Source organism: Cololabis saira, chromosome 6 (assembly GCF_033807715.1).
Source record: "Cololabis saira isolate AMF1-May2022 chromosome 6, fColSai1.1, whole genome shotgun sequence".
Classification (NCBI taxonomy): domain Eukaryota; kingdom Metazoa; phylum Chordata; class Actinopteri; order Beloniformes; family Belonidae; genus Cololabis; species Cololabis saira.
In genome coordinates, this window is record NC_084592.1 from 15625653 (window position 1) to 15754915 (window position 129263).

Consider the following 129263-nt stretch of genomic DNA (forward strand, 5'->3'; position numbering starts at 1 on the left):
GGGGGGGGGGGGGGGGTGGCAGATGAGACACAGACACAGTGGTTACCTGGTGCACTGCAGGGATGACGATATAAGCAGATGTAGACACCACACTGAGGTGGCGGCTGCAGGGCAGCATGCAGCTCCTGCAGCTCCTGAAGCTCTGGCCTGCAAACGTGCATAAAAGAGAAAAGGATGGACCAGCATAAAAGAACTACAAGAACAATGATGGGGATGAGATATTTCTAATGACTTACTGAGGGTTGATCTGAGGAAAGGAAAGAGAGGAAGAGGGGTGATGGGCACCGCTCAGTGGATCATGTTGGTCATAAACTGGGGCCCACCAGAAAAATGTTTGGGAACCATTGGTGTGCACTAACCTGACTTTTACCCGTCTCGCAGCATCGTTCCGTACCTGCAAAAACTGGTTCAACACGTCCCACATTTGTTATGCAGCGAGACGTGGACTACGGGCTCACCTCAGTGCCGTGAATATATTTATTGAAGACGTGTATTTACATCACGGCCACCTCATTCCCCGGAGCTAAACCCCATAAAACCTGTTTCGGTGCAGTTCAGTTTTATTGATGAAGCAGAGTCACAGAAGAGGAAATTGAACTCATCTCTGTCCTTTACATCATGTCAAAATGTTTTCAAACCGAAAAGCTTGGGATACATGTACAGTACTTAAGAGAGTACTGTAGTGTCTGCTGCAGTACTTTATTTTTTTATTTAAATGCACTGAAGGCTGGTTTCGTTCTTCCGCAGCCATCAAGCGCCGCTGTGAATTCGTCCAACTGCAAACACCAAAAGAAGACCAGACAGGTGAATGTTTTGATTATTTCCAGGCTATCCTACTCTTTATTTAATGCAAATTACAGTACCAGGGAACTATTCCTCGGAGCACGCAGAGGGAATATTTACAGAGGCGCACATTTAGCATACCTTCACAGAACAAAAGGGGAAAAAAAAGAACAAAAATGAACTAACAAACAAATGAAATAAAAGCTTCAGTCACAAACGGAGGCATTCAAGTAGTAGTAGTACTGTTATACAGGATGTTTTTTGTAATATTTTCTTTAATTTTTCCTTTCGTTAACCCCAGTTAGACCCATTTAGCACATTCTACTAGTATATATGCCAGTTCGATATATGATACTAGTATTTATACTTGCTTTTCTTCCTTTTTTTTGGTAGCCATTCTGCTGTTTTTATTGAACTGGGAGTCGGAGGAGGGGGGGGTGAGGTGGTCAAACCTTCTGGTGAAGGGGTAGCAACATGTACATGAATGCAAAATTACAGCGAGCAGGAGACGGGAAGAAAGGCTACATGACTCGACCCCTTAGGTGCTACTGAAAGATGTGGGCCGGGAGGAGAGACGGGGGGGCAACGGGACACAGACTCAACAACACATCCACACAGAGAGGAGGAGAGTTATTGCCTCTGAGGATGGCTCATCACAACTACGTCATAGTTTGGCTTTGGTACCAGAACCAACATCGTGATACAGACACTACTGTTTATACAGTATATGAGGCTTTTTTTTTCTTTTTCTTTTTCTCTCTCTCTTTGTTTTAAACCACCACTGTTGCTGCCCACAACAACACCCACTTTACATCCACCCTGGGGTCTGTGCGGGACTGTGGTAAGATAAAACATCCATCAAAATAAAAACAGCCGTCTAGTGTATCTTCAGTTAAGGAAAACAAAAAAATCCTTAGATTTGAAAATGTCTGTATTTTACCTTAACTGTGCAATGTAAAGGAGTAAAATGAGGGGGAAGAGTGTGTGCGTGTGTGTGTGTGTATGTGTAGCAGGACATTCAACAGCACCAAAAGGAGAGTCACAACATGAGGGCGGGGCCGGGGCGGAGACAAGGCGAAGGTGTATGAAAGCAAAGGCACTCCAAACTATAGTTACACTATACATGACTAGTTCTTGTTACAATAATACAGCTTTCATCTACTGTACTGTACAGGTAAGATTGAACATATGGCTGGATAAAGCTGATCATCGTCATCTACAATATCCATAAACATCATCAGTTCTGCACCGATTCTATTTTTTCCCCCCTTTTCTTCTTTGTTTTTGCTCATAAACAGTACATGGGTCTGCGTATATACATACCTTGAACACAACATGGAAAAATAAATCAACATAACATACAAAATAACATACAAGTCATAATTTTGGTGAGGAGCATTTATACTGTACATACAAATTTGTTTTTTTGTCTGTTTTTTTTTTGCATTTTTTTTTCTTTTTTCTCTTTATGTAGTGAGTATTCTCTGTAAATAAAGACGATCCGACATGACGGTACCGAGCGGCTCTATGTGCTGCGGGCGGGGCAGGGCGGGGTGGGGGGACGCTAGGCTAACACTTCAGTCAGTGGTCACGACGCGTGGGGGGGGGGAGAAGCGCGAGCATCTGGACAGGTAGTAGAGCGGTGCCCTAAATCAGCCTGCAGGAGGAACGAGAAGTGGCTGCTAGAGTCTCACATCGACCCCAGCAAGAAAAAGAAAAAGAAGAAGAAAAAAAAATACAAAAAAAATAGAATAAAATAAAATAAAATAAAACACCACCTTTTTTACTTTGACTCTATTGTAGTTAAAGCAGCAGCAAATATTGCCGCTGCTCTGCCAGATATGAGCACACCATAAATGATTTCGGAACCATTGTAGTTAATATACATATATCTATATATACTTTTATACATAAGGAAAAGTAATATATAAACTGTGTGTGTACGCGCGGTTGTTTTTGTTTATATTACACGAGCACACGGGACCAGATACGCGTCACATCCATCGCACAGCCCAAACATTTCTGCCCGGAGTACAAAATAAAATAAAAGGTTGGAGTAAAACAACCATTTAAAAACAACCCCCCAGGCAGGGAAAATAACCCCCCCCCCTCCCCCCAAAAGAAGAAGTGGACTGCTGCTTCCCACATACATCAGGATCATCATGCATCCGTGTGTGTGGATGTGCCCGTGTCTGAGTGTGTTATTACGCGTGCGTGAGCCTCATGCCTTGTCTGCAGAAGTGGCGACAGGGGTGTGTGTGTGTGTGTGTGTGTGTGTGTGTGTGTGTGTGTGTGTGTGTGTGTGTAACCCCTCCACCCCCCGGTTGATCCCACCGTACTTGGGTCATGCACTACAGGAGGAACTAAACGAAGGGGAAGGAGTGATGCAGGGAAATGGAAAACCGTGGGCAGGGCAGGGTGGGGATGCCTCAGAAGAACGGGTGGAGGACTTCTCTAGATTGTCCTCTTACAAACATTAGCAGGCTAGTATCGTGTATACATGTACAGTGTACTTTTTTATCAAGAGTACAGTCGGCAACACCTCTGGCCCTGCGCTTTGCTCCCCTGGTGAAAAGGGCACGGAGAGAGATGTCTCCGAACGGAGGATGGACACGAGTTCAAACGGCTTTACGAAGAGGCCAGTCGGGGGTGAAAGTCGGGGGTCGGGGATGCTTCATGGGGCTGTTTGGCTGCTGAACCCGGGCCGCCCCTCCCGGGGAGGAGGGGAGCGGGAGCTCGCCCCCCCTGGCCGGAGCAGTGGAGAGGCTGAGGGCTGGGGCCGAGACCGGAAAGCGGGGCAGGCGGCCTGTTGGGGCTCAGGAGGTGGAGTTGGAGGCCGAGGCCGAGGCGGTGGTGGTGCTGGGACCTCTCTCTGTGTTGCTGCCGTCTGCGGGAGGAAAGGAGAAGCAGCGTTACGTAGGGCTGGGGATCGATTCAAATGTCAAGAATCGATTTGATTCCGATTCTTAAGATTCAGAATGGATTATCAAGATTTGATTCGATCCGATTTGATTCCGATATTGATTTGGGTATTTTTTGAGCTGTTGCATGAATTATATGACTGTAGTTATGCAAAATATTACTACTAGTATTATATTGAGATTCAACAGCAAGTATTGGCAGCTAATGATGCTGTAAGGACCAATCAGCTCCCAGAATGCTGATAGAACTGCTTTCAGAAACATCATGTGGGTCAGAATTACCAAACAGATCCAGGGAGGAAACAGAGACGGATGAAATCGGTTTTATTTTTTCCCACATTCCGTTTTTATTTGTTCCATTTTCGGTCTATTTTGGTTTTTAATTTTTTAGCATTTGGTTTTTAGCATTTTTTGCAAATGTAACCCCAAGACAGTATATAAAGTAATGAAATATAGACAATTTATGCAATTATAACCTAACACTTTAATGTTTTCATACCTTTAAACATATTTAAAGGCAAAAACATGGCACCAGTTATTCTCGTGTCCAACAAAATATTCCTTTTTTGGGGATAAACAAAAAAAAAGCCAAAAGTTGTAATGTAATGATGAAAAAAAAAAATACATAAATAAATAAATAAAAAAAAAATTAAAAAAAAATCGATCTTTAGACATATGAATCGATTTTTAGGAATTAATATGAGAATCGATTTAGAATTGGGAAATCGATTTTTTCAACACAGGCCTAGCGTTACGGACCATCGCAGCTTAAACTCTGCAGGCAACCGTGGGTTCACTGCAGCTTGGAAATCTGAAAGCTCTGTCACATCATTACCAGACGCAATAATCATAAATCTGACAATGTGTATCAAATGATGACTATTACATAATCCGCTATTTAGAGACAAACACCGATCATAAAAAGCGGCACTTTAAAGTGTTGAAATGAGAGTAACCTGTGGTGGCAGATGCGTTGATTGGGGTGGAGGCGGCCGCCTGGCTGCGGGCGTGGGCGGGGATAAGTATGGAGGCCAAAGAGGGATTACTAGACAGCTCTGGAAGACAATTCACATGACAGGTTAGCAGGTCAGGCGCTGCGCAGCGCCCTGCAACCCCGGGACGCCAACCATGCAGGTGATCAAACGCAGGCTTATAAAGATGCAACAGTTTATATTTACATAAATTCAAAATAAAATCCATTATATAAAATAAATACATAAATAAATAAAAGCAAATAAATTTGTGCTTTTTATTATTTTACCTCTTCTTATCATTTTATTTGTTCTTTACTGTTTAATTGTGTCTTGCCGCTTTTAATGTTGATGTAAAGCACTTTGAATTACTGTGTGTTGAATTGTTCTATACAAATAAACCAAATTTGCAGATCTGAGGCTGGCTTGAATTCTGATGACATGCGCAACAAATTATTTTCAAAAAATTAAAAAAACCTCGCTCTCTACAAAATTTATTTATTTTTTTTAAATTTTAACTGTCACGGAATCAAAAAAGAGAGAAAATGTCCCACAACACAACATTTCTAAATACATTTCTAAATGAGAAACTGTTCTAAACCGACTTACCTGGTTAAATAAGGGTTAAATAAAAATAAATAAATACATTTCTGAAGTAAAGTGTCACATTAAGTGAAAAAGGTTTTCTGTAATCAGTTGTAATTTGGACAGAAAGTCATTGCACTGCGATGCAACAGCCTACTTGATGTTTTTAATCAAGTCAAATAAGCCAAATAAAAGGTAAGGAGTCATATTTTTGACCTTGCATCATCATGTGGATGTAAAGCAGGATCAAATAAAGAATTAAGCACAAACACACATCAGTAATCCCTCATATAACCCTCCATCCATTCAGCAGGTGATGATCATAAAAAGGACAGAAGAACTGGCGTACCCTGGGTGGTGAAGTTGAAGAGCGAGGGCTTCTCCCTGCCGTTGGGCAGTTTGACGTTGGGGTCGCGCAGCTCGTCGAAGAAAGAGTGCGCGCAGGCTTCTAGAGGGGTGAGGCGGGCCGTGGGCGTGTACTCCAGCAGGCGAGAGCACAAGGCGATGGCCTCCGGAGGCGTGCGAGGCCGGAAGACCTGGACGCCGGTTAGAGACGGACGACAGTCAGTTTCCCAAGTGTTGCTGAACAGACCAAGATACTTTACAAGCACTGCTAAAGGTCTTCTACCAAAACTATGGCAGGAAATCACATTTTTCTTTAGCCTTTAACCTTTACTTTACTTAATGAACATGCAATTTCCTTGTAAACATCAATACGGGGAGGTCTAATCCTGGATTCACACTGAAAGCGCCACAGGCGTCATAGGCATCTGGCTGCCATTCATTTTCTATGAAAGCGCACTGCGAGAGGCGTCGGAGGCATCCAGAGCGTCAATTTGAAGTTGAAAAATCTCAACTTTATGCAAATGAGCAGCGGCGACGCTGAGGCAGCGTCCAATCACAGACCGGGACTCCTGAAGCAAGAAGCCTCAATGCAGATTGTAGTCTCATTCACATGCGTACAGGAGCAGAGCTGTGCACTAACAAACTTATTCTATCAGGAATGAATATATTTCACCCAGGAAACTGACATTTTTGCTAATTTGACTGCCGTTTTAACCTGAACTCTGCTCATGTGAAACACCTAACTGATGGTTGAGGGGCTGTATGGTCTGAACTATTTAATTGTCTACATTAATCCAACTCAAAATAATAAAAAAAAACATGCTTATTAATCACACACAGTTTAAACATAATGACCAAATTCGCTACGACCCGGTGTGTCAGTGTTCACCGCAGACTGACTGCAGCTTCACCGGGACCAACGGCTCGCTGACGGTTGCTGTTGATCCACGGACCAACCTTGATAAAGAGCATCAAACTCACTCTTATCTACGCGGAAATAACACTAAAATATAAAGAAGGCTTCCCAAAGTGCAAACCATGGTGAAAGAGGAAACTGAAGATGTGCACGCTATATGTAGATATACAGGACTGTCTCAGAAAATTAGAATATTGATAAAGTTCTTTATTTTCTGTAATGCAATTAAAAAAACTAAAATGTCATACATTCTGGATTCATTACAAATCAACTGAAATATTGCAAGCCTTTTATTATTTTAATATTGCTGATTATGGTTTACAGTTTAAGATTAAGATTCCCAGAATATTCTAATTTTTTGAGATAGGATATTTGAGTTTTCTTAAGCTGTAAACCATGATCAGCAATATCAAAATAATAAAAGGATGGCAATATTTCAGTTGATTTGTAATGAATCCAGATTGTATGACATTTTTGTTTTTGTAATTGCATTACAGAAAATCACAATATTCTAATTTTCTGAGACAGTCCTGTATGTGGACTATATGCACTTTGTTCACTCCAGTTCTGCAGCGCAGCTCGAAAGCCTCGCCCACTGCAGGCATCGACAGACTTTAGCTAAGCAGCGCGATGCAGGCGTCCCGAGTGACCACAGGGCGATTTTTGACGCTTTCAGTGTGAATCCGGGGTAAGGAACTAACAAGGCAGGCGTTGGCATGCAGCTGTTAGAGATGAGGGGATGGAGGGAGGTCACATGAGGTCAACACGGGAACACAGATGGAGCTGAGGTGGTAATAAAGAAATAAAAAGTGCTCTTGTACCTGTTGACTCACCTTAGTCCAAGGGTGTGCCTTGATCTGGGGGAACTTGAACTCGGTGTAGTTGGGGTTCATCTCGCGGATCTGCTCCCGGGTCGGGGTGCCGAGTACCTGCAGGACCGAGAACCAGAGAGGTGGGGGGGCCGTGAGCCTCGGCGGTGCCTCGTCTTCACATCAAACCCATAACCAGAGGTGTCAAGTAACAAAGTACAAACACTTCGTTACCTTACTTAAGTAGAAGTAGACTTCTACTTAGACTTTTTACTTTTACTCCTTACATTTTCACATAATTATCTGTACTTTTTACTCCTTACATTTTAAAAACAACCTCGTTACTCTTTCATTTCGGCCTTTAAAAAAAACAACTATCCAGTTAAATTGCTCCATCCGGATAGAGTGAATTTGGTTGTGGTTGTTTCAGATGTTCTTGTCCAGTTTTGTTCTTACATCCGTTCCCTCAGATTCCTGCAACTAAACTTGGATGTACATTCCAATAAAGGTTAGGATAAATGATAACATGCCTCTGAAGTTTGACTTTTTGCACCATTACAATACTTATAGGCAACTAGTCATCATATCTCCTGCTCTCTGAAACATGTTAATGCTCAATAGTACACATATATGGTTCTTTAATATATTTGAATTATACTAACATGCATTCATTTTCCATGGCTTTTGTCCTTAATGGCTTTTTCCCCCTTACATTACTTTTACTTTTATACTTTAAGTAGTTTTGAAACCAGTACTACTTATACTTTCACTGGAGTAAAAAACTTGAGTTGATACTTCAACTTCTACAGGAGTATTTTTAAACTCTAGTATCTATACTTCTACCTGAGTAATGAATGTGAATACTTTTGACACCTCTGCCCATGACAGGTGAATACTTTTACCTTGATAATTTCAACCAGCTGATCCACGCCACTGTCGCCGGGGAAGATGGGTTGTCCTAGCAACAGCTCTGCCAGTACGCAGCCAGCTGACCACACATCTGCAGACAGAAGCAGGTCCAACAGGAAAGTTATTTCCGATCAAAAGAAGCATCTGGTAATAAACGTGTCTCTTTTTCATGCGTTTCAGACGTCGATCAGAGGTGGATCTCATCACGCAGCGTGACTGCGGCGGCTGCTGCCGTCAGCCTACCTATGCTGGAGGTGTAGTCGGTGGCACCAAAGATGAGCTCGGGGGCTCGATAGTAGCGGGAGCAGATGTAGGACACATTAGGCTCTCCACGGACCAGCTGCTTGGCGCTGCACACAAAATCAAAGCGGGAAATCGTTACCATTGACGTCTCCGCACTCCAAGAGAAGAGAGATATGAAACCGGCGTCATCAGGACTTACATACTTGATATCTGGTGAAATGTTAAAGTGCTAAAAGCCATTAAAGAGTGTGGAAATGTCGACAAAATTAACGCTAAATTGTGCAAGAACATTTAAAGAACCTTAAAAAAAGCACAGTTCATATATTTGAGAGATCTGCAGCAACATTAACACGATGTGAAATCTTAAATCTGCTAATGAGTAGTTGGATATTTTGAGCGCATCTAACGTTAACTTTAATTCCTACAAGAGTAAAACTCCTATAAACCCGTTTTATAAAAGGCTCATCTCATAACTCGACTTCATGAAAGTGACCTGCAGGGATTTGAGTATCGGGGCCGTGCAGATGACCTGGGGGGGGCAGCTTCATCATGAACCAGCGTAAAGGTCAAATAGTATGAAATTCTGATGCTTATGCATATTGATCCAGCGCTACAGCAGCGACAGAGGCGAGGGCGACGATTGATTTATTAGCCAATTTGCAAATAAAAATGATTCTGCATGTGTGAACAGGAAGTTGTTTGAACAAAAAAATAGATCTGCTCTTATTAAACTTTTTATCAACTCTCCACATCTTAAAAGTGGCATATTGTCGGCATGAAAACTGGACATGACAGTCAGAACTAACATAGTTTGGGACTTTTATGCCTTTTTTCCTGTTGTTTCCCGTCTTTCAGCGAAGCCAAGCAGCTAAAACTAACCTCATATCAACTCTTTTGACATGACAAGCTGTATAAACCTACAGTATTTTCCACTCTATAAGGAGCACTTAATATCCTTAATTTTTCATAAAAAACCAGCAGTGCGTCCTATAATCAGGGCGCCTTGTGTAATAATTTTGTTGTGCTTGCTGACCTTGAACTAATTTTATGTGGTACAGTGAGCTCAAAAATCTGTCAAAATGTTTTAGTCCAACTAACAACGAAGCCGCTCCGCTTGACTGATGGTCGGAGCGTTTATACACATTAAAGTCGGTCCTTGGTTGGATACGGTTGCAACGTCAGACAACGTTAGATAAATAATTATGTAGCGCTGGCAAGCAACCATCATCCAACATCTAGTCCATGTTACATTACTGTAATTAGACGTCAACGTTAGGTTTTTAGCGTAAACCCAATTTTGTAATCTATATCTGTGGCAGGGTGGAGGAGCAGCAGCCACTCAGGTTGATTGGGGACAGGTGTGTCCCATCAACCTCTCCACCCTGCCTGCCTTCATAAGGCGTGGCTGCACAGGAGCTCAGGCTGCTGTGGGAGAAGGTGCTTGTGCACGTGTGAGAGTTTGGATCTGAAAATAAAAGAGATACTGCACTGAAACCCCATGTCCTCTCTGTCCTGTCGGTCGGGCCCTCGTAGCCCTGCTACAATATGATAATCCAGTTGTAATCAATTGTTGGAATACAATGTTGTTCCAACCTCACACTAACTTCAGGTGTCCAACATTGAACCATTCAGAGAACAGGACGTAGTACCTCCGCCACTTTTTATTGGTGAATTTGTGGAAGACGAATGATTTAAAATGTGAGTTTATTCTTCTGTATTAGTTACAACTAGTTATCGTGTATAATGAATTTGACTAACCAGTAGGGGTTTATCGATACACCAATCTCACGATACGGTACGATACACGATATTGAGGTCACGATAACGATACGATATTATAGCAGTATTTTTTTAACAACCTTGAATGAGGAACATATGACAAAATGATGAAAAAAATTGTGTTTTATTTGAAAGACACAAAATACAAAACAATACTGTGCATTTGTCCTATTGTTGCAGTTTGTAATGCTTTATAACTGTTTAAGTTTTAAAGAGAAAGCCAGGCCAACCATTTTCCACAAACTGAACTAAAAGTAAATGTCAGGTTTGCATTATGCATCTTCAGTTTCATACAAGTACAAATATTTTCCCGTGATCGGGACCGCAAAACGGTACTAGTTTCTTCTGAGTGTAGTAAGATTTTGGTCTACGGGTCGAGGCGCGGTCGGATGTGTGTTACTAGTCAACACAATAGATTAATATTAATAACACAATATTGCGATACACTTTGTCACCTCCACGACACGTATTGTGCATTTTTTGTATCGCAAAATTTGTTGGCACGATATATTGTTACACCCCTACTAACCAGACTGATTTGTTTTGCTTTATATACGTTTTATCATGCGCCTTATAACCCAGGGCTCCATATATATGAAAATAGACCAGTTCATTGATATTGCGCCTTATAATACGGTATATTAGTGCATCCGTCCCACCTGCCGAAGTCGCAGAGTTTGAGCACAGCCGTCTCCGGGTCGAGCAGCAGATTCTGGGGTTTGATGTCCCGATGGCAGATCCCAAACGAGTGGATGTAGGCGAGGCTCCGAAACAGCTGGTACATGTACAACTACACACAGGAAACAGAGACGCAGACGGGTGTCAGATACCGAACCACATAATTCACTTTCACCGCACGGCTGGAGTCTCCAACACATTCCCCGAAGGTGCATAATTTCAGCGCGGTTTATCAGTGCGGCGAGGCGCCGTCGTCACACACAAACCCCTGGACCTTGAGAGCCAGATGTTGCAGATGAGACGAGTTATGGCTGACAAGACTTTAACAAGAGCGAGGAAACGATACACAGAAGCATTGATGGAGATAAAAGACAAAGTGAGAAGCTTTGGGACAAAATCGTATTTCTTTTGTTGTTCATATTTAGTCTTAATGTGAAAACAACAGACTTGAGTGAGAATTAGGATGGATGAGAGAACAAAAAGTATGAAGTGTGTGGTTCGCTTATAATTATGTCAAGTCTACGTCCTGCTGGAGAAACAATTATGTTCTTCACCCTTAACCCCAAAATATACACCTCTAAGCAGCTGGTTGTCTTTACTAGAGTCTGGAAATAAATCAGCAGTTTTGTGTATTCGTTCATTCGTGCCGTCTGAAACATTTAAATTATTTCCTCTTCTGAATTGAGAAACATACAAAAAGGTGTTGCCATGAAATAATAAACTCCAGTGAGATCTAATGTCAAGAAAAAAGGGAAAAAAAAAGTACAATGCAAAAGAAAATTACCGTTGGCTGAATTTGTAGCAACACACACACACACACACACACACACACACACACACACACACACACACACACACACACACACACACACACACACACACACACACACACACACACACACACACACACACACACACACACACACACACACACACACACACACACACACACACACACACACACACACACACACACACAGTTACATACCTTGACATAAACCATGGGCAGCGTCTGTTTGGCTCGGCTGTAGTGTCTGGCCACTCTGTAGACGGTCTCAGGAACGTAGTCCAGAACCAGATTCAAATACACTTCATCTTTCTGATGGAGGGAGAGAGAGAGAGACAGGAAAAAAAGGATAAAAATGCAGCTCAAAAGGTCAGGAAAAGCATAAAAATCTGGAAAAACTGCATGAAAAGTTAATGTAATCTGCATTATCAGGCGGAAACATCACAACCAAAGTCATTAAACGAGAAGAGACGTCCACATCAGCGGCGTGTTCGGGGTTAGATTATGGTTTTGGGGTTTGTGGTTTTCCCCCTCTGCTGTTTTCCTGATGAAAGAAGCCAATTATAAGCTGATGCAACTGATGTTTTTTCACAGTCTAGATGGGAATCCATTGTGTGTCCCTGGAGGGCAGGAAGGGAACAACCCTGCGTCACAGCGGCCGCTGCTCCGGCAGTCGCCGCAGACAATTATATCATTTCCTCGTTTTCTGGCTCGACAAGGCCGGTGACGGAGGGAGGGGTTCCACTCCGGAGCAAACCCACCCAGGAAGGAACGTCTCAGGGCTCTCCACCCAGGACTTCCTCCGCCCTCCGAGCCTCTGCAGAGCTCACCGTCAAACAGGAGTCACAGATCAATAAATCAAAACTACAACTCGCACGCGCCTCAAAACTTACTTATTCTTATATTACATGTTGTCCACCATAGATACAGAGATATATAAATATATATATACAGGACTGGCTCAGAAAATTTGAATATTGTGATAAAGTCCTTTATTTTCTGTAATGCAAAAATGTCATACATTCTGGATTCATTACAAATCAACTGAAATATTGCAAGCTTTTATTATTTTAATATTGCTGATCATGGCTTACAGCTTAAGAAAACTCAAATATCCTATCTCAAAAAATTAGAATATTCTGGGAATCTTAATCTTAAACTGTAAGCCATAATCAGCAATATTAAAATAATAAAAGGCTTGCAATATTTCAGTTGATTTGTAATGAATCTAGAATGTATGACATTTTTGTTTTTTTTAAATTGCATTACAGAAAATAAAGAACTTTATCACAATATTCAAATTTTCTGAGACAGTCCTGTATATCTACGTATTATATATATATATATATATATATATATATATATATATATATATATATATATATATATATATATATATATATATATATATATATATATATATTTATATATACACACACACACACACACACACACACACACACACACACACACACACACACACAACAGTCTTCCAACAGTCAGTACGTTTACGTGCACTAACAGAAAGTCTAATTGTTGCCTTAATCCGACCGATATTGAAGTTTTAACAGCCATGTTTACACCTTAGCCGGGCTGTAGTCGAACCGAACCAAAGATCTTGAGGTTGAGCTTTTAGTGCCAGATACGTCCTAATCCGAGTTATCCCAGCATGTATACCAACCCTGGCTTAGCCGAGCTACTGACCGCCCCGGGACTCGCCCCTTCTGGAAGTGACGACACCACGAAAGCTGGAATATCAACACAGGAGGAGAAGAAGAAGAAGACGAACAGCAAAGAAGGGACCAGAAGAAGCCACCTAGTGTCGCGAAGTCGAACGCACCTCACTCAATAATCGATTGTCTTCTCGTTCATGTATACTTTGATTTCTGGGAAACTCCAGTTTAATCCTTAGGTACATTGTTGCCTATAGCTTGATTTCGTGTTTCTTTCCTCATCATAATCACAGAGAAGGCCAAAGGTCGTCATCAACACACAAGAACCTGAAGATCAAAGACTTGTTCACTTTCATTCCTTCAGGAACGAAGCAGAGCTTCAAAACCAAATAAAACTACTCCTTTCTTGGATGGTTCTGCCTCGTTTCCCTCCATCTGTTGACAAGGTTTCCATCCGAGGACCGACTCCCAGCAGGAAACACCAGGAGTGGGGCCCCCGCCCCCCCAGCAAGACTGTGATGGAGCTGTGTTATCTAGGTGGCCTGCATCATGCAGACCTACATCTCCTGCTCACACTCAGATGATGAGACACATGTAGTTAATAAATAAGAGCGAGGGAATGAGAACCAGCGGATGTGCACATGCTGGGTGGGAGACGACTCGCAGGCGTCGACGCACACGTCTTCCTCTGGAATCACTTCCATTCCTCGGCGCTCTGCGAGCGTCTGTCCTGCGGTCATGTGTGTTTGCAATCATTCCTCCTCAAGCAGCGAAACTCTCATTGATAACATTTGTGACGGCTCCGGAGCCAATTCTGCCTCCTGTTAGCGCCATCTAAGCTATATTTAGCCTAGCAACAGTGATGACTCACTTCCTGCCCGTTTCCACAAAGCCACTTCCCTGGCTTCTTCCCAGACGGCTGCTCGGCCAGGGACGCGATTGGCTCCTTCCTCGCTCACAGTTAAATAATAGAGCCTCTAATTTTGGTGAGAAAGACGCTCCCGCCACTATAATTTGCAAATACATTCTTTAAAAATCAGACAATGTGATTTTCTGGATTTTTTTTTTCATTTTGTCTCTCATAGTTGATGACAATTACAGGTATATCTAATCCTTTTAAGTGGGAGAACCTGCACAACTGGAGTCTGACTAAATACTTTTTTGCCCCGCTGAGTGTGTGTGTATGTATATATATATTTACACACACACACACACACACACACACACACACACACACAGCGAACAGACAAAAAAGTATATGTATGTTTTTTCAGGTATTTATCACGAAATTGACACAAAACGTGTATTTCTGTGCATCGTCACATTAAATTCCTATCGCAACTGTATTTTACTTAATATTCAGTTCTTTTAAAATACAACATTTGGAGTTCTGAGATCCAGAAAAAAAAGAAAGAAAGAAAGAAAGAAAGAAAGAAAGAAGAAAAAAAGAAAGAAGAAAAAAGAAAGAAAGAAAGAAAGAAAGAAAGAAAGAAAGAAAGAAAGAAAGAAAGAAAGAAAGAAAGAAAGAAAGAAAGAAAGAAAGAAAGAAAGAAAGAAAGAAAGAAAGAAAGAAAGAAAGAAAGAAAGAAAGAAAGAAAGAAAGAAAGAAAGAAAGAAAGAAAGAAAGAAAGAAAGAAAGAAAGAAAGAAAGAAAGAAAGAAAGCAATATAAATCAAATGGGTGTTGTGGTAACTCTTATCAGTTGGATATATTTATATTATTATTGCACATTTTATGATCAAACATAAGTAAAGGTGATGGCTGCAACATTTCCATATGTGAGTTTTAGAGCATTCACATGTAAATTTAAACTTTAATTACGGTGCAGTTGAGATTACATTTGTTTAACCAAACACTGCGACACGGATGCATTAACATGAGGTGACGACGGGCTGATTTCTGTGTGAATGTCTCTATTAATCCCCTCATCCGGTTCCTCCTGATTCACGACTCCATAAATCAGATTTTTAATTTGCCACTGCTGATTTATTGAACTTGGTTCAGCTGTTAAGGTGGTTACAACCACCTCTCTATCTCCTGCGGCCTCAACCCGCAGCCAAGAACGCTGCCTTACTGCTTGTTTGCAAATCAGGGAGTAAAGTTATGCGACCGAAAACAAGCGTCCCCATTTATGTGTAAATAGACGAGATTATTGAGAGGAAGCGGCAGCAGAGGCCGAGTCTGAGTCAGCGCATGTCCTCCGCACTCTCTCACTGCAGTTTCTCATTTTTAAGAGGTAAAAGTCAAGTCAACTATTTGCTAAACTGGCCACATTGTTTGGAAATGTGGCCTTTTTTTTTTTTTCTTTAACACCGTATTATACAAGCGGTTAAAGGGTAAAAGTAAAAGCACACAGTGTGCCTCAGGCGTGGTGCATGCCAGAGGTTGCATAAGACTACCTGTGCACACGATGATGACAGCAGCAGCAGTCCTTCCCAGCTGCATACCGGACCAGGGGCCGGATTCACAAAACATTCTTAAGAAAAAAAATCTTCTTAAGTGTCATTTTTTTTCTTAAGTTCAGTCTTAAGAAGAAAAAAGAGAAGAAGTCATATTCTCCAAAAAAGTTCTAAGTATTTTCTCAACTTTCTTCTTAAGAAAAAACTTAAGAATAAATGGTATTCTTGAAATAAAAGTTCTCAAATTTGTTCTTGACTTTTTTTCTTAACTTTAAGACAACCTTGACCTGTCTTAAAATTTCTTCTGTGAAAAGGTTAAGCCTCTAAATCACCTTTTTCAACACATTTAAGAGAAGTTTAGACTAGTAGGTCATAGTTTGAGGATATACTTTGTAATTAATTACACAAAGAGCCTGTTAACTGTTTGTTAGCATGTTAGTTAGCGTGGTAGTTAATTATTATTAATTTTCCCCCAATAGTATTTTTTTTCGCACATTAATCTCATCCACCATAACCTTGAAAAGTTCCTGCATCTCTTTTTCTCCTTCTCCATGTTTAGTGAGTGACTGACGGTTAAGATGCAAACTACCTGTATAAATGTTGTTTGTTGGCGAGTGCAATGCAATGACATATTTTAAGAAGTTCTTAAGTAGGAAAAATAAGAAATTCGTAAGAAATTACAGTTCTTAAGACGGTTCTTAAGAAAATATTGAGGAATTGCACTTAAGAACTTTCTTATGAACTTCTTAATTTTATATCTTAAGACATTTCTTAAGATCGTTCTTAAGAACATATTGGTGAATCTGGCCCCAGGTCTTTCTCAACAGCTGCACAGCACTGGCTCTTACTTCACAGCATGTACGGCTCCTACATAGGGTTGCCAACCGTCCCTTGAAAAACGGAATCGTCTCGTATTCATAAACTATAGTACTCGTCCCATATTGAGCTGAAAAGGGATGCACTTTGTCCCGTATTACTGTGAGAGTCAAAAAATAGTCATAAAATGCCATTGGAAAATGGCACTGAGCTTTTTGAGTTCATAAGTTATTTTTTTCTGTTTTACCACAACTGTAGCCTACAGTCATGGCCTTTGAGGCACAAATATGTTTACAAGTTTTCTACAGACTTTCTGTTTGCACTTTTGTTATAGAGGGAATGCACATGATGTCACAGATGCGACTTCACAGCGGGTTACGCCCACTGAGTGGCAGAAAGACTGAGTGTCAGAAAGACTGAGTGGCAGAAAGACTGAGTGGCAGCGTAAACTTTTAGTTTAAGCACTTAAAAAAACATCTAAAATGGGAAAGAGCTGTTGTGCGATTGACTGTACTCATAGATTTAGCAAGAAATCGGAGTTATCGTTTTACAGATTACCGAAAAACAAGCTTAAGAGAGACAAATGGATCACTGCAATTCACAGAAACAACTGGATTCCAGACACCGAAACGTGGATTTGTGGTTCCCATTTTGTATCAGGTAATGTTGGATTTTTGGGTAGCTAACGTTAAACGGTCAAATCATGAAGTTCGGTGTCCTCATTACTTTAATTTCTACAACAAATCCTGCCTTGAAGTCGGACCAAGCGTCAAGACTTTTGTATGCCTTCAAGCTTTGCTTCGTGAATTTCCTGGGAAACTCGATTCGTGGCCAAATATTAAAGTCCATGGACCACTGGTTCTTGGGGTAACTGTACGGGTCACTGTCAAGTCCAACTGCCTTTAATTTAAGCCGATAATCGTCTGTTTTCCCGTCTTTTCCACAGTTTCCCTTACTAGTTGCAGCCATTGTTGCCACACAGTGCGAGTAAGGCGGCGTGTTCCAGTGGGGACGTGACGTCAATGCAGACCCTATATTGCACTAAAAATGTGCACTATCACAGAATGGATGTTCTGCTTTCTTTCTATTGTTTTATATTAATTTATACAATTTTAAGTTAAGCAGGACAGGTTTCTGTTTAAGAAAGATACTTATTTTATTCAGTTGATTTTGTTATTTTGTATTAAAGTGAATTGCTGGATAATAATTTGTTTTCCATGTGTTCATGGCATTCAAAAATATACATCTAATTTAATTCAGGTTCGATTCAAATAGTTAAAAAAAATCATTTCACTCACAAAAAAAGGCAAAAAAAAAAAACCACTGCAATCTATCGCAATCATATCTTTATCAACAAAAATCAGTAGGCTGCTGTTGGATTTATTTCATTTACTGTTAGAAGTGGACAGTCATCACCACTGTGAGTAAGTACTTTTGTGAAGTATTTCCCCTCACTCTCACCGTCTTTCTCGGCTCTGTTCCTTTAGGAATAGTTTTAAGTTATATTTTGGCAAAACCTGTCAGTCATAAGTATTATTATATGTGTTTAATGTGATTGCGTTTTGGATTTTTTAAATTTTGGAACAAAATTGCTTATGCAATTTGAACTGCCAATTTATCTGCCCAAACAGTTGGACTGTTCATAAAATAAATATTTTATTGTGGAACAACACAGTGTATTTTCGTTGTATTTTGTAATATAAATAACATATTGATTAATCGATAATTGATGGTTAATTTCCCTGATCGTCGAAGGAAATTTCATCGAATGCCCATCCCTATTGGCAACCCTACTCGTACACACTGGAGCCGACCTCGTCTTATCCCTTGCCGATGCTTTCTTTTAAAAGCTGCCATCAATCCATCAATTTTTCCCAGAGTTATTTGTCAACCTATCGACCTCTGACATTACCTTTTGCTTCGCTGCTTCCCTCGCCCTCCCTCATCCGCCGGTCTCAGCCCTATGGGTGGTAAATCCCCGTACCAACAACATGGTGCCAGTCTCCATAATTAGCCGGGCGATATGATGAGGAGGAGAGGCAGGAAAGGGGGTACATGCACGGCAACGGATTTAAAAAGGCTGACGTGTGTAAGCAACTGGGAACAAAACCCCCCCCGGTGGATTATTTAAAAAAAAAAGAAGAAGAAGCTGTGATTGCAAAAGTCAAAGTGGGAATGTGTTTTTGCCGTTTCTAAAACGAGCCAACCCCCACCGATGTGTCAGAGTACCAAGAATTAGCAGCGATTCCCAGAGGTTAATGGGCACATGGCATGAGAGGGAGCGAGGTGGAGCTTACAACAGAGACGGGTTGGCTCGAGTAAATCTATAATTAACCGACACCCTCTAGTGTTGCAAAGCGACGCCCCCCTAGCCATCTCTTTTAGACCATTCTCCGTCCACCCATCCTCCCTGCACACCCCAAAATTATCCCCAGCAGCTTTCCTTGCCTTCAGCTGGTTTGCACCAGGGCGGCATTCCTGACTGCAGCGTCATGGATCATGGGTATAGTCCCGACGGCAGGCGTGCCAAGTCCATGTGTGTCTATTTTTGACCCGCAGACCTCCGCAGGCCTGTTTTGTCAGCCCGCTGAATGACATAGTCCAGCCTTGTAGTCTCCAGGGGATCTCCAGCGCTCACCGGAGGCAGAGAGCAAAGCCAAAGGGGGTGACTTTACTGCCACCGTGTCTCGTATCTACCGCTGTACCAATCAAACGGGCCGCGAGGCAGATAACGGATGGGACGTGAGGTGGCTGGTGGGTAGATGGAAATATAGGAGAACACAAAAGATCTAATTAAACTGAAACCAAGCCATCGGCTGTTCAGGGGCATAAACACCAGTAATCCTGATTTGGAAATGAAAGAACTAAAACATGGTCTTTATCTGAAGTGAACAAGGAGAAAAGACTAATGGCAATTTTCCACTAGTACCTACTCAGCCTGGCTCAACTCAACTTGGTTTTTTCCCACTAAGGGCCCGATTTACTAAGATCCTAAATAAAGAGTACTAAATTGCGTGTGCACTGAAAAAGTTTGCGCGTGCTGTTTGCGTGTGGTTTGCGGGTGATCAACTAAGATTGCGTGCGCAATTGATAACAGGTGCAAACTGCAGTATTTAAATGAGGTGTTGCGCGTCTTAGGGTTTGCGAGCGCAAACTTTGCGCCATGGAGAGTCTGGATGAATCCGTGTATCATTCGTTCTTTCCATTTTCAATTGCCAATCAAAAACCAAAACATGAAAAAGTGACTGGTTATGTTGTTATTAGTTTTTTATTATAACACAAAAAACGGAAAAACGGCTGGTTTTTCATATTTCAATTTTAGGCACAGATCAAAAATACGAAATCGAAAAACGGGCCACAGGACCGAATTTGATTTTAATATTTAATTGGTCGGGTTTACGTGACCCCGCGGTGCTCGGCATGATCTGAGGAGAAAAAGACAATCAGACACAGAGCTGGAGAGCGCTTTGATTCAATCTATTTATGAGTTAAGTTTTTATTCAGATGTCCACAGTATATTGCAAATATTATATATTATATAGCAAACACTGACAGTAAATGTGTGACAGACGGGACCATCATATGGCCGAAAGAAGAGAAGTGTTCAGAACAGCGCACAGAGCGCACACTAAAGGCTGATTTACGGTTCCGCGTTACAATAACGCAGAACCGACGGCGTAGGGTACGCGGCGACGCACACCGCACCGCGTCCCTACGCCGTCGATTTAACGCAGAACCATAATTCAGGCGAAGCTGCAGTCTCTGCGCTGATCCTGACACAGCGGGTCGGAGCGGATTTGGTCATGATGTTTAACCTGTGTTTTGTGATTAATAAGCACGGGTTTTAATTAAATGTAATTTACGAAGGATGATTTCACGTTCAATAAGATAAATAATCAATAAAATACAAAGTTTTGGCACAAAGGCTTGGCCTGCTTGTGGGCGAGTGGAGGGGGGCACAATAAAAGAAGGTGGCAAGATATAAGGCGAAGAACTAAAGAAAAAGTGGCCTTTAATAAAACTTAAAACCCACAATAACGGCAGCAGCAGATTAGCACCTTCCTTTCGAACGTATTAAATACAGACGCAATCACAATACGCGCAATTACTTTCAGGCTTGGTAAATCTCATTGCGTGTGGTAAATGAACCTATTTGCATCTTCCCCTCCCAGTATTTAGGATTTCTGCCGGTTACGCCCCATATTGATTATTCATCAGGGCAAAAGTACTAAATGAATAGCGTGCGCTTTTCTGCGGATTTCAGAGACGCAGTCGTCTTTGCACGCTGTTAGTAGATCAGCTCGCACATTAGTTTGCGGGTGCTGTCAAGTTTGCACAGGTTTTTACACACGCAAACCTTTAGTAAATCAGGCCCTAAGGGTCTAAACGTGCCGAGTAGATACTTTTCTGTACCTACTCTGCCGAGGTTCTAATGGCGCTTTTCCACTGGTACTTACTCAGCCCGACTCGGCTCGTCTCGCCTCTACCCGTTTTGTCCTCGTTTGTTTTTCCACAGCCAAGTGAGAAGTGGGGGGGGTTGGGGTGAAGCTGCTGTGACGTACTCGATTACTCGATTCGAGTAAAACAGCCCGTCTACATCCCTTTTTTAATTCTCTCCTCAGCCCCCAGGTTTATGAACATTTGCACCTCAGAGTTGGATCACCAAACCAAGCGCTTTATAATAAAATCGCCGCGAGTCGCTCTCGCGCTGACTCCCGGTTCCTGATTCAAACTTCTGACGGCCCCGCCCCCCGACCAATCAGTGGCGCGGAGGGTGGTGACGTCAGAAATAGTCCCGGCTCAGCCCGGTTAGAACCTCGCCAGAATGGTTACAGAAAAAGTATCGGCTTGGCGCGGCGCGGCCCGCCTCGGCCCGTAGTGGAAAAGCGCAAGACGGGGGCGTGGCGGGTAGAAGCGAGCTGAGTAGATACTAGTGGAAAAGGGCCATAAGCGGCTGAGTCGGCTGTATCTGACATCATCACACTACAGGCCACCGATTGGTCGTGGGGTTGGAGTCAGACGTCTGAATCGGGATGTGTCATCAGCGAAAGAGCGACTTCTTGTTCATTTTATTCAACCAGCAATGGCAGCGCAAAAGTCTGTTTCATGATCCAACTCTGAGGTGCAGATGTTCATAAACCTGGTGCTGAGGAGAGAATTAAAAAGGGATCTAGACGCCGACAAGGAACGACCAGATCTACCAGGAGCTCTGTAACTTCATAGCTGCTCGTGGCTACCAACGGACTTTTCAGCAGCGCCAAGACAAACTAAAAAAAATTTAAAAACGTTGCTGCTTGAAGCTTTTCTCACTCTCATGTTTTAACTTAATATCGAACACAAGCCACAGACCCAGCACATATATCATCTCCTCCAGGTTCTACATCTTTAGTGTTGTTGTCTTCTTCATTTAGATCACAAAATCAAATACGTCACAGCAGCTTCGCTCCAACCTCCTACTTCTGCTCCAGGTGCTGGATCGTTATGAAAAAGAAACCAGGCCGAGTTGAGTCGAGCTGAAATGAGTAGAGACCAGTTGGTACTAGTGGAAAAGTGCCATAACCGAACCCAGTTATACTGGAGGTGATGTGATTTTGTCATCAGGCCAAAGAAAGTACTAACTTTCTTTTTTGAATTAATAAGACAAAAACATGTTAATTAGGGGGCTCTTGGACTAAATTATCATCACTATGGAGAGTCGTTCCTCATATTTCTCAAACCAGAAGGTCTTTTAGGGCTACAGCAATTAATCAAAAACAAAAAAATCAATAAACAACAACAACAGTTAACAAAGCCATCAAATATTTGGTTCTACAATATGAAAATCTGCAATGTGACGCAATCGTGTTGGGTTTTTTGGGGCAACCTAATCTGAAAATCTGTCATTCAACGTGTTTGCAGAGTCATGTGACAGATCAGAGTAGAATTATCCAGCTTCTCCATTTACATCTCCACCCAACTTCACATCACGCTGCATTTGCTGTCCCCCTCTCCCCGATTAAAGCCAGATAAAAGTCAGCTGGTGTTGTTGTAGCATCTGCCTGAATGTCTGGGGTCGCATCCTGCCGAGAACCCTGCTGCCGAAGAAAATAAGACTTTCCTGTTAAAAACTACCAATCAGGAGAGGGATATAAAAGAATATCGAAGGTACTAAACGTACCATGAAACTGTCAAAACCCTCATCAATAAGCAGAGAAAATGCGGCACAGCGGAGACACTGCAGAGACCAGGACGACCCTCCAAAGTCGGAGAGAGGACGATGAGAAAAACTTATCGGGGAGGTTACGGAGAGACTGCAGGATTATCTGGACGGTTCTGGTCCTGATCTACTCCTGACAGGTGACTACCAACGACTGTATCCCGATCAAGTCTTAGCAGATAGGGTGGCAAGATGGGGGCTGATTATTGCCAAAAAAAAAGAAAAAGAACAAGCAAAAATATCTAAATTATGCCAAAAAATGTATCCAGTCACCCCAAACCTTTTGAGACAATGTGTTATGGTCTGGCGAGAGAACGTGAAGAGGATTTTCACATTTCATTATGACGATGACCCAACGTACGCATCAGAATCAACCGAGACATGGCTTCAGAAATGGAAAAACATCCGTTTCTGGAGCGGCACCGTCAGAGCTCAGACCTCCATCCCACCAGAAAGCTGAACACACTAGATCCCCTCACAACATAAAAGGAGTTCTTTGCAAAGAAGAGAGGAATAAAAAAATCATACGTGTGGATGCGTCAAGTTCACAGAAAGTTCTTCAGAAAGGCGCAAGTTAGGGACGGGGATTCATGCACTTAAGCAGAGGTACGTTTTATTGAATTTAAAATACTTACTAAGACTAGACTAAATATAGTCTTAAATTGGCAGTTTTTGCACCATTAAATAAGATCTATGACACAATAAGATAATAAAAAAATAAAAAATCCTGCACACTTGTCTGACTGACCTTGTCTCCGCTGGAGTAGAAGAAGTAGCGCAGGCGGACGATGTTGCAGTGGTCCAACTTCCTCATGATTTGCAGCTCACGGTTCTGAGAAAAAAGAAAAAGAAAGGACTTTAGTCACATTACACTGAACTGGCTCGTTTCCTGTGACTGAATTAATTTCATAAGAAGATTTTCGTAAGATTTCCATCCACTCGTTCCGCGGCTGCGAGCTCTGGGACACAGGTTCAACTGTAAAGCCATACTTTGATCCACAGCAGCTGGGAATTAATTGCCCTGGGGCTTTTCATCAAAGAGCTAAAATATTATTCAAGTTCTGTGTTTTCTGATAAGAAAATCTAAAGGTACCAGGTAGTTTTGGAAAATTTGAAAATTATCTAAAGAGCACCACTCCTCCCAGTCAGGAAAAATAAATTGCTTTACATCTCTATCTTTGAAACTCACACATCCCCATCACAAGATAATATGCCAGTTTATACATAAAAACACCAATAAACACATTTATTAAATAGTCATTCCTTTATGCAAGGATGAATCCCGTCAGGTAAAACATGGCACACTCGTCTGTGTCTTATTCCCACTAAAAGGAACAAAAACCTACAGAAGATGTTCCTGGACAGCAGAAGTATGTTACCCACAAAAACACAGCCATGAGGAAAAGATATGTTTAAGTAAAGATAGTCTGATGGGTCACTGGGACAAAGCGTGAGCACTGAGCCTTGCCAGACCACTCCATCTAGTTTAGTGCGGAGCCCATGCAGGCGGCGGGGGTTCGTACCGGCCTCCTCAAGCATGGACAGGTATTAAAGCATTAGACAGAGATTTAGGAGCTCCATTACAGCTCAGATTCTCCTCTCTTCTTCCATTTTACTTTCCTTCCTCCTCGTCTTAATCACAGGATTTTATGGTGTATTATCTCCTCCTCACTCCCGAAGCAGCAACAGAACCCTCAGCACAGAAAAATGTATCTTGAAAGCCTAGACAGTATATTTTGAAAAGGTATTTGTTTTTTTGAGCAAATAATACATCGATGTGAGTACTTTTTTTTAAGAAAGAGAAGTGGTTGGTAATATCATGAAATATGTCAGATAACATGCTTGTTTGCTTTAGTTTAAAAACAAAACAAACAAACCAAAATCAAGAAACCACAAATCCTATGATAGAAGATAAACCCTAAGTATAGTTATCAGCTTACAAAAGCTTAAAAGTGTATACTCTTTATACAGAGTGTAACAGAGTAAAAGAGTGTAACATTTGAGCTGAGAAACAGTAGCATGTCCTATTAACCAATTCCCTGGTTAAGAGTTTGAATAAATCAACTCAATCTTTATTTATATAGCACAATTTAAAACAACCGAGGTTGACCAAAGTGCTGTACAGTTAAAAAAAAAAACAACAGCTGAATAAAAGGGATATATTAAAAAGATAAAATAAATAGAAGATGGGTACAAAATACAAGAATACAATGAAATAAAAAATAAAAGTAAAATAATCAAAAATTGAAATAAATGTGAACATTTTTTTGCCAGAATCCACTAAAACTAACAAAAGCCAGGGAGAAAAGGTGTTTTTAAAGCTGATTTAAAAACCTGAATAATGAGCAATAATTGGCAACATACATGATTGATTATTGAGCTACTTGCTGGCTAAACACAGATAAACTGATTGATCTCCTGTAAAAAGAATTTGGTGTAAAAGCATGTTTTAGGAGTCGTCTCAACTAAAAACACACAACAACATCTGCTCTTGGCTGAAAAGCGGAACAACTGAAACTAAGTTTAGATGATCATTTGTGGTAAATATAACTTTGCTGAGCTTTTTCTTTTTGGTTTTGTTATAAAAATACATAAAACTGACACACTTTGCTTGATATTTACACAAATGAACAAGATGAGTAGAAAATACAAGTTAACTTGACAAAAAGTTTAACTGACAAATGACGGGATTCATTCATTTGTTTTAATTGTCAACTACTTTGATGAGCAATCTGTGCAATCTTTGTGTGATGCCACCCTGGTTAATCAGTAATTCTAGAAGATTCTTTTAAATAATATTAAATGAAAGAATTGACATGGGAAAGAAATGGGTTTCAATAGCTTACATATTACATTATAATGACAAAAATAATAATCACAGTACAGAGTGAGAACCCAAAGTGGGATTTTTCGACCTGCTTTTTTATTTTGTCTTATTTTGTTTTAAGGGAGACATGAAGCAACTTCCTGGGGTCTAAATGAGGTGTCTGTGATTTGAATGTGCCATTAAAAGGCCTTTTTTTTCCCACAAAACTAACGCAGAAGAATAAAATAAGCAGCAAATGCTCACATTTGATCAGGTGAAACTAGTGGATGTAAGACTCTAACCGAGAAATAGATTGATTGACAAGATAAAAAAACTAACTGGCTGACTAATTGATGATCAAAATAGTCTTAGATTCTGTCTAATGGTCTTAATGCGTGAGCAATACGACCCTCTGCTACCACAGAGCATCTTGCTGCTCAGCGGCCTGGTATACCCCACCCCCCCTAATTCACTTACAGGCAGATGCTATTTCCACAGCACCCCCCCATGCATTTCCACCCAAGACAGCTACAACAAACACACACTTGGACACACAACCCCCATGCCGTAAAGTGGTGCTATTGTACACAGGTCACAGGCCAGCAAGCGAACCGAGCTCTGCAGGCAACGCCCTCGTCTTCTGTCTCAGACGCGAGTGTCGGAGGGTGAGGTCTGTGCGTGTGTGCGGTGCGAGGGAGGTGCTAGCATATGGAGGAGCAGCAGACGGGCTGTGGAGCAGAGCCCTGCCCAGCTCCCGCTACACTGCAGTCCTTCCTGCTGACCTGTCATCCCCCAGCATCAGCAGCACAGCCAGCAGACGAGACGCACAAAAGGAGAGAGATGAAGGGGAAGGAGAGGAAACACCCTAACTGCCGGCTGCTGGAGGTGACTTCACCTGAGCACTTTATGCTACCAGAGAAACCAAACGCAGCTTCAAAAGAGATTAAGAGTATTCTCACCAACCAGCGACACAAACGCACGCCCCGTTTTGCTGCTCTGCCTTAGTAAAATCTGAAGGATTATTCTCAGTGGAGACAGTAAAGAACTAAAAGGCAATACTACACATCTTTCTTACTGTCGTTAAAGCCCACAAATACACCGAAGAGTAAAGCCTGATTTATGGTTCTGCGCTAAACCAACGCAGAGCCTACGCCGTCGCAGTGACGCCGTCGTGAACCCTTCGTAAGATAACCCCCCCCGAGCGCTAGTTGATACTTTCTTTAGCTTCTGGCTTTTCCGGTCACAGTGAATCAAAGAAATAAGGACAACTATTTTGCAAAAAACCAAAACAACCCAAAAAAAATAAATAAATAAAAAAATCACACACACATGAAGAAAAGAGCGCTGAAAGTTCACTAATGCTTCACGAACCGGAACAGGAAATGCGTTGCTACCAAGAAAACCAATCACAGCCGTCTCGGTCTGCGCTGGGCCTGTGTCGCCTCGATGCGTAGTCACATTTTTTGGGAGGTGCACGTCAGGCGACGGCGTAGGTTACGGCGTAGGTTACGGCGTAGGTTACGGCGTAGGTTACGGCGTAGGTTACGGAGAGCCTCCCGCGTAGCTGTGTACCCTACGGCGTAGGCTCTGCGTTGATTTAACGCAGAACCATAATTCAGCCTTAAAGCTGAGGTCACATCTGAAAAACATGATTCATGAGGGGTTTTATTTTCAAGTCTTAACATAAAGTCACTCAAGGAGCTATTAAGGGTCCAGTATGTTCATTAGCCGAGTCACGAACACTTCAATGAATCCTAACTGTTTATACAAAATGTATTTCTGTTTTGTAGCATATTCCTTAGAAACATACTGCAGGTGATAAGGAATTAGCTTCTCGTTGAGCATGGACCCCAAAACCCAGTAAGGCCCGGTTATAAAGAGCGGCTTCACCTGAGCACTTTATGATGCTAAAGAAACCAAACGCAGCTTCAAAAGAGATTAAGAGTATTCACCAACCAGCGACACAAACGCACGCCCCGTTTTGCTGCTCTGCCTTAGTTAAATCTGAAGGATTATTCTCAGTGGAGACAGGAAAGAACTAAAAGGCAATACTACACATCTTTCTTACTGTCGTTGAAGCCCACAAATACACCAAGGAGTAAAGCTGAGGTCACATCTGAAAAACATGATTCATGAGGGGTTTTATTTCCAAGTCTTAACATAAAGTCACTCAAGGAGCTATTAAGGGTCCAGTATGTTCATTAGCCAAGTGACAAACACTCCAAAGAGTCCTAACTGTTTACACATTATCACAACCAGGCTTAAACGTGTGTAGTTTGTCTTAATGTTAATTATCTGTTTTAATCCGTACGTACTAGGGCAATGTGCAATGCAACACGCACTTTGTATGTCACACAACTTGGATACTCTCAGTACCATATTACCATTGCTGGTATTTCATTATTTAAATATGCATATTTTGCTCAAGTCACTTTAGATACAATCCATACTGCTTTTAAATGCTGCTAAATCTATTTTGCTACTATGTATGTTTTAAGGTTTGTTCCCTTGTTTGATTGTATTGTTTGACTGAATTGTTTTTATGTTTTCTGTGGGGACTGCGGGTGGAAACTAGCATTTCTTCTAAAATCCTGTGTATTTACACTGCTTAATGTAGTGTTCATTAATATGCATTGTCCCGTCGAAAATAAACTTTGATTTGACAAAATGTATTCCTAGATATTTTGTAGCATATTCCTTGGAAAAGTAATTGGCTTCTCATTGAGCATGGACCCCAAAACCCAGTAGGGCCCGGTTATAAAGAGCAGCTTCCGCCTTTCTCTCTCTTTTTCACAACGACTCCAACACGGACCTCCTCTCTCCTGAGCCTGTGAGCTCTAAAGGCCCCAGCTCCTATTTAAGCGTGAAGATCTACCAGCCAAAGGCCCGCCTCCTCCATCACCATGTCTGAAGACGCCGTCTGGTTACCAGGAAACGGCAGCTTATGGTCTGTCTGGCTGCAGCTCTGCAACGGAGCCGACCAGGCCTCAGACGAGCCGAATGGGGGACCTGTACGCCTCCCCATTGACGTGAACGGATTCAGACCAACTCGGAGACAAAGGAAGGCCAGCTGCAGTACCGACGGTACATCCCCTCATTCTACTGACACGGGGAGAGAAAGAGAGAGAGACGCACCTCGCCGGGACCACCGGCGAGGCGAAGCCATCCAGCTGTCCTTGTGTCTGGGCAGAGAGACTTGGTTAACGCATTTAACTAGTTCTGCTAGTTGTGAGCTGATCCCGCCAGAACCGTGTTTATTAGCTGGAGTGCTCATTTTTAGCTGTTATTGCATCCAGGTTGCTGGATCTCTTTGATGCATTCTCCCACAACTGAAAACAAAGCTGTTCCCTTATTTCCCAAGTTGAACGACCAGAGCGCTCATAAGGAGTTGGCTTCACATTGGTGCGTCCTCTATGGGAGACATCAGAGAAACTTAGTTTTCTGCTGGTGAGAAGTTATTCTAGTCTTTTTCTGGTTTTCTGGCTCCTGTCAATGCAGAGGAGCAGCAGTTCTACTCTGAGATCCTCCCGGATGACCCATGATGTTGATCATAGATCACTTAAATGTCTGGTCAAATTTAGCCAAAGAGGATGATATTCCTGCGCTGAACTGGCAACCAGGGTGTATCACGGCCTTTAGCCTGAGGAGAGCTCAGATCAGCTCCAGGGAGACCCCTGCAACACGGCACTGGAATAAGAGGCTGTAGATATTGGGTGGATGGGTGGAGGATGACGATGTGTAATACAGAAAGAGTTGTTGCGCACCAAGTATTAAAGTATTTGGACTAGACAGCGTAGCATTAAGAAACCAGGGCTTTTTAACTTAGCCAACAACAGAAGCTGTGACCCTCGACATGTGACTAATGGCGCTTTTATACTAGTACCTAGCGCGACTCGTCTCGCCTCCACTCGCCTTTCCCTCGTTTCTTTTTAGACACGCAGATGAGAAGTAGGCGGGTTGGAGTGAAGCTGCTGTGACGTATTTGATTGTGTGATCTAAACGGAGAAGACAACAACACTAAAGATGTAGAACCTGGAGGAGATGATAGATGTGCTGCTGGGACTTGTGTTCAATATCAAGTTAAAAAATGAGAGTGAGAGAAGATTCAAGCGGCGCCAATTTTTTTGTTTGTTTGTTTGTCTCGTGCTGCTGAAAAGTCAGCTGGAGCTGCGAGCAGCTATGAAGTGACAGAGCTCCTGGTAGATCTGGTCGTTCCTTATCGCCCGTCTAGATCCCTTTTTAATTCTCTCCTCAGCTACCAGGTTTATGAACGTCTGCACCTCAGAGTTGGATCATGAAAGAGACTTTTGCACTGCCATTACTGGTGGAATAAAACGAAGAAGCTGCGAGTCGCTCTTTCGCTGATTTCCACCTCTGGACTCAGACGTCTGACGGCCCCCCGACCAATCGGTGGCCTGTAGTGTGATGACGTCAGATGCAGGGCCAACTCAGCCGCTTAGAACCTCGGCAGAGTAGTTACAGAAAAGTATCTACTCTGCACGGCTCCACCCGCCTCAACCCCTAGTGGAGAAGCGCTAAACCAGGGCAAGGCGAGTCGAGTGGCGCTGAGTAGGTACTAGTGTAAAAGCGCCATAAAGGAGCACCTCTGTGCCCCAGATGTAGAACAGCTGGGTGTAAGCTTCCAACCATTCTGTCTACTGAGAGAGGTCACTTATTGTTACCTACTGAAGCTGGATGTGACGTAGGCCTGGGCGATAAACCGAAAATGTACTGTTACAGACATTTACTGCGATGGCCGACGTCAATTTTCCCATGTTGGCAAATTCGGTGTTTTGATAAAAAAAAAAAAAAAACATATTTTTGTCTTTTTTGACTGTGTGCTGATAGGCTAGTTTTATTCCCCTTTCAAGGGGCGTGTCTGTAATCACATGACTCCACCCATCCAGTCTGAACGAGTAGGGAAACCCAAGAAAATGGCAGATGGTTCAAACGAGGAAGTGGCTGATATAACAGGGCTGTCTAGTGTGATACTCGCGCATTTCAACAAGTTTACACACTCTCACGCCACACGTGAGAGAAATTAACGAGAAATTAACTTCAGCGTACAGTAACTCCAACAGTCCATCTTACAAACGAGTCACGGCACGCTGCAGTGCGCTGAACCCTCAACTCAGAGCAGCTGTTTGGAGTTAACGACCAATCAGCCAATCTGAAAATAGATGTTTTTTGTTGCCGGCTAATAGAGATGGGAATCGAGAACCGGTCCTTGTTCAGAACCGGTTCCCCACGTTTCAATTCCTTGAAATCGTTTGCAAATTTTGCAAACGATTCCCTTTTCGATTCCAGAGTGGTCAAGAATGACGTCATCACGGACGTTGCGTAGCTTACGCATGTTGCATACACAAGTGCGTTTGCCAGCAGTCAATAGTAAACATGGCGCCCCAACGATACGAACGTTTGAAAGTCTGGTTACATCTCAGTAAAAAAGATGATAACAGGGCAACTTCCAATAGTTGTCAAGTGGATATTTCATCATAGGTTTCGGGTTGCAGATTTGCAAAATACACAGTTTGATTGTATTTCGTCTTGATTGTATTTGTCACTGGCTGACTGTTTTATTTTTGAGTGCTCAGTTCATCTATCCTTTTAAAAAAGGGGAATTTTAATTTCTAATAGAAAAATATTGGACTTTCTGGTGGAATTGCCGCCGAATAATTAAAGTAGTACTTTGTTAATTCTACAGAAGAATATTTAATTTATTATTATAAAAATGTTATATTGGTGGTGCTAATCAACCTTTTATTGTCCCTTTTTTTCCAAATGAGAATCGATAAAGAACCGAATCGTTAAGCAGAATCGAAAATGGAATTGGAATCTTAACAATCTTATCAATCATACATTTATCGTTATAGATATAAAACTGCCCAATTTATCGTGATATTGATTTGAGGTCGTATCGCCCAGCCCTACTGTGACATGTGTCATCATTACAGTTGTTCAGAGTGATGGACGCATCAGGGTAAGAACAATGGTGTAGGAAGTGATCCAGTGATCACGCGAGCGTGTGGAGGCAGCGTTACAATCTGGGAATGCGTCCGTCAGCCAGGTCTTGGACCTACATCATCATGCCCCCCTTCAATAAGAAAATAAATGAACAACAAAATAAAGTAAGCTGATTGCCTGAATATACAGAATGACCAGGTTTTTCCACTGATATATGCACAAATCATTTTACAAAGAATTGACCAGTGTTGGGCTACTTCATCAAGATGATGACTTTGTTCAATTTATTGGTTAATGAGGATTGATGAGAATAAGAAAAACTCAGCATATTGTTGTAATTACCATGTATTGGTGCTACCAAAGAGCAGCCAGCAGGAAAGCTCTCACTCTGAGAGCTTTCTAATGCAAGCATCCATTTTCCAATCGGCTGATACGTGATCCCTCAGATGAGAATGGAGACCGACCTCCTTCATAATGCACCACAAGCAGACGGTAAGCCCACCGACATGGTCTCACACAATCAGCTGCACCCTAGCAGAGTCATGCTTGTGTATGAGAGAAAATATAACCCTCACTGAGCAGGGATTTGTCAAATCAAGACTTGCTTCACAGCTGAATATTAAATGGGAAAGAAAATAAGATGCATTTACATAAGAGGAGAAATTATGAAGAATTTATTTTTTTTAAAGTGGGTTTGTTGTCTAATCTGTGGAGAGAATTTACCTGGAAGAAGACACTAAGGTACTTTATAACTCCTAAAATCAAGAGTTCACAGACTAACGACCCAGAATACGGACAGTGTTGGAGAGAATGTGGAAATAAGTCTGCTGGCCATTATCATATATTTTGGGAGTGCCCCAACATCTCCACATACTTACTTAGGGAACATACCAATTGGGCTGGACAAACAAGATAAGTATTTACTGAAAATACTGCTAGCAAGTAGTAAAAAGGCAATAACCAGGAAATGGCTGAGTGTCCAACAATTTCAGAATGGATAAATATAGTAAAGAAATCCACAATATGGAACAACTAACGTTCTCCCTCAGACATGAATCAGATGAGGGAAACAAGTCCTGGAGGAAATGGAGACATTACTTGGATTTGGGATGACATGTTATAAGGATGTTGGTTTACTGTCTGAGGATTATGGAAGAACATGATGTATGTAAATGCTACATGAACAAGGGATTATCATAGAAAGACTGTTATGGACACGAAAGGACCCCAACCCAATGCTACTCCAACCCGCCCATTCTCTTAAGATTGATGGAGACATGTTTTCCTTTGCTCTAGATGACCCTGTCTGCTGTGTTTGTTTATATGTGCTGTATTTGTTATTTTTACTGGTACGAAATATATATTATGTAAAAAAATAAAAGTATTCTGTGATGTCAAAATACAAAACAAACTGGGTTTGTGGGTAAGAGCATACGTGAGCATCATGTGAAGAGTCTTAGCCCTCATTTGCCTCATTTCTACTCACAAGCTGTTCAAAAAGGTGACGGGCTGACCAAGTAGGAAGAAAGAAACCGGAACAGAAAGGGAGAAAGAAAGGTGAGGCCGAGGGCCCGCATTAAAGAAGAAACTGTACAATAAAACAGCATGTGATCTTCAGCTGATCACCGAGCCGTTTGAAGATGCAACCTGCTGCTGCCTTCTGCTAGCCACGGCCTGAAGAGCTGAGCAGGAAATGACTTCATTACAGCCCGCCTGCAGAGCAACAAAGAGTGCGTGTCCCTCAGAAGCACTGTGAATTCAGTGGCAGATGGTCGACCCCCACACCATTAAGTGACATCATTTATCTTGCCTGGTTTTTTGGAGAGCAAAGCACCAACACATGCTGTAAAACTGCCTTGAACCTTCAAAAGGTTAAAATCAGGGCACTGAGCTGCTCAAGTTCTTATCTTAACCAATTGGGTTAAAGTGATACGTGCGCCGACGAAATTTCATCAGCTCCCTTGGGACCTGGTGCCGCGGGATGCCAGTTTCAGAGGATGAAATATCTCAAAAACAAAGGCGGCACAGACTAATGAGCAAAAAAAGTTCTGTCTGATAAGTTTCAATCAAAGTAATCCAATAAAAATCTCAGTTCACATTCATTCATTTACTTCATGTTTATTTTTACATGACGAGGTACCGACATGGCTCATACCGCATCACTTAGGAACAACTTGGTCCGCAGCAGCGACACTAGCAGAAACTTTTTCTGAGGGAAATTTGAATGTGTAAAACAGCACATGTCAAATAAAGTTCAATTGGTTGCTTCATTTCAAGAGTCTTGTCAGTTTTTTGATCTCTGTCCCTTGAACATCTCTGAAAACTTCAAGTGTCTGGCCAGCATCCAAAATAACCCAGCACCTCATTTAAACCCACCGAGTCTGGATGAGACACTTGATTACATCTCACTTCATTTCACGTTTCCATCTGCTTCAGAAATGAAGAAAAACAAGCTCATGATGAACCGAAATTTATTATTTATTCCCGGAAAATCTTAAAGTTTTATGAGGCCGTCAAACCAGACGTAGGATTAGTTTGTGAATGATAAAAAATGTTGAACGCTGATCAGAGTAGAATATGAGAAGAAGCTGCTGCCTTGACTTCAAGTCAGTGTTGAACATTTGCTTTACTTTCTTCTTCCCCTTTTGGATGTTTTTCCTTTTTTTCTAAAACATTGCACACAAAGTCTTAGTTGGTTTAAGCTCATCTGAAATCCAGCTTGCTGTTCAGTAAAAGCCAGTGCATGTGCAATTTAAATCCAACTAACATAAGCAGTGTGCATAACTAAGGCTCATGAGCAAAATATTATGTCCAAAATTATGTTTTGTTTTCCAGCAGAACATTTTACAGATATAAATGTGTTTAATTTATTAATAATATATATAATACTAGAAAATTTCTGGAAATTTTGATATGGGCATGCCCTACCGCCCATTCGTCTCCTCTCGCTGCTTTGGTTTGGGGCTGTAGTGTTTGTGTTCGGGGTGTTTCTATGTCTGTTTGAGGTGTTTACGGTTGCATTGCATTAATTCCTGTGCTCCCATAGCTATTAATGGGGCGCGCTTTTTGCCGTCTAGCGTCCCCACGGCAACGCTTTTGGCTGAGAAAAGTAATGCCCATCTAGGCAAGATGGAGACGCATCTAACGATGTATGGCATTGTTCCGGCATGTTCCGGTTCAGGCTATGTTAACGGATAGGTTTTTTTTCACCATGGTACAAAACCCCATCCGAATGAATGGGGCCATTTGGCCTGGATTTAGACATAACATTTCCTTAAATCCCAGCTTCATGAAATTTGAGTATGTTGAAGTCCACAGCGTGCCGAGTCAGGGGACATCTGTACGATGTCTCTACGATAACCTGTTGCCTAGCAACAAGCGTCCAAATTCAAACAGAAATTTAAAAAAAAATGAAAGGTCAATATCGCGAAAACTGTAGTAATTAGCATAATGAGGTTGTAGGGTCCGTTAGTGCCAATCGGGCCGAGTGTTTGAAAGTTTCAACCATGTCTCTACGATAAAGTTCGGCCGAGCAATAAGCGTCCGAATTTTCGCCTTTTTTTTTGCTTTTTGGCGTTTAGCGTTGCCACGGTAACACTTTTTACTGAGAAAAGTAATGCCCATCAAGGAATGATGGAGACGCATCCAACGATGTATGCCATGTATGGGTGCATGTTCCGGTTCAGGCTATGTTAACGGATAGGTTTTTTTTTCACCATGGTAAAAAACTCCATCCGAATGAATGGGGCCATGGGGCCTGGATTTTGACATAAAATTTCCTTAAATCCCAGCTTCATGAAATTTGAGTATGTTGAAGTCCACAGCGTGCCGAGTCGGGAAACATTTGTACGATGTCTCTTAAATAACCTGTTGCCTAGCAACAAGCGTCCAAAGTCAAACGGAAAAAAAAAAAAAATGAAAGGTCAATATCACAAAAACTGTAATACTTGGCATAATAAGGTTGTACGGTCGGTTAGGGACAATCGGGCTGAGTGTTTGAAAGTTTGAACGATGTCTCTACGATAAAGTTGGGCCGAGCAATAAGCGTCTGAATTTTCACCTTTTTTTTTGCTTTTTGGCAACTAGCGTTGCCACGGTAACCCCTATTACGGAGAAAAGTAATGCCCATCGAGGCATGATGGAGACGCATCCAACGATGTATGCCATGCATGGGTGCACGTTCCGGTTCGGGCCGCATTAACGGACGAAAAAAAGTGCGGAATAATAAGAAAAGGGAAACCTTTTCTAGATACTAATATATCGCCTTCATTTTCATGTTTTTCCTCGTTTTTCCGGCCGTGTTTTAGTTTTTGGGGATTTTTTTTTTCCACATCCGAGCGGGGTCATGCTGTACACCCGCTGGTGCGCAGTGGGACTTTTGCGACTTTAGCTTGTTAGCAAAATGCTAGCAACATTGCCCTTTGGGCCATTCTGGACGATTGCAATATGGTCATGCCACTACTTGGCATGCCCATAATAATATATTAAAAACCTTCACAAGTGAAGCCATTATTGTAAGACTCTAGTACAACATATTAAGTCCTTATCAAATTAAAACACTTCTACAGAAAGAGCTCAAAGGGAACCAAGACATTGTTACATGTGTACCTGGTTTCTCTTTAAGTTGTTGTGATAATAAAAGCATTCAATCTAATTTTCCGATGCCACAGACATTTATAGCCGTTTGGTTGGCGGCGTTTTTCCATCCAGGTCCTCAGGACCCACTGGGTTATGGGAAGCCTAGTCATGGGTTACGCTTGATTAAAGAGTAAAAGTCAAGCATACCAGTATTTATTGTGTATACAGGAGGATGAGTAACCAGATTTCGTAGTCATATAAGATTCCCAGTATAACTCACTGATGCGATGCAATCTGAGGTGGGGGGGGGCTATTCTTGCTTGTTTTGGTGCATTTGTTGGTCATTTAGCTTCGCTCTGCGGTGGAAAACACCCAGAGTCATAGCAGATGTGCCGTCCGCTTTGAAGTGGTTGTGAAAATAAAGGTTACAAATATTAAGCATCATTGAGAGCCACTGTTGTCTGTTCGTTTGGCCTGTGCTTCTTTCAGCCAATCGGCGTCAGCCTACGTCATCCGAGACGGCTTCAAAGCTCGGCTTTTAGGAGGAATGCCTGCAAGCCGTCTGCACTGGTTGAAAACCAGTAATTCCTCAATCTGCGTGGGTTGAGATTGACACTGAGGGGAAACATACATGCAACCGCGCACAATCGCAACAAATGTGTTGGCCGGTGAAACAGCATCGAGCCGTGAGCCGAATCGACTGAAAACACAAGAGGGGCTTTCCACTGGAATTTGACTTTAAAGATTAGATTTTTGCATGTGGTGAGATGTGGAAGTATTAACGGGCTCTGGTCTGTTTGTGAGAGCAACATAAAAAACTCCCACCACTTCCTGCATGAAAATACAAACATTTAAGTACAAGAGGGTTAAAAACACAGAGATTTTTCCCTTTTTTGTTTGATCTCACAGTTGGAGTGAAAGACCACTCCATTCACATCACATCCACAGTTACAGTCATTATTTGCGGCCACAATGAGGCAAATAAGTGACCAAGAGGAAGGAATACAAGAGTGCGCTTGTGTGTGCAGTCATCGACACATCCTGCCTCTCTTTGTCTTAATGTGTCTTCCTTTTAGTCCACCAGTGACTGGGAGCTGCATTGTGTTACCCTGGACTCACACTGAAAGCGTCACGGCTGCGTCATAGGCGTCCGGCTGGCATTCATTTATTGTGAAAGCGCGCTGCGAGAGGCGTCGAGAGCACCAATTTGAAGTTGAAAAATCTCAACTTTATGCAAATGAGCAGCGGCGACGCCGAGGCAGCGTCCAATCACAGACCGGGATTCCCCAAGCAAGAAGCCTCAATGCAGATTGTACTTTCATGTACACACAAACGTACACTCATTCACATGCACACATGAGCAGAGCTGTGCACTAACAAACTTATTTTATCAGGAATTAATATTAATATATTTAATCCGGCAAACTGACATTTTTGCTCATTTGACTGCCGTTTTTACCTGAACTGCTCATGTGAAACACGTATCTGATGGTTGAGGAGCTGTGTGGTCGAACTATTTTATTTGCTACATCGATCCAACACAAAATAATTAAAAACCGTGCTTATTAATCACAAAACACACTTTAAACAAATATGACCAAATCCGCTACGAAATAACGCTAAAATATAAAGAAGGCTTCCCAAAGTGTGATCCATGGTGAAATAGGAAAGATGTGCATGCTATATATATATATATATATATATATATATATATATATATATATATATATATATATATATATATATATATAGATGTGTAGACTAAATGCACTTGGTTCCCTCCAGTTGAAACCCCACCCACTGCAGGCGTTGACAGACTTTCATTCAGTCCGTTTACATGGGAAGTTTAATTCCTCTTTAATTCAGAATTAAAATTAAATCCGATTTAAAAATGAGTAAAAATTACCATGTAAACACCTAATTCCGAATGAAAATGGCCATTCCGAATTAAACTTAATTCCGAAGTAAGTGGCTGGTTTATTCCGATTTTAAATAAGAATAGAATAATTCCGCGATCATGTTTACACTTTAAATTAATTCCGGTCTTTCTGCGCTGCTCGTTCCCTTGCCCGTCTGTCGTGATGACGCTTATATTCCGCGCTGGGCTTGTTTTCGAAACAAAGTTTCAAGAAAAAGGTGGTCAAGAGCAGAGACCATTTATTTAATAAATAGCTTGGAGGACCTGGAAATAATTAAAAGAACAGATGGCAAGAAACATAAAAATTGTGAGCTTTTCAAAGTTGTAGCGGCTAAGGGGCTACGTTTCTTTGTCTTCCGGTAGACGTAATTTCCGGTAGACGTAACGTCCGGTCCGCCCCCTATCCAATCAGAACCTTCCCTACCCCCAGACCATGAGAGGAATTGGATAAAGCCGATAAAACGTGTTTCCCTTGTAAACCTCAATTCAGAATTACTATTTCCATGTAAACTCGAATGAAAATAGTTTAATTCGGAATTATTTAATTCGGAATAATTAATTCCGAATGAAAAAACATAATGTAACCGTGGCCAGTGTGAATCTACCAAGCAGCGCGATGCAGGCGTCAGACGATTTTTGACACTTTCAGTGTGAATCCACCATTAGTGTGTCGTCCTTTTAGTCCACCAGTGACTGAGCGCTGAATTGTGTTTGAGAGCGCGCATGTGCACACATGCTTTACCTTAAATCTCTTGTCTTGCAAGACCTTCTTGATGGCCACTAGTTCTCCAGAGTCGCAGAGTTTGGCTTGGTAGACGACGCCGAAGGAGCCGTTGCCGATGACCTTAGTGTCCGTGTAGCTGACCTCCTGTGGCCGGTCGGGGCCCTGGCCGGGCGTGGCCACGACTGTCGTTACCTTGCTGCCATCTTTATCTCCTACAGAGACACAAGAGACAAGCGGGAGTTCAGAGCAAAGTTGGGAAGTTTTTTTTTTTACTTATTTTTTATTGAACCCAAACAGATTAATACACATTTACACTCTTTATCCATGTTAACAGATACTAACAGAACAGGTGCAATTGTGTACAATGAAATAAAAGATATGAAAAGAGATAAATAATAATCAGAAACATCGTGGGGCAGAATTATCAAACAGATCCAGGGTAGCAAACAGTGGACCTATGAAATCGGTTTTATTTTTCCCCCCCACATTCCGTTTTTATTTTTTCCATTTTCGCTCTTTTTCGGTTTTTAATTTTTGAGAATTTGGTTTTGAGCATTTTATGCAAATATAACCCCAAAACAGTATATAAAGTAATGAAATATAAACAATTTATGCAATTATAACTGAAAACTTTAATGTTTTCATACCGTTAAACATATTTAAAGGCAAAAACATGGCACTAGTTATTTGTGTGTCCAACAAGAAATTCCTTTTTAGGGCAAAAACTAAAAAATACCAAAAGTTTTAATGATTGAAAAAAAAAAATAAATAAATAAATAAATAAAAAAATAAAAAAATAAGAAATCGATCTTTAGACACACGAATCGATTTTTAGAAATGAATATGAAAATCGATTTAGAATTGGAAAATCCATTTTTTCAATACAGGCCTATTGGGGACTGGTGTTTCAGCCATTTTTTTTGCCCACTAAAAGCAGAATTCTCAGTAGAGAAGCCAGATCTCTCTTCATCATATCATCTGGAAGTATACCTAGTATAACTAGGGCCCCATAGTAAAATCAACAGGCAGAATCTGTTTATTCTCTAATTCAACCTTCTTCCAGAAATCAGTGAGCTTTGGGCAGTCCCAAAATATATGTGTAAAGTCCCCAATCAGACCACAGCCTCTCCATCACAGCTCAGACGTATAAAGTTGGGAGGTTTTAAAGATTAAAAGGAGAAACATTTAGCACAAGAGATCACATGACACAGTCTGAACGATGACCACAACCAGGAAATGTTTACATTTTTTAACTGAGAATTTTCAATCAATCTTTAAAGTCACATATTCTCATAAAGTGAAGTACTATCTGTGACAAATGGTGTTTGTGGATGAAGCTACACTGTGTATTTGAGAAAACAAAATCAGTCAGGTTGGACATCGTGTGAACTTTACCCCTCCAGCTCTCTGGTACAAAGTGTGACTCATGTCCAACCGAGCAGGTAGCATGCTGTAAACAAAATACTGATTCCAACAGCTGTTTGTACGCCGTACCGGAGCCCCACTTCACTTTTCTGGTTTTGAGAACACCAAAATCTCACAGAAGTAATCCTCTGTTGTTTACACGCAGGAACAGACAACTGCAGACAATGTCCGTGCCTGATTTTTTAGACTCGTCATTAAGGTTATTTGAATAATTGGAGTTAGTGTTGGGATGAGAGCAGTAACTGAGGCACCAGATATGACAGTAATGTAAGCTGTTGGTGGATCTTTAAAGCCACCGGTCTGGTCAGCTGGTTAATGTTGCCGCTGGAGACGATAAGATGATAAAGATGATGGTTTTACAGCAGCGTTACCGTAGCGATACGGAAATGTCTCAGTGTTGTTTGATGTTTCTAAGAAGGCCCACGGAAGTATTTTTATTACGATGGGTATTATGCATTGATTATATAATGTTCGTTCAATTTATGGGATGCAATTTCTTGTGATTCAGCTAATGTGCCTTTAGAACAGGAAACAGGGCTGCCGTAAAAATCAAAAGGAAACAGGAAGAGAGCAAAGCTGAGTTTGGTCTAGGAACATTTTGACAGTTAACTGTAAATATTGCAGCTTCATACAACACAACTAACATCCCAATGATGTAGCACTAAAATAAAGTTCACCTAACAGTGGTTAATAAAGCCCAGTTCTCCACTGGACCAAGCATCACCACAATGTTGGCCAAAGGTGCCGCGATGCTCAGCAGGCAGAAAAAACAACCCAAGGGATCTGCAAACTGATTGAAGTGGACATACAGCCCAATAAATATTACTGGCAGCCAATGTTCATAAAATAATATCATGGTTTGCTTCACCTCACTATAGCTGGTGCCAGATTGAGTCGGCGTCTTGCTCCTCTTCACTACTGGCTTTAGCATGTAGCACCTTGCCTCTCTCTCTGCCAAGTTTCACCGCCAACCCTGTTGTGACCGGCACACTGAAGATCTGGGCACAATCAAGACGTCACTTTGGTTGGCTCACCCTCCCCCTGGCTACTCCTATTTGCAATAACCACCTATTTATACCAGCAAAGATTGACCCTAATTATACTGCTTTAGGAAATAGGGGTCTGTGTAGCTTGGGAGACTTGTACATTGATGGTTTGTTTGCGAGCTTTAACCAGTTAATGTCTGTCTTTAATTTACGAAATTCTGATTTTTTCCGGTACTTACAGCTGCGCAATTTCGCTAAGACGCATTCGACCTCGTTCCCACATATACCAACACCTAGCGGGATAGATCTGGTGCTCAAAGCCAAAACTCTACCAAAGGCACGTATCTCGTTTTTATATAATTTACTCTCTCCGTCTGACGAATCGACTTTAAATAAGATTAAAATGGGCTGGGAGTCAGAACTTCAAATAAATCTCTCTGAAGCTTTTTGGGAGGGGGCTCTGAGTGCTGTTAACTCATCATCTAGTTGCGCTAGACTCTCCCTCATACAATTCAAGACCCTTCATAGACTCCATTACAGTAAAGAAAAACTCTCAAAGATTTACCCAGACAAAATAGACAATAAATGTAATAGATGCTCACAGACTCCCTGCAACCTTACTCACATGTTCTGGTCATGCCCCAAATTGTTTGAATTCTGGAAATCATTCTTTAAAGCTATCTCGGATATATTAGGCCTAGATTTAAGACCAAACCCACATATTGCTATTTTCGGCAAACCCCCAGACGATCATAGCACTACAGCCACCCAAAATAATGTTATTGCGTTTTCTTCCCTTGTTGCTCGTAGGAGAATTCTCTTGTTGTGGAAATCTCCCCAGCCACCATCAATTAAAACCTGGCTGAATGACATCTTATGTCTTCTGAAACTGGAGAAGATCAAGTTCTCACTCAGAGGCTCATCTGACAGGTTTTATACACACTGGAGACCCCTACTTAACTACTTTGATAAACTCCCAGCTCGGGAAGTTTCTGGTTGAGGATTCACCTCACGGCTTAAGTGGAACTCGCCCCTTCACGCCAGCCCACCAGTGGTCGCCCATTCAGCCACCTCAGAATAGCCCAATATAACCACTCTGCCACGTTGACCGAGGAGTAAGCAGCCACCATCTCTCATTTTGCACGATGTTTGACAAGCACCTTTTTTGTCTTTTTTTTTTATTTTTTTTTTATTTGTTTATTTATTTATTTATTATTTTTTTTTTTTTTTTTTTTTTTATGTTTAGACCTGTGGTATTTATTTTGTCTTATTTTCTCGCATGTTACATTGCCATGTCGTGCCTGAGGTAACATGTTAGTTGTCTGATAGGTCTATGGGGTTTGGGAGGGGGGAGGGAGGGAGGGAGATGTTCTTTTATGTTTTAAAAAAAGAAAAAAGTAAACCACTGTTCATTTGTATACATTGTTTGCCTCTGACTTGCATTTCATAAATAAAATTTACAAAAAAAAATAAATATTACTGAAACCAAAACCTTTTGATATCTTGCTGATACAATTAAACCAGACTACAGCACCATCACCAGGCTCCAGAGAGTCTCGGTACAAATAACACGGACAAGAACCGCTCAAAAAGTTAGCCACATCCGAAAGGGTTGGTGTAGCCACAGACTGTTGGACCGCCAGAACATCAGAGCGCTACCTTGCTGTCGCCTGCCGATACGCCTCACTTTCCACTTTCCTCACGACATTCACGGCTTGACTCGTCGTCACTAAGCTGCGTTTGTATCTCACATCTGAGCATCTTTTAACAAAAATCGGTTGGCTTGAATTACTTTATGTTGGAAGTAGCTCTCAATTTCTAATATGAAGAGGTTTGGTTTGCAACTTCAGGCGCTGCTGCATTAGTTAATCTTTTTCCTCTGTTTAAAGGGGACCTATTATGAAATAATCTCTTCCAAACTCTGAAGATCAGAAGGCTCCGTTGGCTTGGTCACATGCACAGAATGCCAGACTAGCGGCTGCCCAAATGCATCCTCTACGGCGAGCTTTGTGAGGGTGTGCGAAGGAGAGGACATCCACTTCTTCGCTTCAAGGATGTCGCGAAACGCGATATGAAAGCGTTAAATGTCGATACATCTAGCTGGGAAAGGATGGCTGAAAACCGTAGCAGCTGGCGTCGTACACTTTATGCTGGTGGCATTGAACTGGTTTGAAAAACTAGCCCGCAAACGCACTAACACTGTTTGACTCATTCAGCTATTAACACTATAATCTCACGTAGATAAATTTGCCATTATTATTATGAAATACACGTTTTCTCTTGCTTTAACATATATAAAGTGGTCTCCCCTCAGCCTGCCAACTCAGAGAAGGAGAAAAGCAACCAGATTCTGCAGTGTCTGTACAGCCGCCCGGATGAGCCATCCAGTGTGATGTGGATCTACGAGCCGTTCAGATTCTGCTCCCTTTCGTTACGTAACGACGGGAGCGATGCGTGAAACCACGCCCACAAGAACAAGAACAACAACTCCGCCATTTTCTACGCATCATTCAGGCAGCCAATCAGCACAGAGCCTCATTATCATAGCCTCCCCGCCCACTCAGAATCCCACATAGATAATGAGGTTAGAGAATGGGAAGATAAACACATGGCTCAGAGGCTGAATTTCTAATTTATTTAGAGAAAAAAAAATCCAAAGCTTGTTTTTAAGACATTCAAGGCCTGTTTAAAATAGGTATTAGATGCTATAATAGGTCCCCTTTAAACAAAAATGTACATTTCAGAAGATGCACATCCCAACCTTTTACCTACTTAATTTTCCACAATCCTACAATAAAGAGAGCATCAGTAGAAGAGAAATACACAAAAACTGTCTGTTAACAACAGCAGAGACAGTGTCGTCTTGAATAGTACAACTGCAAATCCTCAAGAAACAAATCATTTGCAGAGGAAGAAAAACAGGTGATTCCATGATACTGTGTAATCCATGATTACTGGAAATTGTGGACTGCTTTGAAAGCAGTCCAAGAAGCACAGATGCACCAGCTGCAGTTTTCTTATCCAAACCCAATTTCTGATTTTTCTTGGTATTCTGACATGCCGATACCAATTTTGGCTGATTCCAATATTCTTTCCTTGATCTGTAATCAAGTGCATGCAATAATGTATTCAACAATAGAAAGATAGAGGCTGTTTATGTTCAGCAGGGTGTTGATGTTCTAAGTTACTTAATTTTATTTATAAGTAACACATTATTTTTAGTTTTTTCACAACAGTGTCTATGCTCACAGTGGAAAACTTTCAAACACTTTGCAGTGTTATCATGATGTGGAAATAAGAAGTGTGGATCTCCCAGCAATCTTTCAAGGCCGTGCATGTGACGCATGTACTGAATGAAAAAATATATATGATCCAGTATATGATCCAATATTTGCATAAACTGATCAGAGCAGATCAGACAACACTTGATTGATTCCTACACTGGTGTCTGTCTTCTCTGTGGACCACAAGGCTCAAGTTGGCGACGGATTACTGGAATCGTGCTTCATATAACAGCGACTGAGAGCAAAAGTTACTGGATGCAACTCTGATTCTGTGAGCGTGTAGATGCTGAAAAGTCACCTTGAACCAAATTTTTGAGAAAAAAAAAGACAACTATGCATTCAAACTTAAGTGCCTTTTTACAGAAACTGCAGGAAAGTTTGAAACAGAATACTGGTTATTATGTTATTGTGAGGCGACCTGATGCGAGTCCATCATATCGGAGCAAAACGGTGATCCTGAAGCGCATACCGACTGGGCGGATCGCTGCAGTCTGTCTGCATCACTACAGTATGTAGTTACATTTCTTGGCAGGTGTACATGAAATTATGAAGACTCAACGCTGCCTGCTCCACGTCTGACATCCGAGCACAAAATTCAGCCTTAAAACTTAGTTCACCAGGTTCTCCTTCGCCGTCTCTTACTATCTCCACCTCTCTATTAGTCGAGTCAAGGGCCAGAGTCCACATTAGCGGAGAGTTAAGAGGACACCAGGCCACAAGTATCTCACATGCGACATTTGTTCGGTCTTTGCAGCTGCAATCCTTGAGAAAATTTGTAATCAACCCTCTCAAAATCTCTGCAGCAAAATCCTCTCTTAACTGGAGGGGGGGTCCGTTTATTAGCATATATCTCTTAATTACAGCTGGAGAGAAATGCTTAAACATCTTCCTCTAAAATTTAGGTGAACTTCTGAGACAGCCAGCAGCAAACGGTTTGTGCAAAATTAAATTTAGGAAATTATGAGAAGAAATGCTCAATAAATCAGTAATAAGACGAAATTAGCTGCTAATTATTAACCAACCGATATAATAGACCAGACTCTGTACTGCTGAGCCTAATTTACCAGGAATGTGTTACAGTCGTCAACCAGAAAAATAAACATTTTAAGGAAACAGAGAGATATTGTGCAGCTTTGCTGGTCTCATCAGTTTTAACTCTCACTGGTTGGCTGGGGTCATTTTCCAGCAGGGTTATTGATTCTGATGCGAATAATGCCTGCATGGAGGCAGGGTGCGACCCAAACACAAAGCAACTATTTCAGATGGGAAACTTCCTCCGCGTGCGTCTGTAATTCGCCTGTTACTTCTCTCGCGGCTGTGTGGCCAGTCGGGACCGAAAGAGGATGTCCTTACAGTCAAAGAATGATGAGAGGTCAAGAGAAGACTGACCTTCTGTTTCCAGAGCAAAAGTGCACCGAACGTAACTGGAGACGGCTTTTGTAGCCCAAGTGTGTGTGCATAACCGAGAGAAATCGGCCTACATATTCCAGCAGGGCCGTTTATGCGACGCCTCTGCACTTCCTCAAACCATGAGAAAAGTCTGTGCACTTTCACACGCCAACGTACAGTTCAGCGCGAGATCGCACACTGGTGCACATAAGGGATGACCGAGCAATAATCCCCCTGCATCTCAAGTAGCTGGGCTGCTTTTCCTTTTCTGCATTCACATTAAAATAAGGAAAGCACAGACTTCTCTAGATTTCATGACAATGGGAAATACAGTATTGCTTCACATCATGTACATCTTATTCTGATACTGTTCACACGTGGGAAACATAAGAGAATTGAAATCCGCCTCTCAGCATGTGCTTGGCGGTACCTCCAGGGTTAAGCCGTCCTACAAGATTCCAAGAAATGGACTCGTGCAGCAAACCAGCACATGATTTCACGTGCCCGTACTGTATAGCTTGGCTGCACAGGAGAGACGGCTGTTGCAACGTTTAGCCAGAGGCGTCAATATTCAATTCAGGTCGCCCGACCGGCTTAGGCCACAACTGTGCACACAATGGGGACACACAGAAACGGAGTAGTTACAGGATACAACAGGGCACGAGTATCATTGGAAGGCACCAGCTTAATCACCAATAGCAGGACAGACAGCCGAAGCTGCTAATTTAGAGTGAACCCAACACTAAGGCGGGTCTCGCGACCTTGTAACCTCAAGCCGGCGTGATGAACGCCGATCTTTTGAAGTGATTTAAGTCTAAAACAGAGTGTTTAGCATGTTCTGACTGGATGATGAGGTTAATTAAAGGAGGACATAGTTGCGGTGCAACACACCACTGACAAATTAGAGCAGCACAATTTATTAGCCACTGAGGAACACAGTAAATCTGGGAAAAGACACGGCGAGAACCGCTGACTGCATGTGCCGAGGACAAAATCTCTGGGCAGATAAGTGACGCTTGTTAAGAGACATCTACAGCAGTGGTTCTCAAATGGGGGTACCCGTACCCCTGGGGGTACGTGAGATTTTAAAATATACATATATTTAAAAAGTAGCATCCATGCAAAAATCCTTTAAAAATAAATATTTCATAAATAATTGAGGAAAATATAAGTCTAAATTCATAAAATTAATTTTATCTTCAGGAGTAGGCTATTCAACTTAATATCCTAAAACCCCAGAGTATCCCCCACACCAGGATGGTTCCACCTAAAGGCTGAATTATCCTTCTGCGTCAAAATGGCGCCGTGCCTACGGCGTGTGGTTTGGATCGACGCAGACGACACGCCGTCACCTGCGGCGTCACTGACGTGCACCTCCCGAAAATTGTAACTACGCGTCGAGGAGACGCAGACCACACGCAGACGGAGAGGGCTGTGATTGGTTCGTTTGAAAGCGAAGCATTTCCGGTTTCCGGTTTGAAGCAGTAGTGAACTTCCAGGGCTCTTTTCTTCATTTATGTGATTTCTTTTGTTTTGGTTTTTTGCACAATAGTTGTCCTTATTTCTTTGATTTACTGTGACGGGAAAAAGTCGGATAAACCATTCAGAAAAAGATCGCTAACTAGCAGCCGCGGGGGGTACTGCACCGCGACCAAATGGAGTGACGGAGAAGTCTGAAGGGTTCAGCACGGCGTCACGGCTGCGGCGTGTGCTCTGCGTTGGTGTGACGCAGAACCATAATTCAGCCTTAACCTGTCAAATGCCACCTGGCTTCACCTGTCAATCACTTGGACCAACGATGGAGTCGTGGTTGAAGCATAGCAGCAATATTTTTATGTTTAATAAATCAGTTACTGATGGCACAGTGCTCTGTTTTAGGTCTTTTTTTTTTTTACAGCCAAAAGTGCTTTGCGCTGGTTAGGGGGTACTTGGCTGAAAAAATATTTCACAGGGGGTACATCACTTAAAAAAGGTTGAGGACCACTGATCTACAGGAACCAATTATTGATAGATTGAGATTACTGGTCATCACTGGTTTCAATGTATTTTTCACACCTGCAGCTCCATACAGACGGTTTTCCAGTCCTGCAGCTCTGTGAGCCGTTGACCCAATACGTGGCAAACTGTTTAAAAAAAAAAAATGTAAAAGAAGCATTTTATATGCAAACGTTGCAGTGAGGCAATTAGAGCAAGACGTATAAGGTTCATTAGGATTTGTTTAAATACCAATAGGTTTAATTAAATTAGGTCAAAGAAGTATTCAAGTAGAGATACACCTATTGCACTTTTATTAGGCTTCTGATTTCCTAAAAGGTTTTATTCAAATATCATTAACTGCATACATTTCTTTCAACATTTTGGTTTCATTGGATGTCCAGCATCGTAAAAAAAAAACAACCCTCAAGATCAACCTTCCAAGCAGCAGCAGGTTACAGTGCCCTCCCTGCCATTTATTTTTAAACTGTTGAACTTTTTAAAATGCAAACGGATGCAAAATCTACAGAGTTCCTCATTTTCTTCTTGCTTTTCTTGCCCTTGTAAGTTGTCGTGCAGATGGATGCTCAGTTGCCACAGTTACTTGATCATTATGGTTATACGAGTTTTATGTTGACCTCTCTGTGTATGTGGAGTAGAGAGGAGATTCAAACCGTGTCATTCACAAAAAAGAAGTTGCCGTTTTATTTGGATGCCTTTTGAGGGAAAAGTATGTTCCCGAAAGTCTCTGAAAAATCCTACATTTCTGAGAATCCATTTGATGATGGTGTAATCCGAATGAGCATTCCTGCAGCTGCAGTGACTGATCGTGTTCTGCGTTGAGGGAGAAGAGGCCGTGTACTCTGTGTGAGAGTCTGCTTCATGCTTTAGAGCAGTAAATTTTGGATCTATTTTGAATAATACAAAATAATAATGAAATAATAAAAAGTTGTTGTTTTTTTTTTCCTAGTGCCCGACTGGCTGGTCATTAGTAAATTATGTTTAAGTGGCCACCGATCAATCAGGGCATCCTCAATTTCAAGTATAAAATAAATAATATGAGAATCTTCATCTTCACATGTTAACAGAAAAGGGTTTAAACCCAACTCTTAAAATAATTTGTCATCCTGCTTCAAGTTACTTCATGGAGTGTAAAAAAAAGAAGGACAGATGACATAGTAAAATTAACAATGAATTTATTCACTGCAGATCATATAAGTTACATCAATACTGTACAAAGCCGGGTCACCGTATGAACATCGACCCTCCATGGCCTCATTCCTCAGGAATGTATCGTTAGAATACATTCAATTACATGTACCAATGAAAAAATGTCATGGTATGTTGTGAATTAGGATATTTACACTTCGAAATCCATTTAAATGGCAAAAAAACTAAAAAACATACGAGACTTAACTGATGCCATCACCATTCCTTCAATAACAGATGGAGACAGAATGAGAGAGGGGGAAAGGCCGGCATCCCTTATGGCCAGTCAAGAAAGTAGTAGTAGTAGCAGTAGTAGTTATAGTGAGAAGTGAATAGATGCATTTTTGTGTTTTTTTTTCTTTTAAATAAGAGTATTTATTTGCTTTTGCTGCATTATAACATCAACTCTGAGTGAAAATGCAGAACTCCACTGGGAGCCTTCAGGGCACTCCCACACTGGACTGCTCGACCGACCCCTAGAGTCTGGTTCCCTTCGCTGGTGCGAGCGCTGTAGTCCATCCTCAAGCACGGTACGATTCCCGGTCTCTGCCATAGCTGGAAGAGCCATGTTTGGGAAAAGTATGGCTGTACATGTATGTGGGGAAGGTCGAGACTAAACTTATACACAACGTGTAGGTGTTAGCAGCAACATGGGGGGGCACAAACAGGAAATTCAGAGAATGGGAAAAGGCTGCATCTGACCAGACAAACTCAACAAAGCCACAAAGTCTGTAGCGTTCTGAGCAGTTCTCCATTGTGCTGATTCTCTGAGACCGTGTTCGAGCTGAGTGAACAGACGGTTGCTTTGGGTTGGTACTTCTGACATACAGCACCTTTGTCATCTGATTAGGCCTGTGTTGAAAAAATCTATTTTCCGATTCTAAATCGATTCTCATATTAATACTAAAAATCGATTTGTATGTCAAAAGATCGATTTTTTTCATCATTACAATACAACTTTTAGTATTTTTTCGTTTATGTCCATAAAAGGATGTTTTGTTGGACACAAGAATAAAGAGTGCCATGTTTTTGCCTTTAAATATGTTTAAAGGTATGAAAACATTCAAATTTTCAGTTTGCATAAATTGTCTATATTTCATTACTTTATATATCTGTTTTCTGCCCTGGATCTGTTTGATAAATTTGCCACACAATGTTTTCTGAAAGCAGTTACTTAAGACTCAAATTTCTGGTCGGGTGAAGAAAGTTGTGCTGAAGCAGGCGAAGACCTACAACACCAACCCTGACATGAAACTAGGAAACAGCTGATGAAGTGAAGATGTTGCCAACAAGGTACCACGTGTTTGATAGGCAGGGTTATGTGTGGCCAAACGCGCTGCGGGAAAATGAACTTTAGACGTTGCACGCTCTTAAAGCACGAGAAAAATCCACTGAACTACAGCGTATCCGTCTGCAGAATCTACTAATCTAACTGGAAATGAAATGAAAATATAACAACGCATCCCATCAATATAATAACAATAATAACATGTGCAATAACCATTTGTGCAATATCTGCCTGTCTACATTCCACACATTCTACCTGCTTTTTTTGCACCGTTTCTTTTTTATTTTCAATGTACTGTATATACTGTTCATATTTTGTAATTATAAATATTTTTAACTTTTTACCCCTCCCCTGCATGTGTGTGTTAAGTTACTGCTGCCAACAAAGTGAGTTTCCTCACTGAGGGAGAAAATAAAGGATTATCTTATCTTATTATCTTATGTGAAAGAACATAGTCAACTACCGGTAGTTATTAGGGATAGTTAGTCACAGAAAGGTACATTTTTATGCCGTATATTCACATCTTTTCATTTTGACTGCATTGAAGGCTTTGAGTCGATTAGATGATTGTCAAAAAAAGAAAAATAATAGATTTATAGAATTTTATTTTGAAAAAAATGCTAAGGGCCAGTCCCAATACACCCCCTACCCCTACCCCTAAATTTTGCGCGTTCCCGTGAGGGTAATGGTGTCCCAATTCCTCTTTGCATCTAGGGGTAGTGGGCATAACGAGGGCTAGTGTGTATGAATCTACCCATTCATAGCGAGGGATTTCAGATGCTCACTCGCTGACCGAGGGCTAGAGAAATTTCCCAGAATGCTTTACGTCGTCATTTGCAGACTGAATCAAACAAAAAAACATGGCGGACATTTCTTATTTTTTAGTGAATAAGATCAATATTTTGAGTTAGTTTCTGCATAAAAATGCGTTTTGATTACATTTCTAGCGAGAAATATATATTTTACTATTTTTCCCTATTCCCATCTGGAAAAAGATATCGGACACTCAAATCCAGAACCACAAGACTGAGTAACACCTTTTTTCCATCAGGCCGTCAAAGCCAACAACCCCCCCCTAACCCAGCCCACCTGGCATGGACTGACACCAATCCCCCCAACCCCTCCCACACACACACTCATACACACAACCAAGTGCAATAATTGCCCCAGATAGTATTTATCTCTCGCCCTGCACTACATGTACAGTTAATTTTATATAACAATTTTGCATAAGTGATTTTATTTATTTATTATTCTTGTTTGTTTCTGTGTGTGTTGATTCTTCCTCATGTGGAGCTGCTAAACAGATTTTCACAGCGATGTTGGAAACAATGTTTACAGTGACAATAAAGGATTCTATTCTATTCTACTTTCATAATATTCACTCAGTGAATGTACATAATCACACGCTTGCACGTTGTTGCGAAGTCTTTTCAGATCTCGCCAGAATAAAGGCTGATTTATGGTTCCGCGTTACACCAACGCAGAGCCTACGGCGTAGGTTACGCGGCGACGTGCGCCGTAGGCCGTACCCTACACCGCAGGCTCTGCGTTGATTTAATGCGGAACCATAAATCAGCTCCCGAACCGGCGGCTGTTCTCGTCCCGAAAACATCGGAGCAAATTTCTTAACAGGCGTTATTTGGATAAACTGAGCCCAGTTGGTGGATCTTAAAGGTTACTTTTACGCCTGAAAAAATATTAAAACTTAATAAAGTGGCATATTAACAGCGCTACAGCGGAAATTCAAACAGCTTTTAGCTCTCGGCTTCCTGATATGATGTGACATATGTGCAAACGTAACTACGCAGTCGCTTACGTACCCGAACGTAAACCACGCAGTGACGTAGCAAGTGGTGTCCCAATCCCTAGGGAAGATTACAATGACCCTACCGCTTGTGGCTTCATTTTGAGGGCTAGTGGTAGTGGGTGAGGGCTAGTGGTAGAAAGTAGGGGGTGTATTGGGATTGGCCCTAAGTTAGGAAAAAGAAAACGTAATTTTGATATTAACAAAAAAAAAACAAAAATCAGAATTACTTAAAATTATTTCTTACTGACCGTTTTATTTATTGCACTTAATATAAAAATGTTGAAACTCCAGAGTAAATGTAAATATCAGATGAATAAAAATGATTCAGGCCACATAGCGACTGATGGCAGAGCTGATGAAGTAAACCCAAATAAACCCATAAAGTTGTTTGGGTTTGTTTTTTTTGCAGAAACAACAGCAGGCCCAATTGCTTTACTTTAATAAATAACCCCATGTTGCACAGAAAAAGGAGGAAAGAATCACTAAATATGAACGAGAAGAGTTTATGCCTGAAGTCTGCACTTCATTCAGTTAACAAGGTAATACGTGTCAACTGTTTTTTTTTCCCCTCAATGATAGTTTTTTGTTATCGTTGAAAACTAAATCCAATTAGTCACACATTCCTACAATAAGTTAATGGTTTTATGATATCTATTTTCCCACTTAAACTTTTACATCTCGCCGTGAGGTTTCTCATTGGAGTCAGCGAGCCAATTAGATATTTCTTGACATTTTCTATTTATAAGCAGGAGGTTTTTCAGGGATCTAGTTAAAATGGTGAAAGTGTGAAACTGATGCCCGGAAGTCGATTATGGGTGGTGCTAAAAATTTCAGATAGTGCAAAAGGATTTTAGTGGAAAATGTTGCATCTGGATCCCTGAAATAACGATTAGCTGCAACTAATAAAAAGCCTCCAAATACAAAATGTACAGAATGTCATTGTTCACTGAGATGCATCTTCTCTGCAACATGCTCCCCTGATGACGTTCACGTACATTCATACCCTGAAGTTACCCAGTACACCCACACAGCCTGACCTACCAGCCACTGAAGCTTTTTAGTGCCTTGCAAAAGGGGTACCGCAGCGGTATTGATCCACAGCAGCTGCTGATACTTCACTTTCCAACCTGAAGTTTTTTTTTTTAATTATGCCAGTCCAACGTCTTTTAGGCTGCTATACCTGATGAGCTACGAGCACAAGCATGTCAACACTCTCGATGTGTGCAGGTATCGGAATCTGTTCAAAGCGTTCCTCTGCCGTCACACAGCTGGTGAGATAGTTGAGTGCATTACTGGAACATCCAGTTACAGGACCCGTCGGCGCTGACATAAAGCAAAACTCGGCACCGAGACGGAGACACAGTTTCTGACAAGACACGATATGGGTGCAGAGATTTTAGATATCGGCGGTGTGCAGCCTTAAGAGGCTCGGTTGAGCGGTCCTGCCTGCCTACTGACTACACCCAACAGACGAGCAGAGACCGATCACTCTCCTCTCTCTTTCAGTCAAAACACAGTTCTCATTTACATCTTGACTGACTCTGATGGTCCTCATCTCGCCTGTGAGCACTGCCATTTCATTTGGACTCAGTTCATTTTGTTGCCACCCTTACTTACAAAGTCTAATTATACTGAGAGGATCGGAAAGACGAGAAGAAACTACGAGCGAGAATAATCCACCCACTGATTTTGAACAGAACCATCATGTAGATTTGCAAGTGCATGTCTATGAAAGTTTGCATTTGAAACAGCATTTTCATGAGCAGCAGAAAGCTTTCTCACCACAAGCATATATAGCTTAGCAGCTACCGCTTAACACCATCAGCAAATAAGCCACACAGACACATAATGTGTTTGAAACAGAGTGTGTGACATAAGATGGCAGGGGTCCTGGTCGAAGCTAGACTGAAAAATAAAGAAACAACATTATAGATTAATTCAAGCAAGGTGCCATAATGCTGAAATGGATTTACTCCCCATGCAATCATATCACAGTTGACATCATGTTCCTCTGAATGACCAATCTGACTCTCTCAGATAAGAACCAGAAACATAGGTTTCTTTCAATCTCTTCCTTCTGAGGATCCAACTATTTTCAAGTGTATAATAATAATAATCCTGAAAATGATTATTAATCATACCAAAAAGAAAAAGCTTTTGGACTACTTAATTGGTTCCAAAATGGTATGCAAGTAACACATGTCCTATAAATATATCTTGAGATTTAGTTCCTTCTTAGTCTCTTTTTCACCTGAAAACCATCTGTGAAAAATATCGTGATGGAGATTATTCCATGAAATTCAGTTTGGTTCTCTGTGGGACATCTGCGCAATCAACAACTCAACAAGACTAAACACGACCTGCCACAAGAAGCCAAAAATATTTGCATCCAATTAATTGAGAAGTGCTCAGTTCAGCTGTTATTGGCTGATAAAGATGTACTGACTGACCAGATGAAGCTTGTGGAAAAGGAGGAAAGAAATTAGCAAAAACCTACTGAAAAAGCGTGTTATCAGTCCCCTGAAGAGTCCGTAAATATTCAGGCGACTGATTACCAAAAAAGATTTAATTAAAAAATAAATAAAGGAGGCCTTTACCTTAGTTTTCTATTTTTAAACTCACTAACAACCCTCCCTTTTAGATGTGACACGTTAACACAGGGAGATGCACTCCAGTCCTAAATCTAAGTGGTTTCTAGAGACCCAGAGGACAGCCTCATCCCTCAATCCACCAACACACATCCTGGTCACATTAAAGCCCCGAGGCGCCACACACACACATTCCTTAACACACTCATTTTTCCCCTCAAACACACCCAAATGAGTAAAAAGGTAAAACTGGGGCGTTGCCTCTGTGCGTCTCCATCACATAGTCATCACTCTTTTATGTGGATATCGCAGTTAAAGCAACACTATTTAACATTTTAATCATTTTGTTGTCCAGCCCGAATCACATTCCCTAGAAGATGTATGGCGCCATGGCAACAGCAGCGTCTGACGTCAACACCTCAGCTTCACCAAAGCTAGAAGTGTCCTTATTCTGTGTTCATCCATCATGGCCGACGCGCCAAAGAAATCGAGACGTCGAGTGTAGAGGAAGTGAGGAAGAGATGGAGAGATTGGTCCATACTGGCCTACTAGTGCATATGGTTTTACCGTACAAGTACACGAGAAGTAACCGCATTGATTGGCACTTCTGGGAAAATGTGTAGTATGCAAATAACCAGTTTATCTTGCATACCACTCAACTTAATGCAAATACACCACTGCAGCGGGAGCGATCACATGACCAGCCTCCACTTGTGCTATAGCATAGTTGTTTTTCTTATTATTATATACTACGTACCGTACACATCACAACTGCAGTACAAGATGCATGCTTCATTGTAAGTGATGGACATAGCTTCAAAAACAGCTACAGTGATCAAATAATAGTAAATATCGGACTACGTTTGACCTGCTATGAAAAGAAGAGGTACGCAAGACCGACGCCGAACTCGCCATCTTATAGTTAGTAAGGTTATCAGACAGTTGCTGGCTCGCCGTTTGTCATTATCAGGGTTCCTTTTTTGGATGTTCCTATAAAAAGGTGTCACCTTTTTAACTATTTTTGGCCATTTTATCCATCAATAGCAATGTTTTCAATGTGTAAAGTACATATTTTTGACTGCTAATGATGCTAAAGTGTTCATGTATTTAAAATCATTAGCCATGTTTGCTTTATTTTTTGTTACGTTTTAATTTTTTAGGATTCTCTTATGAGTTGTGTGGTCCTTTTGCGTGTTTAAGATGTGCAGATTTTAAAGATAGGACATAGACATAGCATTGAAACCTAAAATTTCACCACCAAATGTAAATTAAAATGCATCTCTTTTGTAGCTTCTGTTCAATAGGGGTCACCTTCTTTGCCTGTGATATAAACTGTCAATCACATCCACATCATGACCATACCAGACCTCTAGAGGCCCAGACGACAGTAAAACACAATTATTGCACAGTGTTACTTAAAGGAATTATTTTACATCCAACTAAATTCACCATAATGCAAATACGCCACTGCAGCGGGAGCGATCACATGACCAGCCTCCACCTGTGCTATAGCATAGTTGTTTTTCTTATTATTGCATATTACGTACTGTACGCATCACAACTGCAGTAGAAGATGCACGCTACATCGTAAGTGCTGGACATAGCTTCAAAAACTAAATTAAATATTGGACTGCATTTGACCTGCTATGAAAAGAAGAGGGGCGCAAGACCGAAGCCGAACTCACCATCTTCTAGTTAGTAATGTTATCAGTTGATGGGCCGCCGTTTGTCGTCATCAGGATTTCTTGTTTGGATGTTCCCATAAAAAGGGGTCACTTTTCAGATTTTGTCTATTGTTACCAATGTTTTGTAAAATACATACTTTTGAAAGCCTTTTTTTTTTGTTAAAAACACAGCCAATGAGGGTTCATGTATTTAAAATCATCAGCCATGTCTGCTTTATTTTTCGTTAAGTTATCATTTTCTAGGCCGATTATAAGTTGTGTGTGGTCCTTTTGCGCGTTTAAGATGTGCAGATTTTAAAGATAGGACATGAAGGCTACATCACTTCCGTGTTGCGGCATTGAAACCTAAAATTTCACCACCAAATGTAAATTAAAACGCATCTTTTTTGTAGCCTCTGTTCAATAGGGGTCACCTTCTTTGCCTGTGATATAAGCTGTCAATCACATCCACATCATGACCAAACCAGACCTCTAGAGGCCCAGACGACAATAAAACACAATTATTGCACAGTGTTACTTAAAGGGGACCTATTATGAAAAACACGTTTTCTCTTGCTTTAACATATATAAAGTGGTCTCCCCTCAGCCTGCCAACTCAGAGAAGGAGGAAGGCAACCAAATTCTGCAGTGTCTGTACAGCCGCCCGGATGAGCCGTCCAGTGTGATGTGGATCTACGAGCCGTTCAGATTCTGCTCCCGTCGTTACGTAACGAGGGCGCGATTTACATAGGTTGGCCTCTGATGCGTGAAACCACGCCCACAACTAACTCCGCCGGCCAGAGCTTCCGCCATTTTTTCGTAGCGGTGTATCGCGTCATTCAGGCAGCCAATCAGCACAGAGCCTCATTACCATACGGTGCGTCCGAAATGCCATACTAAAAAGTATATACTAAAAAGTATACTTAAATTCGGCACACTTTTGAGTAAATATCAGTAGTGTGCATTAATTCGGAAGTACTATTAAGAGCGCACACGGCACTTCCTGCCGTAGGGAGGGGGGGAGTTGTTACCATGGTAACCTGTCACAGCAGCGGTAGCAGCGCTACGCTCTTTCCCGTTTATTCTGGCCGAAACAATATGACATTATATAATATTATTAAATACGAATATTATAATATTAATATTATATAATAATATTATTATACTTAATATTATACTTATGACATATACGTATCACTTAGCAACCAAACGCCGCTGCATTGCATTGTGGGAAGTTTCTGCTCGGCTAGTGTCCATCAATCCACACTAAAAAAATTATCCGGAATGAGTATGGATAGAGCATACTATTGAGTACGTTCTAATGTTTTGGACGCACTAAAAAATCTCGCACACTCATTTTGCATACTCATTAGGGTGGAAGTATGCGATTTCGGACGCAGCTTCCCCGCCCACTCAGAATCCTGCATAGATAATGAGGTTAAAGACTGGGATGCAAAAGACATGGCACAGAGGCTGAATTTCTAATTTATTTAGCAAAAACAATCAAAAGCTTGATTTTAAGACATTCAAGGCCTGTTTAAAATAGGTATTAGATGCCATTATAGGTCCCCTTTAAAAGGAATTATTTTAAATCCAAGTAAATTTAAAATATATGTAATCTAACTTTAATTTTGATTTTTAAAGTCACGTGCTCAGGTTAAATTTGGATTTTGCTTCAATATCCCAGTTGTTAAAGAACACGTTGGACCAATCTAGTAAAGACAGTGGATAGATAAGAGGTTTGCATGCTTTAAAAAAAAAGAAAATCACACAGATAAGGTGAGGACACACAGCTGATGGGCCAAAGTCAGCCGGTCGCGTGCCTCCCTCCCTCCCACACGAACAGGAGTGTTCACACCAACCTCCAACATCTAATTCCGACGCTTGCTGCTGCTACTGCTGCTGCTGCCCACCAGAAATAGGACTAGAGACAACTATGGGCGCACCTTCCGCTCTCTCCGGCGCTTGCGTAATAACACCGGCCCGCACCGATTACGCGCAGCGGTTTCCGCTGCGCGTAATCGGTGCGGGCCGGTGTTATTACGCACGATCACCAGAGCCGATCTGCGGCACCAGGACTAGGTTTGGGGGCTTTTTTATGAGGGGCTGGGTCTAGGGTTGCCACCTTTCAGAAATAGAAATAAGGGACGCCCTGATTTCAGCAGCGCAGGAGCCACAAAAAAAGCCCCAAAACTTCTAAACTGAATAAAAATGTGTTTATTTTATATGAAAAAACTAAATGCTTTGATTTAAAGTTTAAAGTGCTTTAATAGCATTGAACCTGCATGACTGTACAGACAGACAACCATACTAGCAACTGAAATATCCTCCTATGCTATGTATGTCCACATCAGCCCAGATGTATAATATAGCCTACAGGTGAAGAATATGGTGTAAAAGTTAATTTATTTCAATAATTCAACTAGAATATGGTGCAAAAGTTAATTTATTTCAATAATTCAACTAGAATATGGTGTAAAAGTTAACTTATTTCAATAATTCAACTAGAATATGGTGTAAAGGTTAATTTATTTCAATAATTCAACTAGAATATGGTGTAAAAGTTAATTTATTTCAATAATTCAACTAGAATATGGTGTAAAAGTTAATTTATTTCAATAATACAACTAGAATATGGTGTAAAAGTTAATTTATTTCAATAATTCAACTAGAATATGGTGTAAAAGTTAATTTATTTCAATAATTCAACTAGAATATGGTGTAAAAGTCCATTTATTTCAATAATTCAACTAGAATATGGTGTAAAAGTTAATTTATTTCAATAATTAAACTAGAATATGGTGTAAAAGTTAATTTATTTCAATAATTCAAGTAGAATATGGTGTAAAAGTTAATGAAAATACGGTACAAATCGTGTCCCGTATTAGTTTTTTCTCAAATAAAGGACAATTCCGTATTTTACGGGACGGGTGGCAACCCTAGCTGGGTCGGTGCCAACACTAGCCCCAATCTGGCACCGGCCCTGCCCACGGCCAGGCCTTTTTTTTTTGCTGGCACACCATCCAACTCCAACCGCGTCTGTCCTTTTTACGCAGAGGGAGAGACACAGATTTTGGCACATTTTCTCATGGTTTGGTTGAGGTGGAAAGGAGACATTTTTTTTTTTTTAAAGGACTGGTGCATGCAGGAAAATAAAAAAGGGGTGTGGGGTTTTGGGTACTCTATAAAAACGCTATAGGGTTGTACTTACTGCTGACTTTCATGCTGCCAAAAGCGGAGGGCTGCGGCACTGGCTTGCAGCTCTCTGCGAAGGATGTGGTCCTGGGCCGACCCGACATGATCCAGATAGATCCCTGTGTGTGTGTGACTCTCGAACTCAACACTGTGACTTGCTAAACTAAACGGCTATATCGATCCCTGCGACCCTTCTCATCCACAAAAAAGGGGGGGATGAATGACAGTAAATTAAATCACTCGGATTCGCAGGTGAGGGGTGGTAGACGGAAATTTTACCCCCCCCTCCTCCTTCCTTTTTTTTGTTTTATCCTTACAAATCACTCACACCTCGTATCTCCTAATAAACCCTCTTTTCAGAGCAACATATCCTTGTTTTTTTTGCTCTTTTTGGATCCCAGGTTTTCTCTCAGCGGGCCTCAGAAGAAGAAGAAGAAGAAGACACGTCTCCGACTAAAATAGTCATGAATCTGGCCTCTCCCTTTGACCCCCTCTCAGTTAAAACGCTATTATAATGATTTTTCCTTTTTTTCTGCTATTTTAATCCCAGAAAGATGAAGCCGGATGAGTTCAGATGTTGGTATATGTATTTATATGTGGTTTTCTTGTGGATTCCTCTTCATATCCCGATGTGAAGGCTCAGTGATCCGGCTGCCATGGCGGCTCCCTCGCGTCGCTCTCGCCTAAAAAGAATTCCGCCAGTTCCCGCGCTCTTCAAGCGGATCCGTCGACGTTAAACGTCGGGCGAAAAATATCGGTGTAAAAGCGGGTAGAGGAGCGACGGTAGCGAGTGTCTCGTCCTTTTTTTTTTTTTTCCTTTTTTTTAATTCCTTCCCCATAGGTTTTCGGGCTCGCAGGGTCTTTGTCGCTACGCGTGCTTACTTGCGCCGTTTGCGCAGAGCTGTGACGTCGGCCCGCCCGCCCCGCACTGAAGCGTGATTTATGGTCCCGCGTTAAAACGACGCAGAGCCCTACGCCGTACACTGTAAGAAAAAAAATGTTGTTTTTTACAGAAAAAAACTGGCAGCTGTAGTTGCCAGAATAATACTGTAAAAGATACAGCGGATTGTAAAACACATTACAGAACAACCTGTAAATTTTACCATTTTAAAATGTAATCCTTTACAAAAAAACATCATACAATTTACGTACAAAACTGGTCAATTCAACATCTATTTTCAGCCAAATTAGCATGACTCTGCCTTCATTAAAGCTATTTTCTCCTGTACAATTTACGAGCAGCCATTGCTTATTTTACATCTAATCCCATTACATTTCACTGGAAAACATCAAAATAGAGGCATTATTAATCCGTAAAAGCCTCATTATAAGACAGTAATTTGACTGAATTTTTCCGCTTATTTTATTAAAAGATTGTGTGTTGTGTAATATATTTTGTAGTATTAATAGCAGTGTTTTGTTGTGAAATAAACATTTTATTTTTATTTATTTTATCATATGGGGACAGATCATTTGTGCTGATTACAAATAATATAATATATTACAAATAATAGCATTGACCAAAACACCTGCAGAAATACTGCAGGAATGACATAGCAGCAGTTAAATGCAGCCTTCTGTAAGCTTTAAATATCCACTGGGCTTACATCAAATACATCAAAACACAACAATAAAAAACAGTTTTCTGAATTTATCAATATGACTCTGTCCTTCACAGGATAAGTAAAATGGATCACTGCAAAAACTCAAAATCTTAAGAATGTTTGTCTTATTTCTAGTTATAATGTCTCATTTTAGTAAAAAGAAATCTCATTACACTAAAAAACAAGACTCATCACTGGAAAAAACAACAATTTTCACCTGTTTCAAGTAGATTTTCACTTAAAATAAGTAGAAATATCTGCCAGTGGAACAAGATTTTTTTGCTTGTAATGAGAAGATAAATCTTGTCAGATTTGTTAGATTTTTCTACTTATTTCAAGTGAAAATTGACTTGAAACAGGTGAAAATTGTCAAATAAGTTATTTTCTGGTGTTATTTTTCTGGTGATGACTCTAAATGTTGAAATAGCAGTAAAACCACATTCATTGATGAAATGACATAAGGGGTGGAAAGGGGGGATGGCAGTTTTACAGGGGGGATGATTTGGACCGTTTTTATTTCAGGGGGGATGCCATCCCCCCTCATCCCCCCTCAACTCGAGTACCGGTTACGGCCAGGGGTGCAGATCCGATGTCAGGATTGGGGGGGACACCAACGTGATTTTAATTTGTAATTTTTTGCCAATATGCAACTCATACCATGCCATAAATTGGTAAAGGCTCGCCAAAAAAATACTGCTCCTAAACAGCCAACAGTGTGTGTCACTGCTTACACTGTTACACTGCTAACTGTTATACAGTAACAGGACTGTCTCAGAAAATTAGAATATTTGGATTTTCTCTAATGCAATTACAAAAACAAAAATGTCATACATTCTGGATTCATTACAAATCAACTGAAATATTGCAAGCCTTTTATTATCTTAATATTGCTGATCATGGCTTACAGTTTAAGAAAACTCAAATATCCTATCTCAAAAAATTAGAATATTCTGGGAATCTTAATCTTAAACGGTAAGCCATAATCAGCAATATTAAAATAATAAAAAGGCTTGCAATATTTCCGTTGATTTGTAATGAATCCAGAATGTATGACATTTTTGTTTTTTTAATTGCATTACAGAATATATTCTAATTTTCTGAGACAGTCCTGTATTCGTAAATCATAATTTTAAGGGTTTTGGGCATGTAGTGTCTACTCATCTCAAATTCTTCTCACCATCTTCCTTTTATCCTATGGGACTACTTTATGCACGATCAATTCATATATGGATGAAATATGGAGCCCTAAACAAGTTGTTTAAACTAACTGATCATGTTTTAACACAGTTATGGTGGTAAACAGTTCTAAAAAAAAAAAAAGGACCCATTGCTTTCATTCTGTACACCTCAAAACGCACCGTGGATGTATTATTTTTTTAGAAATATATTTTTAATAAATATTCTACATATTCAACCTTTAAGTCTGAAAATACATTTGTTCAATTTTGAATAATTTAGGATCTGCACCCATAGGTTACGGCGTAGGTGCGCGTCGCCGCGTAACCTACGCCGTAACCCTACGCCGTAGGCTCTGCGTTGGTGTAACGCGGGACCATAAATCAGCCTTCAACGGGGAAAGAGCTTCACGCAGACGGCGTAACTCGCCTCGGCGAATAGGAAAACAGCGAACGTACGTACTCTCAATCTGGGGTGGCCGATTCAGCCAATCGGAGACGACATCCGTCAGAAGTGGGCGGGAACCTGGTTTCTCGGTGGCCAATAGGAAAGCGGATCTTGAGCACCACATGGCATAATTTGCGCGTCACCGCCCTCGCGACTTCAAAGGTTTTTTTTTTTTTATTCCAGTGCCGCGACGGGGGTAGTGGGCGGGGCTTCTCACGTTGATTGACGTGTCCGTCAGCCAATAGGGCTCCGTTTATTTGGGCCGCCAGTTCGAAGACGCCCCAGCTGTCACAGAGCACCGGTGGTCATGCAGTACTGTTGCTATGTTGGTAACAAAGCCAATCCTCTACCGCTGCTCGTCACACTCTTTTTATTTATTTATTTATTTATTTTCTTTAATGCGGCCCTGTGGCACATCCAGTTAATTAGTGTCATATTGCTCAGTAATCCTAATTAAGTGGATGCACATGTGTGCATGGCCGCCCTGCCAGTGTAACTATGTCACAATGTGGGGTGTAGGAATATAATGTTAAAAGCCCTTTTTTACACTTTAACTACTGTGTACATTTTATATTAAAAACTATTTCTTTATGTATCTACTTGTTCATTTTTATCCTTAATATTTAGTGTGCCATTTACCATATTAAGCCAGATACATGCATTAATACACTGAAAATTCCATCAAATTATCTATTTATATGTCTGAAGTGGTCATTTTATTTTGAAATTAAAAACAACTCAAATTTGGTCTGTTTCTAAATAATATTTTTTGTAGTATCCTTATAATTATTATTGTTATTATCATCATTAGCATCATCATCATCATGGGGTGATGCAGTAATCTTAGAAAATGGGTTAATACATGCTGAATTGAATGAAATTAAGAAGGAAATCCCAAAAGGAATCTATTAACTTATATACTACTATCTACATTTATATCGTTAATATTTAGTATGCCATTTTGCCATATTAATTTCATTCAATTCAGCATTTATTAACCCTTTAATTCTGGATGTATCATATTTGATACATTTATTTTCTCAGATTACTGCATCACCCTATGATGCTGATGATGATGATGATGATGATGATGATGATGATGATGATGATGATGATGATGATGATGATGATGATGATGATAATAAATTCAATAAATTCATGGTTTCACAATGATACGAAAAAATATTTAGAAACAGACCAAATTTGAGTTGTTTTTGATTTCAAAATAAAATGGCCACTTCAAATTTAAAAATAGATAATTTGATGGAATGTTTAGTGTAGTATTGCATGTATCTGGCTTAAGAAGGAAATCCCAAGAGGAATTTTATTTTGTTAAATTATAAATCACTTGGGACGAAATAAATCACCTGAAGTAAAGTTTTGCCATGACATGTTGCAAAGATGGACCTCCATTCTGTGCTGATTATATGCAGGTGACATTATTTCCTGTCATCAGGTAACACAATGAAAATTGAATTGATATAAAGTATAAACTTTGAGCCAGCAGTTCAATATCTGGGGTGAGGAGATGCTCCTTCACAGTAGCAGGAATAAAATAAAATAAAAAGGTGTAACTGCCATTTAATAAAGGGACAATGTGCAGAACTACACATCTGTTGTTAAATTAACGCTGTAATCCCTGATCACTAGTTCCACAGTCTATAAGTGTGAGTCTCGGAGTCGATAATATGTTGATTCATGTCTTGTTGAAACACATACTACCACATTCCCAGCATTCCCACTGTTTGCTGGTCAGCTTTTGTCCATTTCACGTGCCAGTTATCTCACATTCTCTAAGGTAATCAAGGGAAGAAAATGTTTAAAATTCCTGCTCCTGTCATGTAGTTTTTTCTCCTGCTCTAATACATTCTCCACGTCTTATTCTGGGTATTTCATTGGTCTTTTGGAAAGATAAATAAACACGCAAATACATGTAGATTCCCATCCTAGAAGTGCAGTATTATAGCATCAGAAATACTGCAGTGTTACAGAATGATTTATTGCCAGTCAGTCACAGCAAGACATGTGTCCGACATTTCCCACACGTGTATTTGAAATTGGTTCCTTTTCAAGTTAGCTCAACATGAATTAATCTAGTAAATATTTAGTTGTAAGGTTTTAAGTAAAAGGTAGATAAACTAATTATGTACCTTTTAATACAAGTACAAAACTACATTTTAGAGTTGAGAAACTTGAACAAACAAGCAGTTTCTGTTTTTTGAGTGCAGAATACGGCATAGATGTGAAGGAAGCAGGTAAGGTGAAGAGTTTATGTAGGTGGGAACAGTCAAGTGTATTTTAGACGAAGTAAGAGATGGTTTGGAGAAAAAGAGCGGAGGGAGAAGGATGCTTGAGTCACAGCAGCTGGTCAGGAGAAAAAGTTGAAGACCAATGAAGACACAATATTTCTGGATGTGCTGAAAAGGGATATGTGGGACTGAGGAATTTGCAAAAGACAAGCTGGGATGGGAACAAAAAGGTCAACTGTGGTGAATCCTAGAGGGAAATGATGGAAGAAGTTGGTTCTGTCAGCTTGGATTTACCATTACAAGATTGTGACTGATCTGTACTGGCTAAAGGGTGCTTTTAAAGTGTTATATGTTTCTCTGGTGGCCTACAACCGCAAGACGTCTAGTTGCATGTGCATCAAGTGTATATCAAAGCCATACAACTCTGTACTGTGCATGAAAATAATACTGTATAAGGGGTGACTGCAAAAACTGGCTTCATTTCATATCAAACGGAGAGAAAGTCACTCATCTTAAGAGGGAAGTCTCTCCTCCTTGTGATCAGTGTGGTGGGAGTCAGTCTTTTGTGTGATCTATTTATACTCCGTTGTGTTTCATATCAAAGGGAATTTCTCCGAGGCTGTTTTAATGGTCCGCATGCAGAACAGAGAGAGCGGCAGCATCTCCAAGACGGGCAGCTGAGCGGAAGAAATGGAAGACACTGCTTTCCCTTCACAGCTAAACTTCCCCCTGGCAAACATACGTTTTCTCCCATCACTGCAAGGATACAGAGACAAACAGACGCACGTGAGAGTTGAGGGCAACTCAGGAGAGAGACAAATTAAAGATGAGGGAAAACGTGTTTGTGTCTGTGTTGCATCTTGAACCAGTTTTGGTGAAGTTTCGGATCATCATACACTTCACTTATGACTTTATTGTCAATCACAATGCTTCTTCAATATGATGTGGTTTTACTTTTGTAAATTAATGTCCCATTTAGAATCAAATGAAAGATAATATGGGACTTATAACTCCTTCAGTTGGCTCAAATACATAAATGGTGGAAATCCAAGAGGTGATATCACTGCAGCTTCATCCACATTTTTATATCCAGATTGCGGTCGAGGCTGGACTCTTACGCTGCTGCTGTGTCGATGTAACTTCTCATGTCTGTGTGAGGTAATTCCTCTGCTTAATTAAATCTTTGGGTTGATGCATATTGATGACCTTATATGACTGAGTTTGCACTTTGGGAAATCATTCAAGCAGATATTTATTTGTTGATTTCTGAAAACTGTGAGTAAAATAGGAAAAATAAGAAGTAGTGGGACATAAAAAAGTTCACCTTGCAATTCATGACTTCATGGTTTATGTCAAAACAGAGATTTATTTATATTCTATGTTCAGTACGAGTGAGTTTGCATCATTCCTGATTTTATTTTGTTAATGATTTCTTTTAATGATGTGCTGTAAAAGGTGTGGATGATGGCAAATATTCCCTCACAAGTGAGGAGTTACATTCAGTTACATCCAGTAACCGACTTGCTCTTGTCGGTACATTATCAATGCACAAAACACTTTCATTTGGTCCAGAAAATGAACAAATATAATTTCCGGTCAACGCTAAACCTTCTCAGATTCTTTGAACTAAATGTTTCTTATTCTTTTGAAGCTGGGAAAAAAAAACTGCTCCAATGGACAGTTTTAGGTTGTTTTGGGGGGTTTTATACGAAGACTCAGGTCCAACTGAGTTACTCTGCACTCGTCTGCAGCTTCAGAGACTTTGTGTTTGGGAATGAAGTGGCTCCTCTAAGTAAAGCAGATGCAGAATGAGTGGTGTGAGGTTTCACTTTCAGGGGTGAGAGTTTAAACTCAGTCAGCAGATCTCTCTCATACATGCACATGCACATGCACATGTACACACACGCACATGCACACGTACACACACACACACACACACACACACACACGCACATCTGAAGCTCACACTCCAGATAACCGCAACACTTTCCTGTAAAATACATATTAGTTATGCAGGAATGACACTGGCATGGCATATTACCATTTAAGCACATTGTGCTGTGAATGAAACGTTGCATTATGCAGTTCTGCTGCTGTCGTGGAAAAAATCATAAATTAAAAAAAGCCTGATTCTGCAATAAAATGCCACAATATCATTATAAGAATATTTATATTAGTGACTGTAAAATATTTTGAAAAGGGGAACATCATTTATTTAAAAAATTTTCACACCAAAATATAGACAAATAAATATAAAAAATAAATATGATTACACAATATCAAACAGAGCCCATTTCTTTCTTGTCAAACCTTTCATTTTGCGCTTGTTTTAGCCTTATTTTTATTTTATTTTGAAAATTATTGAAATTTTTTTCTAGATTTTTGTTTGTTTTGGTGTGTCAGTCAAAATGTGCACAAAAATAAATCCAAAACCCATATTTAAATAAACGTTGTGCGTTTGAGCCACAGCTCTGTCCTGTGCTGCATAATTCAAGAATAAAGGTCATCTCTTCATATCGAAGGAAAAACTAATTAAATCAGCAGTAAAACGACACAAATCACATCCACTTCATACACATTGATCCCGGTGTCTCCTGCTCTAACAAGCTATATAAATGAATAAATACGGTTTCAAAAGTGCAGTAAACATTTATTCATACGAAAGTGGGCTTCAGGTCGTCTTTGAACACCACGGGGCGCGGGGGGCGATACAGGCCCGTGTAGTCGTCGTACTCGCTGTCCGAGGAGTCCGAGGAGCTGTCCGAGTCCACCAGGGAGCCTCGCTGCAGGCAGGAGTCGCAGTACGGCAGGTGATAGTAGCAATAATCCGTGGAGCTGCTGGAGTCCGAGTCCCAGTATCCGCTGGAGTCTCTGATGTGTTTATGGCGCTGGTCCTTTTCGCCGCCCTCCTCCGTGTCACCTAGAGCTGAGCGGTTCTGTCCCGAACAACATCTGTAACACCTTAAGAGGCATCTCTGGCATTTTCTCATCACCTCCTGCCTGTTTGCGTCCTCCTCCTCCTCCTCTAGCTGGTTTTCTATGTCCGGGGTGCAGCTGTGAGCATGGAGGAGAGTGTTGCACAGGGTGCTTTCCTCGGGATTTTGGTGTTCACAGTTATCCGTCGGCCTCCTGCAGCCACGAACCTCCGGACCCGTGTAGAAGCCCGGAGGCGCCAGCCGTCTCCTGCCGGAGTAAAAGGGCGGCCGGCGTTTCCTAACCATGCAGGGGGATACGCAGGGGTAGCGGAAGTGATCGGGAGGATGGGGGGAGCAGGGTGTCCGTGGCGACAGGGGGGAGAGCGCGCTCAGTTTGACCTGGGAAGGAGTCCTGGACGCCTGAACGGGAGATCGGAGCGTGGTCTCCATGACCGCGTCCACGCTCAGCCCCTGCAGGATCTCCTGCAGCTGCTCGCTGCTCACAAAACCAGTCGGCCTCAGGTTTGACCCCGTCAGGAACTTCAAACCATTCTGACCGGCAAACGTTTCAACCCGGGTCGGGTTTAGTCCTCTACGGGTTTGGAGGGAAGTGACAAACTTGACCGTTTCCTCCGCCGTCCTGCCAGGAAACGAGAAGGACGCGGGCTGCTGGACGTCCTCTGCTGCGTCGGGCTCAGACGAGACATCGTTCCGAGTTTCACTCCCGGAAACGTCTTCGGGGTGAGGGAACAAAACAGAAGCAGGGGTCGTGGAGACGGGGGCACAAGTCGGTTCGGAGGACGGAGGATTTGATGAAGACGGGGGAGCAGTGATGCTCGGGGGTGAGGGTCTGGATTTAGAGTCTCTCTGAGGTAGAGAGGACGAAGAGGTGCCTTCAGACTGGAGATCGGTGGTCTGGGTGGAGGACGAGTTGAGGTAAGTGGAGGAGGAGTCGACCTCCTGCTCCTTGGGGGGCTGGCTTTCCGTCATGAGCCGCAGCAGTTTATCCTTGGCGCTGTTTACCTGCTCCTGAAGACTGTCAATCACCGCGTTTTTCTGCAAATAGAAGTGCAAAAAATAATAATTAAAGTTTTGTTTTGTATTGTTTTTAAGGTTTCCGCACATTAAGACCAGAGGTGTCAAGTAACAAAGTACAAATACTTTGTTACCTTACTTAAGTAGAAATTTTGGTTATCTATACTTCACTGGAGTAATTATTTTTCAGACGACTTTTTACTTTTACTCCTTACATTTTCACGCAATTATCTGTACTTTTTACTCCTTACATTTTAAAAACAGCCTCGTTACTCTATTTCATTTCGGCCTTTAAAAAAAACTATCCAGTTAAATTGCTCCATCCGGATAGAGTGAATTTGGTTGTGGTTGTTTCAGATGTTCTTGTCCAGTTTGTTTCTTACATCCGTTCCCTCAGATTCCTGCAACTAAACTTGGATGTACATTCCAATAAAGGTTAGGATAAATGATAACACGCCTCTGAAGTTTGACTTTTTGCACCATTAGAATACTTATAAGCAACTAGTCATCATATCTCCTGCTCTCTGAAACACATGTTAATGCTCAATAGTACACATATATGGTTCTTTAATATATTTGCATTATACTAAGATGCATTCATTTTCAATCTTTTTTTTCCTTGATGGCTTTTTTCCCCCTTTTACTTTTATACTTTAAGTAGTTTTGAAACCATTACTTTTATACTTTTACTTGAGTAAAAAAAACTTGACTTGATACTTCAACTTCTACAGGAGTATTTTTAAACTCTAGTATCTATACTTCTACCTGAGTAATGAATGTGAATACTTTTGACACCTCTGATTAAGACAAAGCATCACGTTTCTATGAAGAGATATCTGGTCAGAGCAACAGCGTTTGAGGTGTTTTTCCCAACTTGGCCGCTAGATGTCAGTAACTGCAAAAAACTGCTGTATAAACTGAGAAAAAATGAATGAATCAATGAACGAATGAATGGATAGCTAAACTGAGATATCTTCTTGTGATTTTTGTCTCACTAAGAGGTAATGGGCTTAAAAGACAACAAACATCAGCAATGCTGCGTGTTACCTCGGTCAGGAGTTTCTTCATGGAGCTGTTTTCTCCCAGCAGGTAGAAGACCTCGTCCTGGCTGTACGCAGACGCCTGGCTCTTACTGGGGCTGCTGAAATACTTGGCCATCTGACTCGGGTCGTTCTGATCCTCCTCAAACTGCCGCCACTGGGTCAGCTGCACGGGGAGGCAAATTTGATCTTTCAGTCATCAAAAAAATGAAAATGTTGCATGTCATTAGACAGATCTGTAAATATCACCTGACCTGACATTTTCAGCAGGTGGGATTGAACGTAACTCTCATTTTTCAGATATTTCCGTCCTCCCACCCGGGATGCATTTCTTTGTTGTAACATAAACCTCCTGCCAGACTCTTAAGAGAGTCGTAAACCTGTTTGCAGCAGTCTACAAAGTTTTGACTCACGCACACCTTCTGAATGAGTCATGTCCTACTGACAGACATGGAAAAGTTACACCCTCATGGAAACTACAGCAACCGTCACACACACTGCGTTCATGTGAAATGAGAGAATGATACCCGTAGCTGTCATCCAGCAGTCCGTTTGTCATGCCTGTCTACTTATAGTTTCAGATTCTCTCGTGACAGCTGTAACTTAATGTTCGTCTCTCACCGAGTTTTACAACAGAGATACCTAAGATGCCAATCGCCAAGAGAAACCAGAAGAGGCCCGAGGTGTTTTTCCAAGACCAAAGGATCCGGAACAGGCTTCAAAGCAAAGCAAGCCACCAGCTCTGGTTCTAGTTTTTTTTTTAAATAAAATGAACAAACACTGCAGCATTCATCGATTTCACGTGTCTTTCTGGGGCTCGTTTCCAAACCTGAGGCACGAACAGCATGCAGTTGGTGGCCAGCGTGCAGAGGAAAATGGCTCCGGCCACGGTGCTGCAGACCAGGTTGGGCCAGGCCTGCAGGAAGGAGGACACGGGGACGGCCACGGCGGAGGAGACGGTAACCAGGGCGACGGCTGTGATGATGGTGGGGGACTGGTTGACCGGAGGACGGCTGACGTTGCTGGTCAGCCCGGCCAGATAGGTGCCGTAGAGGAGAAGGATACCCTAAAGAGAGAATACAGGAACAGGCGGAGATCATGTAAACGTGTCTAAATGAGCGGTTTTAAAATGTTGAGATTTTGAGCTATTTTGCATCTGTTAAAAGTCATCTACGAGAAAAAAAGTAAATCAAAAGCACAATTTAGGTGTTTTACATTATTATATTAGTCAGTTTGTACATCTGAGCACATTTAATTGGATAATGCCTTATTTATATTTTATATATATATATATATATATATATATATATATATATATATATATATATATATATATATATATATATATATATATATATATATATATATAATTTCAAATAAGGCATGGACAGAGATTATTGCAGGCGATGAACATATTGTACCTCCCTTCATAAAATCAAAGCCTTCAGGTTAAAACTGGGGAGGAGACAGGGTTTTAACAGCGAGCTTGGCGGTTAAGAGACACCAGGAGTCACATGAGACCTCTTCTTCCTTAAATAGACCTATGAGGGATCATAAGACCGTGATCCAGATACCTGCCTGAACCGGGTCCCAGGGGGTTCCTCGTTTCCTCAGATTACTCCCAGGCAGAAATCCCCACTTTACTGGCACGTCTATATATATATATATATATATATATATATATATATATATATATATATATATATATATATATACATACATACATATATACATATACTGTATACATACACTCACACACACACGTATACAGTACATACATACAAACATATTTACGTTTTTTCGTCCAAACGTTGTTTGGACATTCATTACAGAAGGGTTTGTTATATGTACCATATGTATGTATGTATGTATGTACCAGTGTATATGTTCATATTCTAAGTTCATTTATTTTTTTAATGCATATATTTTAATGTTTATGTTTACAAAAAAAAGTAAAATTACTTTTAATGTAAAGTTACTTTGCAACTTTTAACGTGGCTTTAGCTTCTAGAAATATTGTTTTAATTATATTTGATAGATTATTCCTTATTCATGTATCTTAACATAACATTTAAAAAAAAATGTAACACAAAACAAGATAACTAACAGTGATCAGTTGATGAACTACCTTTTTTCCAGAGAAGTTCTCCACGAACCTCAATTCAATTCAATCTTAAAGTCTATAGTATAAAGTAACCAACATGCTTGAACATACATAAACTAGGAATGCAAGATACATGCTACTCATCTTACTCATAGAGATTTCTACACACATCAAAGCATACTTAAACACATATATAAACCCACAACCATACAAGTCCAGTCACCCCACCTTCCCTCACCCGGCCAAACTTAAATATCTATGATTGATATGACATGGGCCTGTTCCAACTAGTTTCCTGGGCGAGTTCATTCTGCTTGTCTTCAGAAAAGCTACAGGTGACATCACAGGACGTTTGTCCAGTTCTTCTTATACAGTCTAGTGTGCTGCTCCCTGGAAATCATAATCAAATCCAGAACGAGACTAATTGTTTGTATCGAAGAGGGAAAAATTAGAAATGGGGGGCCAGGCAACTTTAAAAAAAAAAAAAGAAGAAGAAACACATTAAAAAAATAAATGGGAAAAAGTTTAAAAGCATATACAAAATGTAAAGAACTATACAAAAGACTGCAGTTTAATTATGATCCTGGCCACTTCCTGGTTCACACCATAATTAGTGGCGACCTACAGTCATTTTAATGGTATATACTATAAACTTCTCCATGATTGGAACAAAATAAGTCTCAGAACACAAAGAGCCCAAATAATAATAGGATCTGATATAAATGGATGAAACATGAAAGCAGTAATTTCCTGAATTTGATCAAAAAGACGTTGAACAGAGAGCACTTACCTTCTTGACAGCGATAATGACAAGCCAGATGTTTGAGTGCACGGAAGAACAAGACTCCAGCTGAGACAGAGAATAGAAAACGTCTCTCTCCATCTCCTACGACGACAGAAACCCACGCAATTATCAGTGAGACGCCGGCTCCATCCAGGAGGAAGAATTAGCTTTTTTAATTTCCTCCCTGAAATCTCAAACAAATCAAATCCCTTGACAGTTAAAAAAAGGACCCAGATGAAAAGTTGTCCTCCCACTGCGTCTCAAACTTTCTGCTCAGCTCGACTTTGACGTTACCTTGACGACGGCTGCGACGGATCGCGAACACCTGACGGGGTCGGTCAGGTTCCAGGCGGTGAGGACCAGCAGGTCCAGCAGCACCAGCAGAGCCACCATGCCGATCAGCTGGATGTCCCGGATGATCTGAGGCACAAACAGAAGCCGAGCTGAAAACAACCGTCCACGCCGAGCTTTCACCTTTTCACCTTTTAACTCCTTTCAGTTAAAGCGACACTACGTAACTTTTCCACCTTAATATCATATTTCCAGAGTCATTGTGATGGTACATCAACTTCCAACAGGTTTAATGAACCTCTGTCATGGTCTGAGGGGTCTGTATCACCTTCACTGGCACTATGTAACTTTGAGGAGCATGGTAGGAACCCTGCCACACTAAAAAACTACAAATCGTTACGACTTTGACTGCTTTACGGCATACGTCACTTCCCCCTCCTTCCCGATTCGCAGTCGAGACGAAAATGGGCGGGGCGTAGAGTGCAGAGCTCTGCAGAAGCTGGTAACCCGTTGCGGCTGCAGCAGCTCCACACAACAGACGTGGGGAAAAGAATCTAATGGTTTAACTTTTCAACGGTTTCCTGCTCGGAGGCAGAACCACGGAGGCCAAGTATCTGATATAACAAAGTAAAAGAGTGAAAGAGTCGTCGGCTCGCTTGGATCGCGGCTGTAACGACCAAACACCGGCTTCCACACAGTAAAGCCTGAATTATGGTTCTGCGTTAAATCGACGCACACCTACGGCGTAGGGTACGCGGCGACACGTAACGTACGGTGCGTGTCGCCGCGTACCCTACGCCGTCGATTTAACGCAGAACCATAAATCAGCCTTAAACCACAAACACTCACACAGACGGGTCGGATCAAAACACGGGTTTTATTCCCCACTTCGCCAGCTAAACGCAGTTGCTCGCCAGCTCTCTGCGGTGCAATTAACCCCAATCTTCAGATAAAACTAGTTTGTTGAGGAAAAAATATTAACTCTTATTTGTAGCTGCAGAGGAAAAAAATAATCTCACGAGGAAAACAAAAATATTGCTCACGCCTCGGAGCCTCTTCACCATAATATAGCAGTCAAAAAAAAAGAAAAGAGAAGTAAGAGGGATACAAAAGATGTACTGTATGTTGTACTATTAAACACATTTATTGAAACACATGGGTCTTCAGTAGGGATTAATTATTATAATTAATAATAATTAATAATCATTATTTTCTCCATATACCGCTCCCTGGCTTCCTTGTTTAAGGTATCCCGGTAAATTCCAGTTCCTTTCCAGCAGTTTAACATCTTTTTTTTTGCGTTCTGTCTGTTCACTGGGTGAAACAGAAAAGTCCGTCCCGTCTCCTCTCATCAAAACAAATGCAGCGACGGGACAGGAGTTTTCTGGCAGTACGCGCTGGTGCTCATGGGAAACGTAGTGTTCTTTCTGGTAAAACAATACCGCTTTTGTCCAAAAGATGCCGCCAAACTCAGAAAAGCTGAAAGTTACGTTGTGCTGCTTTAAAGCTTTGAAAGATCCCGGGTTTTGTCTTAAAAGAGGAAACAGCAAGCGGATCATATTTATAGATCCCTGTTGGTTCTTGTTCTGATCGTTTAGTTATTCCTCTAAAGCAAAACAACAATTTCAAGCTCCTATCCACACCTTATTTGTTGTATGGGTCAATGACGAATAAGGATTTTCAACAGGTCAATTTTAAAATAATAAAAAAAAGAATATCTATTGCAGTAGTTCAAACATTAAGAATGTTGTGTACACATAAATTCATAAAAAATGTTAAATTAAGTGATTTCAGAGTTTTTTGTCAAGATGAATTGGCACTAGCCTTAAGAAAGGTCATGTGGTGCAACCACAATTAATATTAAAATTAATTTAACATCTTGACATCTTTTTATTAGTTTTCAGTATTATACAAAAATGGTTGTTTTTTTAATGGTCGCGTCAAATGATATTTCATAAAATGGACATCATCAGTCAAACTTTGTTTGATTATTATGATGCGAATATAAATATAAACACTTACACTACACACTACAAGAAAACGAGAGTCTTGGTCGGACGGTCGCACCACATGACATTTTGACTCTTAAAACAACAACAAAATCCCAAATAACTAGCATTTTTTGTAAAACTTAAGTGAGTCCATATGTGGGACAATTAGTTCATATATCTGGGATTTCTTTATCCATTTAAACCTTTTTTTAAATTGAAAAAAAATCAGTTTTTCAGAAAATATAGGCGTCACGTCATTGACACGTATATTGAATTTGGTTACTCTTCTCTGTATTATTTTGTTGTTGTTTGTTGTTTTTGTCTTTATGCGATTACTCGTTATCCATATTGTAGCTCTGGCATAACAATTTCCTGCAGCATCAATAAAGTTCTTATCTTATCTTAAGATGGGTAGCAGAAACGGTAAGTCATACCAACACCAAACCTCGTCCGTGAAATGATTTGTGAAAGTGAAATGGCCCACGTTGGCCTACAGGTGGCCCTATAATACCCTGGTTTATGTTTTCAGCCAAATCTCAGGAACTGTATTTTTCCTCTTATATATCCACTCCATCATTTCCACGTATAAAACTGATGGTTGACGTGAATCTCACGAAACCCGGCGAACATTATCCACAAACTAAGAAAGGAAAGTTAAAGCTAGTTTTCAGGGAGAGATGTGTCATTGAATGCAAAAGTTATGCACTAACCAAATTTGGTTGATTGGAAACCATGAAACCTGGTTTCCTCGGAAACGGTCATAAAAAGTTCTTGTCACTTTTTAAAAACAAAAAGGGGAAGTAAAACAAACTGCAGTTCATGTGAATTTCACAAAATTTGGACGCAATTTATCTTTACTACAAACTACTTTTTATGAATTTTCATTTTTCAAGTAAATTAGAAGTCACATACCAATTAAATGAGTGGGGATGGCTCAACAAAACTTGAACTGTGAGATTCTGCAGAACTGCATGAACCACGAACTGCTAAATTATTCAGCATTGCATCATCCTACATTAACTACATCACTGCATTTCCCTAAAGCTGAAGGAAAAGGGTTTGATCCATCTGTGACGGACTACCGACACTGAAATCACCTTGGCTGTTTGGCGTCTGAGCTAAAGTTGCATCACCGCTCTTATCTTAAAGATAATGTGGCTCATTGTGCCGTCGTTCATACTAACAGACCCACTTTACCCTGCTTGGAAGCTTCGGACTGACTAAACATTTACCGATGGTTGACAACCCTGCGCCAGGACTGAAGTCTGCAGGCTGTTAGATGGAGGTCCAGCGGGCCTTGTTTTATCTCCAAAAATACATTTTTGAAATGTTTCAGCAGCAACAGTCAGTTCGGTTTCATGCACATCTAAATCAAGCTATTGGCAACAATCTAGTTGAGGATTAAACTGGAGATTCCCAGAAATCCAAGTAAACATGTGAGAAGACAATCAATTATTGAGTGAGGTGCGTTCTATTCTGCGATGCTAGGTGGTGCCACACGGACTTTTGTGTTGGCGTTCTTCTGGTTCCTTCTTTGTTGTTTGTCTTCTTCTTCTCCTACTGTGTTGATATTCTGGCTTTCGTGGTGTCGTCACTTCCAGAAGGGGCAGTCAGAAGCTCGGCTAAGGCCGGGTCCGGAATAACTCGGATTCGGAGCGTTATCTGGCACTAATAGCTAAGGTGTATACATGGCTGTTCAAAATTCGATATCGTTGGATTAAGGCAACAATTTGAATTTTTGTTAGTGAATGTAAACATACTGACTGAAAATGAGGATGGCAGGAGTGATGTGATTAGAACTAGTGCCAAGTTACGATAGTTAACATTGAAGCTTAGCGAGAGTTAAGCCAAGATAAAATAGCTCGGTTGCGGTGGCGGAGGTTAAGTGGGCGTGTTCCAACCACCAGCCTTAGATGTTCCCGCCAACAACGGATTCGTATTGAGGCTCAAATCATCGCTTAAAAAAAGAAACATGAAACGAGTGACATCACAGAGGGTTGTCCGGTTCTTTTTATACAGTCTACGGTGGGGATGGACCAGACCTCATTATAATACCACTTGTAACTTTTCCCTATTGAGTGGACACCTGAACCTTCTTGTGATATGCTGCCCCCATGTGGCCAGGACTGGTACTACATATATTGACTTTAATGATCTTATTGACTGGATGACAAAGATACACCGATGCACTAAAAAGAACAGTAATGTACAGGGCAGTTACTTACTGGAATATACTTCCAGAAAATCTTATTTCAACTAGTGGCAGTGTTGGCTTCAAGAGGAGACTAAGAAAGGAAGTTCAAAAGAAACTGGTTGTTTTAGATTGTCTAATGGTTTTAGCTTATTTATTTAATTGAGTTAGGTGTTATATAAATAAACATATTTTCTTGTTCTGCATTTAATCTCAATTCTTAGTATTTTATTTTGCTGAAGTTTTGTGACGTTTCCGGTTATTTTCACTATTTTTAAATGTTCTTCTATTGAAATACGTTTTTTTTTTGTTTTTGTATTTGCCTCATTTAGTATGCACTTATTTATCTTTAGTTGTACTTGGATGTATCTTTAATCTATCTCTTTTTGGTTGTTATTTGTTTTTTTTTGGTGTTTTTTTCATTTTCGTTTTTTTTCATTTAGGAAAATTCATTTTCTTTTTTTCATTGTTTTCTGCTTTCTATCTTTAGTTTTTATTTGTTTTTGTTTTTTGTCTTGTTTTTCTTTTTAGTTGTTGTTCTTTGTACTTGTTATCTACTTTGTTTTTTTCTGTTTAACTAACATTTTATATTGTACTGTAAAAGTTTTATAGAAATGTATATTTGTACTGTTGGACCCCAGGAAGAAGTGGCTGCTGAGGCAGCAACTAATGGGGATCTGAAATAAATAAATAAACACCGTATAAAGTTCCTGTTTCTGGATCCTGAGAGCAAACACACACAAAACTATATCAGAGGAGGTTATAGACGTACCACTCTCTTGTCAGGCACTCGCTGGGTGAAGACTCTGTACAGCCTCCAAGTCTTCCCCAGAATTGGGCCAAACACCAGCGTACTGCCGACGCAAAGCGTCCAGATCCGCGCCTGCAGAGGAGAGCACCACATCGTACACTTGGATGACTCCAACAACCATAACGGAGCAACACAAGGGGGGGGGGCAGCTTGCTTACCTGCAACACAGCCATGGACGTGTCAGCCAGGGAAGAAGTTTGTGCGTCAACTGCAAACAGGACGCCGCTGACGTAGGTGAGGACACTTCCGAGGAGGGTCAGGACGTTCAGGTTGGGGCTGGACATCTTCACTATCCTGATAACGGGACACAACCAATTAAAAGCAGTATGTTCATCTACTATGCGCCACAAAACTGTTTCACTCCACACTAGGGTTGTCCCGATCAGGATTTTTTAGCTCCCGATCTGATCCCGATCACTTGAGTTCAGTATCTGCCCATTCCGATTTTTCCCGATCTGATCACTTTTTTTGGCTCCCGATACATTTCCGATACTTTTTCCCGATCAGATACATTTTGGCAATGAATTAAAAAAAATTTTTAAAAAAGAGGACTAAAACTAAGTTTCTTTTATTGTCCATTGGAGAACAACATGGACATATATTTCAACAAAGCTTATCAGCTCTGGTGCCACAAAATGTAAAAACAGGAAATTGTAAACTAAAGCAAAAAGTGCAGAATAGTGCAATAACACAAATAAATAAATGTAACTTCAAAAGAGGTAGTTGAGTGACATCCAGTCAAACTCACAAACACAAGAAAATTAAAATACTTTTTGGCTTAACCTTAGTGCAACATTCTGAATGAAATGAATAGCAGCAGCTTAATGCAACATGAACATATATAAAATTTCACAATTCAAACATGTAAACCTTGTTAGTTTCGCTTAATTCACCAGAAGTGACGTTAAATGCAACGATTTATAAAACGATGTAATATATATTAAAAACATTAATAACCAGGTATGTCCCGATACCTTTTTGGCCGATACCGATGTTTTGAAAATGCCGTGATCGGGCCCGATCGATCGGGCCAACACTACTCCACACCCTACCTGTTGTTTTTGAAGCGCATGGTGAAGAAGAGGAAGCAGAAGGCCGACAGGATGCCGCAGGAGAGCAGCGTCCACACCACCGCGCTCAGCACCGGGGAGATGGACCGCCTGGGCTGCTGCACCGACACCTGCACACACGCAAACATGCAAACCCTTCTGTTAGAGCCACGTTTGTATTGTGTTCTGCTCCCCATTTAGTAACTTGTGTGGGTATGTGAATTGTTGTAGTGCCATTTTTGCACAGTAGGTGGTATATGGAGTTTGGGGGAATAGGTTTCATAAAGGTGAGGCTGGGCAGGTGTGCTGGTTGCCAGTGAGCACACAGTTTTTTGACCGTCTTAATTTTATTTTGGCGTTGCATTGTTGCAGTTTTGGTCTTACAGCTTTTACTGGTTTTCATGCAAGTTATAGCTTTATAAGTGCATGTAGTTGGCTGTATAGAAAGGAGCTCATGTGTACAAATAAATACTCTTTTTGAGCATCACAGAGGATGTTTATGGACAATCATTCATTCAGCTGACATGCTGCCCAAGGAGGTCAGAAGGTCTTTTGTTACCGGTAAATCAGCGCCTCAGTGACTTGCAGGTTTTTTCTTGTTTGTTTGGGTCAAATCAAGTCACAACACCTTCAAAAGGTCACACTCAGGCGCAGCTCACTCCTGCTTATGCATGAAGCAATTAAATGAAGCAGATTCGTCCCAGAAGACAAAGGTTTATTGGACCAAACAAACATCACAGAACAGATTTATCTACAAAATTTAAATCACAAGTTTGTTGAAGCATCAGAAGGAGGTCGGATCTCCAGATGTGAGATGATAAGGGGGGCAGAGTTGACCCCGCCGTGGTTCCTCCGGGGGTTGAAGTAGGGGACAAGTCTCCCCCCGAAGGAGTATCCGGTGAAGGTGTAAATATGTGAACGAGAGTCTGCGTTGTAAAAGGAAACCTGCCCCCAACCCACGTCCACGTACACGCCGACGGCGCGGGGCGCGTCCACCAGAGGCAAACACACGGGAGGGCTGCTGAGGGCCCAGTACGCCCCACCCGCCCTCATCCCCAGGGTCCAGTACCCTCTTTCAGGGCTCAGGTGGTTCCCTCCTTTCCTGCTGACGGATTCCAGTCCCACTCCCACGTCCCACTCCGTCTTGCCCCCCACCTGGACCTCGTAGTAGAACCGGCCCGAGGAGAAGCCCTCCCTCCCCAGAACGCTGACGCACGGGTAGAACCTCCCCGGGGTGTCGGGGACGGGCGCGGCCACGTCGCCGTGGTGGACCTGCTTCAGGTCTTCGGACAGAACCAGTTTCGGATGAGCCGAGTCGGCGTCCAGGGTCACGTCCACGGCGAGGACACGGGCGCGCTGGAACTCGACGGTGCAGAGCCGCTTCACCTCGGCCGCAGCCGTCTCCTCCAGCTGGCCCGCGGCCCTCCGGAGGGCCCTCCTCACCGTGCCCACGTGCTCGGCGGGTTCCACGCAGGAGTCCGACCGGTCCGGGACTGATGGCACCGTGGAGGCGGCTGGGAAACTCCGGAGGAGGTGGAGGTCGTCATCGCTGCACGCCAGGCACTCCAGCTCCACGCTCCTGCGCCTCAGCTGATCCATCTCCTTCTCCATCTCAGCTAAAACCGCCCCGGCTCTGCTTTGCACCTGCCTCTGCTTGGCCCGGATCACCTCGGCCACGTCCTCCTGGCCTCGCTGCACGATCCGCAGCAGTTTCCCGAAGACCTGTGCACTCTCCTCCAGCTCTCTCTCTGTGTTTCTCCTGCTGAGCTGAACCGCTTGGTTGATCTCGCGGATTTTGCCCAGCCGGTCCTGGATCATCTCCTGCAGCTGCGTCTGCACGCTCCCGACCTGCACCCTCCTGTCTCTGCCCTCGTCTTGGATGGGAACGACGCGATGCGCCCGGTGGTCGTCCTTTACGCACTGACGGCACACGCACAGCTGCTCGGTGACGCAGAACTGATCCAGGAGGCGCTCGTGCTTCTCACACACCCTCTCCCGCATGTTCATCATGGGGTTAATCAGTCTGTGATCCTTCAAGGTGCCCAGGACGTGATGGGGCTCCAGGTGAGTCTCGCAGAACGAGGCCAGACAGTCCAGGCACGATTTAAAAGCCTTCACCGTTCTTCCAATGCACACGTCGCAAGAAACCGCCGTGGTCGGGATCGTCGACTGGTCTGCAGCACCGATTCCCTCCCTCTTCTCCCCCAGCTGCTTGAACTGAGCAGCCACCTCTGATATGAAGGTGTTCACTTTGAGGTCGGGCTTCTTGTAAAACTTGTGCTTGCACACGGGACACTGCGGCAGGCCGGCGCCCTGCCAGCACCTCCGGATACAATCCCTGCAGAAGTTGTGACCGCACGGAGTGGACACGGGCTGGCTGAACACATCCAGGCAGATGGCGCACAGAAGCTGCTCCTTGGACAGCACGCCGGCCGCGGCGGCCATACCTGGGGACAGAGGAAAAACAGGGGCGCGTTCAGATCCTTGCAGGTTTTTTTTTTTTTTTTTTTACTTTTTATTTAGTATTTTCAGCTTATACAACAAACAAACAAAAAAATCAAACAGACAGAAACATGGGGGCTTCTATGTAGATGATGTTATGTCATGACAATGTCCAATCAGCTCAAGTGACCTGTTTAACTGATAGCGTCCTCTATTCCTCCAATAAAGGCATACCATTTCACCCATTTCCTGTGGAAGATCGCTCCTTTGGACCTCAAACAGAAAGTCATCTTCTCCATTGCATATATTTCTCTAACTCTGTCCATCCACTGATTAAGACCTGGGGTCTCAGGTTTATACCAGTTCTTGGTGATTGTCTTTTTACAGGCCATTAGCAATATTTCCTTGCAGGTTTTTTATTTCCATCTTTTCGCTATCAAACTAGGCTTGCAAATACTTGGGCCTGTTGATCCGTCCGTATCCACAAATAGCAAATGCATGCAGGGTGTTAAGTTTCATGAAAGGCTGTCTCATTTTAGCTGCACGGCTTTTCACATCAAACAAAGAGTAAATAAAAAGGGATCAAAATAATGTAAAATACATAAATATTGTTGTAAAAAGAAGAAGCACATAGCTCATAGTTTCTTGGGTGAATATGACATGGCACAGTTTGGGGCTCATACATGCATTAATCAACATCATAAAGCATAAAAGAGTGAAACAGAAGACTCACCTATACTTCTTGTGGCGTAGCAACAAGAGAGATGGAGAAAGTGACCCGGCTGTGTTTCTCAACACAGTCCTGGGTTTACATTTGGGAGAGGTGTCATCCCCCGCTCACCCTTCTTTTAGAAAGGCAGCAGGGACAGAGGCTACACTAAACATAGCTGCAGAGGCCCATCCCATTCACCTTCCCCGTTCTTCCAGGGGGGAAGAGTGCCGCATTTCTCCTGGACCAGCAGGTCTACGTTTACAGGCGGGAGCAAGAAGGAGCCATGACAGGAGTCAAATCAAGCATTACATCAGAAATAAAAACCTTTAAAACAAAAGGCATGAAAAATACACAGCTGCTAAAGAATAATTATTGAGTAATAAAACTACCATATTTTCCGCACTATAAGGTGCGCCGCATTATAAGGCGCACCTTCAATGAATGACGTATTTTAAAACTCTTTCCATATATAAGGCGCACCGCATTATAAGGCACTACAGTAGAGGCTGGGGTTACGTTATGCATCCATTACACCAAGGGTCTCAACCCGCGGCTCTTTCATCCTTATACTGCGGCTTCGAGTGGCTTGGGAAAATAAATTACAAAAAAAAACAACTAAGTATTTAATTGAAGTGTATTTTATTTGTGTTAGTTCTTTAATATTTTAGTTCTAAATTGGAAGATTATTGTGATCTTGACATATTAGAATAAATATATTTTATTGTTTTTCGTCGCTCAAAATAAACGTCATTCTCGCGAAAGCCGGTATACCCGCCAAAACGCCATCCATTCGTCACGACTTTCAACCCCAGCAAGGCCAAGTATGGAGAAATGTAAGAAAAGAAAAATATCTGAAGAAAATCGAACATTCAATGATGCCTGGGCAGATTCATTTGCATTTACCTCTGATGAGAGTGGCCTACCAGTATGCCTAATATGTGGAGAAAAACTGTCTAACAATAAACGGTCAAATGTCGCATGACATTTCAACAATACACACAGAGCCTTTGCTCAATATTGATCCATATATAAGGCGCACAGGATTATAAGGCGCATGGTCAGCTTTTGAGAAAACTGAAGGCTTTTAGGTGCGCCTTATAGTGCGGAAAATACGGTACAAAGACCAGCAATCAACCATTGAAATGTTGTGAGACTATTGAAAAAGCAAGAATAAATTGAGATTTTTGTTAAAATGCAGAAAGAGCGCTAAAGGCCATTAGGTTTACCTAAATAAAAAGTTAAGAAACACAAACAAAAGCAGTTTAAATTGATTTGTCTGAGCGTTTTCTTTGATAAAATACAAATTCAAAAGGCCAAGTTCACTCACATCAAATAATATAAAGATGTTAATTCAACAGTGTAACTGCTAAAAGCTTAAACTGTGTGAGTTTTTATATCATTTTTAACATCAATTTTGATCATTTTGACTTCAGCATAAAAATAAATAAATCCTCCTGATGAAGTTTAGGTTATGTAAGTGGCTCCCAAGAAGAAATTTCATCCTTTTTCTTTCTCATGGTGGATGGAGAACTGAATATTTCAAAGCTGCAGGTCTTGAAGTGGAAGTTCCTGGTATGAAGCAGTTGTTATGCACCAAAAATGTTCTGAGGAAGGACAACTGGTGGACCGGTGACCCCAGGACTGACCGTGGGGAGGGGGGTTGGCTGGCCATCACAGCTCAGCCAAAAAAAATAAAAAATAAATAAAAGTAGGCTACGGGTTAAGGTGAAGGGGGGAAGAAAGAGTCCGTTAGCGGGGAAGATTTCATCGTTATGGGTGGCATGCAAGGCAGTTTTCTCCACCGAAACCGTTCGCAGGTATTCATTTGGAGGCTACTTAAACAAGTCCCAGCGTGACCCGTTCTCCCTCCGGTCTCACCGACACCCGGCTCGCGGTGTCAGCTTTCAGTGCACGCCGTCCGCCAGCTGTCGGCCTGCAGGGTACTCCCACGCCGGTGGGGATGTGCTTCCGTGATGACTGTTCTCACGGGAGGATGTAGCATCATATCCCAAAATATTCATCTTTACCAGGCAGAGTACTGACTGATGGTCCAGTCGGCAACAAGTACCTCATGTCTCTGGTCCTGGGATGCTTTATGAAAAAAGCATGGTGCTGAATAAATAGATAAAGGTCAAGTTTCTACTTGGTTGTAGAAACACGTGACACTCGCCGGGTTCTTCTGATGGGCCTTGGTCACGCCATTAACGATCAACCAAGTTTCTTCCTGCTCATGACTCATGTTTGGCTTGAGACGGTTCAAGGTGAGAAGGACGGTGATGCTCTGGATGCAGCGTGGAGGTGCAGGAAATCAGGAAAATCAGACCCTACCTGACAGAACATACAGCAGAGCTGTTGGTTCAGGCTCTGGTCTTGTCACGTATTGACTACTGTAATTCCTTGTTGGTCGGCCTCCCTGCGATTTCAGTTAAACCTCTGCAGATGACCCAGAATGCAGCTGCACATCTGGGGCCGGATTCACAAAACATTCTTAAGAAAAAAAATCTTCTTAAGTGTCATTTTTTTCTTAAGTTCAGTCTTAAGAAGAAAAAAGAGAAGAAGTCATATTCTCCAAAAAAGTTGTAAGTATTTTCTCAACTTTCTTCTTAAGTTTCTTCTTAAGAAAAAACTTGGAAAAAAATGGTATTCTTGAAATAAAAGTTCTCAAATTTGTTCTTGACTTTCTTAACTTTAAAACAACCTTGACCTGTCTTAAAATTTCTTCTGAGAAAAGGTTAAGCCTCTAAATCACCTTTTTCAACACATTTTAGACAAGTTTAGACTAGTAGGTCATAGTTTGAGGATATACTTTGTAATTAATTACACAAAGAGCCTGTTAACTGTTTGTTAGCATGTTAGTTAGCGTGGTAGTTGATTATTATTAATTTTCCCCAATAGTATTTTTTTTCGCACATTAATCTCATCCACCATAACCTCAAGCTCCTGCCTTGAAAAGTTCCTGCATCTCTTTTTCTCCTTCTCCATGTTTAGTGAGTGACTGACGGTTAAGACCCAAACTACCTGTTTGTTGGCGCGTGCAATGCAATAACATATTTTAAGAAGTTCTTAAGTAGGAAAAATAAGAAATTCGTAAGAAATGACAGTTCTTAAGACAGTTCTTAAGAAAATATTGAGGCATTTCACTTAAGAACTTTTTTATGAACTTCTTAATTTTAGATCTTAAGACATTTCTTAAGATCGTTCTTAAAGAGCATATTACAGGTTGGAGACCCCTGTGAATCAATGTGTAGGAAAATAATGTAGGAACTGAATTTTCATTGAAATACGCATAAATATATACTACAGTGACCTCCAGAGTTGTTTTTGTGAGAGTATTTTACTTCCGCATCTGAAAAAGCTGAACTGGAAGTGACGTAGCGGGAGGGAGCGCGGTGAATTTCAACAATAGGAAAAATAATGGATCTTAATGTTAGTTGTGACACTGAAGAGGTTGTGAATGTGTATTCACACTAATATGACGGGCCACAGCCTTATAATTACGAACCCGTTAGGGCCCCCACGTTCTTTTGATTGACAGCTGAAACTCGCTTTTTAAAAGGCTGATTTATGGGTCCGCGTTACACCAACGCAGACCCTACGGCGTCGATTTTACGCGGAACCATAAATCAGCCTTTATTCACCGCAGCACCCGCCCGTGCGCTCCTGAAAGAAACTCCGAAAATAACTCCTAAAAGATGGGTGAGTACTTGTAATCTGTCTACGTTTGTACTTTCTAAACAGAAAACAAGCTTATTATTTGGTGGAATAAGTGGGGAAAAAACTGAACAATTAATAACGGCGTGTGATGGCACAATCAAACAGCAAACAGCGTGAATGAGGGGCGTGTGGTGTTAAATGCAGCAAACATGTCAGCATGTCAGATCATTACTGGGATGTGGGGAAAAAGCAGAGGACACGAGAAATGATCCGATGTCCTGACAGGTTGGAGTTTGTGCAACCAGCACAAACACAATAATTTACCATGACGATGATGATAAATAAATGCAATGTATAACTACCGAAAAACAGACCAACTCACTATACACGACCGCTCAGACTCAATACTACCTACGACTGCGCAGTAAGATGGGGCAGAGCTGTGGAGACGTCTCACTCCTGCTGCGCCATATGACGCGGTGTTCGAAAAAAAAAAAAAAAAAACGGTTTTAGGAGCTTTGCTAAAATCAGCCACTTTTTCCTCTGAATACGTGCCCATATGTCTTGTAAAACATATTCAATCCTACATTAACTTCTGTCGAGGAATTTATCAAACCAGTTCAGAAGTCCGCTTTGTGGTGAGAGATTTTATTCAGCCGGCGTTCAGCAGACCAACACAGACGCAGTGTCTCGGTCGGTGGGCTGACATCGAGTGATTTTGTAACAAGCTTTTTATACAAGAACAAACAACAGAATTAAACAAGTCAGTGAGACAGTCAGAGGTGTGGCCTTTCGTCAGGAAATCCATATATGGTCTTGTTTCTGCGGTGGCTGGAAGTCCGATACACTCCCTGGTGCCTGTCCCAGCAGGGATGCAAGACGCAGGGACTGGAATGACAATGTCCAGGGACACTGAATGAGACAATGCGCTGCCGGCAAGGCGTCGCACCGGCAGGGGTCCTTAGCAACTGGAATTGCATGTCAATGTGCTGAGGGGCACATGAGTTCAGGAGCCATCCGCAGGGCGGCGTCGTGTCCCCGCAGGGGTCTGGAATGCCTCATCACTTCTCACATAGTCATTTTCACATAAGGTCAGCTATAATTTTTGAAAAAACCCTAACCTGCAATATGCTCTTTAAGAACATATTGGTGAATCTGGCCCCAGGTTCTTCAACCAACCCAAGAGAGCTCATGTCACTCTGCTGCTAATCACCCTGCACTGGTTTACAGTTGCAGCATCAAGTTCAAAGCTCTGCTTCTAACTTCACTCCTCCATCCAGAGATACACTCCCTCTACCTTCACTCCTTCATAACCTTCACTCCTTCATCCAGAGCTACACTCCCTCTACCTTCACTCTTCCATCCAGAGCTACACTCCCTCTACCTTCACTCCTTCATCCAGAGCTACTCTCCCTCTACCTTCACTCCTTCATCCAGAGCTACTCTCCCTCTACCTTCACTCCTCCATCCAGAGCTACACTCCCTCTACCTTCACTCCTTCATCCAGAGCTACACTCCCTCTACCTTCACTCCTTCATCCAGAGCTACACTCACTCTACCTTCACTCCTTCATCCAGAGCTACACTCCCTCTACCTTCACTCCTTCATCCAGAGCTACTCTCCCTCTACCTTCACTCCTTCATCCAGAGCTACTCTCCCTCTCCACAGCTCCGCTCAGCCAGTGAAAGACGCCTGGTGCTTCCAACACAACGTGGCGTGAAATCAGTAGCCAGACTCTTCTCCTCCCTTATTACCCGATGGTGGAACGACCTACCAAATTCTGTCCGATCTGCAGGGTCTGTATCTACTTTTACTGTAAGAGCAAGCTAAAGACTCTTTAAGGAGCACTTCTGCATCTAGTAAACTTCTCTACTCATCAGAATCAGTTAGAAGATCCAGCTATTTGCAGGACTCAGCACTGAGTTAGCTGCACTTATGACAAAAGATTGTGTCTTTTTAGACGTAGCTTTCTTGTATAAAGCGACTGTTGGGTTGGGCGTAGAAAAAAATAAAATATTTTTTTTTTTTTTAGCACTGGCATGGCAGCAGCTGTGTCGAACTGGACTCCCAATAGTCTGACCAGCACTGATCCAGCTGGACCCTCCTATGCGATTTTGTGCTTGTGTTGTTCTCTCAGATGGAAGTCGCTTTGGATAAAAGCGTCTGCTAAATGACAGTAGTAGGTGTGAGGGGAGGCTGGGAGGGAGGCACCGGCCCGGATTCATCAGCTGGAGGCCCCTCCAGATAGTTCAACACAAGATCTGGGTTTGATCGTCGCTAGTGCCCAAAATCATGCGACAAAGATCATAATAAGACCTCCAGCTGTTGCTTGCTTGTCACTCAGCTGGTGACGAGGAGGTGACAAATGTGTTGTATAAAACTACATGTGACATGGAGCATCCTTGTATACCGCATGTGCATAAAATGTGTGTTCAGGCGATCATGGTGCGTGAGCAGTACTCGAGTTGTAAAAAAAAATCAGGGGGATGGTGGATTTTATCATATGGGGACAGATAATTTGTGCTGATTACAAATAATATAATATATTACAAATAATAGCACTGACCAAAACACCTGCAGAAATACTGCAGGAATGACATAGCAGCAGTTAAATGCAGCCTTCTGTAAGCTTTAAATATCCACTGAGCTTACATCAAATACATCAAAACACAACAATTAAAAACAGTTTTCTGAACTTATCAATATGACTCTGTCCTTTACGGAGCCCCTAAAGGGACATGGATTTTTTTTTTTTTTTTAATGACTTTTACGTGCGCACGCAAAGTTGTTTAAGTGAGCACGCAAAACGTTTATGCGCTCACTTAAAAGTTTCACGTGCTCTCGTAAAACTTATAAGCGAGCGCCTAAAAAATGTTCTACGTGAGCGCGTAAAGGTAATACGTGCGCGCGTGAAACTATTACGCGCTCACTTAGAAGTTTTACGTGAGCGCGTAAAAACAAACAAACACATGGGAGTATTGCTGGAACAGGAGACCCTCCAGTTGCGCCCTGCTCTGTTCATGAATGGAAATGGTATTACAGGATTTAGCTGAGCTCTATTTTAACCTGGGACTTCATTACAAGGACATTACCACTTTGCTTGCAAGTCGCCACCATTATATCGTCTCCGAACGACATTTAAAACGCCTGCTGAAGGCATATGGACTGTTTCGGCGGAGAAACTACGCCAGTTATGATCGGATAATTACTTTCATTCATGAACAATTACAAACATCTGGCCAACTACATGGTTATAGGTGGATGTACACAAAATGTCAGGAGAATGGATTACGTGTCCGGAAAGAAGACGTGCGTTTAATTCTAAAAGAATTAGACCCACGAGGTGTTCAACTCAGAGCATCCAGGCGTCTGCGCCGCCGAGCCTATTTTGCAAAAGGGCCTAATTTCATTTGGCACTTTGACTCTTATGACAAACTCAAGCCATTTGGGATCTGTATCAACGGCTGCATTGATGGATTTTCCAGGAAAATCATCTGGCTGAATGCATTTACTACAAGCAGTGACCCAAAAATCGTTGGAGGCTACTACATGGAGAAAGTGGAGAAACTAGGTGGATGTCCAAGAATTGCAAGAGGTGACCTGGGCACAGAGAACGTTAAAGTCAGAGATTTTCAGCGTTTTCTCCGTCGCAATATACATGACGGCTCATCTATTGACAGCTACATTGAAGGAGCAAGCACGGCCAACCAGAGGATAGAAAGTTGGTGGGGATTCCTCCGGAAGGAAGCAATGGACTTCTACATCACTCTGTTTGCTGATCTAAAGGACCGTGGTTTATTCGATGGTGAATATTTAGACAAAAGTCTAATTCAGTTCTGCTTCATGGGCATCATCCAGGTAGGCTATTAAATGATCATATGTTTGTGTTATTTTTTACCTTAAAGTGTATATTGCATCACAAATCGCACGGTGTTCAGGCTGCATTTTTCAGACACTGCATGGCAGTTTTTATAGCATATAAAACATTTAATTAACCCACAAGGGCAGTGTACATGCCATGATACCATAATTAAAACACTGAACCAATACACTTACAGTATTTATACTGTGTTTATAAACGAATTTATTTATATAGTAGTTATCACACTCGCTATCAAGCCACACATTTAATCTTAACTCAGTCTTTATTTGCTAACAGGATAATAACTTAACCGTGATGTGTTTACGTCTGTCCCCACCCAGTGACGTCATCGACAGGCGACTACTGTAGCCTAAACAGTACAGTCGTCATGACAACGATATGCAACAGAATAAGTTGTTTATAACAGCCTGTGTGGCATTACAGGTCATCACAACGATTTTATGTTGTTACCAGTTTGGAACACTGAGACATATAACTATCACTCAATCCTGAAATATGAATTTAAATATAGACTATATAGCCATCACTCAATCATTTCTCTCCACAATAACTTGTCTATAAACCTGTGTGTGTGTGTGTGTGTGTGTGTGTGTGTGTGTGTGTGTGTGTGTGTGTGTGTGTGTGTGTGTGTGTGTGTGTGTGTGTGTGTGTAATAAATTGAGTGAAAAAAAGAATTTCCCTAAGGGTGACTAATGAAGTAATTCTTCTGCTCCCACCATAGTTAACATTGTTGTCCTTTTTGCTTATATCATAATTTAACATGTTTCAGTTTTGCCCTCTGATAACTTATCTAAGACTGACATGACAATATCAGTTAATGTGGTTTCTTACTTTCTAATATCAAATTCCAATGGCTTTATTGGCGTGACTATAACGAGATATCAGAGGTGGCAAATCCGGCTTCAGAAAGTAAAAGTCCTGCCATATATTTGTTCTGTCCATTCACTAAAACCAGGTGAGTTCACTAATTAGCTCATCTACCTGGCTGAAGAGCTGTGCTGATTAGAATCAGCTGGTTGAGTGAATGGACAGAACAAATACATGGTAGGACTTTTACTTTCTGAAGCCGGATTTGCCACCTCTGCGAGATATAGACCTGCAAAAGCACTGTTTTTCAATGCAATAATAATGATGACATACAATATACTGATCTATACATTAAATACACTGTTTTTCCAGGACGAACTGGATGAGACCATCCGTGTGTGGGATTCACATGTCATCAGACCATCAAGGAATGACAGGGTACCCAGCGGTCGGCCAAGAGTCATGTACATGTTCCCAGAACTCTACACAACTGAAGACTGCATTTCTCAGGTGGACAGAGCTGATGTGCAGCTGTGTCGGAGTAACTGCATATTTCGACCATCAATGCCATGTGACACAGACATCTACAACCTCTGCAACATTCTGATGGTGGAATCACACTTGCATCTTCCGGCTGATGCCTATGAAGCATTGGATTTGTATCTGGAGTTGAGGAATAAGATCAGATCATCTCTTTAAAAATAAGATGACATAAGATACATCTCCCTTGGTATTTTCAAAGACAAAAGGAGAGACTGTTGTCACATTTATGCTTGTTTTACTTTCTTTGTGAGGGAAGGTGGTATTGGAACATTAAAAACTTACTTTACTTGACTATAAAGATGGAAAAAAGTTTGTTAGTCTGACTGCCATTCAGAGAATTTCACTGTATTGGATGCACATCACCTGGCTGACATAGGGGATGACATAATTGCCCATCTTTGGACCGAAGAGCCAGGTCTCCATCAAGGAAGGGATCCTGTGCTTGACAAAGCCTACTTGCTATTTGTGGTTGTAAATAGAACTTTTCATTTAGTCCTAATCTTAGCACGAGACAGAGGGAGAGAAGGAAAGTGAAGCCAAACAGCTTTAGTCTCTCTTCCTGCTGTTTCTGAGTGAATATTAAGAATGTTCAGATTAATAAATGTAAATAAACAATTCTTTATTCAAACTGATATTTGCAGCAAACATTCATTTTTTCACTGAACATTGAGATGTACTTCTTTCTGAATAAGCACTGCATAAAACATGAACATTTGAAAATGTTATACGCCTTGAAAAAAGAATGATCATACAGAGCAGAACTGAATTTATTTTACTATTTTTTTTGGACTTCAACGTGTTAAACTCTCTATACTTATATTATATAATCTGTTATATTTAAAACTTAAATAATACAGCAAACCCATCTGTTATAAACATACAAATGTTCAGAACTTCAAATATTACAGAAAACTCATCTGTTATAAACATACAAATGTTTAGAAAGTCAAATATTACAGAAAACTCAACTGTTCTAAACTTACAAATGTTTAGAACTTCAAAACTTCATGGTGGCAGGGAGGAAAGAAGTCAACAGCCAACAGAAAGAAAACATGCCATGTAGTCTGCTTGCATTTTGCATTTGACAAAGGAAAATAACTGAAAAATATGTATTTTCAATGTTATTAAATGCTTTTCTTGGTTATTTAAATTCAGAATAACCTAGAAAAGCCTATAACAACATGGAAAAGTCTTTAATTCTCCAAAACATTGGTATTAAGGGTTAAAAAAAAAAATTTGCAGACCTGAGTTTTGTAATTTCAACGCGATAAAATCATCTGGATGACTGCATTTTATGTGGATTACAGAATATGCATGGCAAAGCAATCACCAGACAGCAAGTTGTCCATTTCTGTGCGAAACTCTGTGTATGAGTTGTAAGTGCATGGTAACTCAAGAACTGCTCCACATGTGTGAGCCACAGGCCTGCGACTTAAACCGCACAACTTATTGAAAGTTACTTCGATTCTCTCTTTGCACAGTACAGTGGACCCTGTGCAGAAGCGTAGGAACGTCTCCAGTTTTGTTTGGTCAGTGCTTCTTACGTACCGTCGCAGGTGGTTAAGGGCTGCCTGTTCCTGTGCATTCAGACTTTCACTTGATGGCTTAATCATCTGGGCCACTTTCTTGTTAGTTGCCCTCTTAGATTCATAAAGTTCCACTATGGTATGTTTTGTTAGGGGTGTCGGCAGAGCATTTCGAATAGTGGAGTGGAAACAGTCAATTATGAACTTTGGCTCTTGAAGAAGAGCTTTATGTGCCATTGTTAAAATGGCAGCCTGCATGTTGTCTTTAGGGGGCAGGCAGTGTGAGCCCATTCTTGAGAAGAGGTCAAGTAAGTCCTCCTCAACAGTTTCATCCATGTTGCCTTGTATCGCTTTTTGAACTGATGTACGCTCACTTGCTGAAAGAAATTTTGCAAATGACATCATCAAGAATTCCTCATCCACTGAAGTGACTCCTTGACAACAAGCAAGAATGAAAGCTGGTGACAGTCGGTTTGGTATGATATTGTGGTCTAAGTATCCTTTCAACCAAACTCTTCCAACAGCTTGCCATTCCTTCTCAGAAAAGTCTGGTCGCAGTCTGGGAACTCGTTCATCTTCCCCGTCACACTGTTCTAAGAAACGTTCCCAGAAAGCAGAATACACTTCTCTCGATACACCATCACCATCTAAAGCTTTCTCATTTTGTAGCTCCATGTTTAGATGGACATTCATTATTTCTGGATCCATGAAGACATTGAGGATATCATTAACAATGTTTATACGTCTTAATTTTACATAGCGGACTTCTTTTTCAGCTCGGTCTGACGACGCAGGAAGACTGGTTGGCCATACATCTTCCTCATTCAGTGTTGAATGCTGCAAGAATTAAAAAAAAAGAAGAAAATTAGGAAATTGATGTGATTATTGATCAATATGGATGGGAATTGATAAGATTTTACTTATACCAATTCCATTATCCATTCTATTTATCGGTCTAATTCGGTTTGGATAAAAGGAGGCCTACACAAGTTTTGCATCAAGGCAACTGTTTTATTATCTGTGAGGCTGAACACAGTGTAGAAACAGTAAAGTGATGCATGTGACTTAATTGGGGTTCCATTGTTTATTTTGGAACTGGTTCTCAATCCACTAACCCTGCCTGTGTGGATCTAGTATTATTATAACATGATAATCATGATAGCCGACAGAAAATAAATCAACAATTGACAATTTTCTGTTTAATATCACAGTAAAATGAATATATTTTGGTTTTGGACTGTTGCCTGAATTAACCAAGGCATCTAAAGACATCAATTTAGGCTGTAGGAACTAATAAATCATGAAATAAATCAATAATGACATTTATATGTGTAGCGGCTAAGCCTAAAACTTAAAGCCACTGAGGGGCTGCATAAACAGGCTAAATTTCATCGACTCGCTTGCTGCTGTACTACTGAAACTTTGTGTCTAGTGAAACAAAGGACTTACAGCTTCACTTCTTAATTAATGCTCTTTTATTGATCACCGTTTCTGGATCTTCAATATCGTGCAAGGATCCATTACCAGTGCAGTGTAAAATTGAGGACACCTACTGGCCCAATTTGGTACCTTACACACACACACCCACATAGAAATGGCTCCTACAATATGTTTTGAAGCATAGTAAAATGTTTTAGTTCTACAATTTACCTGCATAATGTTGAGGTCTTCGGGATTCCAGGGAAGAGTGGAGTCTTGATCTTCACCCTCAAGGCCAGTAACAGGTCCAAATTGTATTTCGAAGTCTTCAAGAGACGCATTTATGGCGAGGGCAAGAGGAGCATCGTGGTCAGGATCTGACAACTGGTCCCCAACATCCTCAGACACTGGTGAATCCAGCATTATCACCTCTGTGTTACTCATCTCAAGAGGAGCTGTTCTTGAATGGCAGCCTGGTTCTCCTGTCTGTCAATAATTAAATGGGACAAAAACACACAAAAACAAACAAAAAATAGGTGAGAACAATAAAATAGGACAATCAAACAATAAAAGCCATAGAATGGTCGTGTGTGAGCGTGTGAGTGAGTGTCAATGACCAAGTGATTGAAAAGCAGAAAAGCAACATATTCTTATATGTCGTTATACTATTTGTGTCTTATTTATGATGTAATCATGTTTTTATGCCTATGGCATTTATGCATAAATTAATTCTCATATTCTCAGTATACTACGTGGGGGATAGGGAAGCATTTACGAGTGGTAAATCTGCTCCTGTATTGTAAGCATACACTTGATCTACACATTGCAGCCATGAATGCAAAATGCAGGCTTATAAAATGAATCAGGTGTGTTTAGCAATCCAATATTGCTCCTACATTTACAAATTAATCACATTCCAAAATGATGTGTCAAAAATTACAGAATGTGAGAAATGAATTCCATAACAATATGATTTGATAACACTAATGTTTGAGAAATTACCTTCTCTGGCCTGTCCTCCGTGGCTTCGAAGTCCGAAGATCTTTCAGAAAGAGTTATGACATCTCCATTGGAAACATCCTTTTCCTGGGAGGAAACATATATGCGTAGCATTCGTAGTTTAGTGTCCTCGTACAGCTGACTAACTGTGATTTGAGTGGGTAATGTGTTGTGACTAAAATCACGAATATCAAACTCTAGGTCATCCACTGCTCCTTTAGCAGACTGTCCATTCGGAAAAAACAGGCCTTTCCCAATCTCCAGCAGCTCTCCCATAGTAAGTGTTTTCTGGACAACCAGAGACCGCGTTCCACCTCCATGTCTTGTTCGGACTTGACGATAATCGCCTTTATCAAAGTGCAGCCATCCCATTTCAACCCGCCGGTTCATCTTTTCTCCGTGTGTATTGCCAGGCTTGAAACCCCTGCTGGCACCTCTGTTACTGGCCGCAGTTTTTCCCTGTAGTCTGTCCCTAATACTCTGCATGAGAGTTGACCTGTCAGTCTTTGGGTCCCCCGAGTTTTCATTTGCCACATCTCTTTGCCGGCAAAATGCTCTCACTGCAAGCCGGTCCCCATATCTCTCGATATACTGTCCTAACTGCTCATCAGTCATAACATCTATGACGCTGATGTCGATCTGAAAAAAGAAAGGAAAATATAAACAATTTGTAAAAAATAGAATTTGAACATTTGAGAAAGCTAGTAAAATGAGGGGAAGATTTGGAAACGCTAGCTCAGTCTTTCTCAACCTTTTTTCAGTCATGACCGCTGGACGTCGGTGTGAACCAGCCGTTCAAAGTGAAGCCTGATTTATGGTTCCGCGTTAAAACGACGCCGTATCCTCCGGCGTAGCCTACGCCGGATGTACGCGGCGACGCACACCTTACGTGCGCGTCGCCGCGTACCCTCCGGCGTAGGTTCTGCGTTGGTGTAACGCGGAACCATGAATCCGAGGCGCCGCACAGCACGGAAAGTGACTGACAGCGAGGAAATTCAGACTGGCAGAGAATGGTCGCGAAAATACAGTATTTATATATGAAATGTCAGAATAGGTAATTTTTTGACGACACCCCTGAACCAGTCAGACGACACCCCGGTTGAGAAAGGCTGCGCTAGCTTATGTGCCTACAATCAATATGCGTTTTACTTCATCATGCAATGTATGTGATGCCGCCAGGGTCATTTACCTTATCATCTTTTAGTCGGTTGATGATCCCGTCGGGTATATTTCGTGACTTAAGGAAAGTGAATAAATCCATCACTGCTGCCATGTCTGCCACCTTGACGCAACAGGTGTGGAAGCTGAAGTGGAAGTTTCAGGCGCGTAAAACTTTACGCGCTCACGTAAAACTTCTAAGTGAGCGCGTAATAGTTTCACGCGCTCACGTAGAACATTTTTTAGGCGCTCGCTTATAAGTTTTACGAGAGCACGTGAAACTTTTAAGTGAGCGCATAAACGTTTTGCGTGCTCACTTAAACAACTTTGCGTGCGCACGTAAAAGTCATTAAAAAAAAAAAAAAAAATCCATGTCCCTTTAGGGGCTCCGTAGTCCTTCACAGGATAAGTAAAATATATCACTGCAAAAACTCAAAATCTTAAAAATCTAAATCTTATTTCTAGTTAAAATGTTTCATTTTAGTAAAAACAATCTCATTGTACTTAAAACAAGACTCATCACTGGAAAAAACAACAATTTTCACCTGTTTCAAGTAGATTTTCACTTAAAATAAGTAGAAAAATCTGCCAGTGGAACAAGATTTTTTTTGCTTGTAATGAGAAGATAAATCTTGTCCCACTGGCAGATTTTTCTACTTATTTCAAGTGAAAATTGAAAGTTGAAACAGGTGAAAATTGTCAAATAAGTTATTTTTCTGGTGTTATTTTTCTAGTGATGACTCTAAATGTTGAATTAGCAGTAAAACCACATTCATTGATGAAATTACATAAGGGATGAAAAGGGGGGAAGGCAGTTTTACAGGGGGATGATTTTGACCGTTTTTATTTCAGGGGGGATGCCATCCCCTCTCATCCCCCCTCAACTCCAGTACTGTGCGTGAGTGTGCATGTGACAGAGCGGTTACCCGGCTGAGGCTGCAGAGTCTCTGTAGCACGTCCAGGCCGTCCTCCCTGCCGACTCCAGCCTCAATCAGGCAACGAGCAGAATCACACTGGCTGCTGCAGTTCAGCTCAGGCTCCATGACCCGACCCAGTCCGTCTACCACCACGTACAAGTCCTGCGGGGAAATAAAAGTTCATGAACAGTCTGATCATGTTTTACAGATACATCTGTGCTGCTTTTGTTATATTAATGTTCAGGCCTTTAGGGAGAAAAGAAATCTCTCTTTTTGGTCATGATGGATTTATTGCATCTTTCTCACCAGGCTTTTACTGTTATTGCAAAATCCTTTGGAAAATAAAAAAAAGTACATTTCTAACCCTAACCCTAACCCAAAACTACCATTAATACATTTCATAAAGATGCTCCAGAAGTTTAACACAAAATGCAAATCGTTCATAAGCCTGACAAACACAAGAATCAGCTCAGACTTTGTTAAAACCGTCTTAAAAACTCAAACTATCTTCACAACAACCGGCGGCGTGAATTCACGGACGGGGACGGGTTCAAATATCACTGGTTTCACTGTGTTCATTGTTGATTTGATGGATGTACAGTACAGACCAAAAGTTTGGACACACCTTCTCATTCAAACAAATGGGGAAGTGTGTCCAAACCTTTGGTCTGTACTGTATATGCAGGTTCAGGTTAAATGTCCCTAAACAGCAGGAATAATAATAATAATTAAAAAAGCTGCAGAAAAGGTCATCCAGGAGCCTTCAAAGCTGCAGAAATTCAGTATTCTTCAAAGGTAATCAAGGTGTGTCCCAACACTTCGGGCAGCTATTTCTTGTAAAAGATTCTACACATAGTGTTAAAAATAAATATTGCATTCATAGTTAATTTATGGGCGTAGTCCAAAAGCATTTCATCTACTGTCATTCCTAAATAATTATTGCATTTTGGATGGAAACGCTCTCAAATTAAAGCTGGGAATTTGCCCTCCCAGCCCACCCCTCGTCACCAGACCGTGACTTAATTATATGCCGGTAAAGGGCTTCAATAAAAACCGTGTCACTTATTTCTGGGTCTAACCGCGTCGAAGTGAACCCCACGACAGCCTGGAGGCCGCATTGACGTGATTTATGTGAAGTACAGATTGCTGCAGGACCCACCTTCGCCACGGGGGGGCGCTCTGGCAGAAACATGACCAGGACCAAGAGCATCAGACGTGGGAGAAACTCACATGCAAGTAAAAATGGCTCATCAAAGTACTCACTTTGCTCCAGCCTCTGAGTAAAAGTCATGTGCTTTTTCACTTACAGTAACTGCAGTGCTGCTGACGTCATCGCGGGGATGAAGTGCGCAAAGCGAAAGAGAGAGTTGCAGTTATTATAACAGCCTGCACAGTGGCTTTTGTTTTATAGTTTTGCTCCAAGCCACAAAACCTGCAGGATGGTGTCATTATTTACAGCGTCTGAGAGTGAAGAGATAAACTTTTACTGGCACACATGTTTGTCACTGTTGCCGCAGGAATTTTTTTACGAGGCTGCGCCAGGTTGCACCGACACGCTCCGATTATATAATCAGGCACACCTGATCCTCTCTTTCGAGTTGGAGAGAGAGTCTGGTCGCTGAGGTGTCTGCTGTGACTCAGGTGCGCGTTGCCGTGACGACGCAGGACTCCTCGCATTAGCTGCAGCTCTGCAGACAGGTGAGTCTTGACTGTGTCATGACTGAGGCAGCCTAAAAGGTCAAAGTCAGCTGACATGAAGACGTGTGGGGATGTGTAACCTCATCCAATGTTAGAAAGGCTCTAATTGAAAACTAAAAAGTGATCAGAGGACTGTCTGGAGTTCCTGTTCATGTCCTGTCGTCACTTTCCAAGTTTAGACCGCAGTTCGGCTTCTTCCTGCAGGAAAAGCTGACAGAGAGAGGCATTTCCTCCGGTTTTTCCAGGCCTCCCATGCAGGGGTCAACGAAGGCCTAACATCCAGCTGCAGGGGGGGCGGGGGGGGCAGCCTGGATGACACTAGCCTTATAGCTCTGGACGGGTTTATGGACATGTTTTGACAATCCTGGATATAATCGGGAGGAGTGTCTTCCTCTGAAGTCCTGGCTGAACCACAAAGTAATACCTGAACTCCAAGCGGATGTGGGTGTAAGCCCTGCAGAGCTAAACCGAGCCCCCCGCCCTCTGCTCATTTACTCGCTTTCAGGCACATTTTCTACATTTCATTGAACTGTCAAGAATATATTTCAACTATTTTTCTGCAGCCCACAAAAGAAAGACCTGTGGCTTTTTAAGAGTCGATAAAATAGGAATAAAGCCAGTCATTGTCCTGTCAATCATCGGGTTTTTTGAAGATTAGAGCAACAAACTGCCTTCTGTATGTTAGGGCTCAGTTCAGGGGCCACCAATGAAACTTTTTCTCTGAGTCAATAATCCGTTTAGAAACCTATTTTTTAATCTGATTCAGAATGCATTCAGTGACATGTGGTTTGGGGTTTGAGCGCATGCGCTCATGGCGCATTTTGTCCAGTCTGATCTTTATTTACTTCTAATATTAAAGATGCTAAACTGCAATGTTGCATCACCATTCTTAATAAACTCTTACTTTAGATTATGGGATTTCTGAACTGCAAAAAGTAATTTCTAAGAAATAAGAAAAGTTGAAAGACATTTTAGAGGAGTATTTTGGATTATTTTGTTAGATTTAGGAATTATAGTCAAGAAAAAATGTTATTACCCCTTAAAAAATATATTTTTGCTTAAAATAAGATAATTTTGACTAGATTTATTGAATAAAGTTGAATTTCTGCAGTGCGTCAGGTAAATCCGTCAGCAGCATATTTAATATAAAACACCTGGATTATGCGGTAAAACGGAGCTTTTTTGTAAAGCTGATTAAGAAAAGTTTTAAAAGCTCAAACCTCGGTCTTCAAGTCCAAACGGGGCTGCCATCGCCGCGTCCCGTGTCCGACTCCATCGGCTCAAACATTTTTTAGTGAAGTCTGAAAATAAATTAAAAGCTACATTGAGCAACATCCCGGCATGATCCCCGCGGCATTCTCGTGAATAATCCCACGACTGCTCTCGCCGTCAGTCCAGAGGATTCTGTCACTCAGGAAAACTCCAGCCGACTGCTGGAGTTTCATCCGAGCGCAGGAGGAGCAGGAGGAGCTGGAGGAGGAGGTGTTGGTGTCAGGAGAGGAGGTGACTGCTCCCTCCTCCTCATCAGCAGGAGGAGGTGTTGCTGTTACAGTAATAGATAGTTCATATTTATTTTTTTCGGTCAATCACAATCAAAAGCAAAAAAATCATCAAACAAGATCACATCCACAGGTTTTTCCCTGGTCAACATTCTGATTATTTTGACCGAAAAGGTCTGGGCTTGAAAGCATAAAGCTTATCTTGCCCACCTTTTAACATTATAGAATATACAAAAAGAACAAATGAAGTATCATGAGGTTACACAAAGTAATAATAATAGTAATAATAACAATAACAACAATAGCTGTGATAACTGTAATAATTGTAATAGTGATAATAATGGCAATAACAACAATGATAGCTCTGAAAACAGAAAGTGAAACGAAAAAAACTGACAAAACAAATTTAGGTTGTCATTTCATCTCATGCATGTGTACATTCTTCTTTGTTTGCTTATTGTGCTTCTATATGTGTCCATTACCTTTGCTTTGACTAATATCTTGCATGCTTTTATTGAGTTTGCTAATTTAAGGTCGTTGTCTAATGAGTTCCACAGTTTTACTCCTAAAATGGATAAACATCTGCCTTTTGTATTTGTTCTTATGCTGTTGTCTCAGACATTGCTGTTCCCCTGAGTGTCAGGAGAGGATGTGACTGCTCCCTCCTCCTCCTCATTTGGATATGTTACCACTTTGGTCCATCATAATATTCAATATCATTCTTATGCTGATGACATACAATTATATGTATCTGTTACTGCCAATCATTTGCATTACAGATATCAAGTATTGGATGGCAACAAACCTTTTACAGCTGAATGAAGAAAAAACAGAGATTCTTTTAATTGGTCCAAGTGCTCTGAGGCAACATATTCTCCCTTTATTAACTCCTCTGTCAGTAAAACCTTGTGAACTTGTCAAAAACTTGGGTGTTATGTTAGATCTTAACATCCAGAAACACATAGCTAATGTCTCCAGGACTGCCTTCTATCATCTTAGAAATATATCTAAAGTAAGAGGCTTTCTGTCACAGTCAGGCTCTGAAAAGTTGGTTAATGCTTTTATCTCCAGATTAGATCATTGCAATGCACTTTTTGCAGGACTAACAAAGCAAGTGTTACATAGACTCCAGCTTATTCAAAATGCTGCGGCCAAAGTTCTAACAAAAACCAGAAGGTATGAACACATCACTCCTGTTTTATCCTCTCTGCACTGGCTCCCTGTTAAACAAAGAGTAGATTTTAAAGTACTTCTTATTGTCTTTAAATCTATGAATGGTTTAGCTCCCTCCTACATGATTGACATGCTCACTGAATACATACCGGCCAGATCCCTTATATCAGAGTCTTCTCATCATACCTAGAATCCACACTAGCATTTGATCATCAGAGTCTTCTCATCATGGTGCTTTCAGTCACTACTAAACTCTCTGGAATTCGAGGTGTGCTCCAACAGCCCTCTTTCAATAGCAGACTAAAAACGTACCTTTTTGCACAGGCGTTTGAGTAAACTCTACATGGTTGGCTGAGTGATCGCACTTTTGTTAAAATGGAATTATTGTTGTTATTGTTGTTTTTCTCTTGACATACTTTTGTATGTTTCTGTTATTGTAAACTTGTAATTTTGTTTGTTTGTTTGTTAATGTATTTGAGCACATTGAGTCCATGCTCATCATGTGAAATGTGCTTTATAAATAAATTTGCCTTGCCTTGCCTCATCAGTGGGAGGAGGTGTTGGAGTATTAGGGCCAGGCAGGAGAAAAATAAAAATAATATTTTTGAGGAGGAAGATTTTTTTTTCATTATGCATTGAGTACAATTTCGAGAAAAAAGTCGAAATGTTGAGAAAAAAGTTGAAATGTCGAGATTAATGTTGAAGTACAATTTCGAGAAAAAAGTCGAAATGTTGAGAAAAAAGTCGAAATGTTGAGAAAAAAGTTGAAATGTCGAGATTAATGTTGAAGTACAATTTCGAGAAAAAAGTCGAAATGTCAAGAAAAAAGTCGAAATGTCAAGATTAATGTTGAAGTACAATTTCGAGAAAAAAGTCGAAATGTTGAGAAAAAAGTCAAAATTTCATGAATAAAGTTGAAATGTTGAAAAAAAGGCTAAATTTCGACTTTATTCACGGAATTTTGATTTTATTCTTGAAATTGTATTTCAACATTAATCTCGACATTTCAACTTTTTTCTCGAAGTGCACAATAAAAAAAAAAATTCCCCTCTCAAATATTTTTTCTCCTGCATGGCCCTAATACTCTGCTCCCTCCTCCTCCTCCTCCTCCTGCTCAGCCTCCAGATCAGAGTGTGATGTGACGGTGTGGGGCAGCAGGGCTTGACAGGGTGGGCTCAGCCTGTCAGCCCCCCCAGGGGAGCCGTGAATGCCCTGGGATGGACATTATCTGCACACAGAGTAAATAAATAGGCTGAAAACATGGCTCAGTTTCGGTGGAAAGAGAAACATGGCATGTTTGATTTGATGTTCATGGGTGGTGGCAGATGACTGGTGAAATAACATTTCAGCAGGCTGACAGTTCACACGAATAACTGATAGATATTCAAGCATGTGTGAATCTAAACCGGTTAAATCCGATACACTGTGCAAATACATGTAATGGTGTATTTTAGATAACTTAGGAATACATCAGAGTCTCTTATTTGGCTATTTATTTTAAACTCAGAAATATACTGAGGTAGCGTCCTCATTCACAATATGGCTGAGCTTTTACAACAACAGGAAAACCAGAGTGTTTGAAAAAGGTGTTTCCATCACTAAAAAAAGATCCTAAGTAAAATAATAAAACTATTAAAATAAATAAGAGAATAATAAACAACAATAAGAACTGAAGAACTGAAAGAAAAAGTAGTTCCTACAAGCAGTGTGTCCTTCAAAAAATCTGAATAGTTTAGTTACTTTCCACCGTATTCCTGTTAATTATATACATTACCACAGATGACTGTATCAGAGAAAAAAGTCAAAATGTCGAGATTAATGTTGAAGTACAATTTCGAGAAAAAAGGTGAAATGTTGAGAAAAATGTTGAAGTACAATTTTGAGAAAAAAGTCGAAATGTCGAGAATACAGTTGAAATGTTGAGAAAAAAGTTGAAATGTTGAGAAAAAAGTCAAAATGTCGAGAATAATGTTGAAGTACAATTTCGAGAAAAAAGTAAAAATGTCAAGAATCATCAGGTGTACAACTGTTTATGTTGTTGATCTCTCTGTGGCCTGGTGATCTATCCCTCTGTAGTGCCTAACAGGATGGAGTGAATACAGAAATTGGATGGATGGATTGATGGATAGATGGATGGATGGATGGATGGATGGATGGATGGACGGACGGACGGACGGACGGACGGACGGACGGACGGACGGACGGACGGACGGACGGACGGAGGCGATAAAATGATTTAGGTGATTTCATTGATGAGTTCAAATGGCACCACTGACGCTGTGAGCTCAGTGACACCAAAGCGTGGCAATCATCCTCAGGTTTCCTTCCTGATCAGCAACAGCCGGTGGGCAGCAGCACGACTCAGATTACCGGCGTCTTCAATATTTCATGTCAGGACGCAGGGTTGCGACTCAAAAAGCAGGAGTCAGAGCTGGCGAAGATGAAACGGGACACACGTTACCCTGCTGAGGTTACCACGGATCAGCGAGCACACGTGTCGCTTACAGTCTGGACGACCATGTTAGCTGCACGTGGCAGCTGGAGGTCCAGGAAACAAAACAAATAACAGGAGTTTTTACGCTCGTGACCCGCCGTTTTCCTGTTGAACCGTTGCTGACAGGCCGCACCGCTGTTTCCTGACGTGGAAGCATCTGCAGCAGCTTAACTAACGAGATGCTGTGGATGCCGATGTGTTGCTCTGCGATGGACTCTTGTGTGGCGTTTGCCCACCAACACGCCCGGAGACAAACCCCCCTCTGGAAAGCTCCGGCGGCGGTGTTGCCATGGACCTGGATTAGCAACCGTGGCTTAAAGCTCACCAGTAGGTTCCAGTCACTTTCGTCTGAAGCAAAACATCAGCCTCGGCCTCAGAAGTGGCTGCCAAGTTGCAATGCTGCCAAAGCCTTCATTGACAGAAAATGGCAAAGATAAGGACGTTCTGGCGCCCGTTAAGGTGGAAATGAAGCCAAACAGTAGTTTGATGTTAGTCAAAGTTTAAAATTTAAACCAGTTTCCTAATTTAGAGAACTTTTGGGGCTTGTCAACATGCATGTTTTTACCCTGTTCATCAACGTAATCCTCCCGAGCATCTTTATGTTGTTTAAAATGTGATGGATAACTCGATCAGAGATGAGTCTGGATGTCATCTTTAATGTTTTTGTGGCTCTTTGTTTTTAATCCATGCTGAACCACCTTGCATTCATCGTCGCTCCTCCATCCTGGGAGGATGGTCACAGTCCTGAGGACCTTTAACGTCTAATATCGTAGTTTCTTTTCTCCCTTTTATTGATTTGCTCACTAACATTCTGCAGACATGAAGTTAGATGAGACTAAAGCTTTAATTTCCTCTCTTTCCAAGAGGAATGAAGCATTTTGTCAACATGCCGGGTCTCTGAAGTCAATCAAACGTCACTTTTTTTTGTTTATTTTATTAACTATTATTTCTGTTTTCCTGATAACCATTTAGTGACTTCACTTATAATCTATTAGTTCTGGTTTCTAACCAGAAACCTTTGAAAGAAGCCTCTCAAGATCCAGGATAATGTCACATCCTCCGGGTTTTCCTAGAAATTACCTCTAAGTAGTTTCCTGCTTGTAATTATCCAGGATGTGTGTTTATTTACCTTGTTCCTACACAGATGACAGTCCACTTATCCCCAACTTGCCAATTAGCACGCTACATCATGTTCTTTTCTAATTTTTCTAAATTATGTAAAAAGCTTCTTCACAGGTGTTTTACTTCAGAGCTGCCGGTTTTAGGTGATCGGGACTTTTTCAGTCCATGTAGAGGTTGTTAGGCTACGAGCTAGTTGCTACACTCAGCTGAAGTCAACAGAAACTCTTGTTTTAAAGACTGATTCTTCTTCTTTTATTGGCTTTTCCCCAAAAGGAAGCATTACAGACAAAAGCTGACAGAGACAGACTTCTTTCCTCCAACTTTCAACCCTTTAGCCTTTTTTTATTAATGGTTTACACACTTTTATCTTTAAGTCAGTTGCTATACAGACAAATGACTAAAGAGATTATGCAAATGTGTATTCTTACAGTGTAAATTACTTAGGAAATGTTAAATAAACAATCAGACTTTCAAATTAACATGGTGGGGTGGTTGAAACTTCCAGATATCATCATGAATGTCACCTAGCAACGACTGCGTTGAAGCGGTCACATGCATCCTGAACAGGTATCACATGTGAGCTCCCAGAAGACAGCAAAGACGGAAACCTGCGGTCAGTAGTTGAATATCTGGAGCGGTAATATGCAGTTGTGTAACCAGGATCACAAGCACTGCTGCCCGACTCTGTCGGTCGGTCTGAAGTCTGCTGGAGTCCAGAACCTGCTCCTGCAGCCTCGTCTGCCGTCTCCTCATCCATCACCACCTGGCAGGGATCCCACGCTCCACATGATGAAGATAAATGGTAGTGAGGGGGGAAAACATATGGACAACATCTCCTTTTTTCCATTTCTTTACATCCTTGACCTTTCCTCTGTAACTCATCTCTGTTCGAGGTCTTTGGAAACCTCAATCTGCAGCTTCCACATGGGAACAACTTTCAGTTGTCATGGTTACACCTCATAACACATGTCAAAAAAACGTACCAGAAACTAAGTTTCCATCCAAATATAAACTGAAAACGTAACATTTTCCGTTTGAAAAGTCAAATTTGATCTTCTTTGTGATGATGTTACGAGATTAAGAAGTAATATTTCAAGATAAATTGCGTCAAAGATTATGGCATAATAACAAAAAGTGATTAAAACGTAGTCTGTCAAGCCTCAAATAAATAAATATAAAGTGTGAATGTATTCAGGAACCATATATAATAAAATACGAGACTTTTAAATAGACAATATGAGAAGATATTGTCATGGAAGTTTGTTTTAAAGTTTTTTATATTTCCTCTGTATCAAAGCAGCTGATGTGGGTAATAACTGGCTCACCAACTCTCTCCTTGTAGCTACATCCGTCCATCCGTCCAACCACACAACCTCCACCTCTTCCAAGCTTCGGGTTGAATCGAGGTTTTCCCCTTTAAGGATTAGGGACTTTAAAGACAAAGCTTCATTGTTGGGAGGGTTTCTGTAGCGTGCAGCTGCCGCATGTATGAAGTGTGAATCTGGACCTCGTCGTGTGTGAGGTCATGCGTGCACCTTAAAGCACACCGACTGAGCTGACGTCTGCCGGTATGCCTCTCAATTAGGGCAATAAGAGGATTACAGTATTGACCCCCGCTCACACACACACCCAATAACACTTTAAAGTGTGTGTGAGATCACCTACAATACTGCAAATTATCGTTACTATTAAGACCAGGAATATTGTGCATCTAAATGTTATTTAGGCAAGGCAAGTTTATTTGTATAGCACAATTCAACACAAGGTAATTCAAAGTGCTTTATATCAACATTAAAAGCGGCAAGACACAATTAAACAGTAAATAACAATTACAATGAAATAAAATGATAAGAAAAAAGGTAAAATAATAAAAAGCACAAGTTGTTAAAAAGTAAGGGCAGTAGAGTACAGCAGGTAAGTATTTAATTTAAGAGTACGCTTCAGTAAACAGTAATGTTTTTAGGACTGATTTAAAGGATCTACAGCAGCAGACCTCAGGTCTACAGGAAGTTTGTTCCACCGGTGAGGAGCAGAATAACTGAACGCTGCCTCACCTTGCTTGGTTCTGGTTCTTGGGAACCACAACAAACCAGATCCGGATGAACCTCAGGGGTCTGGGAGCTTCATAGGAACTAACAGATCCAGCATGTATTTTGGTCCAAGACCATTCAGGTCTTTGTAGACCAGCAGTAAGATTTTAAAATCTATCCTTTGACTCACTGGAAGCCAGTGTAGTGATTTCATGACTGGTGTAATGTGGTCCAGTTTCCTGGTGTTTGTAAGGACTCTGGCGGCAGCGTTCTGGATCTGCTGCAGTTGCCTGGTTGATTTCTTGTTAAGGCCTGTAAAGATGCCATTGCAATAATCCAACCTACTGAAAATGAATGCATGAATACGTTTTTCCATGTCTTGTTTAGACAGAAACCCCTTAATTCTAGCAATGTTTTTCAGGTGGTAATAGGCAGATTTATTGATAAACTTTAGATGGCTGTTGAAGTTCAGGTCTGAGTCAATAATTACACCAAGATTTCTGGCTTGATTTGTAGCTGTCAATGACATGGAGCCAAGGTGAGCGCTGATCTTTTCCCTTTCATTTTTAGGGCCAAAAATAATCACCTCTGTCTTTTCTGCATTTAGCTGGAGAAAATTCTGGCACATCCACTCATTGATTTGGTGAATACAGTTACTCAATGAGATCAGGGGACTGTAGTCATGTGGTGACACTGAAATATAAAGCTGTGTGTCATCGGCATAAGTATGGTAGGAAATGTTGTGATGTTCCATAATCTGAGCTAGCGGTAGCACATAGATGTTGAATAGAAGCGGTCCGAGAATGGACCCTTGAGGAACCCCACATGTGATATTGGTTCTCTCAGACTCATGGTTTCCAATTGACACAAAAAAGCCCCTATCTTGCAAGTAAGATTTGAACCATTCTCTATTCACTCTTCCAACCTGCTGAGTAGTACAGTATGTTATGATCAACTGTGTCAAATGCAGAACTGAGATCCAGTAATACCAGAACAGAGGATTTGCATGCATCATTATTCAGATGAATATCATTTAGGACTTTGATGAGTACAGTCTCAGTGCTGTGGTGTGGCGGAAATCCAGACTGAAATTTGTTAAAAAGATTGTTTTGCAACATATAAGCATGAATTTGCTGGAAAATGAACTTTTCAATGATTTTCCCAAAAAAATGGCAGATTTGATATTGGCCTATAGTTACTAAGTGTTGTAGCATCCAGATTTGATTTAGTCCAAAGAGTACTGCTGCATCGAGGACAAATGTGACCACAAGGACCTCCCAAGTAATCTTGAAGAGGTACAAGCAACTAGAGCTGAAACAGCATCGTCAGGACACACATACAGGAGCTCTCCAACTATGGACGTACACTCCAGCACTGTTTCCTAGGTTACCCACGCCAGGCAGAGAGGTCCTGCTGCAAACGTTGACAATAGCGGGAGAGGAGATAAAACGCAGGAACACGGGCGCCCAGCTGTGACTTGTTGAAAGAACGTTCAAAACAAAGTCAAAGCATCATCTGAAGCTGCCAAACAGAAAAGACACAGTGGAGCGAAAAGAGATTTGCAGGGGAGACTTGGGTGGAGACGGAGCATGAAAAGAGCGAGAAGAGAAAAGGAAACTAAGTAGTCGGTGGGCTCTTGGCAGGTGACGTTAAAGGATTACACGACTTGCTTTTGAGAGTCTTCGTTCAGGGTTGAAGAAAAGGTCGTTCTGCATTCGGATTCAGAAATCACTTTACTTCTTATAAAAGTTAACTAAAGGACTCATGCAAACAAACACAAAAATAAAATACCTTTAAAGTCTCAATAGTTGTGTGGACTTTTATATATGCATCCAGGCAAATCTTTTTAAAACTTCCGGACAAGCAGTTAAACACCTTGGATGGTAGACTTGTAGTTCTCGAGACTGGTCTTGGTCTCGAGAACACTTTTTTGTGGTCTTGGTCTTGTCTCGGACTCGATAATTGAGATGCCATTGCAAACCAAGGTGACAGAATCTGGGGATCACCAGGTCTTCCTCTTGTTAATGTACAGTTTTGTAAACTATTTGTATTTTGCATTGGATTTAAAGTTTTGGTGCATCTGCATGTGTGTCTGTATTTAATTACAGTTTTGTTAATAATGGCCTTGTTTGAATAAATATATGGCATCATTGGCCTTTGAATAATATTTGCATATCGTTGTGATTGATTAAGCATCAGGTCTATGCCATTTCAGTGATGTTGATATACGATGTAATCTGTTCAAGTCGATAATTTTGTGTATCTTTAACATTTAAAATTCACATTTCATCTACAAATTAAGTACCATTTAAATCAGTAACATTTACTATTCATGACTTTTCTGAGGTGGAGGGGGTTGTTGGAGGCTGGTTATTCTGCTAGAGGACTTTGGGACTAGTTAGTAGTCGTGTCAATCCTTAAAAGCACTGGAGTCAATCCTCCAATAGTGTAGAAATAGCGGTAGTGCAGTCGCCACACATATCTGATCTCAGCTGATGGATGAAAACATTTATAGTGAGTTCAACATCATCATCCACTTCTCTCTGTTATTGTGCTGCAGTTGAATACAAGCTCATATGGAAACTAGCTGAACCAGGATGGAGCTGATGTTCTACAACTCACACAAGATGATGAAATAACTAGGTTCTTGAGCTGAACTGGTCTTGGTCTTGACACTCTCTGGTCTCGGTTTAGTCGGTCCTGATTACAAGTCTATTGGATGGTAATTAACATGCTCTTACAACAAGTATCATATAACTTAAGATATTATTTTATCAGATATGATCCATTTATTGGGATCGGCTGGATTTATAAGGCCTGTCCGTGTGGGCCATCAGCCTTATGCTGTCGAGACGTTCTTCATTGATTAGGACAGTCAACTTTGACGACTACGGTCAAACCCCCAACGACAATCAGCCTCCAGGTTTCAGCTGTTTCAGATTCTGCCTCCTCGTTCCTCCTCACAGCTTTGCTCACAGTGGCACACAGTGAAGTTCCTCTTTCACCGAGTCGGCTCACAGGACTTTCTGCAAACTTGACACAGTAAGTTTTGTGGCCGCACACAGGAAAAGCCGTCTTCAGCTGACTCTGGTAGGTTCTTCTCAACATCAAATGGACTCCAAGTAAGTCCCGTTTGTCGTTTCATCCGCAGCCTGAGAACGCTTTTTCACTTTTGACATGAGAGTTTGGTTTTTAGCAGCTCCAGTGTCACTAAAAATGCTGGTAGACACCTTTGCCAACCGTTCAATGACAGTATTTAGCTCATTCATTCTGACTGAAACAGAAACCAAAAGCAATGGCAACTTATTCAATTAACTTTTTATTATAATTTCATACTGTACAGTTAACTTTCATTCGCTGAAATGTATCATCAGACTTTTGAGTAGCGTTTGTGTAATTTCATTTAATAAAAAGATCAGTATAAAATTCATTTATTGTCTTATAAAGGTCCACCGTCTCTCATAACTACGGTTACTTGGATGATCCGATATAAATCCATCAAAAAGGACTTGATCATTAATTCTTCGTGTTAAATCTGTCACATTTCAGGGTGTGTTTATATACATCACATTTCTTCATACTCAAACATTCTTGTTTTAGTGTGTTAGAAGTCATTGTTAGCACGACGAATAGCAGTTGTTTTGATGGAGGTGCTGTTGTAACAAAGAGGACCTTCGGCAGAATTCAGGAACAAAAAAATAATAATTCTTCATCCTTAATAAAATGGTCCCAGTCGCTTTAACATCCCTCAGTTTTCCACACGGAGCTGAAAGTTTCAGCAGAGATGTAAGCAGGAACTAAAAACACTGCTCCCGGTTTGAAATGATGGGCGTTTTTGTTGTAAAAAGACTTGTTGTAAAAAAGAATCTCTCAGATCATGAGCTTTATCGCGTAAGTCCAAGTGTTTACGCCCAGACAAAAGCCCGACAGCCCAGAATATATGCACCAGGGCTGCAACTGGGTCATGTTCAATAGCTATTGTTCCTGTGCTGACACAATGTGGTCCACCCCACATCCACTTCCTGTGAGTGAGCCCCTGCGAGCACATTCACAAGCCCCATTCTGAGCTCACGTAAAACACCTCAGCCAACAGGGAAATGCGTGTGATTTCCTCTGAAAGCGGCTCGTTTTAATCACCACAGTCCCGACTGAAACGTTAAAAGATTTCTACCTCGTCGTTAATTGTGATTAAGGCCATCTCAGATTCAGCTACTGCTGCTCGTTTGGTTAGAGAACACGTCTGCCGCAGCTGCAGAAACACACCGTTATATCCAAACCTTAAAAATGAAGAATAATGTGTTATAGCGAAGGAAAACGCTTCTACATTACGATGCAGATGAAATCTAGCGGCCTGAGGACAGAAGGAACCCTGCTGCTCCCTCACTCTTCAATCAAAATGAGGCTTTTACTGCCCTCCAGTGCTCAACCATCAGACAAGCAGCTTCATGAGGACGAGAAGTTGAGCGATGGGACTGTTGCAACTTCCCGGAGATGAATAATCCCTCCCTCAATCATCTAGATGTGTGTGAGAATGACCATTTCAGGTTTGAAAGGAAAGACAATCCACAAAACAAGAGCACGGAGGGTTGTTTTGAGTTCTGTGGTGGAAGCGAGGGAGGTTTAATTGTGTCGAGTGTGTGGATGTGAGCTGGGGAGAGCGTCCCTGGGCTCCTCGGGGCCCCGTCTACCCCAGAAGCACCCGCTGCAGCCGGTCGGCCGGCACGCTGTTCTCGTCCTCGGACTCGGCGTCGCTCTGGGGGTTGGAGCTGCAGGGCGACGTGCACTCGGGGGAGCACAGGTAGTGCATGAGGGGCAGCCGGTACTTCCCGCAGAAGTCCACAAATTTGATGTGGCGCACGCAGGAATCGAAGTAAACGCCTGCGGAGAGGGAAAGCAAAGGTCGTGTTAGGGATGACGGCAGATGCAGATCTGATGCAGTGTAAAGTTGCTTTCGTCAACGAAAATGACAACTAAATATCGTCGTCCCAGAACCGGAGAACCTCAGGGCTGCAGAGAACGTTGATGTTTTTAAAAAGAGGCTCAAGACCCATCTCTTTAATCAAGCGTTAACTGACTCATTTAACTCTTTATCATTTTTTATGCTCACCCCTATCTTTACTTGATCTTACTACTCTGTTTTATATTAATTTTTAGTTTAGTTTATCCTGTTTTATTATCTCATTGTTTTATCTCAATGTTATATTTAAAACATTTTAGTCGTTATTTATGGTCTATTTTATACATTCTATTTTGTTATTCTTTCAGTTTTTAATGTCTTGCTTTTAAGACCTACTCTTAGGATTTTATGTTATACTTTTATACTCTTTTAGTGTGTATTTTAACTTCATAGCCTATCTTATCCTGCTTTCTTGTAGCTTTTATCTCCAGTGTTTCCTCATGGGGAGCCTCCCTGCTGGGAGTGACTGTTTTTTTATATATAAATGAAAAGCGCTATATAAATAAAGACTGATTGATTGAACCTTTATCAGCTGCGAAAACGAGACGAGTCGCAACAAAAATGCTGATCATGTGACGATAACGATAATTAAATATGACGAATAAAAACGAGACTAAAATGTAGATTACAAAATAAAAACTCTGCTAAAATGGGTTTTAATTTTCGTTGATCAAAACAAGACGAAATACTCTAACAAAGATCCTTAATCTCCATGTTTAATTAATTTCCTCTGCTTTAGTTCTGCTGGGTGACGTCACGTCCTCAATCCCAGTCGGCCCGCTGGGAATCAGATCCAGAAGATGCAGCTGCAGAGTTAGAGGCTGATGCCGTTAACGCAGAGCTCTAGGTTCACGTCAATTAAAAACAAAGTTCCATAGAGAAAGGGGCCGATGGCCGGCCACGTGGGGATCTGCTCTGGGGGGGGGGGAAGAAGAAGAACCATCTTTGGATACACTTTCCTACATAGACGTGGAAAAGAAAACCCAATGTGTAGTCGAAAAAGGAAAAGATGGGGAGAAAGGCGGTTGTTGTAAAATCAAATTAAGAGTCTTATGTATCTGGAATGAATGTATTCTTGAGTCTATAAGGTAACAATAATATAATAATAAGATAACCTTGTTTGAATTGTAAAATGGGTTTGGCTAAATACAATCTTTGACAATTCTGGACAATTGTGACTAAAATAAGACTAAAATGATCAGACTTTTTTAGTCGACTGAAACTTGACACGCCTAAAAGGAGAATGAACGTGACTAAAACAAATAAAAACTAAAATGATAGCTTGACCCAAAGACTAGACTAAAGCTAAAATTAAAACATGCTGACAGAAACAACACTACTTTCGTACCATCCTCCCCAAACACGAAGGGAACAAGTCTCACCGGCACATTTGGGGTTGGGACACTTGCTGGCCAGGTCCAGGTAGCGCACCAGGTTGAGGGGCAGGTCCGAGGGGGAGTAGGGGATGTTTCGGCTCTTAATGGTGCGTCCTGCCAGCTCCAGCAGCGAGGGCGGGTCGTACATCATCTCCTTGACGAAGCGCACCACCAGCGGGTTTCCCCTCAGACTCAGCTCCTGCAGGTGCACCAGGCTGAGGATCTCCCGCGGGAGATAAGTGAGCAGGTTGTTGTGGAGGCTCAGAGACCGCAGCGAGTGGAGCCTGAAGCAATGCAGGAAGACGGATTATTTCACCTATAAAAAGCTCTGACGGACCTTATCGAGACAGAACTCTCTGCTCTCCGGAGCGCCGGTATTACCTGGTGAGTTGCGGCGGCACACTCTGGATGCGGTTGTCACATAAAACCAGGTAGCTGAGGTAGGGCAGGTTCGCCACTTCAGGAGGAATGGCTGCGATGAGGTTTCCACCCAGATACAGCATCTCCAAACTAACAGACAACAACAAAAATTAATCAGGTTTTATTGTAATATCCAGGGTGCGATTTGCCGGTGGGGATGGTGGGGATTTTTTATTATTCTTTTTATCCTCGGTGGGGACAAAATGTATCCCCCCCACCCAAAGTATTTTCACCATTACATCGTAATTATTAAGAAGTAATAACAAACCAAAATTCACAGAGTCCGTGTTCATTCTGCTTGTGCTGAGACTTTGATACCGGGAGTGAGTCGCGCCCACAGAAAGCAGTTTTATTTTGAAAACCAACCAGATTTTCTTGCATTCCAAAAGTCCGACTTCTGGCCCGCCAAAATAAAATATACAGTCAGTCAAATGAATGAAAAAATGAAAAGAATCCAGAGCAGCATATCCTCATATTTTACAGGATCACAACCAAAAAATCCAGAGAAAAAATGCGACAGAAGATGAAACAAGATCTGACATTGCTGATGGGATGGAGGACAGCAGCATCTCCCCGGCTGAGGAAAGCTCCCATGTTTTCTGTTAAACTGATATCAAGAAAGAATTAAAAAAATATTAATTGTGTTTATTTATTTTTATTTGGCACATTTAAAAAGAATATTAGGAGAAAATATTTACGTTATGTAGCTTAAATGTAAGGTTTACATTTAAAGTATATAGCCTATACTGTTGGCCCGCTGTTGTGTGGTAATTTTTCGGAATAAAAATATTTCTCAAAATTACCCCCCCCTCTGGTTTTTTCACAAATCGCACTCTAGTAATATCACATCATCTAATAATAACTAATTCCTCCCACCCCCTTCTATTCTGTTATACCATTTCTTCTGGTTTGCTCTAATGGTTGCATGAATGAAGCTTTAATTTAGACTCTTTTCATACATGAGATATAAAACATTCAGTTATTCAGAGACTAGTCATTTTTCCATTAAAGCTCCCTTCGCCTCATTTAGAGATGTCTAAGATTAAGCCGTCAAGAACCACAAAGCTTATACGGCACGAGGCAAATTTGAGGGTGAATCAAGTAAGATTAGTTTGAGTTGTCCTGGAGCCTCAGCAGTCTTCCCACAACACCATAACACAATAACGGTTCATATAAGCTCGTCAGGGATGCCGTGGTTGTTTTATTGGGCCTACTAAAATGATCAAACCTCTCCACTTCTTCCCAATTCTGGGTTTCAGAATACATGTGTGTTCATCAACCGGTGGTTTGTCTTTTTTTATTATCATAATTTTAAATTCTGCAGTAAAATCAGTTGTGGCCCTTGGTTAGGAGATTGAATTAAGTTAGGTAAACCAACAATTTTCACTAAAAAACTATTTAAAAAACGGCCACTGGGTGTCACTAGAGATGCACTGATTGGTGATAAAGATGTCAAACTAGTCTGCTCAGCTTTGATTACAACATCCATTTAAAAAAAAATAAATAAAAAAAATAGACAGGAGGCAAACATACTTTCTATACTTATTGTAGATGCATGAATGTTGGTTACTTAATGAGTGCAGTTAGCGTGTTAAAATAAAAACAGAATAAACAGTCCTTGTATGAGCTGGTCTGATGACTACTTTTTCCACTTTTACTAGTTTGTGTTATTAAGATGCAAAAAGCCCAGTAGGTTAATGGAAGTTTAGATAATACAAGAGGGTGACTGGGTTTCAAAGCGGCGGACTGGGAGAGTGCGCTGGATGAGCGGTCAGCAAAAGCAAGCCGTTGGGCCATCTGCCTGCTGGAACTGATGACACAGCGACTGCAAGACAGCGAGCCATTATACTGTCCTTGGTGGCCCGAGCGCTGAGCAAACCCCCCCCCCGCCCCTCGCCTGTGGTGGGCAGCGAGACAGTCAGGGTCTGGCACAAATCAGGCAACAGAAATGGACCCCTCAATGTGAGGCTGAAAAAGGGGGAAACGAACGCTCGGGGTTTCAGAACGAAGCAAAGCAAACTCTTTTCAGGGAAAGCTCAACAGAGATGCACAAAAACTTTCTCCTGCACTCAAAGTGAGGATAAAACGCATGAAAGTTTCAGTCTGACAAAGAAAAAAAAGCATGTTTTAGAAAAAGCACTCATTTAGTCGTGTAAAAACGGTCAGACCCTTTTCAGGAACTAGGAGGTTTCGTAACACGAGAAAAAATAGGTTGCATTGCTACACAAACCACTTCTGCTGCCGTTGAACAAGGAAGTCCTGGTAACTTACACAACGTAGAAACTCACATTAAAACGTGCACACACAAAGCCTTTTGGCCTACGGTCCACATGTATATATTTATTTATCTATCGCTACCATCATCTACAAGCAAATACACTTCTTGGGTGAGGAATTTAACACACTCTGGCCTCGTTGTTTACAAGCTGCCAGAAAACCCACAGTCGAGACGTCACACTGTTCACAGCGAGTTCTGCGGTTAAAACTTACACTGTGGTGCAATCTCCCAGCCAGCAGGTTACACTTCAATAAAAAACAGGTTTGTACCGTTGCTCGTCTACAATGTTGAGGAACAGAGGTCTTAAAACAACCAATGAAGGCCTCGGCCACTTAATCCCAGCTGGATTCAGCCGCCGGCAGCGACACCGTGTTCCCATAGCTGCCTGGAACTGAGGAGTCTGTTTGCCCTGATGTTTGTGGACATTTTTATTTTTACATTCGAGTAGCCTACATAAAAAAAAAGGGAAAAACCCTTTCAGAACCCCTGTGGACGAGGCTTCAAATACAGAGTTACGAAGTTAAAGGCCTGCTGGTAATGTGTTTAAAACACAAGTGTGTTGTCTTAGTCTGTATATTAAAATCCATCCGGTCCGACAAACTAATATGAATGGTGCTTTTCCTTCCACTTGAGGCACTTATGTCCCCTCTCAGATGTTGTTAAAAAGAAAAAGAAAAAACATTTCATCCATCCCTGGGGTATCATCAACATTTTCAGTATTCGACTTTGAACTGCATCATAGAACTTCTCTTTCTTGTCAGTGAGTACCAAGACAGACTGCCAACATGAGCAAAATAAATGGAAATCATCTGTATTCGCCCCCCTCTCTTTTTTTTAACACTATTATTGTCTATCCTGTGACTTTCCCACCGTCAGCATCAGCAGCTATTCATGTCCGATGGACCGGGCATCTCTGGTATCGCTACCGGTGCACCAGCGAGGGGAGATTTGCCTGAGACCCCAGATTAAAAACGTATGCTTCACCGGGAAAAGGGAAACACTGAGATTATTAATGCTGAATGGCTTAAGTAGTGAGCTGGGATTGGCTCACGCAGACCGCCGGGACCCTGCAAAGGATAAGACGGGTATAGAAAATGGATGGATGTGTCCATCAGTGCTTTTCATTTAAGGTTTCAAAGTTAAACTCAGGCCAGGCTACAAGGCGGGGCTGTATGCATCTATATTATGGAGAACAGGAGGTTTACTGTTGTGTTAATAGTTAAAGAGATGGGGGAGGAATTTACCAAAAATGCAGAAAATAAGTAAGCCGGGAGCAGTGAGTTCAAATGTTGTTGTGTAATATTCATCCAAAAAAAGCGAACATTTTTAGGCTTATGTTCTTTTATGGGATTTGCGCCCCCGTCCCGGGGGCTCCAGGGTTTAACGGGGTTAATGTAAATAAAGCTCACCATTTTCAATCTTTTTGAAAGCAGCCAGACAAGAGTCCAAACTCAGTCCATTTGAGCTTTTTCGATGATCGTTAGGGGTAAATGTTGCCACACAGAAGTTAAAAATTGAGCAGTTATCGGCTCTTGTTATCGTATACTGGACCTGTGCATTGTTCAAGAGCCACACTTAATGTATGTACGTGTCTGAGGTTCGATCTTTGGCCTGAAACTGGGTTACTGACACTTGCTACTGTTAAACGCAACACATGATAAGACAGTAAAGACTTTTATCTCTGGCACATGTAGATGGTTCAAACTCTCAGAAAATACAACCAACCTGCAAAATGTTTTAAAAACTGCTGCCAAACTCTGTTTTGAAAGTTGTGCTGCTTGTTTAATTTCCATCGTGAGTCTCTTTTATTTTCCAAATTCTTCCATCACAAAACTCTGTGACACGTAATTATAGCTCTGCGCTGGTGTTTTCATCTTCATCTGCTTTGTTTTTGTGTTTAATTAGTTTTGTTTTTCCCAGATTTTATGACACAGTTTTTCCATGTCTACAAAAGGATTGTACAACTCCAAAATCACGCCAGAGCACATAACATTCGTCACCATGTTTACACAATACGCTGACTCAAGGTTAACATGACAAGAAATCTGTGTCTCTTCATGACACAGTTAACATTGCCAAATCTTTGTGTGTAAATACACTATTAAAAAAATGCAACGGAGTGCCTCAGTGTGGCTATAAAAACGTTATCTTTACAGTTTCGAAAAAGTGGGTCAAATGTTGACTTGTGAAACAGCAGATTACATCTGATGGGAATGTTTTTACAGCCTGTTTTTTTATTTGTTATTCAGGCCAGATGGGACACAGCAACTTGTGTTTCATAAACGCTGACTCTGACACAAACAAACCTCAAAATGCACAACAGAGGAAGTTGATGTGAAGAAGAACGTGACAACTACAAAGACATGATGACGTCACTTTAACATGCTTCAAATTGATATCTAAAAGCGATAAAGATATCCATCCACACCGACTCCTCAGTTAAAATCAATATTGCCTAATGCGTGTTATGTTGTAATACAGTGGCAAGAAAAAACCTGCAAACAGCCCAGAGCTGACTGGTTTCCCATAAAATATGATTGGATCTGAAGTCACACAAGCATTTTATATTCACAGCACTGGTGGAAAAATCACAATCAATCGTCTAATCAATCGTCTAATGTCTAATCACATCAACAAAGGCTATAGGAGTCAGTAATTTTCATGTGTATGAAAATTAGTTTTGAGTTGAGGTTTAGAGCCTACCGTATGTGATTATAGTCACACACACATTTTGCATTTTGTTTCCTGTTGAAGCGAAGCATCAGCTGATGTTAAGCATGCCTTGCAAAAACAGGATCTCTGAGGAAATATGATCATGAGTGATTGCTCAGCAGAAGTTTTTATTTTTGTGTTGGTTATGTAATGAACATTAAATTAATATTGTTCTGAAAAGCCAACTTAAGAGTTTGCAGCCTGTTGATCCATCTCTACTCTCAACTGGGTATACTTGTCCTTTTTCATATAACGGTCCTTTAAAAGCTTTATAAAGTTGCTTATGTTGTTTTTAGTAACATCCATACCACCTGGATATAAAGTCAAGTGTTTACGCTTTTAATCAATCCAGAGTTAAGCCTGAATTATGGTTTTGCGTCAAACCAACGCAGAGCACACGCCGTCACCGTGACGCCGTCGTGAACCCTTCCGACTTCTCCGTCACTCCATTTCGCCGCAGTGCAGTACCCCCCGTGACCGCTAATTTGCGATCTTTTCCCGAATGGTTTATACGACTTTTTCCCATCACAGTGAATCAAAGAGATAAGGACAACTATTGTGCAAAAAACCAAAACAAAAAAAATCATACATACACGAAGAAAAGAGCGCTGAAAGTTCACGACTGCTTCAAGCCGGAAACTGGAAATGCGTTGCTTCCAAGTGAACCAATCACAGCCCTCTCGGTCTGCGTGTGGTCTGCGTCGCCTCGATGCGTAGTTACAATTTTCGGAGGTGCACGTCAGTGACGACGTCAGTGACGACGTCAGTGACGACGTCAGTGACGACGTCAGTGACGACGTCAGTGACGACGTCAGTGACGACGTCAGTGACGACGTCAGTGACGGCGTGTGGTCTGCGTCGACGCGTACCACACGCCGTAGGCACAGCGTTGTTTTGACGCAGAACCATAACTCAAGCTTTAGACAAGCCACCTTTAAATTGAGGGAGGGGGAAAGGGAATTAACCCTAACCAAGGGCTTCTCTTTGAGAAGTTGGCCCAGCCAAGATGGCTCCAATGACACAACTCAGAATCCTCAGTTACCCCTTTTTCCACCAAACCGGCCAAGTGGTGGTTCTAGGCCAGTGCTGGTTCATAACTCATTCAACTTGCAAACCAGCTGAGATCCGTCAGTAACGTCAGTAACGTCGCTGCGTCTGCATTGGCATGAAAATTGAAGCAACAACAATGTATTTGCTCTAATACAGACTTGGTCCACGTAGCTCCTCCGTGGACACATCTCTAAAAGACAGGTTGTCTCCTCCTCAGACGACTGTTGCTTCGCTGCATCCAGATTCATTCGTTGCCTATTTGAAAAGGCCGCCGTCTCGCAATTGCCGTTGGTCTTAATAACTCCGCCTCTGCTGCCAAAGAGTTGGTGCTATCTAGGAGCTGGTTTTTCTGGCCCGGAGCCATTTCTGTCAGTGGAAACAGAAAGTCCGGTTCCAAACTCAGCACTGGCCAAGAACCAGCCCTGGAACCGGTTTGGTGGAAAAGGGGTAAATGAGGTAAAGATCGAAACCATGGCTAAAAGCTAAACACTTGAGGACATTGGCCAACACCTCTGCTCCACACACACAAGTCATTGATAATAGTCTCCAAACAAAAAAAAAAAACACCAACAACAACAACAACATGCTGCTGTGTTGATGTTGATGTTTTGTACTCTGATGACACAAAAATGTAACTGTTCTGAAAGAATATTCACCACCACATATGGTACAAATACCAATATAGCATCCCAACAGTTAGGTTTGGTGGCGGGAACATCAAGATTTGGAGTTTCCATTGGGACGTACAACAGAAGGGCTTCACAAAAAGAAAAGTATGTCTATGTTGGATCTTGGTTCTGCTCAATGGTATTTCCTCTGAAAAATAATTTAACAAAGAAGTTTTTTTGCCAGGTGAATGGGTAACACTGGCCAGGATTTTAGCCTAGCAATGTGTCAGCATTTGATATAGTCGTGACTAAACTGTAAAGCTTGAGTTATGGTTCTGCGTCAAAACGACGCCGTGCCTACGGCGTGTGGTATGCGTCGACGCAGACCACACGCTGTCACTGACGCCGTCACTGACGTGCACCTCCTGAAAATTGTAACTACGCGTCGAGGCGACGCAGACCCCACGCAGACGGAGAGGGCTGTGATTGGTTCGCTTGGTAGCAACGCATTTCCGGTTTGAAGCAGTGGTGAACTTTCAGCGCTCTTTTCTTCGTGTATGTGTTAGGGATGTTAATAATTAATCGATTTTCGATTAATTGCCGTTATGAAATTACCCGATTAAAATTAACGATTACAATTAATCTATTTATTTATTTATTTATTTTTTTCGTTTAATTTCACCAGCTCAAAGCAGGTATTACGCCCGGACCACATTTAATGCGACACAACACGCTGCCGCCGCGGCGCGCACATAAAGTTAGAAGAAAGAGATGGCGGATATGTTTGGTTTTAGTAATATCATGCTCAGGCAATGAGTCTGCAATGGCCCAGACGGGAGACACATGTAGCTCAGTGCTTAACTTTTATTTTTAATCCACTCTATATTCTTCTAGTTGTTCTCCGATATGCTCCCCTAAAGCCTGAATTATGGTTCCGCCTTAAATCGACGCAGAGCCGCCGCCGTAGCCTACGGCGTAGGCTCTGCGTCGTTGTAACGCGGAACCATAAATCAGCCTTCACCCGGTACATACATAGGTTTCTCTAAACATCTGTCCCCGCTACAGTTTTAACTAAAAGAAAATGTGCTCCAATACAGCAGGTCTCATAATTTTATTTTGAACACTGCAGAAACTCTAACTTAAAACGTAACTAGAACTTAAAATTAGCTTGACACAAAATGACACTATTATGGCTGCTGCTACTACTAATAGCCTTGAAGTGCACTTTATATTATATTCCTTTTGTATCAAATAAATATTTGATTAAGGAATACATTAAAATGTCCTTTGTATTTTATATAAGCAAAAAAAATTATGTTTGTATCTCAGATGGGGGAAAAACGCCGCTTATCAACTAATCGATGATCGATCGATAAGGTTATCAACTGTCAATTAATGAAATAATCGATAATTTGCATCCCTAGTATGTGTGATTTTTTTTGTTTTGGTTTTTTGCACAATAGTTGTCCTTATCTCTTTGATTCACTGTGACCGGAAAAAGTCGGACAAACCATTCAGGAAAAGATCACGAATTAGCGGTCACGGGGGGTACTGCACCGCGGAGAAATGGAGTGATGGAGAAGTCCGAAGGGTTCACGACGGCGTCATGGTGACGACGTGTGCTCTGCGTTGGTTTGACGCAGAACCATAAATCAGGCTTAAGAGCCATTTGTGTTGGGTTTGAATGATTTATGTTTGGATATGTTTTGTTTTGCCTCCTACCACTTGGGGGAGTGGTGGCACTCTCCATTTTTGTGATGGTCAAAGGTTTATATAATTAATTAAGGTGATGAATGAACTCAGGTGTTGCTGAGTAGGAAGCAAACAGTTTTTTGACTTAATTGTAGTGTCCCTTTTGCATACCAAAAAAAGTCACCACCGGTTACCGGTTTTACTTGTAGTGACGCGTGCAATAAATGCCAATGTCCAAAAACTGTTTCCATTGAGTAACTTTATTCTACTCAAACTTTGTTTCCAATTTAACGAAATGTGTCCACGCTGTCCAGTTCTGCGTTTCAATTCTTTACTCCAAAAAACATACAAATCTCTCCTTTTCATTTACAACAATACCACACGGTCAAACTGTTTGCTTCCTACTCAGCAACACCTGAGTTCATTCATCACCTTAATTAATTATATTAACCTTTGACCATCACAAAAATGGAGAGTGCCACCACTCCCCCAAGTGGTAGGAGGCAAAACAAAACATATCAAAACAGAAATCATTCAAACCCAACACAAATGGCTCTTACATAAACGAACAAACCCGTTTAATTCCACCGGATTCGCTTAATTTTTCTCACCAGTATGTAAGCATATGAATTAAATTACTGCCATAAAAATGTATTAGCTGTTAAGACTATAAAAAAGTAAACATATTTTTCGTTTAGCACGTATAAATCGGTGCTACGGGCCAACGTATAACAGGTCACCATGGCATGCCCTCTCTGCCCATCATCTAGTTATGTAATAGGTTAAATAAGCAAATTAATTGAATAACAACCAACTAGCTCCCAGCAAAGAGTTAGTGCTTTGAGTGGCACCACTCCCCCAAGTGGTAGGAGGCAAAACAAAACAAAACATATCCAAACATAAATCCTTCAAAACCAACACAAATGGCTCCTACAAACCCGTTTAATTCCGAATTACAGATTACAAGACTACAACCAGCCTGGACACAATAAACACGGTATGAACACGTGGTTCTAATGTAATACAAGCCTTTGTTCATGCCCTATCTGCCATCATATAGTTATGTAATAGAATAGAATACTTTAAAGCTTTATTAGTCAAGTATGAACATGCCTGACAGGGATTTTTTTTTTTTTTTGTCTCTCACTGAACCCAGATTAGTTACAAACAGTAATAGACAAATGGCTCTTATTAATATACAATTTAAAAGTGAAAGGGGCAGCAGTATGAGGTAGTCATGGTCATTGAAAGGTGCATTGTTACAGCATATGATTGTGGTTATTATCACATGCTGTAACAATGTAATGGGTTAAATAAGCAATTTAATTGAATAACAACCAAGTTGCTCCCAGCAAAAGAGTTAGTGCTTTGTTTCTTTTTTTCTTTTTTTTTTGACTGTGTTAAAGCAGATACCTACCTGGTTAAATTATCTATCTCTGCAGGAATACTTTTCAGTCTGTTTCCAGGGATTTTTTTTTTGTCCCTCACTGAACCCAGATTAGTTACAAACAGTAATAGACAAATGGCTCTTATTAACATATATACAATTTAAAAGTGAAAGGGGCAGCAGTATGAGGTAGTCATTGTTACAGCATATGATTGTGGTTATTATCCCATGCTGTAACAATGTAATGGGTTAAATAAGCAAATGAATTGAATAACAACCAAGTTGCTCCCAGCAAAGAGTTAGTGCTTTGTTTTTTTTTTGTTTTTTTGACTGTGTTAAAGCAGATACCTACCTGGTTAAATTATCTATCTCTGCAGGAATACTTTTCAGTCTGTTTCCGCCCAGTGAAAGTGACTGCAGACGCAGCAGTTTGGTACACTGAAGTGGGATTTCCTCAAACCTGTTCCCACCAAAGTTCAACACCTCCAGCTGCATGGATCCAAACTCCTTGGGCAGGGAAAACTCGTCCAGGCGGTTGTTCTTGGCTAAAAGTGTCTTGAGCTTGCAGAGCCCCGTGATCTCGTCGCAGAGCACCGACAGCCCGTTGTTGCTGATGTCCAGGAACTCCAGGCTGCAGAACAGGCTGAGGGACGAGGGCAGCGAGGACAGCCGGTTGTAGTTCAGGTACAGCTGCCTGGCCTCCCTCTTCCTCTCCTCGCTCACGCCGTCAGCACTGAACGAGTTCAAGCTCAAGCGAGAATAATCAAGTACACAGTCCCTTGATGCTGGTGCTGCTGCAGCTGCAGCCCCTTCGTGTATCTCCATTTTGGATATTTTTTCTTTTTTTTAAAGTCTTGCAAAAAAAAAAAAAAAAGTATCGCAGTTAACTCCAGGACCGGCCTGATTTCAGCGCGGAGTACCGGTGGATTTCCACGCAGCGTGCATTAACGCATAAGTGCATAGCTGTTAAAGTGTCGCTTACTCACTAGAAACGAACTACGCGAAAGTACAGTGCTCTCGTTGAGGGGGCGAGGCGCTGCTGCGCATGCGCAGTGACTCGCCTTTACTGGGGCAGACGCCATATTGGAAGGGGAAACCCAAACTAAAGGGTTTTTTTTTTACTCTTTTCAGTTTTCACTAGTTTATTTGAAACACCTTCCATATGCAATATTAAATATTATATTGCATATTAGATAACTACGACGGAGTATTAGGGCCAAACTAAGACAAAAAATAAAAAATAAAGTCATAATAATATGAGAATAAAGTCATAATATTACGAGAATAAAGTCGTAATATTTTGAGAATAACGTCGTAATATTACGAGAATAAACTCGTAATATTAAATATATTATAAATATATAAATAGAACTTCACAAGATGCTCAATATTCCTCATTTTAACACAGGGAGAAGACGGCTCTTCCTGTTAGAGTTCTCATAAATTATATTCTCATAATATTACAACTTTATTCTCATAATATTACGATTTTATTCTCATAATATTACGATTTTATTCTCATAATATTACGATTTTATTCTTATAAATTACGACTTTATTCTCGTAATGTTACGACTTTATTCTCGTAATGTTACGACTTTATTGTCATAAATTACGACTTTATTCTCGTAATGTTACGACTTTATTCTATTACGACTTTATTCTCGCAACATTATGACTTTATTCTCGTAATTTCCCCTTTTTTTTGTCTTAGTTTGGCCCTAATACTCCGTCGTAGATAACAGCTTATAGCAGTATTAGTTTTGTGTTAAGGCAATGTTAGGCAAGGCAAGGCAAGTTTATTTGTATAGCACAATTCAACACAAGGTAATTCAAAGTGCTTTACATCAACATTAAAAGCGGAAAGACACAATTAGACAGTAAATAACAAATAAAATGAAATAAAATTATGAGAAAAAAAAGGTAAAATAATAAAAAGCACAAGTTGCCGAAAACTAAGGGCAGTAGAGTACCGCAGGTACACATCACATTCGCGGTTTTCAGAAAGTATTTAAGAGTACGCTTAAATACCAAATAAATGAAATAGAATTATAAGAAAAGAGGTACAATAATAAAAAGCACAAGTTGTTAAAAATAAGGGCAGTAGAGTACAGCAGGTAATTATTTAATTTAGGAGTACGCTTCAGTAAACAGTAATGTTTTTAGGCCTGGATTTAAAGATCCAGATTAACCTCAGGGGTCTGGGAGCTTCATAGGAACTAACAGATCAAGCTTGTATTTTGTTAAGGCAATGAATAGGTAGACATGACATTTACCAGGTTTTATGGGGGAAACGTCATTTTGTGAAAAGATATGACAGTTGTGACTAATTTATTCCGACTGAATTCAAATCAGCTCTCTCACTCTGAAAGTTCCTGTAAACTAATGGTGGAAGTGCTGAGAAAAAGTGTGTATTACGCTGACACTCTTTAACTTGCCATGCAACACTTTGTCTATCCTTATAATTCTTTTTATGGCACCGCATTTTCTATTTTTATTTTTGTTTTTAAATTTTACTTTTGTTTTTATTTTTTATCTTTATTTTTAATTTTCTTATCTTTTTATCTTTATATGGGTGTTTGGCTTGTAGATGACAGTATTGTGTGTGTGTGAGATGGAGATGTCAATTTTCCCGAGGGAACCTCCCAAAGGGATTAATAAAGTCGTCTGAATCTGGTTGTCAAATATTATGCTCTCTCACATCAGCAACTGGCTGTCAGAGCTGTAAAAACATCAAAGAAAACTGAAAAGAAGGCAGTTAATGGACTTTATCTGCATTTTCCAGGTGACTAAAGTATATCATGTGCTGTCAGCATCAAACCCCTCTTTTTCTCTCTTCTGTCAACACCACTCAGCATTTCAAAATACACATTAACACCTGCAGAAATTACATTTCAAGTAGACAAAAATGATTTAAATGTGTTAATTTAATTACTATAAACACTTAAAGGGCCATTAGCTGTAGCTATAAATATTATAGCACTAATTTCTATACACTGGTAACTATTTGTTAGTGCTAATAGCGGGTTATTTTTGCTTAAATGAATAGTATTTATTACTTGTGGCAGGGTGGAGGAGCAGCAGCCACTCAGGTGATGGGTCACAGGTGTGTCCCATCAACCTCTCCACCCTGCCTGCCTTTATTTACATACACCGCCACACGTGCACAAGCACCTTCTCGCACAGCCCCCTTGCTGCTGTGCAGCCACGCCTTATAAAGGCAGGCAGGGTAGAGAGGTTGATGGGACACACCTGTGACCCATCACCTGAGTGGCTGCTGCTCCTCCACCCTGCCACATTACTATTTGAAGGTTATATGTAAGTTAATTAAAGAACTAATCTTACATGGCTGCAAATAAATGTAGGTGTACAGACTACATTATTCCCTCTTTTTATAATGTCATTTTTCTTTTAATATCAGACTCAGCAGTCCATATTCAGGGTGCTTGTCTCTACTGTCGGGTTATGATCGTACCCAATTTCTCACAAACAATCAGTGCATGTGCTTTAAAATACAGCATGTTGATACTTTGTTATTCAATCACATGCTGTGATATTATACTCTTATACTTAGTTTCCTCATTTGAGTCCAAAACCAATTCAAACTTTCCTCTTGAGCTTCTTTCTTGTTTATTGGTTAACTATCAATGAATTGTGGAATATCAATGTTTTGTAAACAGTGTAGATAAACAGCCCTTGAATATTATAAGAAATCCCCTTTAAAATATAAATGCTATATTGCTTTTAATCCTCTAAAATGAGCAGCCTCCATTAGCTTGTGTTATTTTACCGGCCTCTTTTGCCTCAACCAATATGGCGACCACGTTTACACCTCATTGCCGGAATGAACCAGTTACTACGGTATGAAGCATCTGCATAGTTTATTGACTTTTTATGACTGTGCATAATCCCCTCATGATATGATATAACTGCAATTAATATTTAAAGTTGTGCAACAATACAAAGGCAATACAAACAGGTGTGGGTCCTTCAGCACTTATGCAACACCTTTTAGTTACATAATGCAATGCTCTGCTGTGAATACTGGGTCTATTCAACTGACATCGGGTCCACCTATTGTCTCATTCTGTTCAGAAGAAGTCGACAAAACTCGGAAATTGTTACAGTTGTGCAAAATAAATACTATGCAAAGATTTTTGTAAATGATACATTACACGTTTATGAAAACTATAACTCACCACGACTTTGGAAACGGCTAAATAAACTGAGACTTTGAACAATCTAGAAAATACTACAGCAGTATTCCTCAAATGCAACGGACATAAATGAATTACGTCCAGCATCAGTCTGTTAATGATCATCAGTCTGTTTCTTTTATGCCAAAGCCAGCCCCATTTGGTAGGCGCTGGCTCAGGCCCAGGATGAGTAATTTAAACATCTATCTCATCTCTGTCTCACATCAGTTTAAATGCAACAAACCACATTCACTGATTGAATCATACACTCTGACGAACTGAAACATCTGGACAGTTAGGGAACATTTTGTGCAGGTTTTGAAACTACGTATGCTGCAAAACCAGTAACATCTCTTCCATTGAAGGGTTTGCTTATTTCGGCAAAACATTTTACAAACATACAACAGAATGGATCCGTGTAAAAAAAACACCAACAACAAATGAGTAAATAGACAAATACCACAAACATGGGCCAGAGGACCAGTACTTGAGTGGCTGAACTGAACAAACAAAAAAGTGAGACATACGTTAATCTTCAGCAGGGTCCTGAGTCATAAAACACTTTCCTCATTTCAGAGTCGACTCATTTAGATATGTCTATCTTACTCTCACTATCTTTTGTGATATAGGTTGCTGTGAACATTTAAGGGCAAAGGCAGCAAATGAGTCACATTTGTCCATTCTTGCCTCTATAGCTGTTGGAGGGTGTGAGTTTCTGCTGGAACGTCGCCCCGCTACGACCCAACTGAGACGCAGCCCATCACCCAGCAACCAGCAGAGTGGCCTCCAGTCACCATGTGGGCTCAACTGTTCAGAAATGAGTGTTTGGACTGCTAACTAACAAGTAAGATTTCTCGCTTTTACTGGCGTTGATAAAGCTCTGTGCACGTTGTGAAAAAAATAGATACACTTTATGCCATCGTTACGACGGAATATTAGGGCCAAACTAAGACAAAAAAAATGGAAATTACGAGAATAAAGTCATAATAATATGAGAATAAAGTCGTAAAATTATGAGAATTAAGTCATAATATTACGAGAATAAAGTCGTAATATTTTGAGAATAAAGTCGTAATATTACGAGAACAAAGTCGTAATATTACGAGAACAAAGTCATAATATTAAATATATTATAAATATATAAATATAACTTCACAAGATGCTCAATATTCCTCATTTTAACACAGAGTTCTCATAAATTATATTCTCATA

The 129263-nt window shown here is 41.1% G+C and overlaps 4 protein-coding genes across 5 annotated transcripts; all 4 read right to left on the minus strand.

Moving 5' to 3' along the window:
• Positions 1-811: 811 nt before the first annotated feature.
• Positions 812-60506, minus strand: gsk3ba (glycogen synthase kinase 3 beta, genome duplicate a). Of its 2 annotated transcripts, none has more exons than XM_061723364.1 (11): positions 59629-60506; positions 38819-39012; positions 23559-23642; positions 11928-12038; positions 10921-11051; positions 8483-8589; positions 8233-8330; positions 7355-7450; positions 5610-5796; positions 4661-4759; positions 812-3670 (listed from the first exon to the last, which is right to left on the minus strand). In XM_061723364.1, exons 1-11 carry the CDS (start codon positions 59714-59716, stop codon positions 3600-3602), a joined length of 1266 nt encoding a protein of 421 aa, XP_061579348.1. In that variant the 5' UTR covers positions 59717-60506; the 3' UTR covers positions 812-3599. The 2 variants fall into 2 exon arrangements, with proteins under 2 accessions (XP_061579348.1, XP_061579347.1); XM_061723363.1 differs by having other exon boundaries at positions 7343-7450.
• A 6538-nt stretch (positions 60507-67044) lies between these two features.
• Positions 67045-97517, minus strand: gpr156 (G protein-coupled receptor 156). Its single transcript, XM_061724434.1, has 9 exons — positions 97369-97517; positions 79303-79430; positions 78409-78544; positions 78212-78322; positions 73261-73386; positions 72973-73068; positions 70908-71144; positions 70086-70244; positions 67045-69059 (listed from the first exon to the last, which is right to left on the minus strand). Exons 1-9 carry the CDS (start codon positions 97483-97485, stop codon positions 67743-67745), a joined length of 2427 nt encoding a protein of 808 aa, XP_061580418.1. The 5' UTR covers positions 97486-97517; the 3' UTR covers positions 67045-67742.
• On the minus strand, positions 79998-81752 carry LOC133446409 (nuclear factor 7, brain-like). Its single transcript, XM_061724433.1, has one exon. It carries the CDS (start codon positions 81742-81744, stop codon positions 80065-80067), a length of 1680 nt encoding a protein of 559 aa, XP_061580417.1. The 5' UTR covers positions 81745-81752; the 3' UTR covers positions 79998-80064.
• Positions 97518-110681: 13164 nt separating the features above from the next.
• LOC133445865 (leucine-rich repeat-containing protein 58-like) lies at positions 110682-124875 on the minus strand. Its single transcript, XM_061723365.1, has 4 exons — positions 124208-124875; positions 114090-114218; positions 113715-113992; positions 110682-112253 (listed from the first exon to the last, which is right to left on the minus strand). Exons 1-4 carry the CDS (start codon positions 124678-124680, stop codon positions 112060-112062), a joined length of 1074 nt encoding a protein of 357 aa, XP_061579349.1. The 5' UTR covers positions 124681-124875; the 3' UTR covers positions 110682-112059.
• Positions 124876-129263: the final 4388 nt, after the last annotated feature.

What these genes read in the sequence shown, in the direction of transcription:
- gsk3ba (XM_061723363.1), bottom strand. Translation starts at nt 59,716, where the DNA reads ATGTCGGGTCGGCCCAGGACCACATCCTTCGCAGAGAGCTGCAAGCCA. An exon ending in TCTACTCCAGCGGAGACAAG is followed by an intron (nt 12,039 to 23,558) that starts GTCAGTCAGACA and finishes TCCCTCCATCAG; the next exon opens with AAAGATGAAGTGTATTTGAA. An exon ending in CGACTACACCTCCAGCATAG is followed by an intron (nt 8,331 to 8,482) that starts GTAGGCTGACGG and finishes TTCTGTCTGCAG; the next exon opens with ATGTGTGGTCAGCTGGCTGC.
- gpr156 (XM_061724434.1), bottom strand. Translation starts at nt 97,485, where the DNA reads ATGGAGCCTGAGCTGAACTGCAGCAGCCAGTGTGATTCTGCTCGTTGC. An exon ending in CGTCCATGGCTGTGTTGCAG is followed by an intron (nt 78,323 to 78,408) that starts GTAAGCAAGCTG and finishes TCTCCTCTGCAG; the next exon opens with GCGCGGATCTGGACGCTTTG. An exon ending in TCATTATCGCTGTCAAGAAG is followed by an intron (nt 71,145 to 72,972) that starts GTAAGTGCTCTC and finishes TTCTCTCTTTAG; the next exon opens with GGTATCCTTCTCCTCTACGG.
- LOC133446409 (XM_061724433.1), bottom strand. Translation starts at nt 81,744, where the DNA reads ATGGCCGCCGCGGCCGGCGTGCTGTCCAAGGAGCAGCTTCTGTGCGCC.
- LOC133445865 (XM_061723365.1), bottom strand. Translation starts at nt 124,680, where the DNA reads ATGGAGATACACGAAGGGGCTGCAGCTGCAGCAGCACCAGCATCAAGG. An exon ending in GAGATAGATAATTTAACCAG is followed by an intron (nt 114,219 to 124,207) that starts GTAGGTATCTGC and finishes GTTGTCTGTTAG; the next exon opens with TTTGGAGATGCTGTATCTGG. An exon ending in GTGCCGCCGCAACTCACCAG is followed by an intron (nt 113,993 to 114,089) that starts GTAATACCGGCG and finishes GCATTGCTTCAG; the next exon opens with GCTCCACTCGCTGCGGTCTC.